The sequence below is a fragment of the Pelodiscus sinensis genome, chromosome Z (genome assembly GCF_052426305.1).
Source record: "Pelodiscus sinensis isolate ZL-2025 chromosome Z, ASM5242630v1, whole genome shotgun sequence".
Taxonomy (NCBI): Eukaryota; Metazoa; Chordata; order Testudines; family Trionychidae; genus Pelodiscus; species Pelodiscus sinensis.
Genome location: NC_143085.1, coordinates 34,362,644 through 34,471,470, shown reverse-complemented (window position 1 = coordinate 34,471,470; position 108,827 = coordinate 34,362,644). Strand labels below are relative to the sequence as shown.

The window sequence follows — 108,827 nt, the reverse complement described above, 5'->3', positions numbered from 1 at the left end:
GCTTGCAAAAGAATGACCAAAGGATGAGGGGATATGTTAGAGGTCTACAAAATCATGAATGGGTGGAAAAATTGAATAAGGAACTGTGTTATGTCATTGAAGGAGTAAATAACAAGAATTAAATTAAAGTTATAGGCAGCAAATTTAAAACACATTATTTCTTCATAGTTAATCTGTGGAACTCTTTGCCAGGAGATGGTGGCCCAGACTGTAACAGAGTTCCAAAAGAACAAAATAAGTTCAAGAAGGACAGGTCCATCAATGTCTACTAGCCAGCATGGGCAGGAATGGTGAGTTTCTGTTTGCCAGAAGCTGGGAATAGGCAACAGGGGATGGATCATTTGATGAATGCCTCTTCTGTTCATGCCTTCTGAAGCAACTGGCATTGGCCACTGATGGAAGACAGGATACAGAGCTAGATGGGCCTTTGGTCTGACTCAATACGGCCATTCTGATCTTATATAGAGCCTGAATGTATCTAGCCACTGCTGTAACCCATTAGACCCCACTCTACTGCCAGAACTGAATTAGAACCCAGGAGTCCTGACAGTCTCTCTCTGCAGTTAGTAAGAAAGTAAGACTATATATTACAATTTTAAGGCTAACCAGTGTCCCTTAAGTGACTTGTTGCAAGATGTAATAACATGTTAAAATTAGAGCTGAGTGGATTTAATATTTATTTAAATGTTATAATATATTAATGGAGATTGCCTATCTCCTAGAGCTGGAAGGGACCAAAGGTTGAGTCCAGTTCCCTGCCATCACAGCAGGACCAAGTACCATCCCTGGCAAATTTTTGCCCCAAATCCCTAAATGGCCTCCACAAGGATTGAACTCACAACCCTAGGTTTAGCAGGCCAAGGCTCAAACCACTGAGCTATCCCTCTCCCCCCATGTTTTTTTTGGATATAGGAATTGGATACAATGCTGTCAGCTAATCTACCTTGGTAGCCCTAGAAAGAGGTGAAGTGTGTGTGGGGAGGGCAAATAGAATTGATTCCCCCTCTCCCCCATTTGCTGCTTGGCTTATACTGAGTATGCTCAGTATCACTGCTGAAGCTGCTGTTTTCATCTGCCCCTCCATGCTTTCACTCTCTACCCCCCCCCCCATCAGGGCATGCACAGGTTGCCCTCCCTGCACACGCACGCACGCGCGCGCGCACACACACTGAAATCTGAAATGGTGCCCCTGCCTTCAGGAGAGTGCAGGCAGCAACACCTGCGTCTGAAGAGATGATGTTTCAGTGTTCTTAAGAACATGTAGCTGGAATACGCTGCTGCAAACTCAGTGTCTGACTCCAAAGCAGGGCAGTTGTTTGTGTGGATATAGAATTGGCAGCATTAAGCTGTGTCTTGTCTCACTGTGAGACAAGCACTGATGCTGTTCCCCCCTGTGGGGCTGGCTAGCACAAGTCACAATGGGGCTGGCTGATGCAGATAATGAAATCTTGCATCTCTAGGTCATTGGTTCAGATTAAGGATGTTAAGGACTAGTTGTCCCCCCCCCCTTCCTGCCTCTCTCAGATGGCGGCAGCAAAGAAGGAGGGAAGAGAGGGTACTTCAAAGTGTTAGCGCTTCATGGAGCCCAGGGTCAGCTGGGGATCTAGCTGATCCCCGGCTCTCTGCAGCATTTCTGCAGAACCCGGAGTCAGCAGGGGAGTCTCCAGCTGATCCTGGGCTCCATGTGGTGCTGTCACTTTGGAGTACCCCCTCTTCCCTCCCTCTTTGCTGCCTCTCTCTTTGAAATGTCCCCAGCAGCCCAGGGCCAGTGGGAAGTCCTGCTGACTCTGGGTTTCATGCGAGAGCTTCCACTTAGAAATGCACAAGAGCCCGGATTTCCCTCTGGCCCCAGGCTGCATGCGACATGCCAGTTTTGAAATGCACAAGAGCCCCTGCTGGGGCTCTTGTACATTTCAAAGAAGGAATGCAGAAGTGTCTATTGACTAGTTGAGGAATCTATGGAAATTCCATTGACTACTCAGCTAGTAAATTAATCGATATTTAACATCCGTAGTTCAGATCTGGCTCCAGGTGGCAGAGACAGGAAATTATTGCTGCTGATGACTATGAAGTACCTTGTGTGAAGGTGATGAGGCATCTCTGTTTCAGGTGCTAGTGGACAAGTGGCCACCTGGCAGGAATCACTGGCACTAACTGGATGCTCATTGTCAGTTTCAGCTCACACGCTGGGCCATGAGGAACAAGTTGTGCTTGCACTTTTAGATCTGATCCTTGCAGGTGAAGAGCAAGGCGAGTGGCAGGTGGCCCTGGAGGCGAAGTTAGCCTGATCTGTGGGTAGATACAGGATTTCAGCTGCCAGACCCTGTCAATTTGGCACCTTTTGCCAGCAATCAAATCATTTAAAAAAATTCCCCTGAACTTCCGGTATTAAATAAACAACTTGGGACCCAACTTCCAGATCACTCATGTTTTGCATTTGGCCAGCTTTTGGATGTATGTTTACCCTGCTCTTTGGCTTAGCTTCCAACAGTAAATAGGCACAGACAAGGAGGACAGAGCACATAGGTCTCAGCCTCGCCCAACCATAGACAGCAAGTCGCTGCTGAAGGATGGGGAGAGGTGTTCTGTGTGTGTAATGCACAGTTGCTCACACAGCTAACGGACGATGTATTTCTAGATGCTTTTTTTATGTTCCCATTTGTGATTCTGAGTGAGATACAAATAGGGAAGCCTGGCACTTAGCACACCCTAAAAGGCAAAGAGATTCAGAGAGCCTGTGGGATGGAACTAGGTCATTGGTGGCAAGCATGCTCACCATTAGTGAAAATGTCATGCATTTGGGATTGTATATAAATGGATTAGGACTCTTTAAAAATCATTCCTTCCCCTTTTTCCTGCCTCTTTCTCAGGAGAGTTTACTGGCACTTGTATGGCAGAACTATAATCTGGAGAGAGGAACTTTCTGCATGGAGGTTTGTTTAGCAATGCCCAAAACTTTAGTATGGGTTTTTTGATAAGCTGTGTGTTTTTAATCTCCTAACAGAATCTTATTTCTGAGGTTGGTGTTGGGCGTCTTTGTTTATCTCGGGAATACTTTGATGTCACAGTAATTCACTTAACAATAACATATTCCTGCAGATAATTCCAGCGGATCTGTCTCTGCCCTAAATACTTTATGTATACTGTATCTTTCCCAAGTACACTAGGATCCAGACCAAGGTCTCAGCATCAACGTGCACTGCACAACTTCCAAGGAAGGAGTGTTTTGGGTATCAGGGGTTTGTGACAGACACTCATGGTACAGCACTAGAAAATGCACCAGAGGTGTGGACATATATTTCCAAGATCTCTCTAAAAACCACAGAACCGCTGGCAGAAGATAATCCATCACAGATCAACTTTGACAAATTGCCTGACTATAAATAACCACAAAAACAGCAGTGGGGACTGCAGCAAGATCAGCTACCAAAGGAGACAATAAGGAGTTACCAGAAAAAGGGAAGAGAACACCGAAATAGAACAAATCCTGCATATCAAGTGTTATGCACCACCAGATTAGAAGCCAGTGGACTTTAGATGTGGTTGTGCCCACTTAGGTAGGGTAAGTCTGGTGAATGTCAATTGCAGTATTAATCCTGATACCTCCATTATCAGAAGACGACATTCTGCCCTGCCACATAAAATGGACTCTACCATCTCAATATGCATTTTCCACCTCTAGCATCTGTAATTCTGAAGAATGCTGGTTCCCACAACCTAGTAACACCGGTTTCCAAGCTGTGTCCAGTCTCACAGAGGAGTGAATTAAAGAGAAAGTGGTGGTGAAAACTGTAGAGACCCAAAGTGTGGGGAGAGCTCAGTTTTTTAGTTTCAAAGCATTTGGATAAGTGATTAAAGCACTGAGCTGCTTGTGATGGAAGCCTCCGCCTGGTGCCACTCTGGCTATTTTCTTGATGACAAAGGTAAGATGAGAGAGAGAGACTCTCCTTTCTCCAGGAGAACTTCCAAAGTGAAATGTGAAGATTATGTGTGCCTGAGTAAGAAGCAAGATGACTCTGAGGGACTGGGTCTCCGAACAGAGGGAGGTAAGCCCAAGGGCACTGATTATGATGTGCATGTTTCCACCAAGAAGTTACAAATAAGCAGAGGAATATGTGAGGGAAGGATTGAGGGACTGATGGCAGAGGAGTCATACTCTGAAGAGCGAACTGTGACCAAAGCAGGTAGGAAAGGGATGGAAGGTGAAATCTCTTCAGAGGTGTTTGAAATGCAGTTTGGCCAGCAGTATTTGGGAGGTGAGGCTGAAAGCAGGAAGGCAAAAGCTATTGTTTATAGGCTGGAGGAAGCTGAAATCAATATGTCCAGCCAAGAGGGAGAAATGACTCCATATGTCCACATGGAACTTGAGGGGAAAAGGGAAATAACACCACACATAGTGCCTCTGATCCAGAGAAATGCCAGCCATCAGGAAAGTTATCCAGAGACAGAGCCGGCTGCAACTGGAAGTGTAAATATGATCAACACTTTTCAAGGCACACTGAAAAAGCAGATAAGCCGGTCAGACTCAGAAAGTAGCACAGAGAGCCGACAAGTTAACAAACTGACATTGAACTCTCCCACAGAGGAAAATAAATCCAGCATCCAGAGCTGGTCAGGTAGCTGGGAGCGAAAAGCCATGGTGATGGACTGTACGGTGCAAAGCAAAGAGAATAGAAAAATGCAATCTGCTTCACATACCCTTTTGGAGAGCAGCAATTCAGGTGGAAACTTGATGCAGACAGTAATTTTTTCCTCTCTGACTGAAAGCTCTGCAGAGCGTTATTCACAGGATTGGACTGGTGAAAAGGATGGAAAGCTTGGTAAAGATAAGCAAGTAGTGAAGAACCTTGAGATAATGGTCTCAGCCATTTCAAATTGTACTCTAGTTGCTGGAGATTTGAGAGAGAACAACAGCCAGGTCCTTCACCCTAATACAGGAAAAGACCTCAGAATCGAGGCAGATTCAGTGGTATCTGATTCAAACAGCCAGAAAAGCTCCTTAAAAGTCCCTTTAACAGGGTTACCGACTGAAGGTCTGGCAGCGAGTTTCAGTGAGACTGTAACACTGTCAGAAATGATACAGAAAACATATAACAGTAGGATGATTGCTAGCAAAAATCAGCCAGAAGCTACCGTTCCAGATAGTGAAACTAAAAACACCAGAGAGAGGCTCCAGAAAGGGGGCGCAACCCAGCAGGAGCAAAAGGGGGAGGAAAATCAAGAAGATGAAAAAGTGCTTAAAGTTGCAGAGGTGAAGAAAACCTTTGAAAAGCAGAAGTCTGTAGATGGCAAAGCATCTGCATCACCTCACAGTACAGCTAAAAAAGGTGAGCCATGGCACAATGCTGGGGGGCAGGATTTCAGAATACTTCTGTGTTTCAAGTTTTGGATTTCGGTGTTTAGTTTAAAATCAGGGTTGAAAGGAACTTAAATTTCTGACAGGTACTGTCCTAGCACAACCCTGGGCTCTGCCAGCTCTCTAAATAGCTCCCTGCTGGCTTTTGCCACAGCTCAGTTCTTGCTGGAGTTGGGGGCTGGGGTGCACACCCTTACTTTCACCTCTGTTTAAAATAAACTACAGAGAGTGGTTCCTTACTGAGATGAATCTAATGAAATGTGTTAGTGACCCTCTTCAAGAATATTGAGCAAATTTGGAGTTCACTCATAGCAGACTGGGATCTAATTAGCCTCTATAACAAGGTTGAAGGAAAATTCCAAATTGTTTTAATGCAGAGTTTGGTAAAACTGCCACTGAGTTATGCTGTAGAGAGAAAAGGGGGCTTACTACACAAAGGATTCATTGAATAAGAATACCCAGCTCTTATAAAGTCCTTTTCATCAGATACATGCCCTCCGATGCTGTTCTTTCACTCACTTTCCCATGTTCACATTTACCATTGTCCCTGTAGACTGATATTTTGATTAATTTACTTACACCTGTTGATATAAGATGCAGTTTTCCCCTTTAGGTTCTTTTACTCCTCGGGTGTGACTTAGCTGCAGACTCTTTTGAACAGTGAGACTAAACCAGTGGTCCCCAACACGGTGCCCGCGGGGGCATTTGTCTGCGCCCGCCAAGTGCTCAGGGCTGGCCTGGCCCCGGGCACATGGCACGGTGCCGGAGCCGGCCCCAGGCGCATGGCGCACAGTGAGCGCCGATCCCGGGGGCGTCGCGGATTGACCACCCGCGCTCTGGGCACGCGGCACATGGGGGGAGCGCAGGCCCCGGGCGCACGATGCTTGGGGGGGGAGCGCCAGCGCCAGCCCTGGACGCGCGGCGCTTGCAGGGTGCGCCGGGCGCACGGCGCTTGAGGGGAGAGCGCCGGCCCCGGGAATGTGGCTATGGGGGGGCCCCGGCCCTGGGTGCGCAAGGGGGGGCCCCGCCCCCGGGCACCCGGTGGGTGAACAGCCACGCCCCCTGGCGCCCAGCAACCTCAAATGGTTGGGGACCACTGGACTAAACTAACCCTGAAGCTGTGGGCAAGATTACATTGTTCAAATGAAACCAGTAAAACGGTAAAAACAGACGAAGGTTAGACCGGGGTCTCCAACGTTTTTAAGCATGCGTTCACTTTTTGAATTTAAGTGCAATTCAGGATCTACCTCAATCCCAAACACCCTGGCCTTGCCTCCTTCCTTCCCCTTCTCTGTGGCCTCGTCCTTGCTCACTCCATTTTCTCTCACTATTATCAGGTTGGGGACAGAGGTTTGGGATGCAGGAGGGGTTCAGGACTGGGGCCCAGATTCAGAATTCAGGCTTTAGCTGGGCCCACTTACCACAGGCGGCTGCTGGGTGGTGGTGCAGGGGGCTAAGTCAGGATCACCCTGGCTCTGCACCACTCCCAAAAGCAGCCAGTAAACTCTCTCCATCTCTGCCCCACTCTGCTCTGTGGAGATGGGGTACAGGTTAGAGGGAAGGGCACCCTGGCATCATCACCCTCCCTTCCTCTTCTTTTCATGCCCTGCACAGCAAGCAGGAGGCTCCCAGGAGTGAAGAGCACCATGAAGGCTGAGGGCAAGAGCAGCACGGCAGTGCTGAGAGGGGCAGATGAAGTGCCGGCACTTGATAGCTTCCTGGTCAAACCAGCCAGGATCACCTGTCAGAGGCTCCAAGATCTACCGGTAGATCCCGATCAACTGGTTGGTGACCCCTGGGTTAGACAGACAAAATCAAAATAGAAAGTAAAGATGTAGGTGTGTTGTAGAGCTATGCGTGGGAGCTTGTATAACCATATTGCCAATGGTCTGGTAGATTATTTTACATTTCCCAGGGGTGGGGGGAACCACATTTTAAGATACTATAAAACTATATTAACTGAATACTTTTCAATTAATACATTTGTAATTTAAAAATAGTTTGCATCTTCTCCTGTACCCCACATGTTATGTTGTCACTTAAACAAATGCAAAGGAGGTGGAAACCTGAATCAGAATGAGAATGAAATGCAAAGCAGTGGAGAAGCAAACTCACTCTTGGGAAGTAGGAGTTTAATGTTTAAAGCCACCTCATATCAAGTTCCAGAGAAAATATCAGACAAACAGGTGCAGAATGAAATGTATGTGCAGCTGCAAATGATCAACAACCAGAAAGACTTGGGCTAAGTACACCAAGCTCCCCTGATACTGATCCCTATCAGGGAATTTGGGTTTAAAGACCCAGTCCACCACTTCTTGGGAGTTTTATCTTACTAAGGAGTAGAGAGCATCTGGCTCTGAAAGTCATTCTGAAATATTTGCATCAGCAAAGGCATATAGCATTTTGGTGAACAGGAGCAGCTGATAGATGCAATCAGTCATCTTACAGGAACATTAGTTTTAGTTATTGATATGGAATGTGGCCTCCATTGTGCCATGCTCATGATCTAGCTGTTCCAAAAACAAAATACACAAACACACAGAGGAATTAATGTTTAAAACAAATGCACCAACCTCACCCAGTCAATCCCTGGCTTCTGGCAAGTATTTTGGCTGCATTTGTCTCCTTTCTTTCTCTTGCAGCTTTTGTAGTGGGACCGTTAGCAGACGGGAGTGAAAGGGAAATGACAAAAGAATTAAAAATAGGTTGAATAATCAGGATGTAGATTTCAAACGTGACAAATGTAACAAGAAATGTAATAGGAATAATGCTATTAAATCCACGTTTCAGATCATTTCCAAAAGCCACTCTTTATAATGCAGAGCCTGGCTGAATTCCTTTTACTATTCAGCACAAAAAGAAATATTGGTCCCAAGTTATTCATTTCACAGATAGAGTTCTACTTTATCTCCTCCTTTTTTTTTTTTTTTTTTTTTTTTTTTTTTTTTTTTTTTTTTGGACTGGGGAGGAGGAAGGGCTTTCTTGCCTGCTTTTTTGAAGTTAATCATCTGATATGTCTGTGACGGACAATACAGAAATCCCCATCTGTTGCAATTAATTGCAGCTTTTCTATCTAGTGTCCTAACATTTTAATTAAGAATTAGGACTGAAACATTAAAAAAAAGAAATCTTGAATAAATCATTACACTGGAGAATGCAAGACAAAAATATAATGTAGATAGATTAGATAGATTTTATATTATGTATGATAAATTACACGATTGTGTGCATACATAATATAAAAGCCTTTTTATATAATGCACTTGTAAGTGATTTGGAACAGTAGTCTTTCATTAATAAATATCTTGAACACAGTTACTAATACTCTGTTTATTGGTACTTTGCACTCTCCAGTATTTTCCATCCAAGTATTTCCCCTTACAAGCAATGCATTGATTTTATCACAAGTCCCTGTATCACTCTATTCACTTCAGTAGACTATCACAACACCTTTGTAAGGCAGGCCAGTATTATTTATCCTCACTGGGGGACAGGGACATGCCCAAGTCCATGCAGCAGGTCAGTAGCAGATTTTTTAATAAAACCCAACAATTATAACTGCTAGTCCTGTACTTTAATCCACACATTTCCCCTCCTTCCCTGTCCTTGAAGGACACATGCTATTGTGCAGTCTCCTGAATTCCTTTTTTATCAGATCAGACACTTATATTGTGCTAGTTATCATCATTGCATAATTCTACAGCTCCCCTTTCTGGCCAAGAGCTGAATGAATCATAAGGCCAAACAAAACAGCTCTCTCTCTCTCTCTCTCCCTCTCGCCTTTTCAACAAATGCTTAACTAGGTCTGGGGAACAGATCACCATACTCCCATGTTTCACTAGATGCATAATTATTGTACCACATTTAAGAACTGCTGTATATTGGGTCTTAGCACCATTTTATTTTGGCAGCAGCTGAACGTAGGACAAGAACCGAAATGTCCCTTCAAGATAAGGCTGTTTAATCACTTTAATAAAGCTGCCATCACCATCTGATAGAATTTATCTACTGTGTACTAAGGGCCTCAGAATATGAAGAGAAATCTAACGCTGCGACATAGACAGAGAATGATCTTGTTTCCATTTCAGGTTTCTGTGTATTGAAGAAAAAAATGACACCTGCATTTAAATAACTATAAAGGGTAACATAAGCTCATAAAATATAAGGACATATAAAACTGTATCATTTATTTCAATGAGACAGGCATCCAGTTGCACCAGTGCCAAATTTGGCCATGTGTGTGTAACTCATGCTGTTTTGAGGAAGGAAGGGTTATAACAGCATGAGTTAAAGGTGGAATGGCCTGGTGTTTCCTGCAATCTAAGGCTTCATTCTGTGCAAGTATAATTTTGTTTATAAATGAATTAACATGCCTTAAAATAGTGGTTATCAACCAGGATGTACAAAGAGTTCTTCTAAGGGGTATGCCAATTGATCTAGATCAGTGCATCTTAACTTGAGAATTGTGACTCTCACAGGGGTGGGGAGATGGTCTTTGGGGAGATTACAAGTGCAGGGCTGGCATTATGGGATGGCAGGCAGGGTTATTGCCTTGGTCCTCATGCCACAGAGAGTTCTGTGAATCTAAGTTATATGCTTCAACCCCAGTCAGAGGGCTTGGGCTTCATACTTCTGAAAGGAGTACAGTATTTTGGAAAGATTGAGAACCCCTGCTTTGAAAAATAAACAAACAAACCATGGCAAATGTCCCAAAAGTTGTATAACCTGGAACATCTGTAATCAGGAAATGCTCAAGCTAACCTATCATGGTCTGGCATATTTTGTGTGACTCAGAAGTTAAGCTGCAAAATAATAGGACTTTACATTGCTGAGCTCCCTAAACACACTAGAAGTCAGTTTTCTTCCTTTAGAACAGGGGAGAGCAAGACAGACTACGTGGGCCAGATCCCAAACTGATTGATCCAGCCCAGCGTTTCCCAAAGTGTGGTCCGCGACCCAGTACCAGTCCTTAGAAAAATGATCGCGTAGGATCCTATTAATTTGTGTGACGTGGTAGTAGCAATCCGCACTGCCAAGCACGGCGACGTGGTCCTCTTGGGAGAGTGCCTGCCGTCGCGGCATCTCTGCTGGGCATGCTTCTGGGCAGCGGGGCTAGATCTGGTGGGCGCTAGGACCCAGGGAGAAGGCCAGGTGCCATGTGCACTGATACAGAATGCCCATGCCAGATGCAGCTGGGGGAGCAGGCACCGGCCAATAAAGCAGCCAGGATTGGGGCTGGAGGGGGGGTGGGTGGAACAACCTGCCGGACAGGTAGGGCCAGCGACACAATTTATTTGCATTTTCATCATTTGCTTATGAATATGTGAATATGCAAATAAATGTTACCAGTCCTCCAAAAGCTTGTGAATAGGTTTACTGGTCCCTAGTATCAAAAAGATTGGGAACCACTGATCTAGCCTATGGCAACCTTGGCACTTCCCCATCCTCAGGCCAATCAAGACCTGGGAACAGGAGCGCACTCAAAGTCTTCTCCCCCTGCCATGGGCATACAGCACCTAGAGAGAACTGCCAGCCTTTTGAACAACTAGAGATTCTTCTAGGTGCCAAGTGCTCCTGGCGGAGGGAGCAGACTTTGTGCACTCTCCAGCCCCCAGACTCCTGATTGGCCTGGGGTGAGGGAAGCACGCAGTCTTCTCCCCCCACCAGGGGCATGCAGTGCCTGGAGGGAATCACCAGCTGTTCAAAACAGCTGGCAGTTCTCTCTAGATGCCACACACTCCTGGCAGGATGGGGGTGGGGATCTACAGTTTCACATACTCCCTACCCCCAGGCCAATCAGAGTCTGTGGGCAGGGGAGCACCTTTGTTTTAGAACATATTTAGCAGTGAGGAAACTCAGCCCATGAGGTCTAAACATACTGAAGTATTTGTGCCAAATTCATCCTTTGATGTATAACTGCTGTTTTGAACTGCTGTAGTTGATATGTTGCTCATCTGTTCAAAAGTACCGACACTAATCTATCCTTCCTACCAATGGGCAACCAGCAGTGTACAATTACACGGAGCAAGGTCAAAAGGACAAAGAAAAGTTCGCCCCAGCTGGAGATGCAATAGGGCATTGCATTTGTTCTGCCATTACCTGCTCCCATATACTTTCCCATGCAGGATACATCCGAGTAAGATGAGAGCAAGCTACATCCCTCAAGCAAATAATTTGTACTTTATAGTTTTCATTTAAAAGTATGTTTCCCCCATTTCCCTCCCTTAAAATACCAACACACATACATACCTTGTTAGGATTGGATAGATAGAATGGCTAAAGTAGGACCTGAAAGTCAAGACTCCTGATATCTGTTCTAGTTCTGCATTAATCTTGGGCCAGGCCACTCCTGGTTTGATTTTTGTTAGACTTTTCTGAAGTCTAAATCAGACCACACACTTTGATTTCTCTACCAGGAAAACAGTGAGGAATAACAAATTAATTACTTGTAAAGCACTTTGAGATACATGAACAAAATCATGTAAAATCATTATTGCACTGGTAGAATAGAGAAGTACGGTAGAGTCCCTATCATCCGACCTAAACGGGACCAACACATGGTTGGATTACTGAATATGTCGGATGATACCGACTACTGTAGAGAGCAAAGGAAGAGCTGATGCCGCTCCTGCCAGGGATGAAGTCATCTCACCCCGCAGGAGTGGCATCAGTTGTTCCCTTGCTCAGTTGTTACCCTGGAAGCGTCCTGGCAGCAGCGGCAGCAGCGGCTTCTCCTAGAGAGTGACGGGGCAGCAAGCGGGGCCGTTCTCTCGGCCCGTGCTGTATCCGACCCTGCAGTCCCCGGGAGCTGCAGGGTCGGATAAAGCGGAGTGTCGGATTACTGGATATCGGTTAATCCAGACTCCATTGTGTTTGCAAGTTAGCAAAATGTAGCAGCTGACGTGGCTTTCAGAATTAGGGCTTAATGTGTGTGACTGATGATTTGCTCTGCTTCCTTTCTGCAAAGGAATTATAAGGTTTATCATATGGAGTGTGTGTGGGAGACAAGGGGGAGTAGATAAAATTGTGAACAGCTCAACTTGACGCAATTCTATATGTCCCTTTTGCTACATGCCAGTGGATAAAGTTAAACTTCTAGTCCTCCTGATAGTGGTGAGATGATTTAGGAATATAAACTCTGTTGTGTAATCTTTCTAACTACAGGCAGTCCCCGGGTTACATGGATCCGACTTACATCGGATCCCTACTTACAAACGGGGTGAGGCAACCCCGCACTAGCTGCTTCTCCCCAGCAGACCAGGGAGACACGAAGCTAGCGCCCCCCCCCCCCCCCCCAGCAGACCAGGGAGACGCAGAACGGCTTTTTTCAGCAGACACCTCAGCTTGAGAATAAAGGACTGAGGGAAGTGAGGTGTGGGAGAATAAAACTGAGCTCTGGAGAAATGTTTGGCTAGAGTTTCCCCTACAATATGTACCAGTTCCGACTTACATACAAATTCAACTTAAGAACAAACCTACAGTCCCTATCTTGTACATAACCCGGGGACTGCCTGTACATGGATTTTAATAGTAAACATAAATTTCATGGGGAGAAAATTAACCTTTAATGTGATGTCTTAAAATGCTACATTGTCAGGCTAACATATTTATATGCTTTGTAGTTGCAAGCAACATGCTTTTACGAAGAGTTTTAGCCTACAATTAGTGAAGATGACTGCACTGAGGGGAATTGAAGAATTAATATATGATCTTATATTTATTTTCTCTATTTTGATTAAAACACTCTATTAAAGTTTATGATGTCTCTGTATGTCTGCAGCCATACCAACTCCTAATCAGCTCATTGTCCTAGGACAGAATTTGAGCAATATTTGGTCCTTTCCCTCTAGATGCTGTAGGAAATAGTGTTGAGGGTTGATGTCTTCCTTTCTTCCTTTTCAGTACTGAGTGAATGTCCCAGCATGACTTCACTGAGAAACTGTATGGTGTCTTTTGGTTGAAAGGCCCTGGTCAGTTGTGGTCATTGAAGAGATCATGGCAGGTTTTGAAGAGATAGGTAACCAAATTTGAGCTGAGTTTATTATATCCTTCTAAACGTCCACCTAAAACTGCAGGGATAAGAACAGTCAGACTGGATCAGATCAAAGGTCCATGTATCCCAGTATCCTGTCTCCCAGCCGTGGCCAATGCCAGCTGCCCCAGAGGGAGTGAACAGAACAGATGATCATTAAAGTGATCCACCCCCAGTCACCCATTCCCAGCTCTTGACAAAAAGGCTAGGGACATCATTCCTGCCCATCCTGGCTAATAGTCATTGATGGACCTGTCCTCCATGAGTTTACCTAGCTCTTTTTAGAACTCTGTTATAGTTTTGGCCTTCACAACAGCCTCTAGCAAAGAGTTTCATGCGATGACAGTATGTTAGTATGAAGAAGTATTTTTTTTGTTTTAAACCTGGCTCTGCCTATTAATTTCATTTGGTGACCCCTAGTGTTTGTGTCTTTCCCAAAATTCTTATTCACTCCCTGTGCTACCTTACCCTGTGTGTAATGTGTTATAACAGAGGCTGTTGTTCCCCAGAGATTGGCAAAGCAACTCAGATGTATGTTTTCTAGCGGATTAATAGCAAGGGGATTGACAGTCAAAGCACTCAGATTCTAGATCCATCTCTACTGTTGATTCCCTATGTGTGTGTAAAATATGAAACACAATTCAAGTCTGCTAAGATGAAAAGGTTTAACTGCAATATGACCGAGGTAGTGCTAAATTGCTTTTTATAGTGTTTATTTTTTGATGATGAAGGGATTTTTGTGGATCAGAATGGAGAGGAAATTTGCTACACTGTATTTCAGCAGCAAGACCTTGCTCCCAAAATGTTACATGCGGAAGGCATCACCTTTAAATCTAATTTTTGCATGGAGTGACTATTAGAAATGTGGTGGTGTTTGTAACAAAGAAGATCTTTCCACTTATCAAAGTTGTGGTTAAACTTTTGTCAGGTTTCATATGTTTGTTTTGACTTGGAGCTACTGTACATGCTGATGTTTCTGACACTTGTGACCCAGACAAGCCAACAAGAGTTGTGATAAATTGTCTCTGCTGAGACTCTATTTGAGTGTCTTGCACTCTTATCTGTCATGCACTATATATACCCTTTACAAATAAACCTCCTGGGGTTTGTAACAAGCAGCACAAAATGGGCCACTTTATTTTACAGGGTTCTTATCCCAGTGCATCAGTGAATTGAGAGACAGTTTTAAAACTTGAGTGATGTTAATTGGAACTGTGTGTGGGTGGGTCAGTCCTTCTGAAAATCAAGTAAGTGTCTAAATGTAAGCAGACAAATTTGGTCAGCATTTTCAAACAATATAAGGAGCCAAAATTGGTCTTTTGTTTTGTGGCATCATTCTGAGCTATAACCATTGATCCATCACTATGAGTATGTCTACACTACATGGCTCGGTCGACGGAGCCATGTAAACTAGTTTACCGGGCATAGGCAAAGAAGCGGGGATTTAAATAATCCCCGCTTCATTAAAATAAACAAGGCTGCCGCGCTGTGCCGACAATCAGCTGATCTGGCATAACTGCGGTAGTCTAGTCACGGATTGGTCGGCTGGGGAAGCCTTGTGAAACAAGGCTTACAGGATCAGTCGGCAAAGGCTACTCCAGCCGACCGATCCACGTCTAGACTACCGCGCTGTGCCGGATCAGCTGATCAGTCGGTACAGCGTGGCAGACATGTTTATTTTAATGAAGCGGGATTATTTAAATCCCTGCTTCTTTGCCTATGCCGGGTAAACTAGTTTACATGGGTCCGTCAATGGAGCCATGTAGTCTAGACATACCCTATTTGAATATGCTTAATGTGCCTTCCGGGAACAGAAGAATAAAACCTAGTGTAACTTCCTATGTTGGGAACACTGACATTTGTTGCATATCTACACTGAAGTCAGTGATGATCTATTATATAAATCTCTATTTTAGGTTATTTCATTGAACAACAGAGATAAAAATTCTGTACCTAAGTGATGTCAACATCCAAATATGTGAATTTATTTTTAAGGCTGGAGGTGAAATCTTTGGGTTTTAAGACCATTGGCTTCTTTGTTTCTTCTGAAAAGTGTTATGCAACCATTATTTGTGGTCTCCTTCTGCCACCATATGAAGAAAACAACACGCTGGTTATGTTGTTAAATAGAATTACTAATGGCTCTGGAGTTCGATTTTTATTTTTGTGTGGCATAAGTCAACTATTTGAAACTTTCACTTTGCTGACTGTATGTCCCAGAATCTATATGTACTGGGGTGTGCTGGGTTTTGCTACTACAGGTCCAGTTATATGGGTTTTACATGCACATATGGTAACAGCCAGTGAGGCATGAGTGCACAGTGATGCCTCTAAATGTCAGAAGATGCCAGCAAGACTGAAGGTTACATGCCCCTTTAATGGTGTGTCTGTCTATTGCTCCTATGGGCACATATTCATTGCCACAGGCTGCGTGACCATCGTGCGCGCATCCACTGCCAAGGTGTGTGCATCCATTACTTTTGCATGCATGCCCGTCATCGCTAAGAGGATGCTTACATCACCATAGCATGCATGTCCATCACTCCTGGCTCTTGTGACACACCTTCAAATTACTATTTCAGTTGGTGTAGTGACCAGCCCCTGCTTTCAGGGCCAGAATCCTCCAGACACCCACTGGCACAGGAGGCAACCAGCTGGGAACACTGGGTGTATGGCAGGCAGGGACCAGCATGGGAGGTGCAGAGTGGGCTGATATGGGGGGAGAGCAGGGCTGGGCAGTGTGGAGCAGTGCATGGCGGTCAGTGCCCAGTACTGTGGGCAGGTCCCTGAGTGTGGTAGAGTGACGAATCAGCAAGGCTGGAGGCAGGGCAAGATTGGAAGTGGGTGGCTCCTGGCTGGGGAGGCAGCAGGGCTGTGGTGAGGCGTGTGAGGGCGGTGGTTGGGTAGGACAGCGGAGCAGGGCTGTGGTGAGGCAGTGGGAGCATGGTGAGGGGTGAGAGGGCAGTGGTTGGGCATGGCAGGGGGCAGGGCTGTGGTCAGACAGTGGGGGAGAGAGGAGGGGTGTGAGAGCAGTGGTTGGGTAGGGCGGAGGGGCAAGGATGTGATCAGATGGGGGAGGGGTGTGAGGGTGGTGGTTGGGTATTGGTGGGAGTGCAGGGCTGTGGTCAGATGGTGGAGGGGTGTGAGTGCGGGGGTTGGGTGTGGTGGGGGGTAGGGCTGTGGTCAGACGGGGAGGGGTGTGAGGGTGGTGGTTGGGTGTGGCGGGGGGCAGGGCTGTGGTCAGGTGGGGGAGGGGTGTGAGGGCGGTGGTTGGGTATGGCGGGGGGGCAGGGCTGTGGTCAGATGGTGGAGGGGTGTGAGTGCGGGGGTTGGGTGTGGTGGGGGGTAGGGCTGTGGTCAGACGGGGGAGGGGTGTGAGGGTGGTGGTTGGGTGTGGCGGGGGGCAGGGCTGTGGTCAGGTGGGGGGAGGGGTGTGAGGGCGGTGGTTGGGTATGGCGGGGGGGCAGGGCTGTGGTCAGGTGGGGGAGGGGTGTGAGGGCGGTGGTTGGGTGTGGCGGGGGGCAGGGCTGTGGTCAGACTGGGGAGGGGTGTGAGGGCGGTGGTTGGGTGTGGCGGGAGGGCAGGGCTGTGGTCAGGTGGGGGAGGGGTATGAGGGCAGTGGTTGGGTGTGGCGGGAGGGCAGGGCTGTGGTCAGGTGGGGGGAGGGGTATGAGGGCAGTGGTTGGGTGTAGCGGGGGGGCAGGGCTGTGGTCAGACGGGGGAGGGGTGTGCGGGTGGTGGTTGGGTGTGGCGGGGGGCAGGGCTGTGGTCAGGTGGGGAGAGGGGTGTGAGGGCAGTGGTTGGGTGTGGCGGGGGGCAGGGCTGTGGTCAGGTGGGGAGAGGGGTGTGAGGGCAGTGGTTGGGTGTGGCGGGGAGGCAGGGCTGTGGTCAGGTGGGGAGAGGGGTGTGAGGGCAGTGGTTGGGTGTGGCGGGGGGCAGGGCTGTGGTCAGGTGGGGGAGGGGTGTGAGGGCGGTGGTTGGGTGTGGCAGGGGGCAGGGCTGTGGTCAGGTGTGGGGAGGGGTGTGAGGGCGGTGGTTGGGTATGGCGGGGGGGCAGGGCTGTGGTCAGGTGGGGGAGGGGTGTGAGGGCGGTGGTTGGGTGTGGCGGGGGGCAGGGCTGTGGTCAGGTGGGGGAGGGGTGTGAGGGCAGTGGTTGGGTGTGGCGGGGGGCAGGGCTGTGGTCAGACGGGGGAGGGGTGTGAGGGCGGTGGTTGGGTGTGGCGGGGGGGCAGAGCTGTGGTCAGATGGGGGAGGGGTGTGAGGGCGGTGGTTGGGTGTGGCGAGGGGGCAGGGCTGTGGTCAGGTGGGGGGAGGGGTGTGAGGGCGGTGATTGGGTGTGGCGGGGGCAGGGCTGTGATCAGGTGGGGGAGGGGTGTGCGGGTGGTGGTTGGGTGTGGCGGGGGGCAGGGCTGTGGTCAGGTGGGGAGAGGGGTGTGAGGGCAGTGGTTGGGTGTGGCGGGGGGGCAGGGCTGTGGTCAGGTGGGGAGAGGGGTGTGAGGGCAGTGGTTGGGTGTGGCGGGGGGCAGGGCTGTGGTCAGGTGGGGAGAGGGGTGTGAGGGCAGTGGTTGGGTGTGGCGGGGAGGCAGGGCTGTGGTCAGGTGGGGAGAGGGGTGTGAGGGCAGTGGTTGGGTGTGGCGGGGGGCAGGGCTGTGGTCAGGTGGGGGAGGGGTGTGAGGGCGGTGGTTGGGTGTGGCAGGGGGCAGGGCTGTGGTCAGGTGTGGGGAGGGGTGTGAGGGCGGTGGTTGGGTATGGCGGGGGGGCAGGGCTGTGGTCAGGTGGGGGAGGGGTGTGAGGGCGGTGGTTGGGTGTGGCGGGGGGCAGGGCTGTGGTCAGGTGGGGGAGGGGTGTGAGGGCAGTGGTTGGGTGTGGCGGGGGGCAGGGCTGTGGTCAGACGGGGGAGGGGTGTGAGGGCGGTGGTTGGGTGTGGCGGGGGGGCAGAGCTGTGGTCAGATGGGGGAGGGGTGTGAGGGCGGTGGTTGGGTGTGGCGAGGGGGCAGGGCTGTGGTCAGGTGGGGGGAGGGGTGTGAGGGCGGTGATTGGGTGTGGCGGGGGCAGGGCTGTGATCAGGTGGGGGAGGGGTGTGCGGGTGGTGGTTGGGTGTGGCGGGGGGCAGGGCTGTGGTCAGGTGGGGAGAGGGGTGTGAGGGCAGTGGTTGGGTGTGGCGGGGGGCAGGGCTGTGGTCAGGTGGGGAGAGGGGTGTGAGGGCAGTGGTTGGGTGTGGCGGGGGGCAGGGCTGTGGTCAGGTGGGGAGAGGGGTGTGAGGGCAGTGGTTGGGTGTGGCGGGGAGGCAGGGCTGTGGTCAGGTGGGGAGAGGGGTGTGAGGGCAGTGGTTGGGTGTGGCGGGGGGCAGGGCTGTGGTCAGGTGGGGGAGGGGTGTGAGGGCGGTGGTTGGGTGTGGCAGGGGGCAGGGCTGTGGTCAGGTGGGGGAGGGGTGTGCGGGTGGTGGTTGGGTGTGGCGGGGGGGCAGGGCTGTGGTCAGGTGGGGGGAGGGGTGTGAGGGCGGTGGTTGGGTGTGGCGGGGGGCAGGGCTGTGGTCAGGTGGGGGAGGGGTGTGCGGGTGGTGGTTGGGTGTGGCGGGGGGGCAGGGCTGTGGTCAGGTGGGGGGAGGGGTGTGAGGGCGGTGGTTGGGTGTGGCGGGGGGCAGGGCTGTGGTCAGGTGGGGGAGGAGTGTGAGGGCGGTGGTTGGGTGTGGCAGGGGGCAGGGCTGTGGTCAGGTGGGGGAGGGGTGTGCGGGTGGTGGTTGGGTGTGGCGGGGGGGCAGGGCTGTGGTCAGGTGGGGGGAGGGGTGTGAGGGCGGTGGTTGGGTGTGGCGGGGGGCAGGGCTGTGGTCAGGTGGGGGAGGGGTGTGCGGGTGGTGGTTGGGTGTGGCGGGGGGGCAGGGCTGTGGTCAGGTGGGGGGAGGGGTGTGCGGGCGGTGGTTGGGTGTGGCGGGGGGCAGGGCTGTGGTCAGGTGGGGAGAGGGGTGTGAGGGCAGTGGTTGGGTGTGGCGGGGGGCAGGGCTGTGGTCAGGTGGGGAGAGGGGTGTGAGGGCAGTGGTTGGGTGTGGCGGGGGGCAGGGCTGTGGTCAGGTGGGGAGAGGGGTGTGAGGGCAGTGGTTGGGTGTGGCGGGGAGGCAGGGCTGTGGTCAGGTGGGGAGAGGGGTGTGAGGGCAGTGGTTGGGTGTGGCGGGGGGCAGGGCTGTGGTCAGGTGGGGGAGGGGTGTGAGGGCGGTGGTTGGGTGTGGCAGGGGGCAGGGCTGTGGTCAGGTGGGGGAGGGGTGTGCGGGTGGTGGTTGGGTGTGGCGGGGGGCAGGGCTGTGGTCAGGTGGGGGGAGGGGTGTGAGGGCGGTGGTTGGGTGTGGCGGGGGGGCAGAGCTGTGGTCAGGTGGGGGAGGTGTGTGCGGGTGGTGGTTGGGTGTGGCGGGGGGCAGGGCTGTGGTCAGGTGGGGGGAGGGGTGTGAGGGCGGTGGTTGGGTGTGGCGGGGGGCAGGGCTGTGGTCAGGTGGGGAAAGGGTGTGAGGGCGGTGGTTGGGTGTGGCAGGGGGCAGGGCTGTGGTCAGGTGGGGGAGGGGTGTGCGGGTGGTGGTTGGGTGTGGCGGGGGGCAGGGCTGTGGTCAGGTGGGGGGAGGGGTGTGAGGGCGGTGGTTGGGTGTGGCGGGGGGCAGGGCTGTGGTCAGGTGGGGGAGGTGTGTGCGGGTGGTGGTTGGGTGTGGCGGGGGGGCAGGGCTGTGGTCAGGTGGGGGGAGGGGTGTGAGGGCGGTGGTTGGGTGTGGCGGGGGGCAGGGCTGTGGTCAGGTGGGGAAAGGGTGTGAGGGCGGTGGTTGGGTGTGGCAGGGGGCAGGGCTGTGGTCAGGTGGGGGAGGGGTGTGCGGGTGGTGGTTGGGTGTGGCAGGGGGCAGGGCTGTGGTCAGGTGGGGGAGGGGTGTGCGGGTGGTGGTTGGGTGTGGCAGGGGGCAGGGCTGTGGTCAGGTGGGGGGAGGGGTGTGAGGGCGGTGGTTGGGTGTGGCGGGGGGCAGGGCTGTGGTCAGGTGGGGGAGGGGTGTGAGGGCGGTGGTTGGGTGTGGCGGGGGGCAGGGCTGTGGTCAGGTGGGGGAGGGGTGTGAGGGCGGTGGTTGGGTGTGGCGGGGGGGGCAGGGCTGTGGTCAGGTGGGGGAGGGGTGTGAGGGCGGTGGTTGGGTGTGGCGGGGGGCAGGGCTGTGGTCAGGTGGGGGAGGGGTGTGTGGGCGGTGGTTGGGTGTGGCGGGGGGGGCAGGGCTGTGGTCAGGTGGGGGAGGGGTGTGAGGGCGGTGGTTGGGTGTGGCGGGGGGCAGGGCTGTGGTCAGGTGGGGGAGGGGTGTGTGGGCGGTGGTTGGGTGTGGGGGCAGGGCTGTGGCCAGACAGTGGGGGAGGGGAGTGAGGGCGGTGGTTGGGTGTGGGGGCAGGGCTGTGGCCAGACAGTGGGGGAGGGGCGAGGGGTGTGGTAGGGCGGCGGTTGGCATGACGGGGGCGGGGCGGGGCTATGGTGGGCGGGTACTGGCTGTGGTGTGGCAGCGGGGGCGGAGTCTGTGAGGCGCAGCCTGTCAGCACAGCCCGGCTCGGGCCGCTCCTAGCCGAGCGGAGGACCCGCAGGGCTCGCACGGGGCTAGGGAGGCGGCGGCTGTCGGGTCTCTGAGGCGCAGATGGGAGGCCAGACCGAGGGTGCGGGGGGGAGGGGTAGGTTGCTGCTTGGCTCCGCCCCGCGGGCGCGCCGGTGTGGGGAGGCTGGGGCAACGGCGTTCCGGGTTCCCTCAGAGTGGCCGCCCCGCCCCTCGCTGCGATTGGCCGTTCAGGATGCCACTCAGTGTTTGGCCGGAGAGGCGGGGAGGCTAGTGTGTGGGGAAAGGGGCGGGGCCGGGCTTAGGGGCGGGGCTGGAGCCGGCGCTGCTCCCAGCCCTTGGCCGTGGTCAGTCGGAATCAGGCGGCGGCGGGAGGCGGCGGTGGCGGCTCCGCCGGGCTGAGGCGCGAGCGCAGGTCGGGACACTGGTGCGCAGCGGGCGGGCACTGTGCGGTGAGTGGCCGTGAGAGGGGTGGAAGGCGAGAGGGCGGGGGCCAGGCGCGGGCAAGGTGGGGAAGAGGCTGGGTGCTGGTCTGGGGCAGGAGCGGGGCGCGGGGGGGAGAGGTGCTGAATGGGAAGATGAAGGCTTGGGGGAACGTAGTTGCTGCATGCGGGCTGGTGGGGTGACAGCTGGCCGCAGGGGCTAGGGGTGCTGCCATAGGTTTGATGAGGTGGGATAGAAGCCAGAAGCATGTAGGAGTTCGGTGTTTAAAGAGATTGTAAATGGGGTTGGGTTGGTGTTGGAGCTATCCGTATGTATATGGATTGAGGGCTTTAGAAGTGTTCACTCTGTGTTGGATTAGGGAGGAGAGGGTACTGTCTGTCTTCCAGTGGATTTAGTTTGTATATCTAAGGACAAAGGTGAATGGCTAATTGCAGGAACTAATAAGAGAGCGTACGTTCTCTGATGACCAAGGGAAACAAAGGGAAATTTTGGAGACTGAGCTCTGATAAATAAGATGCTTTATATTTGCTATTGATATTGAATGAAATCTTCCTGTGTGCATCTTCTCTGCAGGCCAGGCAGTCTAGCTGTGATTATTAAAGCTCTTTCCATGTTAAAAGTGGGATGCTGTGACAGATAACTAGGCCTGTGGAGAATCTGAATAGGGGATATTTCTGAAAAGTATGAGTGAGCTTTTAAACGGCTCATGGAACACACAGCAGAATTATTTTCCCCCGGAGAGATACAATAAAATATTTCTTAAAATTAATTCACAATAAAGGCTTCCTATAGATAAGTGAAAATTTGTGAGTTGACTTCTGACTCTCTGTATGGAGGAAAGAAGGAGAGTGGATGTCTCTTCAAGAAAGTGAGAACTCAGAGGTATAAATTCGTGGAGTTCAAAGAGGAAGGGACCATTGTGATCTAGATGGAGTTATATAAGGTAGGCTTTAGAACTTGCCCAAAATAATATCTAAGCATTCCTTTTAGAAGAATATCCAATCTTGATTTTAAAAATTGCACACACGCTACTGGCCCTTCTTGTGGAAAAAGTCATGCCTTTCCCCCTTGTATGTTTTTCATTTATGACTTTTGCATTGCAGTTTGCTCATGGTGATGCATTCTGAGTCATTAGGCTGAAGGAGTGACATGATATGTATTGATACATGAGAATAAATCTGTTTTTTTGTATTGTTTTGCAAATTGTTGACTATGTACAAGCAGATGTATTAGTCAACTCTCTATAATGTGCATCTCACCTTATGAAGGCTCTTCTGTGGCTGTGTAATGCTGTATCGTGTTGGTATAGTAGATGTCATGCCATTTTGATGCGTATTCTATCCTCTTGAAAGCCAAGGAAAGCAAAGAACTATGTGAAGAGTTTTCTTTGGGTTTGATTCCCATATCAAAAGGTACTTTCCCTGAATGCTTCTAAGTGAAAGATTGGAATTAAAGGGGTATAAATTGTTGGCCTTAATTACTGCTTTATTAAAAAGTTTCTACAAAATTAGAAATCAATAGAAATATTTCCCATAAATCAAAATATAATAGCCACCATTTTCTTAAAACAAACAAACAAAACATTCCATTGTAGTGTTTCAGCTACAGACAATGCAGTATTGTGACAGTGTATGAGAACCTGATAAAGAAATGGAGTACAAGCTGACTGGAAACAAAAGTAAAAATGATTGGTGCACTTTATTGTTCAAAACAATAGATGTGCATTAGTTGTAGGATCTTTTTGTATTATTAATTTAAAGTCTCAATCCTGGACATGCATACATGAGTTGGAGCTACACATGCAGGTTTGCATAATCAGGCTTAAGATGTTAGAGGTATACAGGATAACTTGTTTTTGAAAACTGTTAACTGATGCAGCCTATTTACTGTGCCAGTCCTTACTTAGCCTTTGGATGGTTATAACTAAACTATTTGATGTTAATCTCTATTTACATAAATATGTAAGAAAAGCATAATAGTAGAAGCCATGTGTTCACGTTGGAGATTGTGGAAAGCTCTGTCAATTGACACAGTGCATGCCATAGGAATTAAACATGTCCATATGTAATAAGGATGTGTGGACAGAAAAAATGGCAAATACCTTACAGGATATAAAAAGTGGATTTTTAACAGCAAGAATTGAAAGGCTTTCACGCACCAAAGAGGAAAAACAGGTTACTGTATGCTCACTGACACATCTTGTTATAGGTAATATTCATGTTTGCTAAAGGTTGAATGCACAACGGTGAAAGATCAAGTACTGGTGTGACAAAGGCAAAGCAGGCTTATTTTTTGTGTATTTGCGGTAACTAGCGTAAGACCCAACAGCCCATAATATGCATATGGTAGTATCTGTCTTGTGTTTGTTTCTGATATCACTCTTCAGAGTGGTAAATTTTTAATGGTCATATGCAGCCTTGCACACAGATTGCTTTAATCAGCAATTGTGTCTCTTTTTATGTACTGTGTTGGGATTACTCTGTCTTCTAGTTAGCTGCCTTTTCAAACATCATTGGGTTTTTCAAGTTAAATCTTCATGCTTATTGCATCTGTCACATCTTGGATTCACTCCAAGCACGAGGCAGAGATTCAGTATAATAGCAATGAAATAGAATGCTCAAAAGAATAAAATATCTGCTTTCCTTAGTGATATGGCAGAGGAGAGCAGGAAGGATATATAAACCTTTAACAATCAGTTAGCTTAAAGATTTTAATAGCAACTTCATAAAATGTCACATTTAAGTACAACATTACATTTTAGTTCCAGGAGCATTTAAGTGACCATTTTTCAATTTTACTATTGCCTCTGTAGAATAAAATGAGTTTGGGTACCAGCTTCCTATTTTGAGGACATGAGCAAAACACTTCCTGGCTGAGTCTTCTGCTTCGTGTGATCACCTATCCACCGCTTCTATGATGAAGAATGTCACTTCATGCAAACTCACGAGCACATTCTTCTGATTGTTTTAAAATAATTTTTTAATGTTTAGGCTTAACATTCTTATGAATATTTCAGTGTCTCCTTAAGGCTGTAGTGGAATAGCATGTCACTGAGGGTATGAAGTGCTCTAGTTTAAAATCGTCAAGTGTATATGAACAAAATGTTAATGTACTGTGTTTCACCTAAACTCTGCTGCCTCCTTCCCCCAAAAAAGTTTGAACCCACTTGCCTTGTGGTTACAGACTATTGAGTCAGGCTGGTTGGAAACTGCTCGTTTAAAGTCCACAGCTACATCAACTATTTAGCATACTTTAAGAATCAGAATGTCAGACTGGTGAAATTTGAATTGGTATTTTTTGTAGTGCTATAATAGATAAAGGGCAAGTGATGGTACAGTTATTAGGATTAGCTCTTGATAGCAGAACTAAAGTATAACAGACTTAGTTTAACTGAAGTGATTCAGGGTGGCTGCTTTTTGAAAGTTGGTTATTCTAGGTGTGCCACATTAAGAACTTCCTGTCTGTTCTCTGACTAATCTGAATCCTCTTTTGGATGAGTTTTTATTTCATCCTGTGCCCATATTGTCAAACTTCAGTAAAACAATTTAGATTTTTTTAAAAAACGTTTTAATCTTAGTCCATGTCTTTTTGACCTGCTTTAAAAAGTGGCAGTGACGCTCACAAAAGGTGTCTCACTGAGAGGTATATCAGTGCCAGTTCCACGCTGCCTCACCATTGTCTCTGAATTCCGAACTCAAGGGATTACTGATAGCATGGAAAATATCTGTATCTTTAATCTTAGAGTTTGTTAAAAGAGGGCTAGTTCTGGTTTGAGACGTTCATAGCTATTCAGTGGGAAATGTACTGAAACCATGCAACTCCTTTCATATCAGCCACTGAACAAATGACAGATGGTGGTATCTCCTGGTCACTACTGCTCTGGTCAGGAATGCCCAATGACTCAGATGTGAGAGCTTCTGGAAGTTCTGCTTATGTTTTAGAGGGTCAGTAGTTATGTTAGTAGGTGAAGTTTGTTTCTTCAGTTTACAAAATGTGTATATAACTGTATATATTTTAAGTAATGAAGCAATGCAAAGTGCCTAGAATCTATTCAGTATCTCTCTGCTTGCAATAGTGATATGATGTATAATGGTGTTTGCTGGACCTTTGACATAGATATCTTTAATCCAAAATATGAATTAGTCATTGAAGTTAAAGGGTGTGAAGGTGTAGTCAAAACAAAAATGTAAACAAATGTAAAGCCCTTTTGATTCTGGAATGTCATTAGCCTCAATTTTCCAAGATCAACAGGACCTGAATTTCTTTTATTAGAAGTAAGCAGAAAAAAAAGACATTAAAAATGTGCTGTGAATCCCTCTCCCCCTTTTGATTGTTGTTAATGCACCCCCCCCCCAAAAAAAAAGCAAGAAAAGGCACAAGTTTGAACTAAATAAGACTAGGGTGCTGTGCCCTCTACTTGTAACCCCCCCTTCTCTGGGAGTAGGTGTCTGGCCAGGGGAAAGGGGGCAGGATTAGGCTGGGGGTAGGTGTCTAGCTGGGGTGGGTGGCTGGGAAAGGTATAGGAGTGGGCTGAGGGTGCAGGGTCTCAAAAGAAGAGGTGAGGGGGTTTGCGGAAAGTTGGGTTTAGCTCGTGGAGGGGACTTGGAGTGGTCTGGGATCAGGCTTGGATAGTGGAGGGGACCTGGCACAGCCTGGGGGAGGGTCAAGCTGGGATGGCACAGCCCCCCAGGGAGTGAAGTGGGAGCTGGAGCAGCCCATGCTTGGAGTGGACAGCACTGAGGCTGGCTGCAGCAAGCAAATGAAGATGGTGGCAGCATGAGGACATAGATGATGTGGTGATGTCACTCTGTTGTTCCACAGTAATTTTTTTTTATATACTGTATAGAGAGAGAGATCAGGTTAGGTCTATAGTTTAAAGGAAGGACCACCAGGGAAAGGAATGAGAATTTTTGCATGTTTTCCAAGGCAACATATTCCAAGATTGAGTTACCTGAGTTTATTTTGTGGAGGCTGAGGGGGTGGAAGGAAGAATCCTTTTAATTACACTTTTTTGGACTATTTTAATTCTGTAGTTGAAATAATTGGCAGTTCAAGAATTACAAATTCTGCTTGTTTCATCCATATTAGAATATCTTTTTTTTTAAACTATGCATTCTGACTTTCCAATGGACTGATGTAATGGTTCTGTAGGAGGAATTCTGGCGTGTGCTGAAAGGCTACATTTGGTCTGAACAGAACAGGAAGTCCTGGTGATGGTGCTTGGTATCTTATGTTTGGAAGAAACAGAATAGTTTGTGTCATTGAGCTGGTTCTCTTTTAATCCATTATAATTAGTCTTTTCTTTTTTCCCTTCTATAATTCACTGTAAAAAGCAATGAAAATGAAATTTAAAACAAGTCTGATATTGTTTAGAGGATGGGAATTAGCAGCTTTCACCTGGAATTCTCTGGCTCTTGTTGGTTCAAATCCATTGTCTTTAAGAATGGATATTTGATTCCAGTAACCTTTCAATTTTATGTGAGTTATAAGTAATGTGATCTCACTATTTTCTTGAACACCCCCATCTGTTGTCTCATGTCTCAGATTATAAGCTCTCTGGTGCAGGGACCGTCTTTTGTTCTGTTTTTACAGCATCATTCACAGTGGCATCCTTGGTCACGACTGGGCTCATAGGTTCTACAAGATAACATATGGTTTCTGAACATATAGGTTTAGTGCCACTTTGGGATTGATATGACTTGCCTCCAGAGGTTGCCATGGTTATTATCTAGCACTTTGTGAATGTTCAGTAGCCTGTGTTAGAGAGGACCTTTTCCCCCATCACCACAACTGTTTCAAAGGCTCTTACTTGGGATTTCTTTTGAAAGTTCTTTATCTCCTTATTCATGTAAGAAATACACAGCAAACACAATCCCTGGGACAAGCCATCTGTAGAAATGATACTTCAAGTCATTCTTGATCAAAATATTTAAAATTGTGAACCCCCTTGCCCCTGTTGCACATCCTGTCTCTTCTGTATTGTTGCCATAGTTACTGTGTGTTTGAGTCTTTGGAAACCCATTATGTCTCATGTGAATATACAAACCTGATATCTTGAAATGCTATATTTTGAAATATTTCTTTACCATATAAAACTAGCAAAGCATTGACATCCTAAATTATTCCAGATTTGGGAATTGGACATAGGGCAGACACATCCAAGGCTGATAACCTCTACTGATACTAACTACATCCATTACAAACTGTGTGCCTTATCTTGGTTAAAATCAGAGAGTGATCTGTCCCTACTGAGCCAAGACAGACTGGCAATTTATGTAGATGATGGCAACTCTATACTAAACTGTACCAATGTAGCACTAGTAACAGCTGTTGCCAGTGTGGTGAAGACACGCTATGTTGACAGGAGACTCTGTCCCACCAACATAGCACTGGTATAGACAGTACATAGGTTGCTGTAAAATGTGTCTCAGTACAGTGTCTGTTTCATGTCCTTGAGGGACATGAGTTACATCAACGTAAGTGGTAGTGTAGACTGGCCCTTAGTATAGGAGATTGTCATTAATAAAAAAAAATCAGTCCTGGAGTCCATAGTAGAGCAACTGATGTTTTCTTTAGAAACCATTCAGAGTGGTAAATACCAGCAAAACCAGCAAGTTGAAGTTCTCCCTAAACACTTTGCATCAGTGAAGTCGTTAACCTGCACCTTTCTCAATGAAATGTTACAGTGTCCAGCAAAGTAGATAAATATTCTCAGTTCACAGATTGTGAAACTGAGGCATGGAAAGTGACTTGCTGAGGTTCATTCAGTGACAGACTTGGAACTGGAACACAGGACTGCTGGCTGCTGATTTCGTGCTCTAAACCAGGACTACTCAACTTTGGAAGCCCCGGGGACCACAGTGATACTCACAGCACATGCTGAGGGCCTCAACTTAAGTGTTGTTGCACATATATACGCAAGTATATGCAAATAGCTTTTTACACTGACGGGCATGAATACAAAGATTAAAGCAAGACTACACAACATACAGGCTACATTTAAGTCAGTTCAGTGGGCATTAATAAAATGCAGTATTTACCCAAATTCCAACCATATGACAGCACTTTCAATGAGCAATGACAGTATGGGAATTTAACTACTAAAACATATATCAACCGAAGACCAGTATATTGACTACTTTTTTGTTTTGGCTCCCACCCGTGGGCCGCAAACAAACGGACCACGGGCTGATATGGCCAATGAGCCGCATGTTGAGTAGCCCTGCTCTAGACTGTAGGCTATGTGCCCTAATTTACAAGTAATTTTTTCTCTACCATCACAGTCACCCTGGTACATGAATACCTCTTTGCTATACTGTATTGATTAACAACAGCTAATTTTGTATGAGGGAAGTTAAAACATGAGGAATGATCATTTATCTTCTCATGAAATGACAATGCAAATATATAAACTGTCTACCTCCAAGAGGATTGACTTATTGAGTTGAGAGAATTGTTGTATAAGTAGGATGCCATAATGTTTATGGTGAAAGTATTTACAGTTTCACACAGACTGTATTTGCTTTGCAAGCGGGGGAGAAAATAGTCAGTTCACGATGTCTTCTACCTCTTACAATGAAAGCTATCTTCTACTGCTTTCATAAAACATGAACCATCAGCACTGTGCTGACAGCTGTAAGCTTTCCTAACCTAAGGTGTGTAGAGTTTTCCAGGAGCCATCTCAGTGCTAAAAATTTCACCAGAAAGGTACAGTAACTGTAATGTTTTGTGTTGTAACTTAGGGTGTGTCTAAACTACACCCCTCTGCCAACAGAGGGATGTAGATTCGGCACATCGCTATTGCAAATGAAGCAGGGATTTAAATATCCCGCGTTTCATTTGAATAGAAATGGCTGCTGCTTTTTGCCGATGTGGCACTTTGCCAGCAAAAAGCGGCAGTCTAGACGGGGATTGGTCGACAAGGAAAGCCTTTAAATCAGTTATTTACATCGCGGGCTTCATTTCCCTTTGCCCATCAGCCTAATCCACATGGCTCCATCGATGGAGCCATGTAGTTTAGACACACCCTGAAAGTGCTGTCATATGGATGGAATTTGGGTAACTATTGCATTTTATTAATATCTGCAGAACTGACTTAAATGGGGCCTGCATGTTGTGTAGTCTTGCCGTCAGTGTGAAAGAAGCTACTCTATTTGCATATATATTTGCATGTATATGCAACTGTGCTTAAGTTGCGGTCCTTGGCATGTGCTGTGAGTATCACTGTGGTCCCCAGAACTTCCAAAGTTGACTAGCCCTAGTATACACAATAAATAAAATCCCCTAGTTGGCTTAGGTGACTCAGGCTCATGGTGCAGGACTGTCTCATTGCTCTGTAGACTTTCAGCCTTGGACTGGAATTTGGGGTTCTGCAGGGTAGGGGGATCTCAGGTATCAGGCTTCAGCCTGAACCCAGAAGTCTATAGGTAAATGTGGGAGCCCTGCAGTAGGAGCCAGAGTCAGCAGACACTGGCAAGCAGGTGAGTTTTCTCTGCTACGTAGACTAGGGATGTAATAGTGCAGTTGATTAACTAGTTAACCAATAAGCAAAAGCTTATATGTTAATGCTATAGACTACACGCATTTTCCTCCCTCCAAAACTAGTAAATTTTTTAGTGGGCCGGCCAGCAGCCCGCCTCAGTTCTGGCTCACGCTGGATCTGGGATCTACCCCCGCTGTGGCTCTGCATTTAAAGTGTATTAGGAGCCCAGCTCAGTTCCGGTTCGCTCCGGGTCCAGGAGCTTAACCCTCCCCCCAGAGAAGGGCTGATGCCATCCCGCACTGCTGCTTCTTTATCAGAGGCAACAGCACAGGGCGACAAGGACCAGTCTGCAAGAGGAGCTGGTTTTTAAACTGGTTTCCCTTGCGGATTAGCTCTTGCCTGGCACCTCGCACTGCTGCTGGTTCCGCCCCAGGGACTATAGAATAACCGACTAACTGATAAGAATTCATGAGGTTGCTCGACTATTCATTTAACCGATATTTACAATCCCTAATGTAGATAACTCTTAGCAAACTGAACACTACCTGGAGTCTGTATGGAAGGGTTCTGTACTGCAGTTGTACAGGATAATAACTTTGACCTGAAATGGGAAAGGGTTTGAAGAGGCAGAACATCTATAACACAAAGGAAGTATGTTTTGAACCTGTAAGCCTTTGTTAAAACAGATGCTGGGAAAACTGTAATTGGCACCACAAGATAAGGATTTAAAATCAAATGAACACATTGAAATATCTGGATATTAGTTTTAGTTTTTTACCCCTTACTGCAAACTGCATGCTTTGGTACCAGGACACTGTGGCAGTTTTACTTGTTGACTTATTGGCTGGTTGGCTGGAGGAGCTGGCAGGATCTCAAGGGGAAATCTGGAGAAATGTGTGCCAATCCCTGATGGGACAGCTGAGAAATTCATTTTGAAGCTTATTCGTACATATTAAAGTTTGAAAACACTTTCTCATTCACTTACGCAATACTTGGGTTGTCAGACTTGAGCTGTTCAGGTTGTCTATTGCCTTTCATATTGAAATTACTATCTTGTATCTGGCAGCTAGTGATTGCTTTTGAGGCCTTCAAAATATACTGAACAATCACAAGTAATAGTGCTTCATTTACAGATGAATTTAGCATTCAGGATGGGAGGAAATCTGAGAAGTTGAGTTCCCTAAACTGGGTTCTAATATATTAAACTTTTGGATTAAGAAATTACTCAGAGTGCAGTAGTTCAGGACTGTTACCATTATGTTGGATACTTTTTTGGATTTTAAACTGACAACTGTGTGTCGTTGTAGGACTAGCTCAGCAAGTTGAGGCTGGTAGCAAAGATTCATCCTAGTTTATTTCAGAGGCAGAGCGCTTGAAGTGAAGCACTCAATACTTGTGCCTAACCCCACCTAGGCTGCCCATCCTCCTAGACTACCCACTTCTTCTCTCCCATATAGGTTTGTTAGGTAACATTTATTCTTCTGCTTCTGTGATATTCCTCTACCTATAAAGCTAGGTACCTCACTTGTTGTTCTGCCTGATAAATATCTAGATCAGGCAGAGACCATGGAATACTTGCTATTGGGCGGGGCTATCTGGGGAAGTGTCCTTACTTGGCAAGTCTGACTCAGTGTTGGCTTATACATTTTCCAGCTCTGGCTGGACTAGATTGCTTGGTTATTGCTTTGGTTTTCAGGATGTGATAAATCTGTGTCCTACTTATATTTGCAGAGGATAGCAAAATGTTAATGCATCAAGAGAATTGACACCTGTAACACCTACCTTCACAACCAGGCAGTTGTGTCTTTAGAAATCTGCAGTTTCTTCTTGTAGATCTCAAACCATGTTGCAGTTTATCAAGCCCTCAGTTGCTTTCTCCCTTTTGTGCCTTTTTCTGTCAGTTTTCACTTGGTAGCTGGAATGAATTAGTTGATTCTATAACTCCAGAAGCAGAGTAGCATTTCCAATAGTACCTTAAAGCCAACAGGGTTCATATTCATCTCTCTGTGTGTCCATTACTCTTGTTAAGCTTAATCAAATTATTCACAGCTGTTTCTTTGGTAAGTGTTTGTAGAGTGAGAGATCCTGTGCTTGTATAAATTACTCAAGAGAATGACTAGGCTCATAACTGGTGTCTGAGCACCTGAGTGTATCTGTCTTTAGCTTTAGATTTAATATACCATGTGAATGACTAGACTGGATTCTGATCTGCTTGAGTTTTAGGTGTGGTAGATAGTGTACCTTTCTGTTTCTCATTCTACAAAAAGCCTGAATTGCTTGTTAATCAAAATGGATGTGGGCATATCTGGGAGGAGATATAGGAGAAGTCCTCTTACCCTGTTGCAACTCCCAGTAATGTTAAAGTTGAAGTGCTCAGGCCTTGTATGTTTGGCCAGAAGTAGATGCAAAATGTGGGGGCTGAGACTCCAAATGAGGCCCAAGGCTAGTGCCCTGGCAGTATGCACTAGAGATGTTGAAATGCATTTATTAAGATAAACATGTAACTGCTGAAAATGTTTGCGGTTACACATTTACATAGGGCAAGGTGGCTCCCACAGAGCTGGTGTGTGTGGGGAGCTGGCTTTTAAGTCAGCTCCCTGCATGCAGTGGCTCCTGGGGAGCCACCTCCCACTGCTACCTCTCTGTCAGAAGCAGCAGCGTGAGGGACGGTAGGGGGCAAGTGGCTTACTTTAAGCACATGCTCGTGCCAGCCCCTCCATGCTGCTGCCTCTGTGACACAGGCAGCAGTGCAGGTAGGGGGGCAGATTGAAGACAGAGGCCAGCTCAAAAGCTAGTCCATGTGCACACCAGCTCCTGTCTGCAATCTGCCCTTCCCCGCATTGCTGCCTGCGATAGAGGCAGCAGTGTGGAAGGGAGGCTCAGGCTCATAAGTTAACCATTTAAATATATATATTATCACATCTCTAGTATGACCCTAATAATTTGCTTCCCGGATAGAAAGGTTATGTATGACATGCTCATTAAAAATAAATCTGGGAGAGATTCACGTGGGTAATCTTCAAAAGAGTGAGAAAAGCCAGCAAGTAATGTAGCAGAATCAAGCAGATTGATATTGCCTTGTTAGCTATCATTCCATGATATGAAAACTAGGTCAACTGCACAGAGGAAGGCATTTTATTATCTACAAACCTCTTTTGATGGGAGTTTTGGGCTTGATTCTTTTAGCAGAATTGCTAGGATGTAGTTTGGTGGAGAGGATTGTGCACTTCGGCTGTTTTCTTCACCACAGTAGACTGGGTCAGAGTTTCTGTTCTTGAGCTCTGTTGCTGCAGAGGTGATGCATTCAGACTTTTGTTATATAGGTAGCATCTTTCTTTGCTCTTTAGCAATACCTCTGGTGAACGTTGCCTGAGGGAGCTGGGGGGAGGGGGAATATTGCTCTGTTTCTGGGCCATGGACAAAGATATGGCTATGAGAAGGGATTCCCCCAAGGTTTCTTTCTTATACCATTTAAACAAAAAACAAGACTGTAGCAGAGCTAAGAAGTCTCCCACATTGGAACAGATGGAAAATCTGGATAAGGTCTTTCATGGTCTTTTGTGGTATTAGACATTTGCCTACAAGACTCCTTGTTTCTTTCAAGTAGCCTTTCTTTGTAGTCATTAATCAGGGGGCCTGAAAGAAGTGGTTGAAGACTGTACCCCAAGGGTATAGTTTCTTTATCCTGTTAGGCTTTATCTAAGCAAGCAAGCTTTATAGCCATAGTTCATCATCCCAGCTGCTGCTCTACTGGAGTAATCAGAAATGGACACAGTAGCATGAGTCCAACCCAGTATTTGCAAGCCTAGATGCAGTGTAAACGAGTATCTGTTAGAATCCCAACACTTGCATACACAATGAAATCTATGAATTTTGTTTTGCGCTTACTGCTTGGATCTTTATTTTGGGCTTTATTGCTTTAATTAATGCACCTCACACCCTTCATTTATTTTCTGTTATACTCTTCATCCTTATCAGTCTTTATTATTTTCTTTATCAAACTGACGTAATCAGTATATGTTCCTAAGTATGACACAAACTGGCTTCTGTATAATAGCTTATTTCATTTATGATTTTTTTATCTGAATGTAAAATGTTAAAAATTGTATTTTAAAAAACAATTTCCTTATCTTCTTGCCAAAGAACATGTACTGTGTAGTAAAATTGAAAAACAGCATTGAAAATCTGCTTTGCTTTCCACTAGCGATGCTATTTGCATTTTGGATTTTCACTTATATGGGATTATAAAAAATAGGATAGTTTTCAACTTCTGGGCCTATTTTAATGTCAGGATCTCATGTAGACATAATACTACATATTCTGGATTAAAAATAATGAATGGGATTCTTTTAAACAAGTTATGCTGCAAAGAGAGAAAATGAGCAAAGACAGAACAGACAAAACTGACACAGATGAAAAAAAGTGACAGTTTGATATGAAGTTAAGAAACAGTAAACAACATGATTTAAGCATGGTTCAATAAAAAAAATCTTTAGTGTCCCCTTTTCCTTCTGCCCCTTATCTGTAAATTATCCTATTAGTTTGTAAGCTCTTCATAAGAATGACCATCTGGATCAGACCACTGATCCATCTTGCCCAATATTCTGTATCTGATAGCAGCTAATGCCAGGAGGAAAGGAATAGAATAGGACAATTTCAAATGATGTATCCCCTATTGTCTAGTCCAGGGGTGGACAATAATTTTTGATGGGGCCACTCCAAGAATTTGGAAAGTAGTTAAGGGCCATAAACTTCCAGACCCCTGCACCTCCTCCATTAATATCATGGGATGGAGGTTGGGTGTAGAAGGGAGCTTGGGGGTGAGGGAAGGAGTTGTGACCTGGGGCACTGGATAGGGGTACAGGGGGTTGGATTGTGATATAGGGCAGGGAATTGGGGTACAGGAGGGGACTGATCTGGGGAAGGGGTTTGGAGTGCCAGATCTGGGAGGGGATATGGGTATAGGAGGTGGGAAAGAGGATTTGGGTATAGGAGTGAGGGACAGAGGGTTGGGGAAGGAAGGGGCTGGGATGTCAGAGGCAGGGTCTGGCCAGGGGACTTATCAGTCAGCAGCCCATCCTGAAGCAGTCTCCCTGCCAGCCAATGTTCCCTCTTCTAAACTGCATGGCATCACAGCTTCACAGGTGATTAATCAGCCCTGCCCAGTCAGTCAGCCCCCTGCAAGTGCCTCTGACTGGGCAGGGCTGATGAATCACCTGTGAAGTTTTGCTGCCACACAGCTTAGTGTCATCACTGCTGCCTGCCCTGCCCTTGTGCAGGCTGCAGCCATGAGCTCTGGAGCCCCTTGTGCTTCCTCGCTGCCTGCCGTTGAAACAGGTATCTCCCATTGGCCACTTTCTGGCCAGAAACCGGCCAAAAGGGTTGTGCTGGGATTGGGAACTGCTCCTAAAGCTTTCCCTCCTGACTCATAGTTTTTAAAGAAAACCGCCTTGCAGCCCTGTTTCTGAGTGGCATGTGGGTGGTGCAAGGTAAGTAGAGAGCATGCTTGGGGCTCCCAACAGCATCTGTGGGGCAGGATTCGGTGGCTTGGTGGGCCGTATTCGGCCTGCAGGCCATATTTTGTCCAGGCCTGGTCTAGTCCCATCTTCTGGCAGTTGGAGGTTTAGTAACACAAAAGCATGGGATTGAATCCCTGACCTTCCTGGGCAATACATTTAATGAACCTATCCTTCATGGGCTTTTCGAATCATTTTATCAACTCGTTTATAATTTTGGTTTTCACAGAATCTTCTGGCAATAAGTTTCACAGATCGACTTTGCATTGTGTGGGGAAAAAATGCTTTTGTTTTAAACCTGATGCTTGATAATTTCATTAAGTGATCCCTAGTTCTTGTGTTATGTGAAGAGGTAAATAACACTTTCCTATTTGCTTTCATGGTTTTATAGGCCTCTATAATATCCCTTTTTATTCATCTCTTTTCTAAACTGGAATAGTCACTGGCATTTTAATCTCTCCTCATACTGGAGCTATTCTATACCCCCAATAACATCTGTTGCCTTTCTCTGCATCTTTTCCAATTTTCATATATCTTTGAGAAGGGGAGACCAGAACTGCATGCACTACTTAAGATGTGGGCGTACCATGGATTTATATAATGGCATTTTCATATTTTTCTGTCTTATTATTTATTATCTAGATGGGATTACTATTAGGTGAGGGCATAACTGGCTGGATATCTTTTCAGAGTAGTTATTAACCGTTCACAATCATCCTGGAAGGGCATGACAAGTGGGGTTCTGCAGGGGTCTGTTTTGGAACTAGTTCTGTTCAATATCTTCATCAATGATTTAGATATTGGTAAAGAGAGTTTGCAGATGATACTAAGCTGGGAGAGGTTGCTAGTGTTTTGGAGGATAGGGTTATAATTCAAAATGATCTGGACAAACTGGAAAAATGGTCTGCGGTAAATAGGATGAAGTTTAATAAGTACAGGTCCTTGGGGACTCCTTTATTTACCCCTCTACATTGTGAAGACCATTTATGCCATCTTTTACTAAGTGGGTGGTAACTGAGAGAAAGTTCCTTTTTAACCCACGATCCTTACTTTTCTTAAGCACCTTTGTTGTGGGAGCTTGTCAAAGGGTACGTCTAGACTACATGCCTCTGGCGGCAGAGGCATGTAGATTAGGCTACCAGACATAGGAAAATGAAGCAGCGATTTAAATAATCGCCGCTTCATTTAAATTTACATGGCTGTCACGCTGAGCCGATCAGCTGTTTGTCGGCTCAGCACGGTAGTCTGGACGCGCAGGTGTCGACATCAAAGGCATTTGTCGACCACCCAGGTATGCCTCATCCCAGGCGTACCCAAAGACTCTCTGAAAGTCCGAATAAACTATATCAATTGGCTATTTTTATTTGGGGAGTATACATTTAATTTAAGCCTCCATTGTGGTGCTTATACATCATCTCCATGAAGTATGCAGGCATTTCTCCCTTTTCATTGTTCCTTTTAATGTCCATTTTACTATTTTTCTCACTTTTGTGTAGTTCCCTTTTTTGAAGGTAAATGCTACTGTGGTAAGTTTCTTTGGCATTTTTCTCCCTGCAAATATGTTAAATTTTAATTATGCCATGGTTGCTACTGCCAAATAGTCCAGCTGTATTCACCTCTTGGACCAGATTCTATGATCCACTTTGGACTTAATAAGGAATTGCCTCTCCCCTTGTGGGTTCTAGGACAAATTGCTCTAAGAAGCAGTCATTTATGATGTCTAGAGACTTTATCCCTACATTTTTTGAGGTGACACATACCTAATTAATATAAGGATTGTCAAAATTCTCCACTAGTATTCCATGCAGAGACGTTTCATTATATATGTCTGTAAAGTTCCTGAAACATTTATGGATGTTAAATAAGTAACATTGTCCTTTAAAAAAAAAAAAACCTTCTTAGAAACATTGTTTTTTTTTCTCTAATAGTTTGTTCATAAAACTTAAATTTTGTTTTGTTATGACCTTGCAGTGTCCTTTCAAATTTGAAGAGACAGACTGGAGAAATGGCGTACTTTCTATCTGTTATGAAATCTGTCTGTGGAAGTGTAGATTGTATAGTCTCCTGCATAATTTTTTACTAAGAACTTAGTTTCTGTTTTATATGGTATATTTTCTCCACATCAAAGTTGGGGTCAAGGTTTTTTAAGTAGCTTTTTCCCTTGTCCTTTAGCTATCCATGCAATCAGTATCTTCTTGACAATACTTTAATTATTTTGCTTGCTTGTATTGCTATGGAATTAGGGCAAATGTTACACATTTAAATGCAACTAGACATGCTGTATTGTCTAGGTAGTGATTCTTTTTTTTTTTTTTTAAATAGTCCAGTCTGTACCATCCGAACTAACGGTAAGTAAATGATCCTCAGAGGCCCAACGCATACAGGTATTTTTCCCTTTTGAAGTGTACTGCATCATACTGTAAAAAGTCACTCATTTCAGGACCTCCCAAAGAAATACGTTTGGCACCCAGGAGCTGTTTGGTAGAATTACCCAGTATCTGATTTACAAACGTGCTTGTTAATATAGTTAGCAATTGCACTTTAGTTTAGACCACCACCTTAGCATAGGATGCATAAGGTGATAATATTGCCAGTTTGTAACCCATGTAGTTATTATTATTGTATATATTTGTAGGAGTTAAGCATTATTATACAGCTTTGTCAATCTGTCTACACAGCAAAGTTATTTTGAAATAACAGCCCTTATTTCGAAATAACTTTCCTAGTGTCTACACAGCCAAACTGCTATTTTGAAATAAATTCGAAATAGCGGAGCGCTTATTTCAAATGTGGTAAACCTCATTCTATGAGAAATAATGCCAAATTTGAAATAGCTATTTCAAAATAAGTGCTGTGTAGACACTTATTTTGAAATAGGGGACCTCCAGCCTTACCAGGGTGCCCTGGTTGCCACTCCAGCCTCAACCAAGAACACTCCTCTCCCTTCCTCCCTCCCCGGAGCCATTAAAGGGGTTGACTCTGGCCACAGTGCCTGTGCCAGCTCCAAGCTTACCAGCCCAGAGCCAGCAGTCACTGCCTGTGACCCAGTGGCCCCAAAACATGAGCCAGCAAGCCACTAGCAGCTAGCCCTCCACCGTTCCCCAGGAGCAGTCTGCCAGCTCCAAGCAGCCTGCCAGGGCCTGGAGAAGGCGGGTGCCTTCCTGGTTCAGGGTGGAGATCACGGACCTTATTCAGGTTTGGGGATGCCCCCAATGTCCATAATCTCCGCACTAGATGGAGGAACGCGGCTGTCTATGGTAAGATAGCTGCCAGCCTGGACACCAAAGGCCACATGTGAACCCAGGAGCAGGTTTGCATGAAAATCAAGTTGGTCTGGCGAGACCCCCACCACTGAACTTTCCCTCCCCTCCCCCTTCTTCTCCTTGCTTCCCCCTTCCAGCTCCCTCCTCCCAGGTTTCCCCTACCTCTCCCCCACCCGCTCTCCTCCCCTCTCCCGCCTCTTTTCCCCAGTCTCATCAGAGCTTCAACCCTCTCCTCCGCCCAGTTCTGTTAAATAAAGACAGTTTGCGTTTATGAAAAAACTTGTATTTTATTTTACATCAGGAAGGGAGTCTGGGGGGTACATGGAAAGATGTGAGGGCTTCAGAAGCTTCAGCTAGTCTAGAATGTGGCTGCTCATGTTTTAACTAACACTCATTATACAGCGCACATTATGCTGTGCTCCGCCAGCTGCACTGGCTTTCTGGTATGTTTCTGGGCACAATTCAGGGTCTTGGTTATGACTTATAAAGCCCTACATGTGTCGGGACCGGAGTATTTGAAAGACTGTCTCCTCCTATACTAACTTGTCCAGGGATTGAGGTCAGCTGGAGAGGCTGTGCTCTCTGTGTTCCTTCACTTATGGAGATATGGTTAACATCTGTATGGAGCAGGGCCTTCTCAGCCTTTGTCCCTGGGCTATGGAATTCTTTCCTCTGGGATATTCCTCTGTCACCAATGTTGGCATTGTTTTGATGCCAGGCCAAGGCCACCCTTTTTACCCGTGCTTTTATTGGTTAAGTGTATATATGCATGTGTCCCCCTCCTCTTGAGGTTTTATGTTCTCCCACTTTAGGATCTTGTATTTTACTTTATATACATTTATTTATTGTGTTAAAATTTTTTTTGTAAGCCTCCTAGAATATTTTAAATAGAGAGGTAGGGTAAAATAAATAAATTAAATAAATAAATACCGGTGGACCTCTCCACACAGTCTGCTATCCAGTGTACCTTTCCATCACCCAGACCCATCAGTAGTGAGCACAACTGATGCATCACTTCTGGGCTGAGGCACCCACTGTGGCACAAGAACGGTACAGGGCAGGTGGTCTCAACTCCTGTCCATATCAACATCCTGGAACTCAGGGCCACCTGAAAAGCATGCGCTCACTACCTTCCCTTATAAAGGGCAGAATTATTCGTGTCCTCATGGACAACACACCCTCTGTGTTCTATATCAATCGACAGGAGGATGTCCAATCATGCTCACTATGTGCAGAGGCAATCAGATTTTGGAACTGGTGCCGCAAGAACCAGAAAACCCCAACTGCCACTTACATACCAGGACAACAGAATACCATAGCCAACAAACTGAGCAGAGACTTCTCCGAACAACATGAATGGGAACTCAGTCTCAATGTTCTCCTCCCAATTTTCCAACAATGGGATTCCCGATCATAGATCAACCAACCGCAAATGCTACGGATTCTGTTCCCTAGTAGGGCAGGGCAAGAGATCAGAGGGAGACACTTTCACCATTTGCTGGATCGCTCCTTTACTCTATGCTTTCCCAATGATTCCCTTATGCTCCAGAATAATCAATAAGATCCGCTTGGACTGGGCTGCAGTAGTTCTGATAGCTCCCTACTGGCCAAGATAATGTTGGTTCCCTTTCCTACATCATCTATCAATAACTCATCAGATTCCTCTCCTCATGAGTCCCCACTTGCTGACTCAACACCAAGGAAAGATCCACCACCTGAACATCAAAACCCTGAAACTCATGGCATGGCTTCCCCATGGTTCCAAAATGAAGAATTTACCTGCTTGGAGAGAGCTATATGGATTCTACTAAATAGTTGATGCTCCTCCACAAGATGCACCTACCAAAATAAATGGAAAGAAGTGGTGTAGGATTCATCAATTATAACCAAACACTGCTCCCATACCTACCGTACTGGAGTACTTGATGGATCTCAGTGATGCAGGCTTCTCCATGAGCTCGGTTTGCATACATCTCTCTATCACAGCTTCCCCCAAACCAGTTGATGATCTGTTACTGTTCGCATATCCGATGACAAAGTGCTTCTTAATAGGCTTGCAAAAAACATGTCCACATTTATACCCCCTCTACCATCTTGGGACCTAAATCTCGTGCTTGACACACTTACTAGGCCACCCTTTGAACTACTAGCCATGGCTTCACTGCAATACCTATTTATGAAATTGGCTTTCATAGTGGCAATAACATCTGTGAGATGAATGGGCAAAATCGCAGCCTTTGTGGCTTACCCACCTTACACTATCTTTGCTAAAGATAGGATTATGCTCAGCCCTCATCCCAAGGTCCTCCTCAAAGTTATATTGGACTTTCACCTGAATGAACCCATATACTTACCCATGTTCTTTCCTAAACCTCACATCTCTCTGAGAGAATCCATGTTTCACATCCCAGATGCCAGACGAGCCCTCACTTTTTACTTAGAACCAAGGAGAGTAGGAAATCAGACAGACTCTTCATCTCTTTGTCCAGTCCCCACAAGGGAACAGCAATCTCTGTGCAGTGGATTTCCAAGTGGATTGCAAGCTACATATACATGGCTTACCAACTTTGTGGAAAAGAACCACCACAGATTACTAGGACACATTCCACATATGCAATGGCCACATCAGCTGCTTTCCTGCATAATGTGCCACTAAGAGACATTTGTAGAGCAGTGACATGGTCTTCCTAGCATACTTTCGCACAACATTATGCCCTGCAGAAAGGACCCATACCTACCACCACGCTAGCAGACGCGGATCTTGCTTCTTCACATAAGTGACTCCCATCGCCTACCCCTGTATGGCAGGTACTGCTACTTAGTCACTTGAGTGGAGCACTCATAGGAACACTACTCAGAGGAGAAGAAGTTACTCATCCTATGCAGTAACAATGGCTCTTTCAGATGCGTGCCTCTGTGGGTGCTCCACTATCCTCCCTTCTTCCCCTGTGCTTGGAACCCTTTATCGGATTTCCAGTATAAAAAAGCCAGAGGAAGGCTCATGCGCACCTAACACATGAAAACAGCATGAGATCGTGACTGTGCATGCGTGTTGTGGGAAGGCACTGCTATGCAAAAATCTCTGACCAGTGGCATGAAAATGCGCCAAGACCTGAGTGGAGCAGCACCCACAGAGAGACACATCTCGAAGAACCATCATTACTGCACAGACTTAGTAATTTCTTCTTATAAGGAGCAGTGCCAGAAAACCTGAATAGTAATGAGTGCTACCAGCCTTGCTTAAAATATATATGATTGTCTTGTCTTGCTTTTTGCTTTTCTTAAACTGATTGTCTCAAAGACCGTGTATATATAGCTCTCTGTGCTGTTTCCAGGGTTGCAAGGTTCCAGTGCTGAATGAAGCCTTGGGAGGTGGGTACCACAAAATATGTAACTTTCCTTATGTTTACTGGGAATCTTGAATGGAAGAAAACTGTCCTTCTTTCACATCAAAGGTACCAACCTTTTATAAGGAGATTCTGCAAAGAAGCTCTTCCCATAAAGTTGGTTTGCAAATCATTTTTGTTGAAAATGGCCTCTGGCTGAATTAATATTGTAAACCAGCCATTCTTTTTGAGTGTCGCCCTCCCAAAGGATCACATCCGCATGGGTTGAACAGGATTTTGTCATTCATGGGGGGTTTTCCTGCAAGCTGTTCCCTAGCAGGATGTATTTCCTCTCTAATAAGAGGGCTGAAAACTTCCAAGCCACAGAAATCCATCTGTTGGACTTTTAAGACATGTAAGTCTCCTTTATAAACAGGAAAATGGGCAAATCCAGGGTAATTCTTGTGACTCTTCGTGATGGGAGATCAGAAGGAAATTGAATGAATATAGTACTGTGCTGACATTTGCCATGTCAACCTTAGAAATCCGAGAAGTAGAAGTCTGAGGCTGGAAGGGACTTTGAAAGGTGCCCTAGTTCAAGCCTGGCATGCAGAGACAGTACCAAATGTATCCCAGATCAGCCCTGGCAGGTGTTGATCTAATCTTTTCTTAAACATCCAACTGATTTCTAAGATCCACTTAAACTCTGTTGCAGGGCATAAGATTCTGTTCCCAGAACTCTGCTCGTATGATGAATTCTGACATCCATCAGGTTAAGATGGATGTAACCAAAGATAGCTTGGCTGCAAGCCTCTTAGTATTTAAAAGCTGAAGGGTGTTCATCTAGATGCCCATTCAGCGAACTTTGTACGATGTTTTGTCTGTATTATAAAGCCTCACATGGGAGCTCCATGTATGGTTAGAGGTCTGCCAGCACTTCCATTAATATCCTCTATAAAGCTGCATTTTAATTGTACTTATGGTTGTAAGGCAATCAATATTAAAACCCCTTGAAGTAGGAGTGGTATCTTTAACCCTCCTAATTTCTACTTTGCTGAGACAAATATTCCATATTTAGCACACATGCCCTGCTATTCTCTTCCTGTTTCTCAGCAGAGATTTAAAATAAACAGTGCTGTAACAAGTTTTCTGACTTGTGCTTAGGAAATGCTACAGTGTCCTTATAGAAATAGCATTGGTAAATAAAACTGCCGTTAGTGAAGTGAATGAACAAAGGACATTTCATGATGTGCTAACCTGCCTAAGTAAATCACCCAGGGTTCCAGCTTGCATTAGGTAGGTGCATCCTATTATATTTTGCTTATTTGATAAAGGACTAAATCCATCCTTTAAAATGGTGAATGGCTAGAGGTACATGTTAGGGTTTATCTACTAATCACAGAGTAAAAAAATGTATCCACTTTGCTAGACAGAGGAACTTTTCTCCCCTAAGAGTGAGGGATATAAAATCCTGATTCAACAGTTAACCAGTTAAACCTTTAGCCCATTAAGTGGAGTCCCACACTGGAGCAGTTCCCAGCCTTCAGGGTTAATGACTTCTGCTCCCTTCCATGCTTGCGCACAGGCAGCCAGCTCCCAACTCCTGTAGGCCTGCAGCAGCCTTCTACTTACACTAGGCCATGGGCTGGGACTGCTCCGGGTACTGGTTAATCAGGGTGGGCAATAATTTTTGAGGGAGAGGTCACTCCAAGATTTTTGGAAAGTGGTCTAGGGCTGTGTTCTGCCATGATATTACTGGAGGTGGTGTGGGGTCTGGGATGAAGGTTGGCAGTAGATGGAAGCTTGGGGTAAGGGATTTGGGTGCAGGAGGTGGTTTGGGTCTGGGAGGGAGTTTGGGTGAAGGAAGTGGTTGTGACCTGGGGTAGGGGACTGAGGCACAGGGGTTTGGGTTGTGACCTTGACCAGGGTATTGGAGTGCAGGGTCTGGAAGGGGGTATGGGTTCAGAGGGGGACAGAGGGTTTGGCTTATGTGAGGTAGAGGGGCAGGAGTGGGGGGCAGAGGGTTGGGGAGGAGGGAGAGATGGGGGCCAGAGGCAGGCTCTGGCCAGGAGACTTACTTGGGTGACTCTTGGCCAGCAGCCCAGGACGTTTCTCAGGCAGGCTCCCTCCCTGCCCTGCCCCCACAAAGAGATGGCAGGGGCTGTGTGTGTTGGTGAATAAGACTGCGCAGGGTGGGGGGAATTGGTGCTTCATGCTGCCTGTTCTTCAGAGAGGCAGCTCCCATTGGCCAGAAATCAGCCAATAGAATTGTGCTGGGGGTGGGAGCAGCGAATGCAGCACCACCCCTTCCTCTTCTGGGCTCACAGCTCAGAGAGAAAAACAGCTGCGGCGGCTGCTTTTCTGGGGAGGGGGAAATGAGGAAGGTGTTGGGTAAGCAGGGGATTCTGCTTGAGGCTCCCTACTGCGTCTGTGGGCCTGATCCAGTGAGGGTTTTTTGCCCAGACATGGGTTAACCAGTATCTGGTAAGCATCACCTGGGTGATACATGTCAGGTAACTGGTTTATCGCCACATTCCTACTAAGAGTTGCCTTCTGTTCCTGTAGTCTGACTCACTCGATGACTATGAACTAACTTTGCTAAGTACTCCACTTAGGAAGGAACAATCAGTTTCACACATACAGAAGGGGAAGCGACTGTGTGGGAGGGAGTACTGCAGAAAGGGTTCTATGGGGTCATAGTGGACCACAAGCTAAATGAGATCAACAGTGTGACACTGTTACAGAAAAACAAATATGATTCTGGAATGCATTAAGAGGAGAGTTGTGAGCAAGACACGAAAAGTAATTCTTCTGCTCTACTCTGCACTGATTGGACCTCACTTGGAGTATTATGTCCAGTTCTGGGCACCACATTTCAAGAAAGTTGTGGAGAAATTGGAAAAGGTCCAGAGAAGAGCAACAAGCATGATTAAAGGTCTAGAGAACATGAGCTATGAGGGAAGACTGAAAGAATTGGGCTTGTTTAGTTTGGAAAGGAGAAGACTAAGAAGGGACATGTCAGCAGTTTTCAAGTACCTAAAAAGGTGTCACAAAGAGGAGGAACAAATTGCTCTCCTTGGCCTCTGATGATAGGACAAGAAGCAATGGGCTTAAACTGCAGTAAGGGAGGTTTAGGTTGGACATTAGGGAAATCTTCTTAACTGTCAGGATGGTTAAACACTGGAAAAAATTTCTTAGGCAGGTTATGGAATCTCCATCTCTAAAGATATTTAAGAGCAGTTTGGATAGACATATATGAGGATGGGAAATGAAATTTAATGGGGGTAAGTGTAAAATAATGCACATTGGAAAAAATAACCCTGACTATACATACAATATGATGGGGGCTAATTTAGCTACAACTAATTAGGAAAGAGATCTTGGAGTTATCGTGGATAGTTCTCTGAAAACATCCACCCAGTGTGCAGCGGCAGTCAAAAACACAAATAGGCTGCTAGGAATTATTAAAAAAGGGACGGAAAATAAGACGAAGACTATCTTACTGCCCCTATATTAGTCTATAGTACGCCCACATCTTGAATACTGTGTACAGATGTGGTCTCCTCACCTCAAAAAATATATTTTGGCATTAGAAATATTTTGGTTCAGAAAAGAGCAACTTAAAATGATTAGGGGTTTGGAACGAGTCCCATATGAGAAGAGGCTAAAGAGACTGGGACTTTTCAGTTTGGTAAAGAGGAGACTGAGGGGGGATATGATAGAGGTATATAAAATCATGAGTGGTGTGGAGAGGGTGCATAAAGAAAAGTTATTTACTTGTTCCCATAATATAAGAACTAGAGGCTACCAAATACAATTAATGGGTAGCAGGTTTAAAACTAATAAAAGAAAGTTCTTCACACAGTGCACAATCAACCTGTGGAATTCCTTGTCAGAGGAGGCTGTGAAGGCTAGGACTATAACAGATTTTAAAAAAGAGCTAGATAAATTCATGGAGGTTAAGGTCCATAAAAGGCTATTAGCCAGGGGGTAAGGAATGGGTGCCCCTGGCCTCTGTTTGTCAAAGGCTGGAGACGGATGGCAGGAGAAAGGTTGCTTGATCATTGTCTTCGGTCCATCCCCTCTGGGGCATCTGGCACTGCCCACTGTCAGCAGAAAGGATACTGAGTTAGATGGACCATTATGGTCTAGATGGTGCTTGGTTCTGCCATGAGGCATGGGACAGGACTCAATGACCTCTCAAGGTCCTTTCCAGTTCTAGTGTTCTAAGATTCTATAGGCTGGAACTGCAGGGAAAGAAAACTCTTCATTGGCTTGTTTATTTTATCTGATTGCTTTTCTTGGTGCTCTTTATAACTAGAGCCAGCAGGTTTCTCTCTCCCTCCCTGACACTCCTGCTACAGAAAAGAATGAGATCAAAATGACTGTGAACCAAAGCTGAGAATCACTCCCTTTGCTGTGTACATGAGGGGCTTAGTGAGTGTGTTCAGCATGGATTCATTGTAGACAAAAGGTTCCTGTTGAACAATGCATTTTGGGTTGAGGAAGAGGGTAACAAAGCTATGCGTCCTGAGCAAAAAGATCTTAAATGAGTGAGGAAACTTACTAGATAGTCTTTGCTTTTATTGCACTGTTAAAAATTAGGCTAATTTATAAATCCTCTCTCAAATGACTGAAGTGGGGGAATTTACCTTAGGGAGAAGGGAATTTTTCAGCAGTTGGCCTGGCAGGGATAGTAGAACTAAAGGCATCTTTGAGCTGAAGAACTTGACTCTTTTAGTGGGGTCTCATTCTGGGTCAGGTGGAATTTTTGTCCAGGCTACATATAGTAAACCTTACATTTTACTATCCTATCCCTGTTCCCTGCAAAAGCAGGCATATTGCAAAATTTCTGTATATAGTGCTGAGTGTCCAATTTGAGGTTACTTGCAGGAACACAGGTTTAGGTACTGGCTTACCTTTCCTAATACATAGGGTTTTAAAAAGTGTTTTGACCCTCCATGGAGTGGGAAGAATACTAATCAAAGAACAGTATTGCAACCTTGAAAACTTACACAAAGCCTGTCCACCTGTTTTATCTGGATGACTAATATTTTACTGGTTCATCAGAAAAAATTACTCACTCTAGGTAAATGAGCAAATAAAACTTGAGCATTTTACCTATGGGATGTTTTACCAGGTGAGAGAAATAGTTGAGCTGGGCATGCACACTTCTAGTTATGTCTCGTTATTGCAACTCTTGATATTTTTTGAGAGCAACCCTCTGTCTTCTCCCCACCAATGAGTTTAGGTACCGTATATACTCGAGTATAAGCCGAGTTTTTCAGCACATTTTTTGTGCTGAAAAATGCCCCCCTCGGCTTATACTCGAGTCAGCGTCTCGAGAACTGAGGAAAGTGAGTACGCTGGTCAGGTTCTAAGGCATCCAGGTTGTCGTATGTCAGGAGGTGTTATTGTTATGGACTGCGCTGTAAATTCATCATCAAAGTATCTCGTGTCAATTTCTGAGGACTGAAAGCTCTATGTATGTGCGATGAACAGCGCACATACATAGGCTTGTTGGCTGCACAGTGACTGCCAGTGATTGGCTTGTCACTGTGCTGTGGGCAGGGGGCGGGTCCGGAGGCAGAAGCGCGGCTCGGCGCAGGCTGAAGAGAAGAGATAAGGTAAGGGGCCTGAATGGAAAGGATAAAATCCTTATGGAAAGCAGGATCTGCCCAGGGATTGTGGAAGTATTTTATCCTCTGTGTCGGGGGAATGGTATATGTGGAGAGGGAGTTGCCATCTGCAAGTTTCCCTCAGCTAAAAACACGAAAACAGCTAGGAAGCCGGGACCTGAGGAAAAGAGCTATGGGGAGCTGATTGAGCTTGGTTGCTGATTGAGCTAAGGTTGTTGTACTTTTAAAGTTACGGTATTTTTGATACCATATTGTTTTTGTTGACCCCCTTTTCCACTTACAGAGCTAGGTTATTGTTTTTCTTTGAAATAAATATTCATGTAATTTTATTGGTATCTATCTTCATTTTTTACATTTACCAGTAGCTGCCTCATTTCCTACCCTAGGCTTATACTCGAGTCAATATTTTTTCCCAGTTCTTTGTGGTAAAATTAGGCGCCTCGGCTTATATTCGGGTCGGCTTATACTCGAGTATATACGGTAATTCCTAAGTGCAATATTTGTATATCCTGGTAAGATTAAAACACCAGGTAAGATAAAATAAATGAAGCTCTTGAGCTCTTATAGTTGGAGCAGAAGATTTTGTGGGCAGGAATACCTTCATTGAATACATTTTACCTATCGTGATGTAGTGTCCATTTTTAAGCTGCAACATTAAAAAAACCAGGGTAAAAGCAGGTATTTTAATTGTGCATCCCTTCAGGTTCCTGGAATCATGCAAATAATGGCTGATCTTGACTGACCCTGTGGTCTCCCAAAAGTAGCTTTTTGTATTGAAACTCTTTGTTTGTACTGCTCCTAGCACATTGGGTTTTTTTGGGCTGTGACTGAGACTCTACCACATTATGAAACAAGGGACTCTTTAGAAGTTGTATTAATCCGAGTGAAAAGATTTAATAAAGTGAATTACTAATTAGATGAGGTACTGATTTTTTTTACATGAAGCATCTTTACTGAGACCTAGACAACTTACTTCTACAATCATTGGCCCTTCTTGGGGGCCATTATTCTAGCAGTTGGAAATGCTCGTGACAGGTGCATTTTGTTCCCATTTTGTCTGGCATAGACAAGTGACTTGCTTGAGATTCCACAGTGAGTTAATGGCAAAACTGGGAATGCAACTAGTCTCCTGAGTCAGTCACCTGCTGTGCACACTTCTAACTGTTCGGAGTCATTAAAATTCCCACCGCACTTCTCAGACCGTATGCTTGTTGTCATCTTTTTGTCTTGTTGGAATCCCACCGTGAATTATGACAGAGAAGTCTATTTAGAAGAAGGGTGGAGTACGTCTGGCCCACGGGCTGGATCTGGCTCCCTGCTTAATTTCATCCACCCAGCAGGAAGTCTCTGCACTGTGGGCCAGCAACCCTGAGCCTACCTCTTCCCCCTCCCTCCAGGACTGGAATTGTGAGCATCTGGTTATGGTAGTCTGGGAAGCTCCACATGCTACCTTCACTTGCAGGTGCTGGCCACAGTTCCCATTGGCTGGGAATCACAGGGGGTGGGAGCTGTGGCGGCAGCATCTGAAGGCCAGGGCAGCATGTGGAGCTGTGCCCCTAACCCCTGCCTTTGGGATGGCAGGGACATGCCAGCCACTTCCAAATTCAGGAGCTGCTGGAGGTAAGCACTCTTTACCCCAACCCCTGCTCCATCCCTGAGCTTCCTCCCTGAGCCTACACCAGCATCCTAACTCCCACTCAGAAGGCACATCCGCTTCCACACTCCTGCTCTGGGCCATCTTCCACATTTCAACTAAATCCAGAACCAACCCCCTCATCCCTGGCTGCACCACTGAGCCTGCACCCCCCAGTTGGAGCCTTCCTACACCCCAACCCTCTGCTCTAGCCTGGTTCCCCTCCTGCACTCTGAACCCGTCATTTTTGGCCCCATTCCCAATTACCAGATCGCCAACTTTCCCAACTGGATGCCATTGCTATTCGAGGCAGTGGTGTCCGGTCAGGAAATTTGGCAACCCTAATGTCAAAGTCTAGGGGAAGCTCCCAGCCTCTGCACTCCCATTCCCCCTGCAACTGATTTTTTGGGGGGAGAGGGGTGTCAGTGGCCACTAGTAGGAAGAAGGTTCCCCACCCTTGATTTAGAGTATCCCCCGGTTAGTTCAGCTTGGGACAGCTCGCTGTTCCCTTCCTCTCTGCCAACAATACTGCAGTTTTGTTGGCAGAGTTGCTGTGGTGTTTCACCCCACAGATGCATATATTTCAGTAATGAGTGATGGAATATCTGCCTGGTTTGTAAATCAGCTTGTTTCTAATGTGCTCTGAACTCCTTCTGGATGAAAATTATTTTATGTTAGGCTTCAACTGTTCAATTGAGGCTGCTGCAAAGATCCTGCTATTATATATCATGCTGCTGCTGTGGCTTATGTGTATAAAAAGTTACTCATGTTAGTGGGCTGGGTTTTTAATTTTGAGTATTTTTTAGTTGAGGCTGAAAAGAAACTGCTTTCTGTTCCTTATGATTGCAGCTTCTATGCCAGATGAGTAGATCTTGGGAATCTGGTCTTTTTTTAATTTTATTTTTTTTTCAACACATAAATATGCAGGAATATATGTGTGGGATTAACTCATTAATTTTTAGTGCTACTTTTCTATAGATCTCAAACTCACCAATTGTCCACAACATTTTATTTTTAAAACTACAGCTGCTTTTCTTTGAAGCTACAGCTGTTGGTAATAAAATGTTATCTGTGGCACTTCTGTAATTTAAAACAGCTAATTTATTTTGGGAAATTTTAATAAACCCCTTCAGAAAACAGCCTTCTTCCCTCCTTAACATGCATAGGCGAGACTGTGTGTGCTATTTTAAACAATCGCTGAGATTTCTTGGTTGAATTGGACAAATTTGTAAATAGGTGAATCTATCCATGATCTACACAGTGGTTTGGATTAAGTTATCTGATGGAGAAGAGACTTTTGAAGGATAATAAGCAGTAAATATTCCTGTCCATGCTTAGTTTTCTTTGGAGTGAGAGAGAGGCTAAATATTTGGATGTTTTCATTTATGTTCTTGATAGCCTGCTATATCCTCTATAACTGCTTGATTCTAGTATGACAAAAGTAATAGTAGTGAGAAATACTCTGTGTGTGGATTGGACAGCTCAACAGATTTGGAATAATATGGAGAGCTTTTTATTTCTAGGTCACTGGTTTGAACTCAGTTAAGGTCATCAGTGGCCTTTAGTCATTACCATCTGACAGCTGTTTGGCCCCTGGGAAAGAAGTTTATGACTTCTGTCCTATTCCTAGATAGACAGATCCACAATGCCAAAATCACCACTGTAATTGGGACACATATTATTGGGATTTGAAAGGAAACCTGCAAGTCCTGGATGAGGAGGCTGAGCCCCTGCCTTATTTCGGCAATGTGTAGCAGTCAGTAGAAGTGACTGCTCACTGCTTTGGCTTTGCTGCCTGGCGTATATCTCTGTGGACTAAAGGCTTTGTTCTCCAGCACTGTCAGTCTGGCAGATTTAACCAGTGTTACCATTGAACTTTATGTTTATTGTCTGCATAATGTGTAGATTTTTATATTTGAGGCAGATGTCCCATTCAGAGTTCTGGTGCTCTGTGTTTGATTGTCACCACAGTCATGAGGATTTTGCAGGAAACAAGTTGCAGACAATTTCTCATATTTGGAAATTTGACATCCTCCCTCAGTTATTAAGAATGCTTTAATCATTCTTTTAATTGTATGACTTCTTGGCTAATTGGACCATTAACATTTTAGCACCCAGACTTTCTACAAATAAGTACATTTAAAGCCTGGCTTGCAGAGTACTTGCAGGCAGAGTTCTGAAAGTTAAAAATGGAATGTGTTACGTTGTGACCTTTCAAAATTTTTGCATGCAGGTATACTGTGCACACACAAGCATACCCACTCTCTTTAGTGCAAAAGCATTTCAGCTTACCACTTCACTTTGGAATAAATGGAACCAATATTTCCTCAACAAGTAGCTTGATGAACTGAAAGAGCATTTTCCCCATCCTGGTGTGTCGCTATGGACCCATGGAAAGGCAAATTTAGAGCAGGACTCCAATTTCTGTCATTCAGAGGTTAGGTACTGTAGAAGTAGTTGTCACTTAGGTTAAGAAGGTAGGTGGAGGTTCCTCACTTATCTGTGAACTGTTAAATTGTGGACGAGAAAATCTCTTAAAATGTGAAGACACCTTTGATGTTTGGTAAGTTTCAGAAGAGATATGGAATTTGGAGATGCTAATGCATAATATACTGCCACTCCTTGCCACTGAGAACCAGTGTTCCTAAGAAGTATTAACCTCTTCCCATCTATGCAGGGGCAGGAGTTTTCCATGCCATTCAATGTTTCCTCGATTTCTAATTCAAGACAATTAGTTTCTTGTGTGAAGGAGGATCAATGCAAACAAGCTAACCAAGTTAATTTGAAGTCATTCATTTGCTTCCCTTACTTCTTCCAGCATAGGAAACAAACTTACTTTCTGTGAGATTTTTGAATGAGCAGAGAGTAAGCTAGCTAACTTGTGAAACCACTTCACAGAATTGTCTGTTTCTGAGAGCTTGTGTTTTATCTACATCTCTCCTGGAAAGCAAATAAAAAACATTTTCCACTCGTGTCTGCAAACAGTTGGTAAATACGTAGAAACTTGTGTAAGCCCCCTCCCCCCCATTGTGTTGGCTCCTTTTACAACAATTAAAGGAATACAATCAACAATAGGGAAATGCTATTTTTTGTGGAAAATGTGCCATTCTTGTCATGAGACAGTATTAAAAAAAGTCAAGTTCTGATGTTCTTCGTACAAGTCAGTGTTATTCTGAAGTCATATTTTTTTAAAAAAATGGAACTTTCCGTTTTAAAACAAGTTGTTACTACCACTGTTTAAACTGTAGAGTGGGCAAGTTTTGAAAATGGGCATCTCTAGGCATAGGAGTAATGAATGAAAGCTGCTGCATCTCCTGCAATACCAGGTACTTGGCTGGATTTTTGGTGAGTTCACTAGCAAATATGGGCCAATGGGTTCTAGAAAAACAGGCCAGATAGCATGCACTTAATTGGTCAAATGCTTCTGAAACCTCTGTTTTCTTTCATTTCAGACACAATGAGGCGAGTGGTACGACAGAGCAAATTTCGGCATGTTTTTGGGCAAGCAGTGAAAAATGACCAGAGTTATGATGACATCCGGGTTTCCCGTGTTACCTGGGATAGTTCGTTTTGTGCAGTAAACCCCAAATTTGTTGCAATAATCATAGAAGCTAGTGGTGGTGGAGCATTCCTGGTGCTGCCATTGCACAAGGTAAGTGCTTTTGAAAGTTTCTTGGTGCTTTGGCAGAGTGAAGCTAATATCTCAGCAATATTTATGAACCAGATTGAACCTGGGAAGTCTTACTTCAGAACTAAATGACAAATGCCATTTTCTGGTGCCATTACATGGAGTCTTACATGCCACAGTAAACATTCCAGTGCTTCCTTTAAATGAAACACAGTAAATGGTTTGCTTGACTAATTTGGACCAGCTCCGTATGAAAAAATATTACTTGATGAATATTATGTGCTACCACAAAGAAATTGCAAGTTTGCTATAGTGATGGTCCATCCTTTTACCATCAGGTTTCTCTCTCTCTCTCTCTCTCTCTCTCTCTCGCAGGGTGATAGAATGATGTCATCAGCAACCACAGGCTGGGAGGGAGGTAGGCATGGATGGGTGAAAGCCCAGTTGGGGACGGCCAGCTCCAGCCCTGCCTCTTGTGGGCGAAGCACCGCCCCTGGAATCAAGCCCCTCCCATACCCAGCACGGCCCTCCCAAGTGGCCACATGGAGAGCTGAGACTGTAGCCCAGGTTCAGCACTTCCTATCCCCAGTAGCTGGGGGGAGAGCTGGGGCTGCCACGTCATGACCTCAGCCCTCCCTGGTGGCCAGGGGAGAGCCGGGGCTGCCGCACTGCAGCCTTAGCCCTCCTTGGCATTCAGGGAAGAGCTGGGGCTGCCACGTTGCGGCCTCAGCCCTCCCTAGTGGCCGGGGAGAGAACTGGGACTGCTGCACTGGGACCCCAGTTCTTCTCCTGGCTTCTGGGGAGAACTGAGGCCACAGCTTGGCAGTCCCAGCTCTCATCCAGCCACTGAGGAGGGCTGGACTTGGGCTGTCGTCCCAACTCTCCTCATGGCCACTTGGGAGGGCCAAGCTTTGTGGCTGGGGGAGTGGTTTGGCCAGTAAAGGAAGTAGCAGAGACTGGGCAGGCATGGGGTAGGGCTGGCAGGGTGCAGCAAGTAGGGTGCACCACAGGGCCCAGGCATGGGGAGGGGAAACGGTGGGGGCACTGAATGTGTTGGGCAGAGAGAGTGGTTGTCAGGCTGCAGCGGGCTGGGTGTTCTGCAGGGACTGGTTGGGTATGGGGAGGGAAAGACGGCACAGCGGGTGGGGGACACTGCGTGGGCTGGGGCAGGCACGGGAAGGGGCTCACGGGGCACAGTGGGTGGGGGCAGTTCTGCAAGGGCCAGGCATTAAGAGATGTTGTCGGGGCACAGTGGGCAGGGGAGCGCTACAGGGGTCGGGCATGAGGAGTGCCCTCTGCTCCTTTCCAGCCCCTTGTGATGCCTGGCCTCTGCAGCTCCCCACATTTGTGTCCTGTCCCTCCCCATGCTTGTGGGCCCTGTAGCTGCATCCTGCTCAGTCCCATCCCGTTCCTGCCCAGTCCTTGCTACACTCCCTGTACGCTGTGCTGCGCCAGCCCCTTCCCATGCCCAGCCTCAGCATGGCCCCATGCCCTTTGGCCTCTAACCCCTCCCCATATCTGGATTTTGCAGTGCCCCCCACTAACCTCTCTTTGGCCATGGTTGGGGGTAGGCTTTCCACAGCTACCCTGCACCCAACATCTCCCTCCCGCAGTAGCATCCTGCCTGGGCAGCCACTAGCCAGCAAATAGTGATCGTGCCCAGCCTGTGTTGCGGAGAGCACAACGGTAGTGCCAGAACCTGGGCAGTAATGATTCTGGGGCGGCTTACCCTGGGCTAGGGAGGGGAGTGCGCCTGTTCCCATGTCCTGAGTGCAGAGTGCAACCCCAACAGGCTGCAGCCCCCACGCTGCTCTCACCTCAGCACCTGCAAGTCCAGTGGGCAGTCGCAGCTCTGCATGCCAAAATGCGAGAGCGCCGCCTTCAGCATAACTGTGGTGGCCACCAATACATCTAGCTCACCGCCCAAGGGGTACTGCGTGCAGGCCGGCATGACTGGGGTGACCAAGTCTGGCCGCAGAGATGGGGGTTGGTGAGCGTAGTGAGAAGGGGCACAAGTCCCTAGTAGCTTCTTAAGATACTCACGTATCTCAAATTTCAGTGGGGTATTGCATTGATTACTTCCTGTATCTGTCTAGCAACAGTTAGGTGGCAAAATTAAAGAATGAAATTTGAAAATTGAGGTGTTTGTGTGATTTTTAAAGACCCTGTTTCCTGAGGTCTTTGAGCACATGTCTAGGAAGGGATAAATGCCCTGTGACATAGCCACAACTGCTCTAGCTGAGGTGAGTTGGCTTGCGAGGTTAAAAAGTGCTATGTAGACAATCAGGCTTGGGCTGTAGTCCAAGCTCCAGGGCGTTTCATCCTTATTTAGTGTAGAGAGCCTGAGAACCATGAGCCCAAATTAATTGACCCAGGCCTCTTTGTTTCTGGTTTTTTTTAAATCCATGTAGGGATGATCTAGAGATGGTGCTTGGCCCTGCTGCGTGAGCAGGGGATTGGACTTGATGACCTCTCCAGGTCCCTTCCAGTTTCAGTGTTCTACAATTCTCTGTACCCTGAGAATCTGATGATCTCTTCCAGTTGGGTTCTTTCAAATAGTCTTTCATTTTAGGCACTACCTATTAAATGCTGGTATAATACCAGAATAACTCAAGTGAAATAACAGCTCCTGTCACATCTCCAGCTATTTTCTGAGATCACCCTGAATGATTCCTGGTGGAGACAGCCGCTTGCACTTCAGACAGAGCCCTGTTATCTTCACCAGCTGGAGTATAATATGGGGGAGACATTCTAACAAACCTCTGACAAACAGATCAAGATATTTTAAGATTCTGTACCAGCAAGAGGCCACTGTAACTCTGGTAAATAACTTTATAGGGAAGCTGTATAGATGGCCAACTCTGGTACCCTACTTCATTATTCTTATTTCTGTACTATTATAAATATAGGCACTCAGTTTACAAAACCTTTTGTCCCAAAGGCAAACACCAAAGTCAGGATAACTGCTTAGGCGGAAGGACATGGAGAGACTGACAACATCAGGCCTAGAAGGCTTCACAACCATCTTTGCAACTGTGACATAAAAATGTGTAAAAGAATAGGCTGGTGTCATATAGATATATCACATGAAAGTAATGGTGTATCTGTATGTAGAGTGGTGCAGCTTGATCACGTCATGTGCTATCTAATGAAAAAATAGACCCTGAATGTATCGTTTTACTCCAGTGACTCTTGTTTCACAGTGTTTTAGTTCTCTTCAAGAGGACTGTCATTTTGGAATGGGGATAAGATTGACATTGCAAGAGAATAAATTGGTTCAGGATGATTGTGGGAGGAAACAAAAAAGAACAGTGCAGTCTATAAAAGTATGTATGTGGGATCTTTCTCCAAAACTGTTATTCTGGCTTCATAGCAACATTATTAAGGAGCATAGACATTACTTTACCGGATCAGACAGTGGTCCATTTATTGTCTGATACTTAACAGAACCTGGTGAACCCTCTGCTTAATTGGGGTATGAAATATGCAGGCCAGAAGTGCCTTTTTAATCCATGTAGTTAACGGTTAATCCATGAAGCAAAAGGGGGTTAAACCTTTCATTCATATAGCTACTAGGAACAGTGATACCTTGAGGCATTGCATTCCTTAGGTTAAATGTGTTGAATAAAGTGTTTCTTTATCACTTCACATTTTTTCAGTTTTATGGAATGTGCTCATGTTCTTGTACTAAAAGTGCCATTTTTACTTGTGTGTAACTCATTATTTTATATTCCTTTAATCATAACTGCTTTCGTACTTCTCCTGTCTAAGCTAAATGCTTATGGTGTCTTCATTCTCTTATCAGAGTCTGTCTTGGCGTCTAATCTTTTTATTGCCCATCACTGGATCCACTCCTACTTCAGCTGTATCTTTTGAGATAGGGTGACTAGAATTGAGCACTGTGTTTGTGTAAAGTGTGTATCATATCATTGATTTAAATATTAGCACTGCAGTGTTCTAAGTCTCAGAGCAGTCATCATCTTGGTTTGTAACTTTAAAAACGACAAGCAGTTTTGTGGCATCTTAGACACTAACAAATATTAGTGAATCTTGAATATTCTAAGTATCCTCTTCCCTTTCTTAAACATCATAACATTTTGTTTTGTTTTCTGACTGCCACTGTTCACTGAGCAGAGGTGTTTTCACTGAACTGTCTGCAAAAGTCTTCCACTAAAAAAATCCTTGCTGTCATGTTCACTTCCAAAGGGGCTGATTTAAACTTTTTTTTATGATGATTTTCATGTTGGGTCATAAAAGTATACTCTGTAATCCTGAGAGACCAAGGAGCTGCCAGAGCCAGTAGAGAGAGAACCTCCTTCACAACTTAATTGCAACGTAAACTATTCAAATTCCTCATTTAGTATGTGGGTCTCTGCAAAATACTTTTAATGTGGTGTGACCTATTACAAAGGTTTAAACCAAATCCATGTTATAAAAGGTTTGTATAATCTTGAAAGGAAACAGCTTATTTTGTGAAATGTGTGTTTTTCTTTGTTTTCTGAGTTTTCAGCAAGGGCTTTTTGTTTTGTGGTAACAGTTTTTGGTTCTATTCAAGTGGCTCTCCACAGTCTTACATGGATATTTAACATATTTTTCTCTCTCTCTCTTTTTCTGTAAAGGCTAAAAAATGTTCAGTGTTGAGGTGAGATGGCTAACATCACTTGGGAAAACATTATCAATCACTTTATTTTATCAAGGCATCCCTAGAACATCCCTCCTTTTAAAAGGAAGTGAAACAATTCTTTCTTCTCCCCAGTGTCTACTTGTGGCTGTCAGTGATAAGTAAATCTTGTGTAATAGAACAAATCTTTGATTCGTGGCTTCTGCCATGGAACATTATTTTTCTCTGATTCTGCAGAAACCTAACTGGTTCAGGAGCAAACAGGTTTTGAGCCTCAGCAACCATGCAACATCTAACTAGCTTGAAGCACTCACGCCTACCCCACCTTCTCGTGTATGGAAGGCCCACATGGCTGATGCCAAGCTGACTCATCTAGGCCATGCTGGGAGAAAACAGCTACGCCAACACAATGCAGAAGGCATTCAGAGACTCAGATCCGGCATATTTGCATCTCACTATGTTTATAGGGGTGCATGGATCCTTATGCTTATACCAGCTTCTCTAAACTCTGGATGGATATGGTGGCACCCAGTATGATGGCTTTTCTACCTGACTTCGATGCTTCTTTTCCCAGTTTGGGGTTGCGAATAGGACTGTACTGCTGATATCAATATGTTTAAAGTACTAGTTCAGCTCTGATACCCTGAGTTAGTGGAGAAGTTTGTCACTGTGAGAGAACATTTTTCTGGGATGGATTAGATGTCGATGTGCTTCATTATTGCCATCATAACTCTTAACTGAAAAGTTCCACCAGCACAGCTAAACCACTCGCCTGCAGCTCTTTAAAATTGTGTCATTAGTTTGGCAAGTTCTTCAAAGATTTTTTTGCATGTGGAAGGGATGTGTGGAATATATACAAATTAATTACCTAAATATGCCCCCCCCCACATTTTTTGGATAAAACACTGCAATAAACAAATCTAAAATTGCTAATGCGTTTACAGCCTTATAACTGATATTCTGCAAGGAGAGTATACCATATAATGCTTGACTTGCAGCAGTTTTATTTGTGAGGAGCACATTTAATGTATTCAGGGCCAAAACTAGATCCCAGCACCTAGCCAAACCATGAGTGGGAAAACAAAGAGGGGTCAATAGTTCAAGTAGCCTACATGGGATATTAACATGTCCTTCACTATGTGTGTGGGGGTGGGGGAGGGGGTTGAAGGGAAATGGAAGGATCAATGCACCAGATCCTCCGACCTTCCAGATGCTGTCATGTGAGGGGCTCTCTGAAGAAGTATACATCCTCATCCCTGCATAACTCCCCCACACTCTCATCCCATCTACTATCATAGAATCATAGGACTGGAAGGGACCTCGAGAGGTCATCGAGTCCAGCCCCCCGCCCTCAAGGCAGGACCAAGCTCCATCTACACCATCCCTGACAGATGTCGATCTAACCTGTTCTTAAATATCTCCAGAGAAGGAGATTCCACCACCTCCCTTGGCAATTTATTCCAATATTTGACCACCCTGACAGTTAGGAATTTTTTCCTAATGTCCAATCTAAACCTCCCTTGCTGCACTTTAAGCCCATTACTCCTTGTCCTGTCCTCAGAAACCAAGAGGAACAAATTTTCTCCTTCCTCCTTGTGACACCCTTTTAGATATTTGAAAACCGCTATCATGTCCCCCCTTAATCTTCTTTTTTCCAAACTAAACAAGCCCAGTTCATGAAGCCTGGCTTCATAGGTCATGTTCTCTAGACCTTTAATCATTCTTGTCGCTCTTCTCTGTACCCTTTCCAATTTCTCCACATCTTTCTTGAAATGTGGCGCCCAGAACTGGACACAGTACTCCAGCTGAGGCCTAACTAGTGCAGAGTAGAGCGGCAGAATGACTTCGCGAGTTTTGCTTACAACACACCTGTTGAGACAGCTTAGAATCATATTTGCTTTTTTTGCAGCAGCATCACACTGTTGACTCATATTCAACTTGTGGTCCACTATGACCCCTAGATCCCTTTCCGTCATGCTCCTTCCTAGACAGTTGCTTCCCATCTTGTATGTATGGAACTGATTGTTCCTTCCTAAGTGGAGCACTTTGCATTTCTCTTTATTAAACTTCATCCTGTTTACCTCTGACCATTTCCCTAACTTGCTAAGGTCATTTTGAATTATGTCCCTATCCTCCAAAGAAGTTGCAACCCCACCCAGTTTGGTATCATCTGCAAACTTAATAAGCGTACTCTCTATCCCAATATCTACATCATTGATGAAGATATTGAACAGTACATGTCCCAAAACAGACCCTTGCGGAACTCCACTTGTTATCCCTTTCCAGCAGGATTTAGCACCGTTAACAACAACTCTCTGACTACGGTTATCCAGCCAATTATGCACCCACCTTATCGTGGCCCTATCTAAATTATATTTGCCTAGTTTATCAATAAGAATATCATGCGAGACTGTATCACATGCCTTACTAAAGTCTAGGTATATGACATCCACTGCTTCTCCCTTATCCACAAGGCTCGTTATCCTATCAAAGAAAGCTATCAGATTAGCTTGGCATGACTTGTTCTTCACAAACCCATGCTGGCTATTCCCAGATGCTCTGTGATAAGAACACTATAGAGAGGATTCTCCACCAGCTTCTCTTGAACTTTGGACACTAGTTTTGGCCCCTTCTGTGGGTGCTTCCTGTGGGAAAGAGACTCAGGAACTGAGCCCTAATGCTGTTGGTGGCTAGTCCCCACCCTGCAGTCGTATCATCTTCATACAGCACACATCTCTAAAGAGCTTTCCAATGAAACCTGTTTCATAGTTGCTCTTGGGTTCTATGCTTCCTAAAAACCCCTATTCAAATCCCAGCAGGGTATACTTAACCCTTCATCCTCTTGAGGAAGAACTGGTAACCCGCCTCCCCTCCCACACAACTTAAAGGCCATGGCCCCTCTCTCTGAAGGGTCCATGGAACTTGCAAGAAAAGGGGTTGCTCCCACTTGTACAGTAGGCTTTATGCTGGCTGGCTGCTGTCCTCCTATCCCACAGCAGCTTCTTTCAGTGGTTCTGCATGCACGTAGATTGCGAAGTACTTCAGGGTGAAAGGCAGGCTCTGCAGTGAAATAAAATGCCGCCCTTAGTGAAGCGTGCTCTCCGCCCTTTGATGCTGGCTCATGGCTCTTCTAAATCTGCCTGCTCTGTAGTGGCACCTAGATACGTGAAATGGGCAGTGATGGGGGTGAGCTGAGAGGATGGAGGAGGCACCAGGTGCTGAACAATTAGGACACAGATTGGCACAGTCCCAGCCTTGTATCATCTCATTAACATATGAAGTGCAAGCAAATGGTTTTTTTATTTGCTCCCAAATGAATGTATTTGCCATACTTTTAAATAAAAATGGTCACAATGAGCCCAAAGTCCTGGCACAGAGAACCACACAGTGTGGTGATGGGCGGGATTTTTATTATACTGAGTGATTTTGACAGTCCCCTGGCAGATGTATTTCCCCTCTCTCGCCCCCCCCCCCCAGTGATGAGCAGCTTATTCTTTGTGTTTCTCCTAGGCTCTGCCTCCCCTGCTGCATTTCACTGATATGTCTAACAGCAGCAGGCACTGCAGGGTTCTGACAGTGTATTTTACCATATATGGTCATTACAGCTCTTTGGGCTGTCAGACATCCCAAGTAATTTCCACCCTTTGCTTTGATTGGCCACTTTGGGCTAGGACTGAAGGATGGTGGGATAGGGGTTGTATTGTACAGAAAGAAGCCTCTCTGAGACAAGTGTAAAACTAGTTAACTCTTAGATTCCTGGAGCTGATTTGTGCCAAAGGAGTTACTGACAGCCCTGTTTTCTGAGAGTTTCTGCTGTGTGTAGGCAAGTCTTCACAAGTGAAGAGCTCTTGGCAGCACTTACTGAAATGTAGCATAGACAGGAATTGGAAAAAATGAATGGAAATCAATCCTGTGAAAACATCCCTGCTGAATCTTTGGCTCCCCACTCTTGAGGAAGGAAGGGATGTGGCATTGAGTACACTGAATCACTTTGCACTGAACTGTTTTTAAAAACCCATGTTTGTTCCTAAAATACCTTTTTGGGTGATTGTCGGAGCTTGGCTGCTGGCATCACTCCTCTACCAGCACAGTTCAATGTGACAGTCTAACCCCATGCACAGAGATTTTAAACCACGCTTTCTGTTTTTATTTAGAACAGCTGGCTGCATATGAAGTGGCTAATGCTTTGGTCTCCAAGCCACGCAATCCTGTGCTTGCTGCCAGTTTCAGGGGAGGGTGGAGATTGTCATGAAGCTCCCTCTGGCAGCTACTGGGTGAGTGGGTGGAGATGTGTGGAAGCCAAGGGCCTAACAGATTGTCTCCGTTCATGCTGTCCTACCAGCAAAACAAATCCTGATGCTGGTTTAGTAGTAAAACCTGTGCAGATCATTCTTCCTTTCTGGCTTGCCACTGAAATGCTTTGTCTGAATTTCCTGTTATGTTTGTGTATGCGTTTGTTGGGAATTCACCATTTCCAGTGCTACAGAGAGTGAGGGCTGTTTTGTACTACGGCTTTGTCTTTAAAAAAGAAGTATCCAATTAAATGTACCACGGTACAGTTACATGCTCATAATAGTAAGACAGATTTTGTAAATGTTGCATAATTGCTTTATTGCTTAGGTGCAACAGTGAGACATGGTGCTGTAGGTTTTACCCTCTGTGCAGGCTGCAGGAACAAAGTGCAGCAAGTTGTAGCTACCGTGTCTTTAACCTTGGACTTCCTTGCTTTTAAGAGTTAGTCATTCATTTGTTTTGACTCTCTTCCCAACACGTCACCCTGGGTGTGTAGGAGAGAACACCTCAGATGAATGTCACCAATGATCCCCATGAAGTGAAGCAATTTTTAATCATTGTTCCATGAAGTCTAATCAGGCGTTGTCATCCAGCTATCCCTATCCAAGGTACGTGTATGGCCCAAGCACTATGGGATCAGAGATGCTGAGCTAATAATCTTCTGCCAGAAGTTGCTATTGAGCTTTATCAGCTCTTCTGCAGAAATGAGCATGCTGCAACCACAGTAACCTCTGGTCTTGCTTGCTCTTTAGCTCAAACTGTTGGGCCAGATTTACAGCCACTTCTCCAGTGTAGCAAGGTGGGACAGTTTGTCCTCATTCGTGGAGTGAAGAACCAGTAAAGCAGACAAGTGGGGAAGAAACATTCCTGTTTACACTGGATGGAGATCTGGATGGAGTCATTATTGTACCAAAGACCCTAACTCATTAAGGAAACATCTATACTGGGCTGTGGGAGGGCAGGAACCAAACCAAACCAAAAAACACATGCAACCTTGGTGAGTCTAAGACCCCAGATCAACTGACTCCAGCTCATGAGGCTAAAAACCTGGACTCTGAAACCTGGCTTGAGGCTCAGAGCCCAGGCTCCAGCCAAAGTGGGAACATCTATACTGCTGTTTGTGAGCCCTGGTCAATTGATCTAGGCTCTGAGACTAGCTGTCATGGGCTTTTAGCAGCCTTTCCTAGGAGCCACCAGCTACATTGGATTTTTTTAAGCAGTTGTGTGGTGATCAGCTGCTGTGGATGAGACATGAAACTTTGAACACAGGACTAGGTCTTATCCATATTAAGGAAGAGGCCATGTTTCTTTCTGTTCTGTACAGTGCATGGTAGGAAATGGGCTTCTGGTGTGGGATATGCCCACCTAATCTTGCCAGATCTCAGCTCTAGGAAGAGGGGGGAACCTTCTGTGTTTCCTGAAAAACCTGGGGGAAGTGACTGGAAAATATGTGGGTTTAACGCACCAATGTGTTGTAAGGGTTAAGTCCATACCCTCCCCCCCAGCGTAATTTGTGGTGCATGTTTCCTCTCTTAAAAACTCTTTATAGCTCACATTTTAAAAAAAAAAAAAAAGCTATGGCAAAAGGTTCCGCTTTTCTTAAACTGATCTTTCTGAAGAAGGTGGCATTCAGCTGAAATCATGTAGGGTAAGGTTTTTGTGAGAGGCAGATGATGTCTGTTATTTGTATATGTGACTGAGAACTTACTCAGTCCCATTTGGCTAAACCTTTTATTAGACTTGTCCTTTGTATGTTTGACTTCTTGATACTGTTTCTAAACTGCATTTCCATTGAAACCTTGAACATAGCATTGCAAATAGCATGTAGATGGTGCTTGCACAATCAAAAAAATGCTGATATTCTGTCAGTGACATATTAACCATGTCTCATTATTCAGCCACAATGTCTGATTCCTTCAGGAGAGACTTAAATGAAGTGTGTGTGTATGTTCCAGTGTTTCTGCTGTGACCAGGATGAACCTTTCCAGTTGTTTCCATGGAGTACTGATGGAAGAACATGAACTAAGACTGGCTGTGACTTACTTATGCTATATCTAGCTATGTGCCTTTGTATGTTAGTGGGAACAGACCAGAATTAAAGATATATTTTTTGTTCACTTATTAGAAAAACTTGGGTGACTTTAAAATACTCTGCAAGACTCTCACTTGCATTCCGGCAGCAGTCTGGTTGGCAGTAACTACAGATGCTAGATTACATCAGAGTCTTAAAAGCCTGCAGAACAAGTGGCAATAGACTGAAGGAGCGGCTCCTGATGGCTTATGGACATGTTGGCATGTAGGGAAACTGGCATGATTAATTGACACTGCTGTGAATCAGTATGTGGATACTTGCCCAACCTGGAATTATCACCTGCAGATCAGGTTTCTCTGTCTCTACCCTGTCCTCTCATATGTCCCAGCAATGCTGGGAATGCTGCTGAGATTGAGGGTAAAATCTTGAAAATTCTGGTCCAGTACTTCAGCCATTTAAAAGATTTCTCATTTAGGCAAATTGTAAATGCATATGCAAAACTAGTTCTGCAGAACTGGTTAGAATTTGATACTTTGTGATCTGTCCACATTTATCCTGTCTTTTCCATCCTTTTCCTTGCTTGTATGCATTTTTAACAGCCCCAGGTTGGCCCAGCCTAGCCTAGTAGACAAGTAGAGTTGGCAGTAGTTCCCACTAAAGCATGTGACCACTACTTAGTAGTGGTCACCTGGATTGCTTGAATGGTTTTCTCCTATACAGTTTCCAGTCTGCTTAAGAACTGAGACTCTCCTATGTGGCAATGTCACTTTGCCCAAAACCCAGTGGTCTGTCTAGAGTTGTAGAAAGTTCCCTGGATTCCCCTCCTCCTCAAACTCTAGATGATAAATTCAGTAACTTCTAAATATTTTCAAGTTTTCATTGTTGGTAGCAGAGGGGATAGAGAACCAGGCTTTCCTGACCGCTGCTGTTATCACAGGACAGCACTTCTTCCTTTCATGTGTTTGTTTATAACCTTCATTGAAGTCTTTTTGGTGTGATGGGGAAAGATGCAAATTTCAACACAAACAGTGAAGAGGTTTAATTCTGGAAATTTGTGCAGGGTTTTTCTCCAGAATGCATGAATAGCAATCAGAGATTCAGTCACTGAACTGGAACAGCCCTACTGAATACCAGTTCATTGCAATGGGAGTTAGCAGTTTGTTTTTTTCAAAAGTCAGCCAGTACGAGAGCAGGTGATTGCTACTGCTAATTTTGTGGAAGATTCTGGGCATTAACATACATTTTCCAGTGCAAAGCATCCCTCTAAACTATTTTAGTTTAACGTCCATTATAATCAACCGTTATCTCTTTCCTTTCCTGGTCAGCTATACGCACATGGCACAAACAATGAAGTCATCCCACTGCTGCATTTCTAGTCTCCCTACGGGCATGAAATAAACCTTGTTAGTGCCATAAGCTACACTACACTGATGAGACTTTTGAATCTCTCCAGAGCATCTTGAGCAATAATATTATCCTGCCCCAGCAGATTTGGTAGCATAGCTTTAAATCTCTGTCTCCTTTTGAGATTTATAGTTCAGAGTGTTTTGTGAGAAACATTCCTGTCCATTGCTGCATTCCCCGCTTCCCCTTCCTCTTTCTCTTTTTATCAGCTTATACTTATGTCTTTCAAATCACTGACCTAGATCTGTAAAGTACCATGCACGCACCTGGAACTGAAGAAATAACTTATGATTAAGCTGAGCTGGAGCAAAGCATTATATATGGATTTCTGGAAGATCCAGCTGGAGTATTTGGCTATGAATGCTTTCAAGGTTTCATTGACTTGGTTATCACTGCGACACATAGCACAGTGGGTCTTTGGGGAATAACACTCCTAATTTTGAGGATTAGCCATGGATTCCTTGGTTGGCTGGCTGGATGACTAATAGCCATTTGTCATGGTCAGGAATGAGCAATACACTTTTGTGACATCTTGTCATATTTTTTTTTAGGCGAACAGCCTCTTATTTGACCATCTGGCTGAGCTAGATATGGGTGTTCTGTGGCCACAGCAGAGCACGTTAAGCATCAGCAACAACTTCTAGGTTTGTGAGACTATATTTATTATAGGGAGAGGAGAAATAAAGTCCCTTCCCAGTATGAACAGTGCATCTCTGAGGGAACAAAGTTACTGGTGAATTAGCATTTCAAGCCCAGCCTTTTGTGATCTGATTTCCTTCTTCAAAAACCCCTTCCTCAGCATTCAGAGGGTGAAATTGTTTTTCCTTGTGCAATCTGATGCCACTTCCCTGTTTTCAGCTATGATCTTACCAAGCACAACACAAAATCAGAGGAAGCAGCAGTTCTCTGCACATACTTTTACTGTAATCCTCAAACTGTTTCCTCTGACCAAATGCCCTTTCCTGGCAGAGAATCAGTTGTAAAAGACATTCAAATTATTTAATAACACTGTCACTTTTAGCAGCTATTTTCCTGCAGTCCTTATCCATCCCTTCTGGTCTTAATCACAGAATAATCGCAGAATTTTCTTGCCCGTTTCTTTCAGGAACGTTGTTTTAGGAGACATGAAACAGCTAAATGACTTTATTTGGTAAAGTTAACTTACTGCCTGCCAGAGGACTTGAATACTGAGCAAGCATTTTTTAGCCTAAAAGATCCAGCCTAACTACAGTCTTAATCTTGTAATTAGCTTTTCTGGATTGGCTTCTTGATGTCCTAAATGTAAAACCACATCCATTGAACTATCATAATTGGTTACCGTGATGTACTGCTCATCCTTAATAGTAATAGATTATGAAAGGGATTTAATTTCTTGTAGTTATACTGAGTTAATGTTAAGCTGTGTATCAACACTTGAGATTTACTCTAAATCCTTAACTAATTAAAAGATTACATTTAAAAACCTAGTCGGATTATGGCAGAGTGAACCTCCACCATTTTGGCATAGAGGATGCAAATTTTGTACCTCACTTAACTATGATGATGGTATTGCATTTTCTTTAAAGAGTTGTTTTAAAAACTTTGAAATGTGACAACCCTAAACTGTAGTGACATTTTTTGTATACAGTGTTCTGTATTTAATTGACCTGTTTGTAACACTTATCTATTGTGCTTTCTATTGTATTCATCCTCACACCACAAAGTAAGGTTCCTATTGTCTAGCTGGAGAGACCAGGAACAGTAAATCATATTCTCCAAGCCTTCACAGCTCCAGAGCTGGGATTAGAACTAGGCAGCTCCCAACTTCCAGTCTGCACTTAACTCCACTAAATGCAATAGCAAGCTATCTCTCCCTTTTAATTTTGGAACTCTCCAGAAGAGCGGTTCAGCAGAAAAGAGGTATCTTAAAACAATGACTACTCCCACATCACTAAACCAAGCCAGACCCCCAAATGCTTGCAGTGCACCTTTCCACCCAGGCACTCCCAGAGGACTTGAAACTATGACAGGGCTACTTTTCTCCTCCTTCTGGAATAGGGCTTGTATGGGAAGAGGCTACAAAGAGCAATTTGCATCAGCAGTTTTACCAAATAGGTGTAGAGGGACAGCAAACAATTCAATACAGGCAGTCCCCAGGTTACATGGATCCGACTTACATCGGATCCCTACTTACAAACGGGGTGACGCAATCCCGCACTAGCTGCTTCCCCCCAGCAGACCAGGGAGACGCAAAGCTTGCGCCCCCCCAGCAGACCAGGGAGACGCGGAGCGGCTTTTCTCAGCAGACACCTCAGCTTGAGAATAAAGGACTGAGGGAAGTGAGGTGTGGGAGAATAAAACTGAGCTCTGGAGAAATGTTTGGCTAGAGTTTCCCCTACAATATGTACCAGTTCCGACTTACATACAAATTCAACTTAAGAACAAACCTACAGTCCCTATCTTGTACGTAACCCGGGGACTGCCTGTATCTAATTGAAAGTAGAGGGAAGGTACCAAGTCATAACAAGGTTAATCTTTGTGGACTGGATCAGTTCTAAAGCCGCTATCCTAGTGAATAGTGACCAGTGCTCCCATATCTCAAGCTGTCAGGCTCGCATTTGAAAGGTGCCCCTTTCCCACCCTCTCAAACCATGTTGGGGCACTGACTCAGCACTAAGTCAGAGGCGCCAATAAAAGCAATGCCAGTACTAATCTGCCAGGACGGCGTTTGGAAGGGGTAGCGCAATGTGGAGACCAGGATGAGCTGAGCTAAAAATACCACTTTCTTACTGTTCAATCCTTGGATTGATGAGGGATCCCTCTGGTTAGCTGAGCTCTGCAAAGTCAGTGGAGTGCTTCACTCCTCATGAACAGGTGTCTTCTCAATGCTAAACTACTCTAGAGAGTCCTTCTGCATGTTAAGTGGATGGGGACTGATGGCACCCACTCCCTGTATCCTTTCAGTGGAGTCCCAGATTCACTACTAAACTTACTAGGCTTGGTTGAACATATTCCTGGAGCTTTTGTCACATGACAATATCATTATTAATTCCTGGAGACTCCAGGGCAATCCTGGAGGGTTGACAGCCCTATTCTCCACTTCCAGGGAGTGCTGGAGGGTTGGCGTACTAAATGCATCTGGCTTGCAATGGGATTTGCTGGGGTTAATAGACTGCATAGGTGATAGACTGGAGTCTGGTGCCTCCTTGTAAGGGGCTGGCATTAGTGAGGGTCCTTCTTGAGGGCAGTTTCCCTGATGCTCACCACAGGTTCCTCTTGGGAGGTATAGAGCTACTGTTGGTTTTCCCAACAGCTGCCTGCCATCTGACTTAGATTTCTGCTTTTAAATCCCCTGTTGTTTCCCTTGCATGATTGACAGGGCTGAAGGAACAGCATCAGCCTGGCACTGTAATCACTTTGTCACCATGCAGGGCGTCACATTTACCCAGAGCAGCTGCTCACCTGTATTCTGTCATTTCTAGTCACCTAAGTGACAAGAATGAGTTTTGTTACAATTTATTTCTGTTAGCCCCACTGCAGCTAAGAGATCCTAAGCTGGATTCTCCTCCTCCTTGTGCATCCAAAATAGAATTGTTTCCTAGATTTACAGAACCATTCTGTTCCATCTGATAATTGTCATTGAAGACTATGGATTTGTACAGGTGTTGCTGAGATGATCTGAAGACAGCAAATTGGGCAGGAATTGATGGCCTACTTTGGCTTTCATTCCTGTTGTGACCATCAGTTGCCAAAAAATAAAATCCATTTTGTTCCTCAGAGCTCAGGCTGTCTGCAAGGCTAAGAATAAAAATAAATCTTTTTGTAAGTTGAACACATTTAATTCACAAGTCATTGATAGATGATAAATACAGAGACCCATCTTGTCATTTTTAATGTGTTCTGAAATGACAATAGCTTATCGAACTAATTGTACTACAAGATAGCTAGTTTAAAAAGTGAGCTATGTTTTTGGATAATAAAAAGCATTCAGTACATTACTTTAGTAGGATAAGCTTTTAACACAATTCCCTGTTGACTTGCAGACGTGTGGTATTCTGGTTTTATCTTGATCGTACAAACAGGAATTTTATAGTTTAATTCATTTATTCAAACTGATGTATTTCTCCCAATACAAATCTTGATGATAGATAGATGTTCGTTTAAAACCCAAATGTAGACTGCCAAGTGCTCACTTTTCTCAGTCTGCAACTAATTGTAGCCTCCTCTTTTGCTAAGAAAATTAATTAAAAGCTTTGCCTAGGAATGGTTGTTGATTCATTTACGTGTTGTAGACAGTATCTTTCATGACCATACATTTAGTGTTTCAGATGGATTTAATTTGTGTATCTTTTAAAACTTGCTCAGTATTGAAGTGTTAAACTATACTTTTTAAAGTTTATTTTAAAATGTGTTGATTTCTTATTAGTTCATTGTTTTAACCTGTGTATATAATTTACATTGTTGCATGCATAACAGTGCAAGTAGATTCTAGCTCTTAAACCAGAAACTCAAAAATTATTATTTGTATCAGTTAAAAAGGTTTCAGAAGCAACTCAGGCATCAAGACAGGACACAACAGTATTTGACCCTGAGTTTACCTTTTAAAGAAATGATTGTGCTTTGTTGTTCTAAATACCTTCATGGGTACTCCCTTAGGCTCTACATCTTGTTTTATTCTTGAAAAATACATCTTAGCGTCAGTAGTCTTCCAAAGCTAATGGCCAGCCCCTTTCAAATTCCTTATATGTAGTGAATTTTGATTTGTAATTATCTGTTCCATGGGAATTAGTAACAATCACATGAAGACAGTACACACCCCAGGATCAAGAAACAACCAGCCAGTAGAATTGACTCAAATTGCATCTTTTTGTATGTAAAGAAATTAGAATCTAGTCAGGATCTTTGCTGAACTTCCCATCCCCCATTTTATTAGTTGTAACCTAGCAAAATGGTGTGTGGGGGGGGGGGGGGGGGGAGGTCAGCTTGAAATTCAGTCAGTTTCAAAGAATGAGTTGAAGGTAGTTTCAGATACAGGCAGTCCCCAGGTTACGTACAAGATAGGGACTGTAGGTTTGTTCTTAAGTTGAATTTGTATGTAAGTCGGAACTAGTACATATTATAGGGAAAACTCTAGCCAAACATTTCTCCAGAGCTCAGTTTTATTCTCCCACACCTCACTTCCCTCAGTCCTTTATTCTCAAGCTGAGGTGTCTGCTGAGAAAAGCCGCTCCGCGTCTCCCTGGTCTGCTGGGGGGAAGCAACTAGTGCGGGGTTGCTTCACCCCGTTTGTAAGTAGGGATCTGATGTAAGTCGGATCCATGTAACCCGGGGACTGCCTGTACTGTATCTGTCCATGTCCCCTTTCCAGTTTTCATACTTTTTAGTCACATTTCCGTATTTAAAAATATATATTGATTTACTTTGGTTTTGTGTGAAAGACCCAAAAGAATGGCAGAAATGGTGAGAGTGATTTAGTATAAAATGTCCCTTTTTTAACTTTCACATATAACAAGCTCAAATGGTGTTTTCACCGATAGTAAGTAATAACAGATTATTAGACAATAGAGCAGTGTCAAAGTTGCCAGGGTCCTTTTGTTGTCGTATTAGTGAACAATTTGAGTTATTGAAAAAAACATAAATTCTGAAACTGTCTTCTCAAATTCAGATGAACACCAAGCAGTAGCTAATTTTATTGTAAACTTTATCCTTTATATTGGCTTGATTTAGGCAAGTGCTTTAGAGAATTGCTAATCTCTTGATAGAAAGGTAAATTCTTATGGCAAATAAGTGTGAACATTTGTTTTTATAGTGAATCTTATCACTGTCCTTAGTCCCTGGCTGGTTCCTAGTGGGGATATATTTGCATCACAAATGGCACTCATTGCTGATCTTGTCAGCAGTTTGGGCAAGGATCCAATGGGCTTCATGCAGACTGAACTCTCACAGCTAGAAAACTCCTTCCGGTAGAGACAAAGGTATTTCATGGTGGGTAGGCTGGTGTGTCTATGGGAAGTCTTCTGTTTCTCTTCTGCACAGCTGTTGCATGTTTTCCACAAAAATTAAATTAATGAAAGATTACAATTACAAGTCAAGCTGTGATGAAGTTCCAGTGTCCAGAACAACCCTTTGATTCTGCTTTTAACTCAAGTATCTTTAGTTCTTGTCAGTCTCTACAAAAAATGTAGGATAGCAAAATAAGAACCTTTCTACTCTCCTTGTTATGTGGTGGACACAACTAAGCAGGTACCTCTGCTCCTCATTCCCAAATAGGGAAGCGTGAGGGTCTAACTTCCTTTATCAGAAGTATCTCTCAGTAACCCCCATCAGATCTGGACTGGCAACGTTGTCATGCTGCTGAAGGACGAAAGCCCACTTGTTTGCTGCAGAGTCAGAAATTGTCAGAATACTGATTTGTCTGGGGCAGTGCTGCATGAGAGTCTCATACATAAAATCAAGTTTATGAAGTCATTGTGTTTGGAGGTGATGGTCAAGTAGAGTGTAGGAAATGTTTTTTTGCCCTGTGAAATGCCATGTGTTTGTTGCCTGCTTGGTCTGTGCATGACAACTCTCCCTCTTTCTCCCTTCAGACGGGCAGAATTGACAAGTCATATCCAACAGTATGTGGCCACACAGGACCTGTGCTTGACATAGACTGGAGTCCCCATAATGATCAGGTCATTGCCAGTGGTTCTGAGGACTGTACTGTCATGGTAAGTTGTTAAAAGTATGTTTAAAAACCTGAACTCTTGTTTCTATTTATAAAATTTCACTTAGAACATAAGAACATTTATAAAATTTCACTTTTGTTTCATCGCCAAATACAATTCCTTTGGAAAATTATTGGGTGAGCTTTTATGGTACGGAGGCTTTATTGATTTCAGAAATAATTCACCAGAGAGGCTATTCTAGTATAACAGTTGACTGGCCAGGGGACACTCTGCTTCCAAAGACAGGTAAGTATCTCCTATAATAGCACTCTGGTCTCAGTGCCTGCTGGATGCTACATCCTGCAGTCTGCTGAAGGCCATTTCTTCATTGACTTCAATAATAATTGCAGTCACTCAGTCCCTTGCCGGTTCTGGCCCTGGCAAAGCAATGATATGAGTGTATCTGGAGGAACCATTAAACAAATTAGAATGAAAAGAAAGGTACAGCCTCTTCCCGACTTACGAACCGGTTACGGACCAAGCAATTGGTTGTAACTCGGTTCGTTCGTAAGTCGGACCCTATAGAGTTACACGCGACCGCGCTGTTCGTAAGCGCGGATCGTGTTCGTAACTCGGGGTCCGGCTGTATTTAACAGCCAATCAGTACTGCTCAACAGGATGGATGAAAGTTCTCAAGGAGCTTTGTCCTCCTATGGGGATATCACACTGGTTTATTGTAGCAAAGTGGGACACCAAAGGTTATAAAGGGAAGTATGAAATGGGATGTAGCTGGTCAGATCCGTATCAACAATAATTCTGTGTGGTTTTACATATGATTGACACCCAATTATTAGTCAGGAAGAAACCTAAAAATCTAAACCCTATCTGGAAACAGCTGGTTTGAATGGTACTTGTTCCTACCCTGAGGGCAGGGGACTGAACTCGATGACCTCTCAAGGTCCCTTCCAGTTCTATGAGATAGATATATTTTATATTATAATATTTATATACAGGATTTTGAACTTCCACAGTTGTCATTTTGACTTTTCATTCCATTGGTCAAGAAAACAAAAGCCTAAAACTTCTAGAGGAACTTTCTTTTATCAGTCAGTTGATGCAAGTCCCCTTAATGGTTCTATATGGTGTCTTCTGGGGTGAGGAAGAAAAGTGAGCATAGAATACTACGACTGGAAGGGACCTCAAGAGGTCATCAAGTCCAGTCCCCTGCCCTCATGGCAGGACCAAATACTGTCTAAACCATCCCTGATAGACATTTATCTAACCTACTCTAAAATATCTCCAGAGATGGAGATTCCACAACCTCCCTGGGCAATTTATTCCAGTGTTTAACCACCCTGACAGTTAGGAACTTTTTCCTAATGTCCAACCTAAACCTCCCTTGCTGCAGTTTAAGTCCATTGCTTCTTGTTCTATCCCCAGAGGCCAAGATGAACAAGTTTTCTTCCTCCTCCTTATGACACCCTTTTTGATATCTGAAAACTGCTATCATGCCCCCCTGTAATCTTCTCTTTTTTAAACTAAACAAACCCAGTTCCTTCAGTCTTCCCTCATAGATCATGTTCTCTAGACCTTTAATCATTCTCATTGCTCCCTCTCCAATTTCTCCACATCTTTCTTGAAATGTGGTGCCCAGAACTGGACACAATACTCCAACTAAGGCCTAACCAGCGCAGAGTAGAGCGGAAGAATGACTTCTCGTGTCTTGCTCACAACACACCTGTTAATGCATCCCAGAATCATGTTTGCTTTCTTTGCAACAGCATCACACTGCTGACTCATATTCAACTTGTGATCCACTATAACCCCTAGATCCCTTTCTGCCATACTCCTTCCCGGACAGTCGCTTTCCATTCTGTATGTATGAAACTGATTGTTCCTTCCTAAGTGGAGCACTTTGCATTTGTCTTTTTAAACTTCATCTTATTTACCTCAGACCATTTCTCCAATTTGTCCAGGTCATTTTGAATTATGACCCTATCCTTCAGATTAGTCGCAACCCCTCCCAGGTTAGTATCATCTGCAAACTTAATAAGCGTACTTTCTAAACCAAGATATTGAACAGAACTGGTCCCAGAACAGATCCCTGCGGAACCCGACTTGTTATGCCTTTCCAGCAGGATTGTGAACCATTAATAACTACTCTTTGAGTACAGTTATCCAGCCAGTTATGCACCCACTTTATAGTAGCCCCATCTAAGTTGTATTTACCTAGTTTATTGATAAGAATATCATGTGAGACCGTATCAAATGCCTTACTAAAGTCTAGATATACCACATCCACAGCTTCTCCCTTATCCACAAGATTCGTTACCCTATTAAAGAAAGCTATCAGATTGGTTTGACATGATTTGTTCTTTACAAGTCCATGCAGGCTCTTCCCTCTCACCTTGCCACTTTCCAAGTGTTTACAGATGATTTCCTTAATTACTTGCTCCATTATCTTCCCTGGCACAAAAGTTAAACTAACTCGTCTGTAGTTTCCTGAGTTGTTCTTATTTCCCTTTGTATAGATGGGCACTATAGTTGCCCTTTTCCAGTCCTCTGGAATCTCTCCTGTCTCCCATGATTTTCCAGAGATGATAGCTAGAAGCTCAGATATCTCCTCTATCAGCTCCTTGAGTATTCTAGGATGCATTTCATCAGGCCCTGGTGACTTGCAGGCATCTAACTTTTCTAGGTGATTTTTAACTTGTTCTTTTTTTATTTTACTTTCTAAAACTACCCCTTTCCCACTAGCATTCACTATGTTAGGCATTACTACAGACTTCTCGGTGAAGTCCGAAACAAAGAAGTCATTGAGCATCTCTGCTATTTCCAAGTTTCCTGTTTAGTGTTTCTCCCTCTTCGCTGACCAGGGGGCCTACCCTTTCCTTGGTCCTCCTCTTGCTTTTAATGTATTTACAAAAAGTCTTCTTGTTTCCCTTTATTCCCGTAGCTAGTTTGAGCTCATTCTGTGCCTTTGCCTTTCTAATCTTCCCCTTGCATTCCTGTGCTGTTTGCCTATATTCATCTTATGTAATTTGTCCTACTTTCCATTTTTTATATGACTCCTTTTTTATTTTTAGATCATGCAAGATCTCGTGGTTAAGCCAATGTGGTCTTTTGCCGTATTTTCTATCTTTCCGACACATCAGAATATCTTTCTTTTGGGCCCTTAACAATGTCCCTTTGAAAAACTGCCAACGCTCCTCAGTTGTTTTTCCTTTCAGTCTCGATTCCCATGGGACCTTACCTATCAGCTCCCTGAGGTTACCAAAATCCGCCTTCCTGAAATCCATTGTCTCAATTTTGCTGTTCTTCCTTCCACCCTTCCTTAGAATTGTGAACTCTGATTTCATGATCACTTTCACCCATGCTGCCTTCCACTTTCAAATTCTCAACCAGTTCCTCCCTATTTGTTATGATCAAATCTAGAACAGCTTCCCCCCGGTAGCTTTTTCAACCTTCTGAAATAAAAAGTTGTCTCGAATGCAGTCCAAGAACTTATTGGAGAGTCTGTGCCCTGCAGTGTTATTTTCCCAACACATATCTGGATAGCTGAAGTCCCCCATCACCACCAAATCTTGGGCTTTGGATGATTTTGTTAGTTGTTTAAAAAAAGCCTCATCCACTTCTTCCACCTGGGTAGGTGATGTGTAGAAGACTCCGAGCATGACATCACCTTTGTTTTTAATCCCTTTTAGCCTAACCCAGAGACTCTCAACACTTCCGTCTCCTATGTCCATCTCCACCTCACTCCACGTGTGTTCATTTTTAATGTATAAAGCAACACCTCCACCCTCTTTTCCCTGTCTATTCTTCTTGAGCAAGCTGTACCCTTCCATACAAACATTCCAATCATGTGTATTATCCCACCAAGTTTTTGTGATGCCAGCAATGTCATAATTGTACTTATTTATTAGCACTTCCAGTTCTTCCTCCTTCTTTCCCATACTTCTCGCAATTGTATATAGGCATCTAAGATCCTGATTTGACCTTGTCTCCCAGTTTTGCCCTGACCCTCCTTTCTCTCTGCCATTGTAGCCCACGCTCCCTCCCATTTCCGACCCATCTCTCAGGTCTCCATGTTCTCCACTTACCTGTGGGCTTTGCTCACCTGTCCCCGTCGAACCTAGTTTAAAGCCCTCCTGACTAGGTTAGCCATTCTATATCCAAAAAGGGTCTTCCCCCTCCTTGTAAGGTGGACGCCATCCTTGCTTAGCAGTCCTTCCTGGAATAGCATCCCATGGTCGAGGAAGCCAAAGCCCTCCTGGTGACACCACCTTCACAGCCAGGCATTCACCTCCAGGATGCACCTGTCTCTACCCAGGCACCTACCTTCGACAGGAAGGATCGAAGAGAATACCACCTGCGCTCCAAACTCCTTCACCTGTACCTCCAGAGCCCTGTGGTCACTCTTGATCTGCTCAGTGTCACACCTCACAGTATCATTAGTGCCCACATGGATGAGTAGCATGGGATAGTAATCAGAGGGCCGGATAATCCTCAACAATGCCTCCGTAACATCTTGAATACAGGCCCCCGGCAGATAGCATACCTCCTGAGATGAAATGTCAGGGCGACATATGGGTGCCTCCATCCCCCTCTGAGAAGAGAGTCTCCGACCACCACTACCCTACATTTCCTATTCGCAGTAGTGGCAGCAGACCTCCCAGCCCTTGGGGGTATGGGGCTTCTCCTCCGCTGGTGTAGAGGGTGATTGCTTATCTCCTGTATAAAGAAGAGCATAATGGTTTCCTAGTACCACGGCAGGAGGGTTCAGAGCAGGGGGAAGCAGTGCCTGCTGCCAGAGGTAACCAGCTGCCACTGTCCACCCTGAGCCGTCTCCTTCTCCACCAGAGGTGTGTCCCCAGTCCTGTGTACCGGGACAGCTGCCTCAGCTGTCTACTCGTGAACACGGTCCAAGAATTTCTCATGGATACAGATGCTCCATAACCTGGCCACCTCCGCCTGTAGCTCTCCCACCTGCTGCCTGAGATATTCCACCAGCAGGCACCTTTCGCATTGGATGATCTCCCCAGCCTGGATATCAATATGTGGGAATTGCAATCCACAGTCCCTGCAAAACCACACCAGGATCTGGGTGGAGGCATCCATGCTCAGGTGCTAGTGGAGGAGACAGAAGCAGTGCTGGCTCTGGTGTTGTGGGTCTTCCTGACCATCGTAAGCCTCCCTCTGTCAAACTCCCTCTTAAACTCCCCTGTCTGCAGCTCCTGTCCGCTTTGCTCCCTGGTTGCTCCAACAGAGCCAGTCATTGATCTGTATTTTTATAGTGTTTTGCAGCAGGGAGCTGTTGCTCCAACTCCCTAGAGCCCTCAAATGGAGAGGTGTGATCTTGAAGAAGAATAAGGAAGGTGGGGAGAGAACAAAGGAGGACAATCACAGATGTAGACCTTGATTTAAGGGTGAATGCCTTATTTGTTTCCACATCAATGGGATGCCAGAACTTTAAGAGAGCTCTACATTTTTGCACCTGCCAACCTTGGACATGGGTTCCCTTTTAGCTGAGCTCATCAAACACTAGGATGACCTTGATCAGTGATGGGCATTGTCTCCATAACAAACACAAGGAAATCCTTAAAAGGTTAAATTACTGTGAAAAATCTGTTTAGCAACATCTTAGTTTGGTGGTATGTAGAAACTCTGTACTCTGAAAACCATGTTGAAGCTTTTTCATATAACGCCAGATTAATAAATTTCTAACAAAAAAAAACCAATTGACTGGTAGCACTTCATAGACTAACAAAACATGTAGGTGGTATCATGAGCTTTTGTGGGCACAGCCCACTTCTTCAGATAGAAAGCTCATGATACCACCTACATGTTTTGTTAGTCTATGAAGTGCTACCAGACTATTTCTTGTGTTTTTAAGTTTATCATGTATAGACTAACATGGCTACCCCCTGAAGCTAATGCATTCCTGTTCATTTCCTCTTTTCAATGATGTTTAGGGTAGAGATAGGATTCTTTCACTTTGTCTGTGATTTCAGTAAATTAGAAAATGAAGATTGCTAAAAAATCATGTATTCACATACCAAAAAACAATCCTCCCAAACCTGTTGTGTATAGGTTACCTCTGATCTAGAAATGCTTGAAATGGTGTCAGAATGTTCTGTAAGAAACCACAATTCAGAAGGAATATGCAGTGGAATAAATGCTGTCTGAAATATAAACTTCAGAAGAACTGGAAAACCTTAAATCCAGAGCTGGTTTAGAAGGAGAAATAAGCCCTTATTCCAGTTTACAGTGGAATGTCTGAGTGACAGCTAACATTGGGATAAACTGTCTATAATATCTGGGTAGGAAAGGAGAGAGCACTTAGTGAAAGTGGCATAACTAGGGCCTTGGCTACTCTTGAGTGAAAAATTTTAGTTTAACAGTCGAAAATTCTAAACACAGTTAACATTTTGAAAATACAGCTCTGTTGTGTACTGAAATGTAAACAGTGAAATGGTCTGACTGGCATGGTACATTTAGACAAACTGATTTTATTAGGTGTGGCATAGCTCCCTAAAGAAGTGATGGGATCTGAATCACTAATTATATTTTAAAGTAATTAGCCAGAACAACGGAGAATATAGTGTAGGAAAGAAGGGTTTTTGTACTGGATAAGGGTAGAGAGGAATTCAATGATCTGATAGGTCTCTTTCCATCTCTAAGTGTTGTTATATCTTCGCACTGGTAATTAGCATTGTTTTCTCGATTTGTGTTCAATATAGGTTTCAAGATTCTGCTTCCTAAAACTGTCTTATTGGTTTGAATAAATGCTGATATAGCTACTTTAAAATAAGAAATGTAAGTTTCCAATTAGTGCTGAACTAGGGATGTGAATGGTTAACAGGTGAGGCTTACCAGTTCTCATTAACCTCTGTGGGGGTTGGAACAGCTCCCTTTTCACTGTAGACGGGCTGGAGCAGCCCTGCAGGGCCTTCGCGGTTGGGGGGCACTCCAGCCTGGCTGAAGCAGCCCCTGTCTGCAGCATGGGGAGGAGAGGAAGGGAAGGGCGCTCCAGCCTGGCCGTGAACAGTCACAAACTTGACACAGTCCTACATTACATTCTCTTTAGCAAACTAGGAAATGTGGTGTAGATGAAATCATTGTAAGGTGGGTGCACACTTAAGGTCATTGACTGACCACACTTAAGGCATAGTTGTCAATTGTATTATACTGGGAGGGCTTATCTAGTTGTATCCCATCAGCGTCAGTCTTAGGTCCGGGACTAGTCGATATTTTCATTAATAACTTGGCCTATGCAGTGGGAATATATTTTTACCATTTGTGATTGACACCAGGCTGGGAGGAGTTGCAAGTCCTTTGGAGGACAGGATTAACATTCAAAATGACCCTGACAAATTGAAAAATTGGTTTGAAATCAAGAAGATGAAAATCAGTAAATATAGAAGCTAAGTATTTCACTTAGGAAGGAAAAAACAAATGCACAATTACAAAATAGGGAATAAGTAAGTAGGTGGTCATGCTGTTGAAAAGGATCTGGTGTTATAATTGATCAGAAATTGAGTGAGTCAGCAATGTGTTGCAGTTGTGAGAAAAGCTATTATCATTTTGAGGTATATTAGCAAGAGTGTTGTATGCAAGACACAGGAAGTAAGTGTCCCACTCTACTTGGCCCTGGTGAGGCCTCAGCTAGGGGTTCTGTGTGCAGTGCTGGATGCCACCTCTGGGAAAGATGTGGACAAACTGGAGAAGATCCATAGAGGAGCAACAAAAATGATAAGATACAGAAAATGTAGCCCGTGAGGAACGCATAAAAATTTGGATATATTTAGTCTTGAGAAAAGAAGGCAGAGTGGAGGCCTGATGATATTCTTCAGATACGTTAACTGCAGTTCAGAGGTTGGTAATAAATAGTTCTCCTCCAGTGAGAGTAGGACAAAAGAAGTAATGGGCTTACTTTGCAGTCTTGGAGGTTTACATTAAGGGTTGTTAATCTTGGGAACAGGCTTCCAAAGGAGGTTATGGAATCTCCATCATTGGAGGTTTTTAAGTGTAGTTTGGACAGATCTCTGTCCTACGTTTACTTGATGACTTCCTGAGGTCCCTTCCAGCCTTACATTTCTACAATTTTGTATTGGGGAAAAAAGCAGCATCAGTGGTAAAGACCAGCCTGAAACTCTCCTCTAATCACTGGTATTAGCTGACTCTCAAGCCAGCTCCCTGTGTGTATCAGCTCCTGTGGACTCACCTGCACCTAAGAACATAAGAACCTCCTCATTTGTTGCTTCCTACAGAGACAGTGGGGCAGGCAGGATCCGGTGCTTCAGGGAGCTAGCTTAAAAATTGGTTCCCCCCCTCTCCTCCCCTGCAGCACCAGCTCCCTGGCGCTGCCTGCTGCCTCCTCCCCATGTGGCTGCGCTGATAGAGGCAGCAGCTTGGGAGGGGCAGGGGAAGCTGCTGTGAAGCACACTGTATTACAGACAGAAGCATAGAACAGCAGGCAACAAGTCTGCGTGGGGAAACTGGTTTTTTTTGGCTCCTCTCATAGACTGGCTCCCATCTGTATCAGTGGCAGCAGTGTGGAGTGGCAGGGAGCTGGCCAGGAGTGCACTGGCTGCCAGCTCCACCTTCAGGGACCCTCGAATAGTCATGTAACTGCAAAGACTTCATGAGATTACACGACTATTCGTTTACATGATATCTAACCTACCTCGTGCTAAGATTCTGTGCAAGTCAATGATTCAGCAAATGAAGCTCATCTAGATTAGATTTGCATGTGAATAATTACACAGAATTTCACACATTTCCTTTTAATACTAACACTAAATTCTGTGGCTCAGGGTCCATCCTTTATTCTGTGTTTGTATAGTACTGAGCGCAATGAACCTCGATCTAGCTGAGATCTGAGGATATTAGATCCGCTTTGAAGAATACACTATTTAAGGTGTAGAACCCTTAGTTTGCTTACGTTACATTGATGGCATTTTCATCATATGGACCCACGAGAAGGAGACCCTTGGAGAATTCCCCAGAGATTTCAACAACTTCCACCCCACCTTCAACTTTAGCCTGGACCAGTCCACACAAGAGATCCACTTCCTTGACACTACAATACAATTACACAATGGCCTAATTTCCACCTCTTTATACTAGAAACGTATTGACCGTTACAATTACCTACATGCCTCTACCTTCTATCCAAGACACATTTCAATTGTTTTACAGCCAGGTCCTAAGATACAACCAAATTGCTCCAATCCCACAGACAGAAACAAACACCTACAGCATGGCTACTCAACACGCAGCCTGAGGACCGCCTGTGGCACCTTGAGCTGCTTCCTGGGCCACCTGCCTGATTGCTACCAGCTGGCGGTGGGTGGGGGTGGCAGGAGACAGTGGAGCCTCCCCAGAAGCAGAGCCACGTGCCTCTGATAAAAGCTGCATCTGCACATGAGCAGAAAGCTGCCAGTTGGCAGGAAGCAGGGGGCGCCAAGAGGTGATGGAGCCACAAGAGCTGTCATATGGGTGGGAATTGGGTATATATTGAATTTTATTAATATCAGCGGAACTGACTTAAATGGGGCCTGCGTGTTGTGTAGTCTTGCCTTAATCTTTGTATTCATGTCCGTCAGTGTGAAAGCTAGTTGGATAAATTTCCATAAACACATGCATATGCAGCCCCACTTAAGTTGCAGCCCTTGGCATGTGTTGTGGGTACCATTGTGGCCCCTGGGGCTTCCAAAGTTGAGTACCCTTACCTATAGGAGCTATATAGATCATTCTTAAAACTAAAAAAAACCCACCTGGAGAAGTGAAAAAACAGATTGACAGAGCGAGACAAGTACCAAGACATCACTTCTTCAAGATAGGCCCAACAAAGAAAACAGAACACCACTTGCCATCACCTACAGCTGCCAACTTAAATCCCTCCAGCGCATTATCAGCAATCTATAACCTATGCTAGAAAATGACCCCTCACTCTCACAGGCCTTAGAGGACAGGCCAATCTTCGCCTACAGACAGGGCTGGATTACCCAATAGGCAGACTAAGCCCATGTTTGGGGCACCAAAAAAAAAAAAAGATTTTATGGTATAGTATTGTTTTTATTTTGAAGTAAATATGGGGGAGCACCATAATCTTTTCAGTGTTTAGGGTCTCTAAAGGCCTTAATCCGGCCCTGCCTACAGATGACCCCCTAGCCTCAAAGGCTAGATCTACACTGCCAGTTTTGCTAGCAGTAAATATGCAAATGAGGCATGGACTAGCATATTGCTGCACCTCATTTGCATAATTGATGCAAGCCATTTTTGCACAAAGGGTTTTTGCGGAAAAAAAAATTAGTGTGGACATTTTCTTTTTGCACTAAAACTCCTTTTCCCGCCAGTTCCTTATGCCCCAAAAAAGGAGGTTTACTGATCTGGCGGGAAAAGGGGTTTTTGTGCAAAAAGAAAACGTCCACACTACTTTTTTTTTTTCCACAAAAACCCTTTGCGCAAACCAAAAGACTTGCATACATTATGCAAATGAGGCATGGTGATATGCTAATCCATGCCTCATTTGCATACTTATTGCCAGCAAAACTGGCAATGTAGACGTAGCCAAACAAATTCTTACCAGTAACCGCACATGTCACATCCATCATACTCCTCCAGGAACCCACCCCTGCAATCAACTCTGGTGCCAGCTCTATCCACAAATCTATACTAGCAACATCATCACATGAACTTACCACATAAACCACCACATCAGAGGTTCATATAATTGCCCTTCCACCAATATGATCTATGCCATCAAATTCTAGCAGTGCCCCTCTGCCATATATTAGACAAACTGGACAGTCTCTACAACAAAGGATAAATGGACACAAATCAGATATTCAAAAAAGTAAGTCAGTGTCTTTCGCTGTAGTCAGTACAGTATGTTGATCTTAATGGATTGCTCACTTTCAGTCCTTTGGGTACGATGTCCATCTTAGTGCATCAAAAAAGTAACACACAGAAACCTGTCGGAACATTTTAAGTTGCCCGGGAGCTCATAAAATTATCATATTATTACAAGCCAATTTTGAAAAACAGCTTGAAAGGGAAGCTGCAAAATTTAATTTCATTTACTAGTTTGATACCAGCAATAAAGGTTTAAACAAAGATCTTAACTGGATTACCCTTTACATTCCACATCTTAATGACATAAAAAGCCAACCCTAGATACTTAAGAGTACTTAAGTACCCACTCTCTCAGCTTCATTTAACATGGACACTCTAATTGACAACTTTTCCCCATTTTTTTCCCTTCTCTTTCCCTCCGTTTCACCTATCTTTCTCTGCTATTTATTTTGCAATGTGGACCCCTTAACTCCATTCATCTGAAGAAGTGGGTTGTGCCCATGGAAGCGCATGGTATCATTTACATTTTTTGTTTAGTCTCAAAGGTGCTGCAGGACTGTTCATTGTTTAAGTATTTTCTAGCAAGTTACCTTAACTTTGCTGCTGTCTCACAGAAGATGAGGAGATCCCATCATTTCCTTTCTGAATCACTTGCAGAGACTTCCTTTAAAGTGCTGTGCTATGCAGATATATTGGATGTTTCCTTTGAAGAATGATTCTCTTGTGCCAGCAAATGAGGAACTACTTAAATATTCATGCTTAAAGAACCTTGTGAATGGCTGAAATGTACTGCAGGTTTTGTATTCAGCTGGAAAATATTTATTATAGAAGGACTTATAGAAGATATAAAATAGCTCTTTTCAGAGGGGAGGAATTAATTCTGACATAAGCAAGCAGCCTTTTAAATAAGGTGAATTAGTAGTTTTGTTTTAATGTATTGGCCCACAGAAGTTGTTGATTTGGTAAATAGTTTTATTAAACTATTGACCATAGAACGTTTAAAAAAGTAAACTAGCACTCTTTCCATAAATAGAAGTACCAGATAGCTCAGCAGGCAGCACTGTGCTAGAAACAGTGCCAGAGACCCACAAGAGTAGTTCTGTTAGTGTTTTTGTGGCCTTTAATTACAATAGTATCTGAGCAGTTTGAACAGTGAATTAATCACTTGGCTACTGTGGTGATGGGCATGGTACAAGATTCTAAATAAGACAGTAACCTCCCCTTCCACTATTCTCCCTCCCCCCGGGCCATGATGTAGGGAAATAGTCTTCCAGTGTCACAGATGGAGAAACAGAGATACAGAAAGACACTGATCTCCTGAAAATCCCAAGCTGAGACTTAGAACCCAGGCTCCCTGATTCACTCTTTTACTTTAACCACCATATGTAACATTTTTAAGGAGTGATAGACTGGGAAAATGTTTGCTTTAATAAATGTCACTTCTAGAAACTGACTGAGTTTCTATTCACTAATTTAGGGACCATGAGAGAATAGCCAGTTATTGATACTTTTGAAGGGTATACAGGAAAACAGTGCTGAAAACATGGTGGAATTGTCCCTATTTTCACATGTGATTTTAGTACAAGAAACCGCTCATCTGTTGTTCCTTTGAAGGACAGACTTCACACACGAACTTGGTGCTGTTTTGCTTCCTGTATTGAGAGCAGAAGCAGAAATTCCAGTTTAGAAAATGGAGATGATAAAAATGCAACTGATGTCAAACTTACAACATTTTAAGCTTTCTTTTGTGTGCCTCATTCTGGGCGATTGTCCCATGTATAAATGTTGTCTGGTCTGGGCCTTTAGCAGGCTGGGTCCTGTGACCAAACTGAAAGCTACTCAATTTGCCCCTCATCTGATTTCATCCCACACAGAAGAAATGCCCCACCCTGTACTGGAATGAGTTGGCCAGTTCACTCTGGAGCATCGTCTGACCTTTTAACTTTCCTTGTGTTTTGCAATACCAAGAAGCATTATTAGGCTAGTAGTTGTAATTTGCAAAGGATTACAGTGATCTATTACTGCTGTGAAATACATGTGGCTTTTCTCCTCCCTCCCCCCTTCTCAAAACATAAAAAAAGTTCTCCCAGTTTTAGCATTTGTTTTCTATATCTTTTCCATTGGTTTCAGTGTATTTTTTTCTGTGGGTTACCCCCGGTTATATCTGATACTTGAGCTCTCCAGGCCAATAGCAAATGATTTTGTAAAATTCACGGTGGATTTTTTTCCTCATAAAAATGCAGACTAAACTAGAAGTGTGGTAGGGTTTCTAATGCTCTTGTTGCTGGAATTCCAAGCAAGGGACTTAGTGATGGATGCAGCTGGGCCAAATAATCCACCATCTGTGCAATCTCCATACAATCAATGGGTTTGTTGCATGCAAATTAGTTGCAGAGAAAGGTTAGTGAGTGGGTGAGTTAATTCTTTTATTACTGTGGTCTAGGACTCTTGGAGTGGCATAGACACATGCCTTAATGCAGCTGTATGTGCATGGGTGTAATTTGTAAAGTAAAAATTACTGAGAACTTTAAAATTGGATGTTACAGACTGTGATGATTGAACTTGGTGATATTCTGAACCAAAAGAGCTTTCCACCATGCTTGGCGCAGTTTCCATTGCATCACACTAACACAACAAACATTTTAGGTTTTGGAGTAACACACAGCGTTGTTCTAGGAATCCTATTATATAGATAGCATGATCCTCTAACACAGTGATCTAGCTGCTGACATCCGTGGCAAAACTCCTGTTGGCTCAAAACGAATAGGATGGGAGCCAGTCTTTTTAAAATGTATGCAGGATTTTATAAACCGGTTAAACACTGGTTACTAATAAAAGCCAGTTTTTTAGCTGCTATCACAGTGTCAGTGGTAGAACGAAGCCAAAAAAAGGAGAGAACAAGATTTGAACACTCCATGTCTAATTCAAGTTACTATCAAGGTTTGAATATTTATCTGGCTAGTAGTGCATGATGGCAAAGTGAGGATGTTGTGTGATCTTTATAGGGCAGAGACATCAGAGAACAGTAAAAATCAGTTGAGGGTTACTTTGAGGTAACCTGGTTTGCTTTGAGCATCTACATGTCTTAAACTTGTGAATGTTTGGGGTTTGTGTTTTGTTACAGTGACCACACACTGTTAGGGGAAATTGGGGTTAATGGTAAAATCTATGCGGCCCATCTCACCTTCCCATGTTCATCTACCACCCTAATTTTATTTCTAAAATCCGTTTGAATCCCATCATCTTCTTGCTGACTGTGAACTTGACTTTGACAGCTTGCTTGAGTATTGCAGGCAGAAGCTGACAGTCCTTGGTCAATCCTTCCAAAAAGCAAAGAATAGAAAGGTTGAAGCAATTTGCTATTATACTGCCATCTATTGGTGGGCAGGTATAGTTTGTTTTGTTATACAGGCAGTCCCCGGGTTACGTACAAGATAGGGGACTATAGGTTTGTTCTTAAGTTGAATTTGTATGTAAGTCGGAACTGGCTCCAGATTCAGCCGCTGCTGCTGAAACTGACCAGGGGCTGACTACAGGAAGCTGGAGGCAGAATTGCTCTGCCCCCAGCTTCCTGGAATCAGCCACTGATCAGTTTCAACAGCGGCTGAATCTCGAGCCTGGGACAGAACAGCTGGGCTGCCAGGTAGGTCCCTGCAGGACCAACCCGGCAGCACCCCAGCTGCTCTACCCCAAGGTCCACAACAAAAGCCTGGTCTGCGGGGGGGGGGGGGGGGGGGCGCACTAGCTGCGTTCCCCCCCCCCCCCCAGCAGACCAGGGACACGGGGAGCAAAGCCGCAGCGGCGGCGGGGTGCCGCGCCTCTGAGGCTTTGTTCTGGCAAAGCCTCAGAGGCGTGGGACCCCTCCGCCTCCCCGGCTTTGCTCCGGGTGTCCCTGGTCTGCTGGAGACGGTCCCCAGGGGCACCCGGAGCAGCTTTTCTCGCCCCGGAGGTCGAGGTGGCGGGACCGCTGCACTCTGGGCGGTCCCGCTGCCTGCGAGCTCCGGGGCGAGAGAGCCCCGTTCGTAAGTAACTCGGGGACTGCCTGTATGTAGGTCAGATTTGAATGGGAAATGAAAAACACAAATGAATCACAGAAACCACCTTTATTAGGTGTCCCATCCCACATCCTCTCTCCAAATTCCAAAGAGACCTGATCTTTACTGTTGGGGTTTCGTGATCTCTGGTGTTTCCTCTTTCATATTGAGTTCTCAAACTGCCTGGAGACATCTTGCTGTATCTCTAGCACATACATGTGCGCTGCAGAGTACAAGTGGAGTGAATTGATATTTCTTTGTGTAGAAGCTTACATGGTACTGACCTGCACCTAACTGCATTCCCCTATGAAAATTAGATCTTGAATTTAATATAGAAGCCACCATAAACATTCTTAGTCCAAGTAACAGCTGTATCTATTGAAACTAGGGAACCACAGCCCTGAGATGGTGGCCAGTTCTTCCCGACAAGAACAAGTTCAGTTAGAAAGTGGATCACTTATTCAGGTGCAGTTTGAGATACAAGAGGATTTATTTGAATTTGCTGATTTAAGAGTGTGTCTTAAATGAGGTGTCTCCTTGAACATGGTAATGAGGGAGATGTGGATTCAAAGTATCACTGGGCAAATTGTGAGCCCCCAAGACACTGATCAATAGTCCAATAGCCCAGTCATGGCACGGACTTATTTGGAACCGTGAATGCATCCCTCACTTTTTTGTCTTCCAGCCCAGATCAAGACAGATGAATCTGGATTTCTGTTAATGGTACAGCATCTATGGAATGATTGGCATGTTGTTTAAAGTCTATTGTCCTTCAGTAATTATTTTTATATACCCCTTTGCAGGTGTGGCAGATCCCAGAGAACGGACTCACGCTTTCCTTGACAGAGCCTGTGGTAGTTTTAGAAGGCCATTCAAAAAGAGTTGGCATCGTTGCTTGGCATCCAACAGCACGCAATGTGCTACTCAGTGCAGGTACGATGTTTGAACATTGCGCGGGGAATGAATGACTCTTACTTACATTTCCTTTTGTACAATAGGTATTTTGGAGGGGAATTGTTGGCCCTTCCCCTGTTACCATTTACTTAAGTTCCTTTTAATCTGTGGGCTGGGCCAGTCACAATACTGCTCTTGTATTAATTACCATGGTGCTAGGCGTCCAGTCATGGACCTTTTATCTCATTCTGTACTGAGTGCTTGCCATCTCCCCTTTGTAGATATGGGACCTAGGAAATGATCTGTGGGAAACAGTTATGCTTGCTTATCAAGAAAGTCAATTTAAATACAACAACCATTTCAGGTTCAGCTATCAACAATTTACCGCAGAGGACACCTCCCCTCCCCCCAGCTTCCTGAACCTGCCCTCTCTGCAGGCTGGAGGAAAAGAAGGTGGAGCTGGGGGTTCTCTCTTGGCATGCACTTGGTCTTGGTAAAATTCTGCTTTCTGCCGGTAGGGAACCGGGGTGCCCAGATCCCTGAGGATTCACTGATCCCAGGCTGGCTTCGGCCAGGGACTGACTCTCTCCCCTGCAGCTTCCTTTCCAGTTCCTGTATATCACCAGATCAGGAAGTGCTAGCCAACTCCTGTGTCAATCATTTGCTGTACTAGAGACATTGTAAAGAGACAGGATCCCGGGAAGTCTGGGGCTTTGCCAGAAGCAGCAGCAAGTCCAAGGAATTGGACTCTTAATTCCGTTTTTAACTAGGGGGTACGTGTACCCCTGAGGGTATGCAGAGTCTTCCAGAGGAGAGGACACACCTCCTCATCTGGACGTTGGCCTGAACTAAAATGTCACCCAGTGACTTTTTTACACTGCTCTAGGTATTGTAAGTACCGTTTTTATAGCCTAATTTATTGCATAAGTCTGTGGTAGTAATGAGAAAGGAAGCAGTTTTTCAGTCGGTGTACAGTGCCACTTCTTTATTTTTATATCTGATTTTGTAATATTTAAAAAGGGCTCTAGAGGCGATCCTGGCAATTACAGACTGGTAAGTTTACCTTCAGTACCGGGCAAATTAGTTGAAACAATAGTAAAGAATAAAATTGTCAGGCATGTAAAAGAACATAATTTTGTTGGACAAAAGTCAACATGGTTTCTGTAAAGGGAAATCATGTCTTACTAATCTATTAGAGCTCTTTGAAGAGGTTAACAAACATGCGGACAAGAGGGATCCAGTAGATATAGTGTACTTGGATTTTCAGAAAGCCTTTGACAAGGTCCCTCACCAAAGGCTCTTGTGTAAATCACATTGTCATGGGATAAGAGGGAAGGTCCTTTCATGGACTGAGAACTGGTTAAAAGACAGGAAATAAAGAGTAGGAATAAATGGTAAATTTTCAGAATGGAGAAGGGTGACTAGTGGTGTCCCCCAAGGATCAGTCCTGGGACCAATCCTGTTCAACTTATTCATAAATGATCTGGAGAAAGGGGTAAGCAGTGAGGTGGTAAAGTTTGCAGATGATACTAAACTGTTTAAGATAGTCAAGACAGAAGCAGACTGTGAAGAACTTCAAAAAGATCTCACCAAACTGAGTGATTGGGCAACAAAATGGCAAATGAAATGTAATGTGGATAAGTGTAAAGTAATGCACGTTGGAAAAAATAACCCCAACTATACATACAGTATGATGGGAGCTAATTTGGCTACGACAAATCAGGAAAGAGATCTTGGAGTTATCGTGGATAGTTCTCTGAAAACTTCCACACGGTGTGCAGCAGCAGTCAAAAAGGCAAATAGTATGTTAGGAATTATTAAGAAAGGGATAGAAAATAAGACACAGAATATCTTACTGCCCCTGTATAAAACTATGGTATGCTCACAACTTGAATACTGTGTACAGATGTGGTCTCCTCACCTCTAAAAGGATATTTTGGCCTTAGTAAGGCTTCAGAAAAGGGCAACTAAAATGATTAGGGGTTTGGAATGGTTCCCATATGAAGAGAGATTAAAGCGACTGGGACTTTTCAATTTAGAAAAGAGGAGACTAAGGGGGAATATGATGGAGGTATATAAAATCAGGAGTGATGTGGAGAGGGTGAATAAAGAAAAGTTCTTTATTAGTTCCCATAATAGAAGAACTAGAGGACACCAAATGAAGTGAATGGGTAGCAGGTTTAAAACTAACAAGCGAAAGTTCTTCTTCACACAGCGTATAGTCAGCCTGTGAAACTCCTTGCCAGAGGAGGCTGTGAAGGCTAGGACTTAACAGAGTTTAAAGAGAAGCTAGATAACTTCATGGAGGTTAGGTCCATAAAAGGCTATTAGCCAGGGGATAGAAATGGTGTCCCTGGCCTCTGTTTGTCAGAGGCTGGAGAAGGATGGCAGGAGACAAATCGCTTGATCATTGTCTTCGGTCCACCCCCTCTGGGGCACCTGGTACTGGCCACTGTCAGCAGACAGACTACTCGGCTAGATGGACCTTTGGTCTGACCCAGTACGGCCATTCTTATGTAAGCAAGTTGTTTTTAAGTGAGGTGAAACATGGGGGGTACCCCCAAACAAATTGGCCTGCTGAAAGTGGTACAGTCATCTGGAAAGGCTGAGAGTCACTAACTTAATTCACTAGATGGATGCTCTAGACTTGGTGCTGTATCTTTCAGTATTGCATTCAGAGCTGTGTATCTGGCACTTCTAGCTGTTGCAGCTGCCTTGGAGGCCAGCTAGCAGGGAGGATAATAGTGTGACAATGTATATGGTAATGAAACGAATCTGGGACATGTTTTGAGTGGCCCTAGAATGAGGGTGGGAACTGGATAGATTTTGGTAGGTGAGCAGGTGGCTTATATGTCTTGAAGGCAGGAACTGGGACTGTGTGACTGTTTGGTTCAGAGTTCTTGCTTGGGTTCAGAGACTGAGAGTGGGCATCAATGAGGAAGAAAATGGCTTTTGAAAGTGCCCACCTTTACTTTTCCCCAAAGTCAGGTGTTAAGGACACCCTGGTCTTGCTTTGCTGCCCATGTACTGATTCTTAAGACACAATCACGCTGTTATTTGACAGGCACATTTGGGATATCCTGGAATCTGTAGTGCTTGGCAAGTGGGTGGTTTGCTGGGAAAGTGCTCAGCTGTTCTATCAGTGCAGTGTTTATGGTAGAGGAGGGGTACTAGGGGAAGAGGCAGATCACCTGGCTAGAAGGAGGTGGGGAAAGCAAGATGAGCACAGGGCAGATGGAAGTGAGTCAGAGGGCACAGTTTAATTAGCACCTGAGGAGAATCTAGGATTCAGAACACTTCCACCCCACCAAAGCTGGGATCTGGCCACTGGATGGCAGAAAGATCTGTACCCATGTGTGGTGAGACTTATGAAATGCTTTGTAGATGACAGGCACAATATTTGTGCTGAGTATAATTGCTTGTTTAGAACGATTGTGCTGTGTGAACATCTTCATTCCTGCAAGCCTCTTACTGCTAGCCTAGACCATTTGGGTATGAAATGAGGTCAAAATAAAGAGCTATCAGATGGATGAGCATCCAGCAGAGACAGAAAGGGATCTTGAAGAGTGTTGAGGCAGCTCTTTATTGGAAGTGTCCTGGCCAAATGTCTGGCACAAGGGAGGAAGAGCAGTGCATGGTAACCTAAGAGGCAGCTGAAATACTAAGAAGTGGCTTTTTGCTTCCTGTGTCTGTGTCTAAGAAAGGGAAAGTTTGTTAGAGGCAGTCTTGGCCCTGCTGGAACCGGTCAGCTAAGCTAAGCATAAATCTAACCACAGCAAAAAGCAAACCTTGCTGACCTTTTGCCCAGTTGACCTGTATAGTTACCGCTGCAGCAAACAGAAGTGTCCTCCAGCCCGACACCAACTCAGCAGCCACTTTCTTTTCACATCCACCTGATGGTCTTCTAATTCTGCTCATTAATTTGTATCAAATGTTCATCCCCAGCAGAGGTTCTGTGCGAATTTTTCTAAAATTGCTTTCACCTGTGAGTCCTTCCTATGCCTCTTGCATTGCAAGTGCTAGGAACAGATTGTGTTGTACTCCTCAGCAAACGCTTGCCTGGAAGCAGTAAGACCTTGTAACTTCTGTTCCTGGTCTCTGCAGGACATCCTGAATGCCACTGACCTTGAGAAATGTTCTTCTTCCCAAACACAGCTTACAGGCATCTTGAATCATGCCCAGGTGGTGAATCCTGATGGGGCCAGTTGGCTCAGTCTTGCTTTACTGATTTCTGACTTGGACACCCCCTTAAATGGGAGCAGACCTTCCGTGTGTTCTGCTCATGATGTGGCTACACAGATTGATACTGACCGTGCAAACCATGAGATGGGGAGAGGGCTCTTTGTTCTAGAGAATCTGTTTTTGATGCTAAGATATTTGCGTCTTAGTCTGTTATTATGGTTCTTCTGCTTCCACCATTAGTTCTGTTACTGCAGGCCAAATATAGGTGAAGAAGAAAAGCTTGCTGAGACTAGAATTGATTGACCTTCAAACTATCCTTGGTTTTAAACCACTCTGAACATCGTCCTGGGTGCTCTGAATGTGGGTTGACTCTAAGTTTTGGTTACTGTTCTCCTTTAGGTTGTGATAATGCAGTCATCATCTGGAATGTGGGAACAGGTGAAGCCATTATAAATCTGGATGACATGCATCTGGATATGATTTACAATGTGAGCTGGAATCACAATGGCAGTCTGATCTGTACAGCATCTAAAGACAAAAAAATCCGCGTGATTGACCCTAGGAAACAAGAAATCATTGCTGTGAGTATGCTAAAATTAGTGGCATATCAGTGCAGCAGATGCTTAGCAAAAGCATGTCCAAGAACTCAAAATTTGTGGTGAGACATTTGCAAAGCAGGGAAAATGTTAGAGAAAAGGTAACTATGCTAAAGTGCTCTGCTAAACTTTATTGGAATTGATGCTTGAATTATCAGCATGTTGGGCTCAATTTTTAAAACTGCACACCTGTGATTCACACCTAATTTTCATGCACAATTACAGTAGTACAATAGTGCTTGCAGAATTGGGTACCTGGAGATGCAGAGGTAGAGCTAGTAGCATAGCTGTCTATTCGCATGTGCTGTAGCTTACTGAATCAGCAGTTTTGTTTAATCTTGCTATTGCAATGTGTGAATCTGCTTGATAGGTAGAGCTGAAAGAAACCAGCAGTATGGATGCTGCTTCTCTTGTACTCTAGTCATTATTTTCTCACCTAAAGCATTGGGAAAAGATCTGGAGGCTGTTTCCCACATGTTCAGCTTGCTGGGGCAGTGAGTCCATGCAACTCCTATGGAATTTAGGTTAATTCACCATGAGTCAGGATTTCTGTCTAATGCTGAATGCTTTTCTCTACAAATCTATTTCAGGAGAAGGAGAAGGCCCATGAGGGAGCACGGCCTATGAGAGCCATCTTCCTCTCCGATGGCAACGTCTTCACCACTGGCTTCAGCCGCATGAGCGAACGGCAGCTCGCCCTGTGGAATCCTGTATGTGCCCATCTAGCTGCTGTACCTATGTTATAACACTGTCATCAATTAGAGGTCGAGACAACTTGCACTTATATTCCCCTTCTCCTCAGCACTCTAATCCTGCCTGTATGTGTCACAGCAGAGGACAGTACCAACCTGTATAGGCCCAAATTGTATCTGTAAAAGAAACTGGCTTTTGTATTACATCCTGGAAGGAGATCTTCTGTGTCTTTCCAAGAACAGTGGAAATGGAGTGGTAGCTAACTACTCAAAGCTGCATTTATTTTGGAACAGATCAGAATGTATGCAAAGGAGTGATATCCTAAAACAAGCTAGCCAAACCAAATGTAAATGTGACCTCAATAAAGAGCAGATCCTGTTTCGGGGGGAGGAGGGGAAAACCACGCCGAGTCCCACTGCAAAAAGGCTCTTGTCTCTTTAAGAGTCGCCAGGGGGGGAGTGCCAAGTTCTCACAGAACCCTTACTTTCGCTTTGCGGAATCCTAGTTGGGAAACACTGCCTTAGACTGTGTGATAGTGCCATGATTGTGTGTCTAATCTCTTCCTTAGTTTTGCAAGTACATGGGAGGAACTGTTAAAAATAGTTTTTAATAGCAAGCCCTTAGAAAACCAGTGTAGTCACAAATAGTGACTGTGCATCAGAGAAGTGATATTACTGTTAGTCATACCACTAAACAGTAGGCATTACAGAGGATTTAGCTAATAGCTTTACTGTTGCATTTCTGTTCTCCAGTGATATGATACAAATCTCATTTGCAGAAAAATATGGAAGAGCCGATAGCCCTGCATGAAATGGACACCAGCAACGGGATTCTGCTGCCATTCTATGACCCGGACACCAATATCATTTACTTGTGTGGCAAGGTAAAGCCCAACACCCAAAAAGAGTGAAGAGGTTGTGCAACAATTTGCTAGTGGTTGAAGGGTGTCCGTTCAGCTGGTTCATGCAATGCCAGTCATAGCGTGCAAACGCATTTCTTAAAAACCGGAGGTTGGACATTTCAACAAAATGTTGCACCACACCAGTTGTCAAGGTTGCAGATGAATCTGCAAGGATTTGTGGCTTTCAGAGCGATTATTCCAACTCCATAAATTTTGTCAAGGGTCTCCTGGAGCCTAAAATATAAGGATGCTGTCCAAACATTGTTTTTATTTTGGGAGAGTTTGCATAGACCACGCAAAGCTGTATATACAGAATATGAATTACTTGCCTTACAGCCAGACTCGCCCCTGGTGCATGTTGAACCAGGTGACCCCTCCATTAATGCTAGATAAATGCACCCACGATGGCACCTCTTTCTGCCCCTTCTAGACAGCTAAGTGTGCAGTAGAGCCAGCTTTGTTTATGGGTCAGTTACTGAAATTGTCTGTGTTGCTTCTGAAAGTGATTTGCTATTGGTGTTATGTGCTCTAAAGAGCCCAATTCTGAGCACTGCTGCTCCAGATTGTCTGCAAACAAGCAGCTAAAGATGAGGAAGATAGATGAGCAATTACAGAGAAGGGTCCATACAATCAAATGGAAGAATGTTTTCATAGTAAGTTGCTAACAAGACAGTCTCGTTTTCCATTCTTGCTATTCCTCTTGCTGCTTTAGAGACCCAACTAGAATCCCTGGACCTCATGAGGAGTAATTTATTTCTAGCTCTCCTCTCTGATATCTCTAAATCTCATTGTTGTTAGTCCAGGCAGACACACACAGGTGCAAATGCTTCCTTGTCAATGCTACATGCTGTCAGTGGCCTATAATGCAGAGTTCCTTTAAATGAAATCTTGTTTCAGCAAGAAGATTTTATGTTCCATATATTATAGTTAAATACATGGCACTTGTCAAAGTGCTGTGCAAATGAGCAATCACTTACTCTTGCTTGCAGAGAAGGCATGGGTTCTCCTTATTCAGCTGAGGAGTAAATTGAGGCAGAAGGTTAATTTTTACAGCGGGTGTTGGAGATGGAACTAGGACATGGAAGTTCTTGCTTTCCAGTCCTATGCTGAGATTACTACAGCACTTAGGTTACTAAATCCAGACTGTATCCCTTACTTGTGAGAGCCTGTTGAGATAATGAACCTTGATTACACTGGACATCTGTTTTCTGATAGCTGTGCTAATGGACACATCTGAATGCAGCAATAGACAGTTTGATAGTAACTGAGCAGGCTGAGATCAGGCCATTGGCTTGATGATCAGTGGCAGTTTCAGCTGGAGGAAATTAACTATAAAATGTGCATTTCTCATGGGGCAGTTGTTTCTGATGCTTCTGTTTTTATGTGACATTTTCTGAAGGTCAGATTGTTAGATATAGCTATTCCCTTTGCTTCCCATGTAATGGAAAAGCCATGCTCTGTGCATTTAACTTCCCTTATTGCTGTGCGTACCTGGTACACCACTGCTCCTTGCATCTCTAGTCCTGCCTCAGTCTGGCCAGATGTTCCAGTGCAGCACAATGTTCAATATTGCTATTGGGTCTGATTGCTGCAATGAGGCTAGAGACTGCTTGTATGCTGGCATGATGCATTCCTTCTCACTTCAGGGAGAAGGGTGGACAGCAGAAAACTTCATCCTGCTTTTTGTGTGAAGGACACAGTGCCTTGCTGGGAAGGTTGCTGCCACACATTCTAAGTACAGAATGCTGTAGCAAAGAGGGGAACCCTGGGTCATGGAATAGTCATTGTCCCTTTTATTATCCTTTGTTGTTCCCTGCAGGGTGACAGCAGTATTCGCTACTTTGAGATCACAGATGAATCCCCATATGTTCACTACCTCAACACCTTCAGCAGCAAAGAACCACAGAGAGGGATGGGATTCATGCCAAAGAGGGGCCTGGATGTGAACAAGTGTGAAATAGCCAGGTAACTAGAACTGCTGAGCAGCTGGAACACAGCGCCTTATCCATCAGGCCCCTACAGGACTCAGCCCACCACCACACCTTCCCTGGATGCTTTATCTTGCCCATCTTCATCCTGGCACTTGTTCTAACCCTGCAAGCTGGTGGTGGGTGCCCAGCAGCTGCCGGAACTCAAACTCCCCCCCACTGGCTCCGGAGGCCAGCATCTTAACCATCAGGCCACCGGAGACCACGCCCACCACCCCACCTTCCCCAGATGCCTGGCACTGGCTCCAGCCCTGGTAAGTTGACGGTAGGTGCCCAACAGCTCATGGGGTTGGCAGGATTCACTAGTGTCGCTGCTGATTGGGTTTAGCCCTTTTCAATTTCTGCTTTGCGTGCACATCCTGGGGCAGAGTGGCCAGGAGCATACAGTGCAAAGCAAAACAACCTCACAGAAGTTAGATATACTTGGTACGAGCTGAAGGAATTGGCAGGGCTTGAAAGTTCCATGTGGTCTGAGACAGTGATGCAAATAATGACGGATTTTGAGGCATCTCATTTGAGAGAGAGAGAGAGAGAGAGAGGAGTTTGATGTTCTGTAAGTACCGTTCGCTCATTGTTTCAACTGGTAAAACTTCTGTTAGCGATAATATGATGTGACCTGCCAGTGGACCAATGTTTGGACTGAGACTGTAACAGACTGATGAGCAATATCTGACCCAGCAAGCTGCTGGAATCAACAAGTGTGTTCCAGCTAAGCAATTCTGCTCTAGCTTGGGTCAGACATAGGCTTCCTTTACTACAAGGCTTAATAATATTAGAGAGAGATCTCTCTGTGGGTCTGGCTTTAATCTCCTTCCAGTCTATACAATGCTGCTTTATAGATTTAGATTACAAACAATTTTGGACTCTGGGAGAACAGTACAACAATCCCTTGGCTTAACCAAGAATTGCTGACATGGCTTAGAACTGAGAGTGAAAGCTATGTCAGGGAAACATCCCATAGCATCCAAGTGCTACCTACCATAATGTTTTTATTGGTGATTGACTTCTAGCTCAAACTACAAGGAGAAAAGGCCGTGTGAAATGCAGTAGCATGGTGACCATGGATACTGTCATGCAGCCTGTATTTGTACTGTGCTCATCACTATAGTCTTGCCAGCAATCTGTGAATGCTGAGAGCATCGTTGGGCCAAACTGAAGACTCCGCCTAACAATCTTGTTTCCATATGCTGTTCTCCTCACACAGGGTGCACTTCAGTTCACCTAGTAATTAAAGGTGTAAAAGCCATTAGAGCATGAAACTGGGTATTTTTTACCAGCCCTTACAAAAACTTCTTCAAGTGCTGGATGTGGTGGGGGGAAAAAATTACCCAGCTGAAACCTTTTCATCATTCTCCCTCTATAGCCTCTTCCCCCACCATTTGACCACTTGTGTCCATTTTGGTGAGCAGAGGATTCCAGACCAGCTTTCATGTGCCAACTTGCATTTGCTCCCACTAAGTTGTGCTTTTTCTTTTTGAAAGGTTCTTCAAACTTCATGAGCGGAAGTGCGAGCCCATTATCATGACTGTCCCACGAAAGGTGAGTGCTGCCTTCAGTTACATGTTGGAAGCTAGGTAGCATTTTCCAGTCCAAAGCATGTTATCGATTCATTCCTTCTGACTTCTAGTCTGACCTTTTCCAAGATGACCTATATCCTGATACGGCTGGCCCTGAAGCAGCTCTGGAAGCTGAAGAATGGTTTGAGGGGAAGAATGCGGATCCTCTTCTCATTTCTTTGAAACATGGGTACATTCCAGGCAAAAACAGGGATCTCAAGGTTGTCAAGAAGAACATATTGGACAACAAGCTTGCAGCAAACAAGAAAAGCGATCTCATTAACATCCCAAAGAAAGCAGCAGACACCTCAATTATTGTGAGTAATGTCTCAAACTGTCAAAAAGGGGCACTGGATTCTCAGGCAGGGGTGCTTTACCCTCTGAATCAATAAAAACACAAATGCCCTAGTTACACTAGGTCCATCCTTATAGTAACAGCCTACCTAACTAGCCTGGAGTTAGGATCTGGGTGCTACTAAGATAAGTGGTTTTCCAGACAAGAGGTAAATCTGAGATCACTTGTAGTTATTGAAGTACCATTTACTTTTGCAGAAGTGTGTGTTAGACCTGGTGATCTGGCCCCACATAGATGTGGGGTGGTTTACATTCCCCTCAGCCCAGTTCCCCCCTGCTCCAAGAGCTGCATTGGGAGGTATGATTTTGTGCTGTTTGGTGGTGACACTGTTTGGAATCACACTAACTGGTGTCACTAAAACTACAGCTAAACTGTAGCCTTCTTCCAGAAAAGCTTATGCAAATGAAGTGCGAAATAGACTATCACTGTGCTTCATTTGCATAATTAATTAAGGGTCGTTTTTGCATAAGAGCCATTCTTCCTCCTTTTTTCAGGAAGAATGGCTCTTGTGCAAGAGGGGGATTTTGCATAAAAAGGACCCATCTACACAGCTCCTTTTTGCGCAAAAGCCTCTTGTGCAAAAGCAGCGGCTAATTCATTATGCAAATGAAGCGAGGCGATATTCTGCTCCGCACTTAATTTGCATAAGCTTTTTTGGAAAAAGGCTACAGTGTAGCTGTAACCCAAACATCCTGTTTCCACACTGGGGGCTTGTTCCCACATGAATTTAACTTTCCTGTGTAATTCAAAGAAAGCAGCCAGTTAACAGAAGAAATTTGGATCCTAGTTCACGAGCCATCATTTTGTCTAAAACCAAACACAGAAATTCAGATAGAATAACCCCAGGCAGAGTGGGCTGCTGAGAAGGCACGTGTGAAATAGGGATGTTGGGAATAGTTTATTTTAGTAATCATGTAGCTGCAACAATTCTTCGCAGTTACACCGTTACCAAAATACTCCCCCCAGGAGCAGCAGGATACAGAAGCAGCAGCACGGGGTGGAATGCAGCTCCCTTGCGTGCTCTTCGTTTAAAACTTGGACTGGTAGATTGGGAGGCGTTGCAGTTAACTGGGACCATTCACCAATAAGCAGTCTCTTTTCGGTTAAATGGTTAGCTGACTAGCCACAAACGTACCTAGTGTGAAATACCGTGTGGTCTGGCTTTACTGGCAGACAGATGCTCTGACATTGTTTGTTATAAGAGCAGATTCAGACTGAACTGATGGGCAGTTAATAAAGGGGAATATAAACACCACTAAAAAGCAAACTCTGGCCCAGTGTACCCTTTACATTTACACTAACCCCATTAGAAATACTGCTGGTAACTGTGTAAAGAGCTTTACCGTTAGTATGTTGCCCCATGTCAAAATCTTAATTTTAGCACTCAGGCACATGATTCCCAGCCATCCCAGGTGGCTTATCTGTAAAAATCCCTTGTGTCCTGGAACGCATTTGCTTTGGACACCTCCAACTTCAGTATGCAGAGTTTTTCCTTCTGGCCAGTTCTTAATGAATTCTGATTTTGTTTTTTATTTGGTTCCAGCAAAACGAAGCCAAATTGGATGAGATCTTGAAAGAGCTTAAATCTATAAAAGACACCATCTCCAATCAAGATGAGCGCATTTCCAAGTTAGAACAGCAGATGGCAAAGATTGCTGTTTGAGAACCAAGGGAGCAGAACTTAAGCTGTTAAGCGGGAGCGGGGCTGCGGGAGGGCTGGGGGAGGCACTGCCATTCAAGAAGACATTCCATTTCAGAAGTTTGTCAAGCAACAGAGTGCAGCATTCCAATAAGACCTTTATTATTCTCCTAAATTAACTTCAGTGAAAGCCAATGATTAAAAGCCAAGCTTTTTAGAGAAAGATTTTTCTGATGTTTTAATGTGTTACATGACTTAATCAAAATTCAGTCAAAAGAATAAGTGCTACTTTTACCATTTGTTTCCAGATGTTATGAGTTTTTGAAAAAAAACTCTTCTGACTTTCAGTGTTGTGTCCAAATATCCTTTTGTAGAATTAGGGGCCAACACCACATTGTTCTTAGCCTTTTTTTTTTTTTTTTAAAGTTTCCAAAAAAAAGTTGCCTATTTTTCTTATTTGGCACTTTGCAGTATTTGCTTTTTAAATCTAAAGGTGTGTGTGTGTGTGTGTGTGTGTGTGTGTGTGTGTGTGTGTGTGTGTGTGGAGATTGGGTGTGTGTGTGGGGGGGGGGTTTATACTGTGTAGAGAACAAAATGAAACTGTTTTGTATAAATCTCCATCTTTGAGCAATCCAATCAGTTCCATTTGCAGTGCGGACAAGGCTGTTGTAGAGACCCTCCCATAAACCCATGTGAGTTTACTGCCTTTTTAACAGTTTCTCAGTCACCTTCTGCACCTACCTACAAACATGGTTGTGAGTGAAGTGATTGATGACACCACATAACTATTCTCCCCTTCTACATTCTAAAAACTGAGCTCTTTCACCAGTGTCATGCTTCCCTCATTCAGTCATCTTGTGCTTTGGATTGTTCTAGTCTTGTCAGAATAGGCATTTTGTTTTAAATATATTTTTTACACAACAGATGTTCATTTTGCTTATCAGCTAACAGAAGGTATAAGAGTGTACAGTGAAATAACTAAGATGAATGCCCAGAATTCTGATTTGCAAGCCAGTGGGACATGAGCATGTAGCCAAGTTTTTCATTGTGTCCATTCCAATTATTTGCATACTATAAATTTGTGTCAGCATTAAATGCTGCGAGAGAAGGCTCCTTTGCTCTTAAATTTGTGAACTTAAACTATTTCTGCCCCCATTTTTGAAGTGGAGATGTTCTAACTCCAATATAGCTTTCAGAGCAGCATTAAATGCAGTTAAATAAACTTTACAGTGGCGGGTCTCCAGAAATAAAACCCTTCCAGTACCCCTCAGTCTCCCTCTGTCCAAAGCCTTTGAGATCCTCAGATGAAAGACTCTGCAAGTGCATGTTAATCCAAAGCCACCCTCCTGCTTCGGGAGTGGAGTTCTGAGTGTCCAGTGACTGCCTCAGCAAAATTCATGTCTGTTTATTCTGGAGGTCTGTATTATGAAAGGGAAAGGAGTTTCGTGATGAAGGCAGCTTCCCAGATGGGCTCCAGATCAGGCTTGCAAAGGGTTTACCTGCAGTCATGAGCAGATTCAGCACCTGCAGAGGCAAAGGGTGCTAGACAGCTTTGAACTTGGGTTGAGCCCTACCCAGGCCTGGACAACTTGTCTTGGCACCAGGAAGGGTCTGAGTAAACACAAGTGTAGATAAAACCCTGTCTGTGGGCCAGAGCAGTGAACCAGCTGATATGCCTGAAATATTCTTTTCCACCAAAGGTTTGATCCTTGAATCACCTTGCTGCAGCTTTAATATATATGTGCATGTGCATACATTTGTCAGACATACACACACACGAGGCCTGCTCCCCAATTAACTGGGGAAGTGCCAGGCAAGAGGCTGCCTTTGAACCCTAAGTTTGCATTCCTCCATTGGGGATAAGGAGTGAGTGCTGAGCTTCTCTGCCAGTAGTTTAGTTCGAATTTCTCAAGTTTTCCATTTTCTTGTATTTGCATGTTCCAGACTTATGATAAAGGAGTCTCTTGTTCTGGAAGGTGTAAGTGTTTGTGACGTAATGTGAAGTTGTACCATTGGGACAGTTAAGGAAACTTTTAGCAGGTGTTGGACAACAGTTTGATGAGAGAGGACAGAAAATGCGTACAGTGTCACAGGATAAAAGTGTCATAAAACAAGCTCTGGAATATTTAAGGTGATGAACAAATGTTCCTGGCTTGTGTGTTGAAAATTGAATTTACACCCTGGACAGTTCTGGGTTATTTGAATGTTTGGTGTTTTTTGTACTGCGGTCTATGGCCAATGAGGTGATGTGGATTTTAGAAAACCAAAACCCAATTCTCTCCGTTGTAGTGATCTCCTTGCTAGTCTGTATGCGTGGCTTCGTTTGTATGCTGGGGGTCTTTGTTCTAATCTGAGGGAATGAAGTTTGAGATTTAACTGCCCAACCAACACTGGTATAAGGAAGAGTGCTGGTTTAAGGGGATGGGAGTGGGGAAAAAAAGCCCTCCTTGGTTTCTTAGTTTATAGCCTGTATTTTATTTAAATGAACTGATGATGCCTAGCCAGGCTCAAACGGAGTCAGTGCCTGAAGCTTTTTTAGCCGTGGTATCCCAGAAGAGAACCAGCGAAGTATTTGAGAAATGCGCTCTTATAGAGCGGCCATAGTATTCTGTGCATATATTTGCTTCCATTTTCAAAGATAAAATCATTGATTACAAAGTTCCATTGTCTGTTGTTTTTCTTGGATACCTTGTTGCTGTTGTGATCTGCGCTGCTCAATTCAGTTAGAACCAGGGTCAGCAACCTGAGCAGGTAGGTAGCAGCCACTGTTTAATTTCTGACCAAGGGTTAAGATTTTCCTATATTAGCACAACATACGCAGTCTAGACCTGCAGTGGGAGCCTCCAGCCCATGGGCTGTATCCAGCTTACCACATTTCCATCTGGCTCATGGCAAATCTACACGCTGTAGGCTGGAAGCCCCATTATGTCTCTGTGAGCCCTAGGTGCAAGTGAGATCCGGGAAGCTCTGTGTGCAGCCCCTGCCCCCAGCATGGGTCAGCAGCATCCATTGGCCAGGAACCTGGCCCCATCCAGCCACCTGGCCCCTCTGCCTAGGCACTGGACATAGCTAGCAGCCACTTCTGGGAGCAGTGCTGGGCCAGGGCTGGCAGGCCAGCTGCCTTTGCACCACTGCCCAGGAGCCATTTCCGATAAGTGCTGCCTGCCCAGAGCCCGCATCTTGAATCCCTTGCCCCAATGTTGAAATCCTCTCCTGCACCCTAACTTTCTCCCCGACCCCATATTCCAACCGCTTCCCTAGCCCCTTTCCACACTTTGAAACCCTCATTTCTGCTCTCTCAGTGCTCCCCCCAGGGTTGTGTGGGGCTTATGACTGTTTTAATGTGGGTCAGTAGCCCCTTATAGGAAAAAGGTTCCACGCCTGTGATCTAGCCACACAAAATAGGGTGAATCTTTCAAAAATGTCTGAGTTCCATCTTTCAAAGTGACACAGGCACTTAAGTTCTGTTGACCTGCAATGGGACTTAGCCATATTTGGAAATTTTCTTTGCTGCCATTTATCAGAGAATCATTCCCTTTCCTTAGTTTGACATGCATGGAAACCAGCTCAGAACTCATGGACTTTTTGCTGACTTTTCAGTCACTTCAAACTTTCCTTTTTTCTGAGCAGGCTGCAAAGGCCTTTCGTTTCTCACCAACTTCCAGCTTTGCCGAATGGAAACTGCTCAAGGTGCCTTGCTTTCCTGTATCTTCTGTATGGAGGTGGCTGAAGAGCAAATAATGGAGCTTGGAGTTGTGCCCCTCCAGCTTGAATCCAAACCAGAGCAGCAGAGACGGAAAACTGTACCCGTCCCACAGCTGCTTAGAGGCTTTTGTGAAATGGCTTGTTTCCCAATCCAGTTCCTAGTAGAAAACTAATGTGTGTACCACACAGTCTGCAAGTGCACCCCCTGACAGCGTACAGCCCAGGCACACTCCCCTGGCTTTCCAGAGAAGACACTACAGTAGAGACACATTGGCGTTCTTACACTGTGCACATTTTGTCAGCAGTGTCGTGCTTTCTAGGCTGCCACTACACCAGCGCCTTTCGATACTTTATCAAAGGAAAATTAAAACAATTGTGCTGCTCCTTGCTAGCAGTTACTCTGGGAATAAGACGACATGTAAAATTCTTCCCTCATGGAGTCGGTCTTCCTTCAATTTCTTTGTGCCTGACTTGGCTCAGTGCCTCCATTTGCAGTGTGATGGCCAGGCAGAGAATCTGCAGAGCCTGGCCACTCTGCTGTGTGATTTCCTGCAGGGGGCATCTTACCATCTGCAGCTATTGAGAAGCTGCCCAGCTTGGAGGACTTGGGGCAAGAGGCTGTTTGTTCTAAACTCTTCTAACTTCTTACCAGTCCCTTTCATGCCTCAAAACTGGCTGGAGACAAATCAAAGGTGATTGATTCTGTAATTTCACTAGTGAATACTGTTTTACAGGCTTTACAAATAGGTGGATTTAAGTTATACAGCCACATGTCAGAGTCCTATGTGGTCAAGTGACACTCAGCTCCTTCCTTCCCACTCTTGGGGAGGTACCCCTGTGCTGCTCCTCAGCATTCTGCCAGCTGTGCTGGGGAAAGCTCTGTCAGTCTCCCTGCTCCAGCTGAGATTTTAGTATCCAGTCAAAGTTGGCAAAGTTTCTCCATTTGTGCCAGTGGGCCTGGCATTCCCCCCTCCCCCTCACACACACACCCAACCAGGCAATTTCACTTAGCTCAGCTGTCATCTTCCTCAAGGTTCAGCTGCAAATTTCAGTTTTTCCATGTGGCAGTTCCCTACTGAAAGGGGAAACCGGGTTGCATGAGAGGGTGGGATCCATTGAAACCTGAATGCTACTACTTCTCCATTCATCTGAAGAAGTGTGCTGTGCCCATGGAAGCTCATGACGCCATGTGTTAGTCTCTAAGGTGCTGCAGGACCATTCGTTGCATGCTACAGTTGTGTCTTTCCCCGTGTCACTCTGCAGAGCTCCACTGATGCCTTGGAACGATTTATAAGACTTACTGTGCCGAGAGATGGAAGAAACGGCTCTCCTTTAACAGGAACAGAATCTATGCCGATGGGCTTAGCTCTCCTGTCCCTGGGCCCTGCTGAAGTGCAGTGCCTCCGTTCTCTTCTGACTATTCATCGCCACTGAGCAAAGTTCACTTGTAGCAAAACCTATTTTGGAAGCATGGGTCTTTAGGAAACTTTCTAGGGAGTGTAACCGTGTACTCCGTTAACCCTGGAGCCTGGGCACACTGGTTAATGTTCACCGTTACATGCAGGTTCCCAGTGAGCATGGAGAGACAGCTTAAAAGCCATCTCCCCACGTGCACTGGCTCCTGGGCAGCTACCTGCTCCATGTATGGAAAAGCTGAAATTTTCAGTGGTCACACAATTATTTTAACCCATTTGAACATTCCTAACTCTCCATGGGTCCCAGGAGCACTCCTGTGGATCTGGTATGTTTCAGGTGTGGGTTGCATATTACAGTGAAGCGCTTACAGTGAAGCTGCTCAAATTCGGTGGTGATAGGGATAGTACAACTGCCATGATGGGCAGATGGACTTTGCCTATCACAGGTGTGACTTGAACGGTTAAATTATATGATCAGTATGACTCCTCTGAACAGACCGTTATAAATACCGAATGTGCCAGGAATGAGAGTGGGAGTAGCCAGCCCACTGTGATTTCCCCCCTTTTCCTCCTCTTTGTGTGCAGGAGGGGAAGAGGCTGGGAGGGAAAGCAGAGTTCACTTTGGATGTGACGACCCCTTCACTGGAGTAAGCAGCATGGAGTGTTCCATGTACACAGTCCCACCGTAATACTTACTGCTGGCTGAGGTGGATTGGTGAGGTCTTCCAAAGGCGGAAGGTTAATGTGTGTGAGGAGAAAGCAGAACAGAATCAGCCTACGCTGTTTTTTTGTTACATAGCGCCAGGATGTGCTGTGCTGTCAACTACCCATTTCCCAATTTAAATCTGTGTTGAAGTTTATCACAGGAAGAAGAGAAACCAGGCAATATGAAAGTTCAAGGCTGGGTTTGGAAGTGGTGAGGCTGAGTCCCCTTGTCAGCTATGAAAAGCTAGGCTGAAAGGAAAAGCCTACAACTGGGAGCCGATTGTGTATTTTCACGATGCAGCTGCCATTTAGCAAGCACACTGGCCCTCACTGCTGGCTTTGTTCTCTGAGGGCTGTGGAATTTACAGTAAGTTTCAGCAATGCATTTCACAACTGTGTCTTCGAGCACTTCCTGCATTCTGATACCCTGAGTTAGCCTTGTGTTGCTGCTGGCTCCTAAAGGCTGGTGTCCCTTCTGGGTCAGAGAACAAAGCACCAGAGACATATGGCGCTTTGTTAACCTGGAGACTTGCTCCTCCTCTGTGCAGAACCCCAAATACTCTAAAGCAGATGCGTGCCCTCTTTCATGGGGGCAGCTGTTCCCCAGGAGCTTGGCCTCTGCACAGCTGTGCCATATCTGGCAGTCTCAAGTTTCACACTAAGCACATTCTGGGTGGATGTAAGGAATTTAGAAACCAACGGGAAATCTGTTCCCGGCTAAGTGCCAGAGCAGGCTGCATCCTGCTGTTTTGGTTTGCTGGTTTAAAATAGGGAGCTAAGCGTCCAGACTCCTGGGTTCCATTTCAGACTGTGACACAGACTGTGTCACATGGGGCACTTAATATCCACGTGAAAGATGTAGGCGAAGTCTCCGGCATGGAAGCTCTGAGAATGCCGGCAGAGGGTGTTGAGCTAGACAAGGGGGAGAGGTGGTAGAAAGGCAGAGTTATTGTAAGAAAATTGGCATGTGGAGAGGCCACTCAGGAAGAACTAAATTCATAGGCATGTAGGGCTGGAAATGACCTTGAAGTCACATCCAGTCCCTCGGCAAGATCACAGAAATCTAGACCGGTCCTGACGAGCTTGTTCAGCCTGTTCTTAAACACTTCCATTGACAGCAACTCCACAACCTCTCCTGGAAGCATGGTCCAGAATTTAGCTAGCTAGTCTCAGAGCACATCTTCATTTGCTGCGGTGGAGATTGATGTTCTGGTGTTCGATTTAGTGGGTCTAGCATAGACCCATAAATCGAAGGCTGAGGGCAGCCTGACTTGACAGTAACGAGGAGTAAGGGAAGCCTCCCTCTGTGAAAACAGCCCAAGCTCAGCTTAAGGTAAGCCAACTACTACAGCTATGTATTTTACATAGCAGGAATTGCGTACCTTACACCAGCCTTCCAGGTCTACTGTAGACTAAGGATGTTAAGGCCTAGTTGACTATCCGATAAGCAAAAGCTTATCGGATAGTCAAGTCGACTAGTTGTTCCCCCCCCCCCCGCCTCCTTTTCTGCATCTATCAGATAGAGGCAGCAAAGGGGGGGGGAGGAGTACTTCAAAGCGGCAGCGCTACACAGAGCCCATTAAGGGCTCCATGAGGCGCTACCACTTTGAAATGCCATGGCAGCCTTTTTCCTAATATCTAACCTAAATCTCTCATTTCACATGAAATCCTACCTTCAGAGGACATGGAGCACAGTAGATCCCCATCCTCTTTTAAAAGCCTTTAACATAATTGAAGAGTGTTCTCAGGTCCCTCCTCCGTCTACTTTCTTCAAGACTAAACCAGCCCAGGGCAGGCTTTCTAAACCTTTCATCATTTTTGTTGCTCTCCTGAGAGTGCTCTCCAGTTTGTCCATGTTTTTCCTGAAGTCTGGGGCTTAGAATTAGGTGTGGTACTGCCAACCCACCAGAGCCAAGAAGAATGGAATAGTTACATGTCTAACATACAGCATTCCTGTCCATGCACCTCAGAATGACATCTGCCTGTTCCACCGCTGCATCACGTTACAATTCCATTTGCAAACCAGTATCTCCTTCAGGCTCTTTTCAGCAGAACACCCACCCACCCGAATATTCCCTAGTTTGTAGTTGTGCGACTGATTTTTTCCTTCTTTGCACTTGCCTTCATTAAATTTCATCTTGTTGATTTCAGATCATTTCTGCAGTTTGTCAAGATCATTTTGAATTCCTATTCTGTCCTTCAAAATGCTTGCAACTCCTCCCAGCTTGGTGTCATCTGCAAGTTTTATAAACATGCACTTCACTTTATTAGCCAACTCATTTAAAAACAATTGAATAGTTCCAGACTCAGACCCTGTGGGCTCCCTCTGGTCAAAGCAAAATAGACAGTAAGCATCTCAGTGGTGTCATCAGTGATTAGCTCTCCTTCCCTGTAAAGAAGAGGACCTACCTTCTCCTAGGTCTTTGTCATGCTCCTAATGTATTTAAACCTCTTCTAATTGCTTTTTATGTTCCATATTAGGTGTCTCTCATTTTGTGCCTTAGTCTTTCTGGTTCTGTCCTATGTGCAATGGTTTAATTAAATGTGAAATGTCTTGATTTGCCTCAGAAGGAATTTTGGAAAGTGGGCACTTCATGGGACAGCAAGAGCTAAAATTTCCCTACCTGCTCAGTGTATTGCTTTGGAACCATATCCCAAAGATGGGTTTGTTTCTGGAGAAGCATGGCCACCAGGTAGGACCTGTCCTCATGTTTTGTTCTTGCCCATTTGCTGTTTGCATCTGCTTTTGTGCTTTGGTTAAGTAGACTTTTTGGGCTTGTCTTCACTACATGGAGAGATCGCCGCTGCCACAATCGATCTTCTGGAGTTTGATTTAGCAAGTCTAGTTTAGACACGTTAAATTTAATTCAGAGGGTGCCCCTGCTGGTGTCCAGTGCTCCTCTTTTGTGAGGAGTAAGGCAAGCTGACACATTCTGCACATCCATATTTTCATATGCACTTAATAGTGCATAATAATAATGTGTGTATCCACTAGCTGGCAGGAGCTTGGAAGGCAGGGGGATTCTCCTGCTGGGCAGAGGGGGAGAAGAATGGGGGGGGGGCAGGGGCAGCTGCACATCACTAGGGCTAGGTCTACATTTCAAGCTTCTTGTGCAAGAAGCCCTTGCACAACCTAATACCTGGGTCCCAGAATCGACGTTGCCGCCTGATGCGCTGGGTGGTGTCAGCACAGTGACCAGCTGTGAGTGCCTGCTGGAGCGCCCAGCGCAGAGCACCCAGCCAGCCGTGAGCACATGCGTAAGGCAGCCTGGCCAGCCATGAGCAGGCCGCATGTGGCCCTCCGAATGCCAGTTTGACTTGCCTGCCTTAAGCCCACCTGCTGGGTCCAGTGTAGACCTGGCCTTTACCAGTCAATGCCAGAGAGCCTTTTCCATGCAGCAAACTGCTGCCGCTCTTCTCCACTGTGCCTGCCTCGGATGTGACAAAAGCAACGTCC

The 108,827-nt window shown here is 44.9% G+C and overlaps 1 protein-coding gene across 5 annotated transcripts; it reads left to right on the top strand.

Moving 5' to 3' along the window:
• The first annotated feature begins 2,901 nt into the window (after window positions 1-2,901).
• CORO1C (coronin 1C) lies at window positions 2,902-102,203 on the top strand. Of its 5 annotated transcripts, none has more exons than XM_006112594.5 (11): window positions 2,902-5,327; window positions 52,696-52,895; window positions 71,788-71,910; window positions 87,545-87,674; window positions 92,217-92,398; window positions 93,004-93,123; window positions 93,885-93,989; window positions 95,827-95,972; window positions 97,477-97,534; window positions 97,623-97,868; window positions 99,450-102,203. In XM_006112594.5, exons 1-11 carry the CDS (start codon window positions 3,875-3,877, stop codon window positions 99,567-99,569), a joined length of 2,883 nt encoding a protein of 960 aa, XP_006112656.5. In that variant the 5' UTR covers window positions 2,902-3,874; the 3' UTR covers window positions 99,570-102,203. The 5 variants fall into 5 exon arrangements, with proteins under 5 accessions (XP_006112656.5, XP_006112657.2, XP_075754892.1 ...); XM_006112595.5 differs by lacking the exon at window positions 2,902-5,327 and adding an exon at window positions 21,236-21,392; XM_075898777.2 differs by lacking the exon at window positions 2,902-5,327 and adding an exon at window positions 21,259-21,355.
• Window positions 102,204-108,827: the final 6,624 nt, after the last annotated feature.

Excerpts from the sequence above, each read along its gene's own strand:
- CORO1C (XM_006112594.5), top strand. The coding sequence starts at position 3,875 with ATGGAAGCCTCCGCCTGGTGCCACTCTGGCTATTTTCTTGATGACAAA. Across the intron at positions 92,399-93,003 it reads GGAAACAAGAAATCATTGCT|GAGAAGGAGAAGGCCCATGA; the intron begins GTGAGTATGCTA and ends AATCTATTTCAG. Across the intron at positions 95,973-97,476 it reads AACAAGTGTGAAATAGCCAG|GTTCTTCAAACTTCATGAGC; the intron begins GTAACTAGAACT and ends TCTTTTTGAAAG.